The sequence below is a fragment of the Salmo salar genome, chromosome 21 (genome assembly GCF_965601325.2).
Source record: "Salmo salar chromosome 21, fSalSal1, whole genome shotgun sequence".
NCBI classification, from domain to species: domain Eukaryota; kingdom Metazoa; phylum Chordata; class Actinopteri; order Salmoniformes; family Salmonidae; genus Salmo; species Salmo salar.
The window spans coordinates 45,009,085-45,130,980 of NC_138311.1; the positions used below are offsets into that span (position 1 = coordinate 45,009,085).

General features: G+C 43.3%; 1 protein-coding gene across 2 annotated transcripts; it reads left to right on the forward strand.

The window, feature by feature from the left end:
• Positions 1-31,848: 31,848 nt before the first annotated feature.
• LOC106582389 (NEDD8-conjugating enzyme UBE2F) lies at positions 31,849-119,870 on the forward strand. Of its 2 annotated transcripts, XM_014165456.3 has the most exons (10): positions 31,849-32,086; positions 36,869-37,005; positions 43,562-43,591; positions 44,978-45,043; positions 62,111-62,178; positions 70,800-70,870; positions 71,350-71,407; positions 93,605-93,637; positions 95,697-95,759; positions 118,341-119,869. In XM_014165456.3, exons 2-10 carry the CDS (start codon positions 36,888-36,890, stop codon positions 118,389-118,391), a joined length of 558 nt encoding a protein of 185 aa, XP_014020931.1. In that variant the 5' UTR covers positions 31,849-32,086; positions 36,869-36,887; the 3' UTR covers positions 118,392-119,869. The 2 variants fall into 2 exon arrangements, with proteins under 2 accessions (XP_014020931.1, XP_045560773.1); XM_045704817.2 differs by lacking the exons at positions 43,562-43,591; positions 44,978-45,043 and having other exon boundaries at positions 118,341-119,870.
• Positions 119,871-121,896: the final 2,026 nt, after the last annotated feature.

A 121,896-nucleotide genomic window follows, 5' to 3' on the forward strand; every position in this document is an offset into this window, starting at 1 on the left:
TCCAAATGACATCAGTTTGACCGGTTGTCAGGAAATAGAAAGCTGTGAAAATGACCAAACATGTTTCTGATTAGATTTCAGTTTGTCTTCGACGCATATTATATGTGGTTGAAATACTATCAGCTTTTATGATGCTAATAAAGATAGCATCTCTACAGACGGTATATAACTGCACATTCAAATTTTCTCAATATGCTACAAGAAATAAATCATTTTTCTCCGAGAAAATAATGAAAGAAAAACATCAATGTAACCTATAGATTTAAATTGAACAAAAATTACAGGGTACTGGGGGTAACTAGTCCCCCCCCCCCTAAGAATAATGTCAAATTGCTGACATAAGAAAGCAAAGTTTGGAGAAAGAAATGGGTATGTGGATGAAGGTCATGCTAGGCGAATAAACTATAAAGGGAAATAAATGTCTACGGTTTACCCTTTTTTAGTTATTTAATGAGATGTTTTTTTAGAAAACACCCACCATGGGGTAACTGGCCCCCAGGGGAAGATTATGGGATAGGGTTTCACACAAGTGTGTTAACTTCTCTAGGGCCGGCGGGACGAAATCGACCCCCCTACGTAACAGCCAGTGGAATCCTGTGGCGCGTTATTCAAATACCTTAGAAATGCTATTACTTCAATTTCTCAAACATATGACTATTTTACAGCATTTTAAAGACAAGACTCTCGTTAATCTAACCACACTGTTCGATGTCAAAAAGGCTTTACAACGAAAGCAAAACATTAGATTATGTCAGGAGAGTACCCAGCCAGAAATAATCAGACACCCATTTTTCAAACTAGCATATAATGTCACAAAAACCCAGAAGACAGCTAAATGCAGCACTAACCTTTGATGATCTTCATCAGATGACACACCTAGGACATTATGTTATACAATACATGCATGTTTTGTTCAATCAAGTTCATATTTATATCAAAAACCAGCTTTTTACATTAGCATGTGACGTTCAGAACTAGCATACCCCCCGCAAACTTCCGGTGAATTTACTAAAGATTTACTAAATTACTCACGATAAACGTTCACAAAAAGCATAACAATTATTTTAAGAATTATAGATACAGAACTCCTCTATGCACTCGATATGTCCGATTTTAAAATAGCTTTTCGGTGAAAGCACATTTTGCAATATTCTCAGTAGATAGCCCGGCATCACAGGGCTAGCTATTTAGACACCCAGCAAGTTTAGCACTCACCAAAGTCAGATTTACTATAAGAAAAATGTTATTACCTTTGGTGTTCTTCGTCAGAATGCACACCCAGGACTTCTACTTCAATAACAAATGTTGGTTTGGTCCCAAATAATCCATAGTTATATCCAAACAGCGGCGTTTTGTTCGTGCGTTCAAGACACTATCCGAAAGGGTAAAGAAGGGTGACGAGCATGGCGCATTTCGTGACAAAAAAATTCTAAATATACCATTACCGTACTTCGAAGCATGTCAACCGCTGTTTAAAATCAATTTTTATGCCATTTTTCTTGTAAAAAAGCAATAATATTCCGACCGGGAATCTGCATTTAGGTAAACAGACGAAAGAAAATAAAGCACGGGGTCGACTCGGGCACGCGCCTAAGCCCATTGTCCTCTGATCGGCCACTTGCCAAAAGCGTAAATGTGTTTCAGCCTGGGGCTGCCTCGATATCATTCAGCTTTTTCCCGGGCTCTGAGAGCCTATGGGAGCCGTAGGAAGTGTCATGTTACAGCAAAGATCCTCAGTCTTCAATAAAAAGAGCCAAGATGAACACTTCCTGTACAGAATCTTCTCAGGTTTTTGCCTGCCATATGAGTTCTGTTATACTCACAGACACCATTCAAACAGTTTTAGAAACTTTAGGGTGTTTTCTATCCAAAGCCAATAATTATATGCATATTCTAGTTACTGGGCAGGAGTAGTAACCAGATTAAATCGGGTACGTTTTTTATCCGGCCGTGTCAATACTGCCCCCTACCCCCAACAGGTTAAAATCCATTTAAATCTGTTTTATTTAGGAATTGTTTCGTAAGTAATACTTAAAAGCTAGGTCTAGTTGTCTTATTTTAATTATTTAAATAAAATTTGGGGGGTAAATGGTGTTGCACATGTGTCACGGTTGTCGTAAGAACTGGACCAAGGCGCAGCATACGTAGAGTTCCACATCTGTATTTTTTTGTGAAACTTCAGAAAAACAAAACAATAAACGAACAAAGAAACGTTACTACGTGGTGCACATGCACAAACACAAAATAATATCTCACAAACACAGGTGGGAAAAATAGCTACTTAAATATGATCCCCAATTAGAGACAACGATTACCAGCTGCCTCTTATTGGGAATCATACAAAACACCAACATAGAAAATATAAACTAAAACACCACATAGAAATATTAAACTAGACTACCCCCTAGTCACGCCCTGACCTACTACACCATAGAGAAACAAGGGCTCTCTATGGTCAGGGCGTGACAGTACCCCCCCCTCAAAGGTGCAAACTCCGGCTGCAAAACCTGAAACCAAATGGGGGGGGGGGGGTTGGGGGGGTGACTAGTGTCGGTGGCGGCTCCGGTGCGCGTCGTAGCCCCCCCCAGACCCCGGATCCGACCATGGCGCCGGGCTGAACGCTGTGCCTGGACTGGGCACCGGCGCAAAGGAGGGCTCCGGCCATGGAGCGGGACTGGGCGCCGTGCCTGGACTGGCCACCGGAGCAGAGGAAGGCTCCTGCCCTGGAGCTGGACTGGACGCCGTGCCTGGACTGGGAATCGGTGCAGAAGAAGACTCTGGCCTTTGAGCTGGACTGGGCGCCGTGCTTGGACTGGGCATCAGCGCAGGGGAAGGCTCCGGCCATGGAGCTGGAGGTTCCAGACCGTGGACCGTCGCTGGAGGTCCTGGACCGTCGCAGGAGGTCCCGGACCGTGGACCGTCGCAGGAGGTCCCAGACCGTGGACTGTCGCAGGAGGTTCCGGACCGTGGACCGTCGCCGGAGGTTCCGGACCATGGACCGTCGCCGGAGGTTCCGGACCGTGGACTGTCGCAGGAGGTTCTGGACTGTGGATTGTCGCAGGAGGTTCTGGACCGTGGACCGTCGCCGGAGGTTCCGGACCGTGGACCGTCGCTGGAGGTTCCGGACTGTGGACCGTCGCCGGAAGCGCTGGACTGTGAACCGTTGCCGGAAGCTCTAGACTGGGGACCGTCGCCGGAAGCTCTGGACTGTGAAACGTCTCCGGAAGCTCTGGACTGTGAATGCGCACTGGAGGCCGAGTGCGTGGAGCCGGTACAGGTGGTACCGGACTGGGAAGGCGCACTGGAGGTCTAGTGCGTGGAGCCGGCACAGGTGGTACCGGACTGGTGACACACACTTCAGGGCGAGTGCGAGGAGCAGGCAGAGGACGTACCGGACTGGGGACACGCACTTCAGGGCGAGTGCGAGGAGCAGGCACAGGACGTACCGGACTGGGGAGGCGCACTGGAGGCCTGATGCGTGGGGCCGGCACAGGTTGCACCGGACTGGTGACATGCTCTTCAGGGCAAGTGCGAGGAACAGGCACAGGACGTACCAGACTGGGGAGGCGCACTGGAGGCCTGATGTGTGGGGCCGGCACAGGTTACACCGGACTGGTGACACGCTCTTCAGGGCGAATGCGAGGAGCAGGCACAGAACGTAGCAGACTGTGGACACGCACTTCAGGGAGAGTGCGAGGAGGAGACACAGGACGTACTGGACTGGGGAGGCGCACTGGAGGCCAGATACGTGGAGCCGGCCCAGGTTTCCCCGGACTGATGACACGTTCTTCCAAACACCTGCGTTGCCGCATACTCCTAGCCAACTCCATTCTCCGGTATCCCTGCTCACACTGTTCCATCAAATCCCAGGCGGTACTCTCCTTGGGTCGACCGACCACCTCTCTATCTCCTCCCAGGTGGTCTCTGGCTCTTCCTCTCTGCTCAGCCGCCAGCTCCATGTCCCCCCCCCCCCCCCCCCCCAAAAAAAGATAAACTAGAACACCACATAGAAATATTAAACTAGACTACCCCCTAGTCACTACTACACCATAGAGAAACAAGGGCTCTCTACGGTCAGGGCGTGACAACATGTCACCATTAATATTCGCAATTTGAGGAGATTTGATGTAAAATACCTCTTTGTACCTCACCTGCACATTAATTTTCTTTGCTCTTTCTTTGTTTTATTTCCATACAATCAATTATGTACAATTGCAGTAAATATTATTTAAATAATGTAATATTTTAAATCCCAGCAGTCTTTAAAATGACATTCAGGTGCAAAAGGATTTCAATAGTTATTTTTAATATAAAAAAAGTAATATTCATTGGAATATAATATTGGAATGGAATATAACATTGGAATATAACATTTAATAACAATAACGTAACTAATTAATTCAGTGTAACATTGATGTGGCAACTCTCTTATGCGCTGCTATTGCACGATTCTAATTTGTACATAGGTCACAAATGAAGCTATCCCCAGTAAAAACTGGAGCACAACTCATGAGCACACCTGCACTGCTCACACCTAATCCAGTCCTCACCTGTGACTGAAAACAGGGGGAGAGATGCCAATTGAAAAGCTCTCTCTTAAAAACTTTGCTAGCTATTTAGCTATATGACATAAAATGCTGTGTAAAATAGCTAAAAGGCTATAAAGTAACATTAACTGTAAAGCTATCAGTCACTAGTGGAAACATTTACAACTGAAATTAAGTTACGTTGTCTTTTAAATGTATTTTACATCTGACTATCTGGTAGTAAGGTTGCTAGCTAGCATTCCTAGCAGCTTATGCTAATGTAACCGATGTGAAATGGCTAGTTAGTTAGCGGTGGTGAGCGCTAATAGCATTTCAATCGGGTGACGTCACTCGCTCTGAGACCTGAAGTAGTTGTTCCCCTTGCTCTGGGCCGCGGCTTTTGTGGCGCGATGGGTAACGATGCTTCGTGGGTGTCAGTTGTTGATGTGTGCAGAGGGTCTCTGGTTCAAGCCCAGGTAGGGGCGAGGAGAGGGACGGAAGCTATACTGTTACACTAACTAGCTAGCTAGATAGCATTTACTGATAGTAAAGTTGCTAGCTAGCAAGTTAGCATAACCCAGTGCTAACTGGGCTAGACATTGTCTAAATGACAGGTAGAAACACATTCATAGCCATAAAGGGGGAACTAGCCCCCAGGAGCCAGTTACCCCCTAGCAATTGGGGGTGAGGTGCCTCCAACACAGTCATCCAAGAAATTACTACTTTACTCAAAAGTTATCTCAATGTTTCTCTCTAAACAAGTGTATTATTTATCTTAAGGCTGTCCTACTTGTATATTTAAAAAACATTTATAGATCTAACTTCATTGGAATATATCTACAACATTTTCAAATGTGCAAAATATTTGATAAACTTACCACAAAATCACTTTGTTAAAATATCTCAATATTGTGATGACACGAGGGACTTTTTGTTGAGCAAGAACAGTGGCAGCCAAGGAAAAGTTTGAGGAAAATAATTTGGTGACAACTTGTTGTTTTAATGTGAATTACAGGGGTACCCTACATTTATGGATTTTCTAAAGGTATTGTTTTCTCTTTATGCAAGAGTACACATGACACTAGTGTCAACTTTCCACATACCAGAAGAGTACACATGACACTAGTGTCAACTTTCCACATGCCAGAGGAGTTAACTGGTCATATCAAGGTTTCTCTTTGTACATCCATGACCTGCAATAACAACCCACTGGGCAAAAGAGAGACAAGCTTTCCCTTCATTTCCCTACATTTTGCTGTGTATTTATTCTGGTTTTATTATCCTTTTTCATTCTGTGGAGATCAATCACTCTGACCGTCAGAATAATAACATTGTGTATTCATTCGTACAGCAGAGTGACACATCGTGAATAGATCTCCAGTATGCAAAACTACTTGCTCAATGGCTTCACAAAAGGTGTTGTGTGTTGTATAGTCCACCTCAAGGCCGAACACTAATTACTATCATTATCATCATCAAATTGTATTTGTCACATGCACCAAAACCAACTGGTAAAATACTTACTTTACAAGCCCTTGACCAACAATGCAGTTTTAAGAAAAGTGTTAAGAAAGTATTTACTAAAATAAACTGAAGTTACATTTTTTTTAAATAAAAATTATAATTAAGGACCAACAATAAAATAACAGTAGCGAGGCTATATACAGGGGCTACGGGTACAGAGTCAATGTGCGGGGGCTAGTCGAGGTAATTGAGGTAAAATGTACATGTAGGTAGAGGTAAAGTGACTATGCATGGATAATAAACAGAGAGTAGCAACAGTGTAAAAATAGGGGTGGGGGGGACAATGCAAATAGTCCGGGTAGCCATTTGATTAGCTGTTAAGGAGTCTTATGGCTTGGGGGTAGAAGCTGTTAAGAAGCTTTTTGGACCTAGACTTGGCACTCCGGTACCGCTTGCCATTCGGTAGCAGAGAGAAAATTCTATGACTAGCGTGGCTGGAGTCTTCGGCAATTTTTGGGGCCTGGTATAGATGTCCTGGATGGCAGGAAGCTTGGCTCCAGTGATGTACTGGGCCGTACGCACTACCCTCTGTAGTGCCTTGTGGTCGGAGGCCGAGCAGTTGCCATACCATAACAGGCGGTGATGCAACCAGTCAGGATGCTCTCAATGGTGCAGCTGTAGGACTTTTTGAGGATTTGAGGACCCATGCCAAATCTTTTCAGTCTCCTGAAGAGGAATAGGCACTGTCGTGCCCTCTTCACGACAAGGATCCTGTATGACATGATCTCTGCTCTTGGGTGGACCCACCCCAGATGAACAAGTGTGACTCAGACCACTCCACCTGTGGTCTTCTACAACTGGGTAATATATTAGTCAGTCAGGCCTCTGGTAAAGCCTGGTCCTAGAACAGCAGATACGGTAATCACAACCATGATGTGATATGACAGGCAGAGAAAACTCTGGTCCTAGACCAGTAGATACGGTCCTCATCAGGTCTTGACAACATGACCTTGTATGACAGACAGATGTCACTCTGCTAAAGGGCAGTCCCATGCTAGTGGAAACACTGGCTTTCTAGCAAACACAATGAGGAACATCTTTTTGACTTCTCACATATCAGTCAAATTTGCAGTAGGGATCTGTCTACGCCAGTGCCGGTCGGTGCCGTTCAAGATTAGGAAAGATATATATTTTTTTTATGAGCATGGCCTTATTTCTATTACAGCATATTGGATGACTGTCATTCATATTCCATTCACCCGGCTCATTGTAACATCACTAGGTTTAGGCTACTGCATGATACTGGATAAGAGCGTCTGCTAAATGACGTAAATGTAAAATGATACTACATTTTTCCCTGTACCCATCATGAGGTTGCTACAACCTAGCCTATGAATGAAAGTTTACAACGTACAGTGAGGGAAAAAAGTATTTGATCCCCTGCTGATTTTGTATGTTTGCCCACTGACAAAGAAATGATCAGTCTATCATTTTAATGGTAGGTTTATTTGAACAGTGAGAGACAGAATAACAACAAAAAAATCTGGAAAAAGGCATGTCAAAAAAAATTGAAATTGATTTGCATTTTAATGAGGGAAATAAGTATTTTACCCCACTGCAAAACATGACTTAGTACTTGGTGGCAAAACCCTTGTTGGCAATCACAGAGGTCAGACGTTTCTTGTAGTTGGCCACTAGGTTTGCACACATCTCAGGAGGGATTTTGTCCCACTCCTCTTTGCAGATCTTCTCCAAGTCATTAAGGTTTCGAGGCTGACGTTTGGCAACTCGAACCTTCAGCTCCCTCCACAGATTTTCTATGGGATTAAGGTCTGGAGACTGGCTAGGCCACTCCAGGACCTTAATGTGCTTCTTCTTGAGCAACTCCTTTGTTGCCTTGGCCGTGTGTTTTGGGTCATTGTCATGCTGGAATACCCATCCACAACCCATTTTCAATGCCCTGGCTGAGGGAAGGAAGTTCTCACCCAAGATTTGACGGTACATGGCCCCGTCCATCGTCCCTATGATGTGGTGAAGTTGTCCTGTCCCCTTAGCAGAAAAACACCCCCAAAGCATAATGTTTCCACCTCCATGTTTGACGGTGGGGATGGTGTTCTTGGGGTCATAGGCAGCATTCCTCCTCCTCCAAACACAGCGACTTGAGTTGATGCCAAAGAGCTCCATTTTGGTCTCATCTGACCACAACACTTTCACCCAGTTGTCCTCTGAATCATTCAGATGTTCATTGGCAAACTTCAGACGGGCATCTATCTGTGCTTTCTTGAGCAGGGGGACCTTGCAGGCGCTGCAGGATTTCAGTCCTCCACGGCGTAGTGTGTTACCAATTGTTTTCTTGGTGACTATGGTTCCAGCTCCTTGGAATCATTGACAAGATCCTCCCGTGTAGTTCTGGGCTGATTCCTCACCGTTCTCATGATCATTGCAACTCCACGAGGTGATATCTTGCAAGGAACCCCAGGCCGAGGGAGATTGACAGTTCTTTTGTGTTTCTTCCATTTGCGAATAATCGCACCAACTGTTGTCACCTTCTCACCAAGCTGCTTGGCGATGGTCTTGTAGCCCATTCCAGCATTGTGTAGGTCTACAATCTTTTCCCTGACATCCTTGGAGAGCTCTTTGGTATTGGCCATTGTGGAGAGTGTGGAATCTGATTGATTGCTTCTGTGGACAGGTGTCTTTTATACAGGTAACAAGCTGAGATTAGGAGCACTCCCTTTAAGAGTGTGCTCTAATCTCAGCTCGTTACCTGTATAAAAGACACCTGTCCACAGAAGCAATATGCATATGGCCAGTGGTATGGGAATGCGCCCAATCCCAGAGAAACTGGGACCCGTCAATTACTGCGTACGGCAACCGGGGAGATGGAAACCCCAACATGAACCTATTGAAGAGGTGGCATGAGAGCACAGCCTTGGCCATGTTATGGTTGGGACCCAGGATGCCAACGGTACCAGTGGTAGTCCCGAGCAATGAGGACCTCGACCCGGCCTGTGGGCGCTGCGGGAGCTCGTTGATCTGAACACATTGGTGTTTTCCAAGAAGCCGGGCCGCACGACCCTAATTGAGCACCACATCCTCACCTGGCCCGGGGAAATGGAACGAAAGAAGCAATATCGGATCTCCGAGGCTCGAAGGAAGGCCGTGAAGCAGGAAGTGGAGGCTATGCTGAGGATGGGGATCATCGAAGAGTTCCACAGCGCATGGTGCAGCCCGTCGTGTTGGTGCCCAAACCGGACGGTAGCCTGCACCTCTGTAATGACTTCCAGGGTGTGAATGGCATCAGCTTGTTCGACGCCTAGCCCATGCCAAGGGTGGACGAGCTCATCGACCGATTGGGAAAGGCCCGGTACATCAGCACCCTCGATCTGACCAAAGGATATTGGCAGGTACCGTTGGCAGCCTCCTCCCGGGAGAAGACACCAGACGGCTTATATCAGTACCGGGTGCTCCCATTCGGTCTTCATCGATCCCTGCCCACGTTCCAGCGCCTGATGGACAAAGTCCTCCGATCCCATAAATAGTACACAGTGGCCTATTTGGATGATATCATCATCCACAGCCAAGGTTGGGAAGAGCACTTGACGTGCCTCCAGGCAGGGCTGGACACACTCAGCTAAGCCGGGTTGATAGCAAACCCCAAGAAATGCAAGCTAGGGTTCAAGGAGGTGGAGTACCTGGGGTATTTGATCGGACGGGGGAACGTCAAGCTCCAGGAGACGAAGATCCATGTGATACGTGACTGCCCGTTCCACGCACCAAGATACAGGTCAAGTCCTTCCTGGGACTGGCAGGATACTACAGCCGGTTTATCTCCAACTTTGCTGCTATAGCCTCCCCCCTTACCGATCTAACCATGGCCCGCCTCCCGAAAACAGTGAAATGAACGTGCGAGACTGAAGCGGCGTTCAGGCGTCTGAAGGAAGCGCTGTGCTCCCATTCTCATAACGCCTGATTTTCAGGTGCAGATGTTGGTCCAGACGGACACATGCGACATGGGACTAGGAGCCGTCCTGTGCCAGGTACACAATGAGGAGGAGCACCCATCATGTACAGAAAGCTGATACCCAGAGAGAAAAAGTACTCTGTTGTCAAGAAAGAGTGCCTAGCGGTGAAGTGGGCGCTAGACACTCAAGCATTACCTGCTTGGTACCCATTTCACCCTGGTCACAGACCATGCTCCCCTGGTCTGGATGGCCAGGGGAAGGGACACAAATGATCAGGTCACCAGGTGTCCCTTCAACGCTTCTCTTTTTCTGTTGTGCACAGGTCAGCGGCGAAGCATGGGAACGCGGATGCCCTATTGAGAAGGGAGACATATGTCGCATTGACGACAGGCCCCTCCCTGACAGAGCTAAGGGGGGGGGTGGCGTACAGCAGGTTAGCCACCAGGGGGAGAATAGTCAAGGCCTGGTGACAGACGGAGTCTACATCACGCAGCGATGGCTCCCTCTGCTGGACGTGCCAGGTCTCGACGGGCTCTCCGACCAGTACTAATTGGGCATGATTGTGGTTGGTGAGTAGTCAAGGGGCTGATTGCCCACCAGCTGGAAGAGTCCCATAAAGGGTGGGTTCGAAGTGAGAAGGAGGATTATTTAATATACTGGTTCAAGAGTTAAGGTTTCAGTTGTTTCCAGAAGACGGGCAGGGACTGTTTAGATCCCTGTTAGTGAACATTTCTCCTTTGTCAAGATAACTCATCCACCTGACAGGTGTGGCATATCAAGAAGCTGATTAAACAGCATGATCATTACACAGGTGGAGGACAAAATGTGCAGTTTTGTCACAAAACACAAAACCACAGATGTCTCAAGTTTTGAGGGAGCGTGCAATTGGCATGCTGACTGCAGGAATGTCCAACAAAGCTGTTGCTAGAAAATTGAATGTTTATTTCTCTACTATAAGCCGCCTCCAACGTCATTTTAGAGAATTTGGCAGTACGTGCAATTGGCCTCACAACCATAGACCACGTGTAACCATGCCAGCCCAGGACCTCCACATCCGGCTTCTTCACCTGCAGGATTGTCTGAGACGAGCCATATGGACAACTGATGAAACTGTGGGTTTGCATAACCAAAGAATTTCTGCACAAACTGTCAGAAACAATCTCAGCTCAGCTCATCTGCTTGTTCATCGTCCTCACCAGGGTGTTGACCTGACTGCAGTTCGGCGTCGTAACCAACTTCAGTGGGCAAATGCTCACCTTCGATGGCCACTGATATGTATGGTGTAGTGTGGTGTAGTGTAGGTGTGTGGTTTTCTGATGTCAATGTTGTAAACGGAGTGCCTCATGGTGGCATTGGGGTTATGGTACGGGCAGGCATAAGCTACGGACATGTGCTTATGCCTGGCTTTGTGCTTAGGGTCGTTGTCTTGTTGGAAGGTGAACCTACACACCAGTCTGGAGCTGGTTTTCATTAAGGAACTCTCTGTACTTTCCCCCGTTCATCTTTCCCTCGATCCTGACTAGTCTCCAAGTCCCTGCCGTTGAAAAACATCACCACAGCATGGTGCTGCCACCACCATGATTCACAGTAGGGATCGTGCCCGGTTTCCTCCAGAAGTGACGCTTTGTTTCATCAGATGACAAAATATTGTTTCTCATGGTCTGAGTCCTTTAGGTGCCTTTTTGCAAATTCAAAGCAGGCTGTTATGTGCCTTTTACTAAGGAGTGGCTTCCGTCTGTCCACTCTACCATAAAGGCCTGATTGGTGGAGTGCTGCAGTGATGGTTGTCCTTCTGGAAAGTTCTCCCATCTCCACAGAAGAACTCTGGAGCTCTGTCAGCGTGACCATCGGGTTCTTGGCCACCTCCCTGACCAAGGCCCTTCTGCCCCGATTGCTCAGTTTGGCCAGGCGGCCAGCTCTAGGATGAAAGTTGGTGGTTCCAAACTTCTTCCATTTAAGAATGATGGAGGCCACTTTGTTCTTGGGGACCTTAAATTCTGCAGAGTTTTTTTGGTACCCTTCACCAGATCTGTGCCTCGACACAGTCCTGTCTCGGAGCTCTACGGACAATTCCTTCGACCTCATGGCTTGGTTTTTTTTCTGATATGCACTGTCAACCGTGGGACCTTTATATAGACAGGTGTGTGCCTTTCCAAATCATGTCCAATCAATTGAATTTATCACAGGTGGACTCCAATCTAGTTGTAGAAACATCTCAAATATGATCAATGGAAACAGGATTCACCTGAGCTCAATTTTGAGTATCATAGCAAAGGGTCTGAATACTTGTGTAAATAAGGTATTTCTGTTTTTTAATACATTATCAAAGATTTCTAAAAACCTATTTTGACTTTGTCATTATGGGGTAGTCTGTGTAGATTGATGAGGATTTAAAAAAATGTAATACATTTTAGAATAAGGCTGTAAAGTAACAAAATGTGGAAAAAGGTAAATGGGTCTGAATACTTTCTGAAAGCACTGTATGTTGTATTATACAGGGCACATTTGTAAAAGAGACCTAGATCTCAATATATCTTCCCTGTTAAAATAAAGGTTAAATAAAAAAATCTAATGAAAAGATCAGTGTCTGTGTTTGTGTGTGTGACAACACTTGTGTATCTGTGTGTGTAATCAGATGTAGAAAGAGCGGATGTCACATGAGCTTGTCCTAACTGCGTGGGCACCACGGGGGACATAATTACCTCCATCTGTAAAAACCATCACAGAGACAGTAAATTACCCTGCCATAGGAAAATATGCCTCTCCATGCCCCTTGAGTCCATCACAATGTTTGGTAAAAAAAGCCAGCCAGAAATTGAAAAGAGAACTAAAATAAGCAGCTTGCTGTGATGGATGTCCACCCGCTCTAAGCAGGGAAAATGTGTGTGTATATGTTTGTTTATGTGTGATATAGGGCAATGGTTTCATATGTGAATACTTCAAGGGGGCCAAGCTAGGGGGAAAAAAGGGATCATAGATCATAGCCCCTAAACCCCTTTCCCTCAGTACCACAACATCGCTTCTGGAGCCACTGTCACACCATGGAGTCCAGACCAGGACCAGACTGCAGGAGTAAAGAATACTGTAGATACACCCACAGCTCTGGGATTTTTTTATTTAAATGATTTAAAAAAAACAAAAATATTGGGTCCTCAGAGTCTATACAATAATGCTGACACACAAATGATATAATAAATCTGACCTCTGGCCTGCTCTGTGGATGTATAAGGTGGAAATGGAGAGCCATCAATCAGAGGCTGCCTGGTGGTGAACACATGTTGTTCCAGAGAGAACAGACTTTCATTGACAGATCTACTGCACCACGTTGTATTAGCTTTGTGAGAGGTCCTTGGCTAACAGCTTATACGTACATGCCATATATTTTATTTATGAATATTGAATCAAATAAAATGCCTTAATGAGACAACTTTTTTGGAGCTCATGTGACTCCCGCTTCACCTAAGCAAATTCCATTTGTGGGGGCTGGGCTTGGGAACATTTAAAATTGTGATTGACAACTCAGTGTGTCGACACAAAGCATGGATATTTCTGTCATAACTTTACAAAATATAGGCTATTTACATGTTTTATATTCACATGTGCAAGAAAATCATGGATATGTTCCTTCCATATATTTTCAAAATAGTATATTTGCATAATGTTCAACCTTATGTCTTCACCTGTCAAATATGTCCATACAACTAATCTTGACCTTCCAGAACACAATACACACGTTTTCCACTGCCAAGGAGGCTCAAGACTTCTTGGAGAAGAACATCAGACCCAACACACAAGGGGACAAGCCGACAGATCGAACCCCTTGACTGGCTTATTATTCAGGTATGCTATCCATGCAAAATCATGCAGCCTAGCCTATGATGCTGCCCTCTGCATAAGACAATGATGAGGATACCCCTTATGTAAAAAAAAAAGAAAAAAAAAAAAAGAAATGGAAAATCTGATACAAATTATTCTATGTTTTAAGGTAATGGGTAAAGTGTTCCACTCTGAAATTGTATAACAGTGTGAAAGGTTTGAGAATCATAAGAAGATAATATGAGGATGTGTGTAGCTCTGTTATAATTCTGATACTAGGGTATTATATTCTTTAGTAGGGATGTAAGTAGAGCGAAGTTGTAAAACAGATAATAGAAAACCATTAGAGGTTTTCAAACCAAGAGGGCCCCAATGGGGAAGGGGAGGTGAAAGCCTTGAAGAATGTGACAAAATTGATGATTATTTGTGGTTAGTGGAAAGATACTGGCTGTTTGAGCAGGGAGTGGTCTAAAGATAGGAATGTGTGTGTGTATTATAAAAGGACTGGGTCCTCATTTTTTACTTTAGAGCTCTCATGAATAAAGATCAACAAACCTTTTATAAAATCTGAGACTTTGCCCAATTATTATTGAACCCAGGGTCTTATTAAATGATTGTTTAATTATCATTATTGGGATTGAAAACTCTCGTGACAATATCCCTTTGAACATGTTGAAGTTTTTAATTACACTTTGGATGGTGTATCAATACACCCAGTCACTACAAAGATACAGGTGTCCTTCCTAACTGAGTTGCCTTCAAAGGAAGGAAACTGCTCAGGGATTTCACCATGAGGCCAATGGTGACTTTAAAACAGTTACAGAGTTTAATGGCTGTGATAGGAGAAAATTGAGGATGGATCAACAACATTGTAGTTACTCCAAAACACTAACCTAATTGATAGAGTGGAATGAAGGAAGCCTGAACATTATACAAATATTCCAAAACATGCATCCTGTTTGCAATAAGGCACTAAAGTAAAACTGCAAAAAAATGTGGCACATAAATTAATTTTATGTTCTCAATATAAAGCTTTATGTTTGGGGGCAAATCCAACACATCACTGAATTCCCACTCTTCATATATCCAAGCATGGTGGTGGCTGCATCATGTTATGGGTTTGCTTGTCATCGGCAAGAACTAGGGAGTTTATGATAAATAGAAACGGAATAGAGCTAAGCACGGGAAAAATCCTAAAGAAAAACCTGGTTCAGTCTGCTTTCCAACCAACTCTGGGAGACAAATTCATCTTTCAGTAGGACAATAACCTAAAAACACAAGGACAAATATATAATGGAGTTGCTTACGAAAATGACAATGAATGTTCCTGAGTGGCTTAGTTACAGTTTTGACTTAAATCAGCTTGAAAATACATGGCAAGACTTGAAAATGGCTGTCTAGCAATGATCAACAACCAACTTGACACAGTTTGAATAATTAAAAAAAGAATAAGGGGAAATATTATACAATCCAGGTGTGCAAAGCACTTAGAAACTTATCCAAAAAGACTCCCAGCTGTAATCACTGCCAAAGGTGATTCTAACATGTAATGTCTCATGATGATTCTAACATGTAATGTCTCATGGTGGTTCTAACATGTAATGTCTCATGGTGATTCTAACATGTAATGTCTCATGATGATTCTAACATGTAATGTCTCATGGTGGTTCTAACATGTAATGTCTCATGGTGATTCTAACATGTAATGTCTCATGATGATTCTAACATGTAATGTCTCATGATGATTCTAACATGTAATGTCTCATGGTGATTCTAACATGTAATGTCTCATGATGATTCTAACATGTAATGTCTCATGATGATTCTAACATGTAATGTCTCATGGTGATTCTAACATGTAATGTCTCATGGTGATTCTAACATGTAATGTCTCATGATGATTCTAACATGTAATGTCTCATGGTGATTCTAACATGTAATGTCTCATGATGATTCTAACATGTAATGTCTCATGGTGATTCTAACATGTAATGTCTCATGGTGATTCTAACATGTAATGTCTCATGATGATTCTAACATGTAATGTCTCATGATGATTCTAACATGTAATGTCTCATGGTGATTCTAACATGTAATGTCTCATGGTGATTCTAACATGTAATGTCTCATGGTGATTCTAACATGTAATGTCTCATGATGATTCTAACATGTAATGTCTCATGGTGATTCTAACATGTAATGTCTCATGATGATTCTAACATGTAATGTCTCATGGTGATTCTAACATGTAATGTCTCATGGTGATTCTAACGTGTAATGTCTCATGGTGATTCTCCTTTTTCTAGTCCTGCCAATTTTGACCCTTGCCTGTTTCTGGACTTTGTACCCGCCTGCCTGACCATTCTGCCTGCCTTGACCACGAGCCTGTCTGCCACTCGCTACCTCCTGGACTCTGATCTGGTTTTGACCTTTTTGTCTGTCCACGACCACTCTCTTGCCTACCCCTTTGGATTAATAAACATTGTAAGACTCCAACCATCTGCCTCCTGTGTCTGAATTTTGGTCTCGCCTTGTGCCTTGATAGAGATTGTAAGTAACAAGAAAATGTCCCAGGACATAGACATATCTGATATTGGCAGAAAGCTTAAATTCTTGTTAATCTAACTGCACTGTCCAATTTACAGCAGCTATTACAGTTAAAAAATACCATGCTATTGTTTGAGGAGAGTGCACAGTTATGAACATGAAAAGTTAATCATATTTCAATTAGGCACATTTGGACAGTCTTGATACATCATTTTGAACATATATGCAATGGTTCATTGGATCAGTCTAAAAGTTGCACATACACTGCTGCCATCTAGTGGCCAAAATCTAAATTGCGCCTGGGCTGGAATAATACATTATGGCCTTTCTCTTGCATTTCAAAGGTGATGGTAATGTTGTTGTTTTTTTCTTTGTATTATCTTTTACCAGATCTAATGTGTTATATTTTCCTACATTCCTTTCACATTTCCACAAACTTCAAAGTGTTACCAATCAAATTATATCAAGAATATGCATATCCTTGCTTCAGGTCCTGAGCTACAGGCAGTTAGATGTGGGTATGTCTATTTAGGCAGAAATTGAAAGAAAAGGGCGGATCCTTTTAACCAACAATGCAGTTAAGAAAAATACGTGTTAAGTAAAAATAAGAAAAAAAAGTTACGAATAATTAAAGAGCAGCAGTAAAATAACAATAGCGAGAGTATATGCAGGGGGTACCGGTACAGAGTCAATGTGCGGGGCACTGATTAGTCGCCCTCCCCCTCTTCAAAGGGGGTGACACTCTAGAGCCAAACTGTTACAGACCTACAGTTGAAGTCAGAAGTTTACATACACCTTAGCCAAATACATTTAAACTCAGTTTTTCACAATTCCTGACAATTAATCCAAGTAAAGGTCAGTTAGGATCACCACTATATTTTAAGAATGTGAAATGTCAGAATAATAGCAGAGAGAATGATTTATTTGAGCTTTTATTTCTTTTATCACATTCCCAGTGGGTCAGAAGTTTACATGCACTCAATTAGTATTTGGTAGCATTGCCTTTAAATTGTTTAACTTGGGTCAAACATTTCGGGTAGCCTTCCACAAGCTTCCCACAATAAGTTGGGTGAATTTTGGCCCATTCCTCCTGACAGAGCTGGTGTAACGGAGTCAGGTTTGTAGGCCTCCTTGCTCGCAAGTGCTTTTTCAGTTCTGCCCACAAATTTTCTATGGGATTTAGGTCAGGGCTTTGTGATGGCCACTCCAATACCTTGACTTTGTTGTCCTTAAGCCATTTTGCCACAACTTTGGAAGTATGCTTGGGGTCATTGTCCATTTGGAAGACCCATTTGCGACCAAGCTTTAACTTCCTGACTAATGTCTTGAGATGTTGCTTCAATATATCCACATGCTTTTCCTCCCTCATGATGCAATCTATTTTGTGAAGCGCACCAGTCCCTCCTGCAGCAAAGCACCCCACAACATGATGCTGCCACCCCCGTGCTTCACGGTTGGGATGGTTTTCTTCAGCTTGCAAGCCTTCCCATTTCTCCTCCAAACATAATGATGGTCATTATGGCCAAACAGTTATATTTTTGTTTCATCATACCAGAGGACATTTCTCCAAAAAGTACAATCTTTGTCCCCATGTGCAGTTGCAAACCCTAGTCGGGCTTTTTATGGTGGATTTGGAGCAGTGGCTTCTTCCTTGCTGAGCGGCCTTTCAGGTTATGTTGATATAGGACTCGTTTTACTGTGGATATAGATACTTTTGTACCTGTTTCCTCCAGCATCTTCAAAAGGTCGTTTGCTGTTGTTCTGGGATTGATTTGCACTTTTCGCACCAAAGTACGTTAATCTCTAGGAGACAGAACGCGTCTCCTTCCTGAGCGGTATGACGGCTGCGTGGTCCCATGGTGTTTATACTTGCGTACTATTGTTTGTACAGATGAACGTGGTACCGTCAGGCGTTTGGAAATTGCTCCCAAGGATAAACCAGAATTGTGGAGGTCAACATTTTTTTCTCTGCGGTCTTGGCTGATTTCTTTTGATTTTCCCATGATGTCAAGGAAAGAGGCACTGCGTTTGAAGGTAGGCCTTGAAATACATCCACAGGTACACCTCCAATTGACTCAAATGATGTCAATTAGCCTATCAGAAGCTTCTAAAGCCATGACATCATTTTCTGGAATTTTCCAAGCTGTTTAAAGGCACAGTCAACTTAGTGTATGTAAACTTCTGACCCAATGGAATTGTGATACAGTGAATTATAAGTGAAATAATCTGTCTGTAAACAATTGTTGGGAAAATGACTTGTGTCATGCACAAAGTAGATGTCCTAATCGATTTGCCAAAACTATAGTTTGTTAACAAAAAATGTATTGAGTGGTTGAAAAACTAGTTTTAATGACTCCAACCTAAGTGTATGTAAACTTCCGACTTCAACTGTATATCCATCCTGCCCTGCCTTTCTAAAGTCTTCGAAAGCCAAGTGAACAAACAGATCATCAACCATTTCGAATCCCACCGCACTTTCTCCACTATGCAATCTGGTTTCCGAGCTGGTCACGGGCGTACCTCAGCCATGCGCAAGGTCTTAACCTGTTGAGGACAGACGTTCCCCTAGCCAACAGCCAATGGCATCGCACGGCGCGAAATACAAAACCAACTAAAATACCACAATTCAATTTTCTCAAACAATCAACTATTTTACACCATTTTAAAGATAAGACTCTCGTTAATCTAACCACATTGTCCGATTTCAAAAATGCTTTAGAGCGAAAGCAAAACATTAGATTATGTTAGGAGAGCACATAGACAGAAATAATCACACAGCCATTTTCCAAGCAATCATATACGTCACATAAACCCAAACCACAGCTAAATGCAGCACTAACCTTTGATGATCTTCATCAGATGACACTCCTAGGACATTATGTTATACAATACATGCATGTTTTGTTCAATTAAGTTTATATTTATATCAAAAACCAGCTTTTTACATTAGCATGTGATGTTCAGAACTAGCATACCCATCGAAAACTTCTGGGGAATTTACTAAATTACTCATGATAAACGTTCACAAAATACATAACAATTATTTTAAGAATTATAGATACAGAACTCCTTTACGCAATCGCTATGTCCGATTTTAAAATAGCTTTTCGGCAAAAGCACATTTTGCAATATTCTGAGTACATAGCTCGGCCATCACAGGCTAGCTAATTTGACACCCACCAAGTTTGGGGCTCACTAAACTCAGAATTACTATTAGAAAAATTGGATTACCTTTGCTGTTCTTCGTCAGAATGCACTCCCAGGACTTCTACTTCAACAACAAATGTTGTTTTGGTTCCAAATAATCCATAGTTATGTCCAAATACCTCCGTTTTGTTCGTGCGTTCAGGTCACTATCCGAAGGGTGACGCGCGAGCGCATTTCGTGACAAAAAAATGCCAAAATATTCCATTACCGTACTTAGAAGCATGTCAAACGCTGTTTAAAATCAATTTTTATGGTATTTTTCTCGTAAAATAGCGATAATATTCCAACCGGGCAACGTTGTATTCATTCAAAGGCTGAAAGAAAGTCTCACTGTCCCCAGGCTGACCACTCACAAACAGAGTTGCTGTACTTTGCCCAGAGACAGCAGACACCCCATTCCACTTTCCGGTGGCTTTAGAGAGCCAATGGAAGCCTTAGAAAGTGTCACGTTACAGCACAGATGCTGTTATGTCGATAGAGATGCAACAGAAGGACAACAAATTGTCAGACAGGGCACTTCCTGTATGGAATCTTCTCAGGTTTTGGCCTGCCATATGAGTTCTGTTATACTCACAGACACCATTCAAACCAAACAGTTTTAGAAACTTTAGGGTGTTTTCTATCCAAATCTACTAACTATATGCATATTCTAGTTTCTGGGCAGGAGTAGTAACCAGATTAAATCGGGTACGTTTTTTATCTGGCCGTGAAAATACTGCCCCCTATCCCAAAGAAGTTAAACGATATCATAACCGCTGTCAATAAAAGACAGTACTGTGCAGCCGTCTTCATTGACCTGGCCAAGGCTTTCGACTCTGTCAATCACCATAATCTTATCGGCAGACTCAACAGCCTTGATTTCTCTAATGACTGCCTCGCCTGGTTCACTTACTACTTCTTAGAGTTCAGTGTGTCAAATTGGAGGGCCTGTTGTCCGGACCTCTGGCAGTCTCTATGGGGGTGCCACAGGGTTCAATTCTCAGGCCGAGTTTTTTCTCTGTATATATCAAGGATGTCACTCTTGCTGCTGGTGATTGTCTTATCCACCTCTACGCAGATGACACCATTCTGTATACAACTGGCCATTCTTTGGACACTGTGTTAACAAACCTCCAAACGAGCTTCAACGCCATACAACACTCCTTCTGTGGCCTCCAACTACTCTTAAATGCTAGTAAAACGAAATGAATGCTTTTCAACCGATCACTGCCTGCACCCGCCCTCCCGACTAGCAACACTACTCTGGACGGTTCTCACTTAGAATATGTGGCCAACAATAAATACCTAGAAGTCTGGCTAGACTGTAAACTCTCCTTCCAGACTCACATTATTCATCTCCAATCCAAAATTAAATCCAGAATCGGCTTCCAATTTCGCAACAAAGCATCCTTCACTCATGCTGCCAAACTTACCCTCGTAAAACTGACTATCCTACCGATCCTTGACTTCGGCGATGTCGTTTACAAATTAGCCTCCAACACTCTACTCAGCAAATTGGATGCAGTCTATCACAGTGCCATCCGTTTTGTCACCAAAGCCCCATATACTATATACTGCGACCTGTATGCTCTCGTTGGCTGGTCCTCACTACATATTCGTCGCCAAACCCACTGGCTCCGGGTCATCTGTAAGTCTTTGCTCGGTATAGCTCCGCCTTATCTCGGCTCACTGGTCACCATAGCAACACCCACCCGTAGCACGCGCTCCAGCAGGTATATTTCACTGGTCATCCCCAAAGCCAACACCTATTTTGGCCAACTTTCCTTACAGTTCTCTGATGCCAATGACTGGAACGAATTGCAAAAATCACTGAAGTTTGAGACTTATATCTCCCTCACTAACTGACTGTCAGAGCAGCTTACCGATCGCTGCAGCTGTACACAGCCCATCTGTAAATAGTCCATTCAACCAACTACCTACCTCATCCCCATATTTCTTTTTGTTTTTCTGCTCTTTTGCACACCAGTATATCTACTTGCACATCCTCATCTGCACATATATCATTCCAGTGTAAATTCCTAATAAATTGTAATTACTTTGCCACTATTGGCCTATTTATTGCCTTACCTCCTTACTTCATTTGCACACACTGTATACAAACGTACAGTATTGACTGTACGTTTGTTTATCCCATGTGTAACTGTGTTGTCGTTTTTGTCGCACTACTTTGCTTTATCTTGGCCAGGTCGTAGTTGAAAATGAGAACTTGTTCTCAACAGGCCTACCAGGTTAAATAATGGTGAAATAAAAAAAAATTAAAGTCGGGGTAATTGAGGTAATATGTACATGTAGGTAGAAGTAAAGTGACGATTATTATTTATTGTGTTCATTAAAATAATTTTTCGTTATATATAATTGGACCATCTAGAGATGATACTAAAGTCTGGGTAAAACATTCATTTTAAATCAGATAAATTCTACCCATCCTTGATAATGGCAGGTCCATCCACCTATCAAGGTCTTCCGTTACTGCCCTAAGGACAGGTGCAAGGTTGCTGATAGACAGGTTGTGAAGTTTATTCAACATTTTTATACCAAGATAAACAAGACAATTTTTGGTCAAATTAAATGGGAGGTCATTCAAATTGTTGTTGTCACTCAAGCTCCATAGGGGCATAGCTTCTGACTCATATGTTTTTTAATTGTAGCTGGAAAAAGAGGTAAACCCCTTAATTAAATAAATAAGGAGTTGAATACTTATCTAATCAAGATATGGTATTTAATGTTTCATCCTTTATTTGCTTTAATTTTTTTTACAAAATGTGGAAAAAGTATAGTTTTTAGGTGAAGGTATGCTGGTGTATGGTGTCCCTTGAGAAACCCAACTACCGAGCCATTCAATGATGGGATTTATAAATACATTTTCTGGGCTCCCAGAAGGACTTAACTTTATAATCAGACCCCTTGAATTGTTCCAAGTTGTTACATTACAGCGTTATTCTAAAATGGATTAAATTGTTTTCCACCCTCATAAATCTACACACAATACCCCATAATAACAAAGCAAAAACAGTTTTTTTTTTTTACATTTTCACAGATTTATTACAAATAAAAAATGGACATTTCAATAAGTATTCAGACCCTTTACTCAGTACTTTGTTAAAGCACATTTGGCAGCAAGTACAGCCATGAGTCTTCTTGGGTATGACGCTACAAGCTTGGCACACCTGTACTTGTGGAGTTTCTCCCATTCTTCTCTGCAGATCCTCTCAAGCTCTCCCAGGTTGGATGGAGAGCTTCGCTGCACAGCTATTTTCGGGTATCTCCAGAGATGTTCGAAAGGGCCGGGCTCTGGCCGGGCCACTCAAGGACATTCAAAGACTTGTCGCGAAGCCACACCTGTGTTGTCTTGGCTGTGTGCTTATGGTCGTTGTCCTTGTTGGAGGGTGAACCTTCACCCCAGTCTGCAGAGATGGTTGTCCTTCTGGAAGGTTCTCTCATCTCCACATCTCCACAGAGGAAATCAAGAGCTCTGTCAGAGTGACCATCAGGTTCTTGGTCACCTCCCTGACCAAGGCCCTTCTCCCACAATTGCTCAGTTTGGCCGGGCGGCCAGCTCTAGGAAGAGTCTTGGTTGTTCCAAACTTATACCATTTAAGAATGTTGGATGCCACTGTGTTCTTGGGGACCTTCAATCCTGCAAAAATGTTTTGGTACCTTCCCAGATCTGTGCCTCAACATAATCCTGTCTCTGAGATCTACGGACAATTCCTTCGACCTCATGGCTTGGTTTTTTCTCTGACATGTATTGTCCATTGGGACCTTATATAGACAGGTGTGTCCCTTTCGGAATCATGTCCAATCAAATGAATTTACCACAGGTGGACTCCAATGAAGTTGTAGAAACATCAAGGATGATCAATGGAAACAGGATGCACCTGAGCTCACTTGAGTCTCATAGCAAAGGGTCTGAATACTTATGTAAATAAGGGATTTATATTTTTTTATTTTTACTACATTTGCAAACATTTCTAAAAACCTGTTTTGGCTTTGTCATTATGGGGTATTGTGTGTCGATGTATGAGGGAGAAAATTAATTTAATCAATTTTAGAATAAGGATGTAACGTAACAAAATGTGGAAAAAGGGAAGGGGTCTGAATACTTTTCCAATGGACTGTAAAACAACTTTTGGAAAGTTCATATTCTGAGCTAGCCATTAAAAAAGTATGTTGAACAGATATAATTGAATCTGAAAAACCGCAACAGAATATGGATAAATATGACCTTGTCATCCCATAATACAGTCTGTTCACAGACTGTATTTAGTGTAACAGTATAGCTTCCGTCCCTCTCCTCGCCCCAACCTGGGCTTGAACCCTCTGCACACATCAACAACATCGTTACCCATCGCGCCACAAAAGCCACGGCCCTTGCAGAGCAAGGAGAACAACTACTTCAGGTCTCAGAGCGAGTGATGTCACCGATTGAAACGCTATTAGCGCGCACCACCGCTAACTAGCTAGCCATTTCACATCGGTTACACTCACCCCCCTTTTGACCTCCTCCTTTTCCGCAGCAACCAGTGATCCGGGTCAACAGCATCAATGTAACAGTATCGCTTCCGTCCCTCTCCTCGCCTCAACCTGGGCTTGCACCAGGGACCCTCTGCACACATCAACAACTGACACCCACGAAGCATCGTTACCCGTTACCCATCGCGCCACAAAAGCCACGACCCTTGCAGAGCAAGGAGAACAACTACTTCAGGTCTCAGAGTGAGTGACGTCACCGATTGAAACGCTATTAGCGCGCACCACCGCTAACAAGCTAGCCATTTCACATCGGTTACATTTAGCACCAAGGAAATGTTTCATTGTGAAATTGGCCTCAACTCCACAAGGAGCCAGTTCACTGTGTCCCCCAAAAATGTAAATGCAAAACGCAACAATTTCTAAGATTTTACTGAGTTACAGTTCATTAAAGGAAATCAGTCAATTTAAATGAATTCATTAGGCCCTAATCTGTATATTTTACATGACTGGGAATACAGATATGCATCCTTTGGTCACAGATACCTTAAAAAAAAATGGGCCTCCCAATGGGCCTCAGGATCTCGTCACGGTATTTCTGTGCATTCAAATTTCCATCAATAAAATGCAAATGTGTTCGTTGTCCGTAGCTTATGCCTGCCCATACTATAACCCCACTGCCACCAAGAGGCACTCTGTTCACAACAATGACATCAGCAAACCACTCGCCATACACATGGTCTGCAGTTGAGAGGCCGGTTGGACGTACTGCCAAATTCTCTAAAACGACATTGGAGGTGGCTTATGGTAGAGAAATTACATTAAATTCTCTGGCAACAGCTCTGGTCGACATTACTGCAGTCAGCATTCCAATTGCACGTTCCCTCAAAACTTGAGGGAACATTGTGTTGTGTGACAAAACTGCACATTTGAGAGTGGCCTTTTATTGTCCCCAGCACAAGGTGCAGGTGTGTAATGACCATGATGTTTAATCTAGAGGTCGACCGATTAATCGGAATGGCCGATTAATTAGGGCCGATTTCAAGTTTTCATAACAATCGGTAATCAGTATTTTTGGCCACCGATTTGCCGATTTTTTTCTATTTTTATATATATATATATACACTGCTCAAAAAAATAAAGGGAACACTTAAACAACACAATGTAACTCCAAGTCAATCACACTTCTGTGAAATCAAACTGTCCACTTAGGAAGCAACACTGATTGACAATACATTTCACATGCTGTTGTGCAAATGGAATAGACAACAGGTGGAAATTATAGGCAATTAGCAAGACACCCCCAATAAAGGAGTGGTTCTGCAGGTGGGGACCACAGACCACTTCTCAGTTCCTATGCTTCCTGGCTGATGTTTTGGTCACTTTTGAATGCTGGCAGTGCTTTCACTCTAGTGGTAGCATGAGACGGAGTCTACAACCCACACAAGTGGCTCAGGTAGTGCAGCTCATCCAGGATGGCACATCAATGCGAGCTGTGGCAAGAAGGTTTGCAGTGTCTGTCAGCGTAGTGTCCAGAGCATTGAGGCGCTACCAGGAGACAGGCCAGTATATCAGGAGACGTGGAGGAGGCTGTAGGAGGGCAACAACCCAGCAGCAGGACCGCTACCTCCGCCTTTGTGCAAGGAGGAGCAGGAGAAGCACTGCCAGAGCCCTGCAAAATGACTTCCAGCAGGCCCCAAATGTGCATGTGTCTGCTCAAACGGTCAGAAACAGACTCCATGAGGGTGGTATGAGGGCCCGACGTCCATAGGTGAGGGTTGTGCTTACAGCCCAACACCGTGCAGGACGTTTGGCATTTGTCAGGGAACACCAAGATTGGCAAATTCGTCACTGGCGCCCTGTGCTCTTCACAGATGAAAGCAGGTTGACACTGAGCACGTGACAGACGTGACAGAGTCTGGAGATGCCGTGGAGAACGTTCTGCTGCCTGCAACATCCTCCAGCATGACCGGTTTGGCGGTGGGTCAGTCATGGTGTGGGGTGGAATTTCTTTGGGGTGCCGCACAGCCCTCCATGTGCTCGCCAGAGGTAGCCTGACTGCCATTATGTACCGAGATGAGATCCTCAGACCCCTTGTGAGACCATATGCTGGTGCGGTTGGCCCTGGGTTCCTCCTAATGCAAGACAATGCTAGACCTCATGTGGTTGGAGTGTATCAGCAGTTCCTGCAAGAGGAAGGCATTGATGCTATGGACTGGCCCGCCCGTTCCCCAGACCTGAATCCAATTGAGCACATCTGGGACATCATGTCTCGCTCCATCCACCAACGCCACGTTGCACCACAGACTGTCCAGGAGTTGGCGGATGCTTTAGTCCAGGTCTGGGAGGAGATCCCTCAGGAGACCATCCGCCACCTCATCAGGAGCATGCCCAGGCGTTGTAGGGAGGTCATACAGGCACGTGGAGGCCACACACACTACTGAGCCTCATTTTGACTTGTTTTAAGGACATTACATCAAAGTTGGATTAGCCTGTAGTGTGGTTTTCCACTTTAATTTTGAGTGTGACTCCAAATCCAGACCTCCATGGGTTGATAAATTGGATTTCCATTGATTATTATATCCAGTATATATATATACTGCTCAAAAAAATTAAGGGAACACTTAAAAAACACATCCTAGATCTGAATGAAATAAATAATCTTATTAAATACTTTTTTCTTTACATAGTTGAATGTGCTGACAACAAAATCACACAAAAATAATCAATGGAAACCCATGGCGGTCTGGATTTGGAGTCACACTCAAAATTAAAGTGTAAAACCACACTACAGGCTCATCCAACTTTGATGTAATGTCCTTAAAACAAGTCAAAATGAGGCTCAGTAGTGTGTGTGGCCTCCACGTGCCTGTATGACCTCCCTACAATGCCTGGGCATGCTCCTGATGAGGTGAGGGATGGTCTCCTGAGGGATCTCCTCCCAGACCTGGACTAGAGCATCCGCCAACTCCTGGACAGTCAGTGGTGCAACGTGGCGTTGGTGGATGGAGCGAGACATGAGGTCCCAGATGTGCTCAATTGGATTCAGGTCTGGGGAACGGGCGGGCCAGTCCCTAGCATCAATGCCTTCCTCTTGCAGGAACTGCTGACACACTCCAGCCACATGAGGTCTAGCATTGTCTTGCATTAGGAGGAACCCAGGGCCAACCGCACCAGCATATGGTCTCATAAGGGGTCTGAGGATCTCATCTCGGTACCTAATGGAAGTCAGGCTACCTCTGGCGAGCACATGGAGGGCTGTGCGGCACCCCAAAGAAATTCCACCCCACACCATGACTGACACACCGCCAAACCGGTCATGCTGGAGGATGTTGCAGGCAGCAGAACGTTCTCCACGGCGTCTCCAGACTCTGTCACGTCTGTCACGTGCTCAGTGTCAACCTGCTTTCATCTGTGAAGAGCACAGGGCGCCAGTGGCGAATTTGCCAATCTTGGTGTTCTCTGGCAAATGCCAAACGTCCTGCACGGTGTTGGGCTGTAAGCACAACCCCCACCTGTGGACGTCGGGCCCTCATACCACCCTCATGGAGTCTGTTTCTGACCGTTTGAGCAGACACATGCACATTTGTGGCCTGCTGGAGGTCATTTTGAAGGGTTCTGGCAATGCTTCTCCTGCTCCTCCTTGCACAAAGGCGGAGGTAGCGGTCCTGCTGCTGGGTTGTTGCCCTCCTACGGCCTCCTCCACGTCTCCTGATGTACTGACCTGTCTCCTGGTAGCACCTCCATGCTCTGGACACTACGCTGACAGACACAGCAAACCTTCTTGCCACAGCTCGCATTGATGTGCCATCCTGGATGAGCTGCACTACCTGAGCCACTTGTGTGGGTTGTAGACTCTGTCTCATGCTACCACTAGAGTGAAAGCACTGCCAGCATTCAAAAGTGACCAAAACATCAGCCAGGAAGCATAGGAACTGAGAAGTGGTCTGTGGTCCCCACCTGCAGAACCACTCCTTTATTGGGGGTGTCTTGCTAATTGCCTATAATTTCCACCTGTTGTCTATTCCATTTGCACAACAGCATGTGAAATGTATTGTCAATCGGTGTTGCTTCCTAAGTGGACAGTTTGATTTCACAGAAGTGTGATTGACTTGGAGTTACATTGTGTTGTTTAAGTGTTCCCTTTATTTTTTTGAGCAGTGTATATATTTTTTTTAGACCTTTATTTAACTAGTCAGTTAAGAACACATTCTTATTTTCAATGACGGCCTAGGAACGGTGGGTGAACTGCCTTGTTCAGGGGCAGAACGACAGATTTTTACCTTGTCAGCTTGGGGATGCAACCTTATGGTTAACTAGTTCAACGCTCTAACCACCTGCTTTACGTTGCACTCCACGAGGAGCCTGCCTGTTACGCGAATGCAGTAAGAAGCCAAGGTAAGTTGCTAGCTAGCATTAAACTTATCTTATAAAAAACAATCAATCAATCATAATCATTAGTTAACTACACATGGTTGATGATATTACTAGTTTATCTAGCCAGTCCTGCATTGCATATAATTGATGTGGTGCGCATTCGCGAAAAAGGACTGTCTTTGCGCTGACGTGTACCTAACCATAAACATCAATGCCTTTCTTAAAATCAATACACAAGTATATATTTTTAAACCTGCATATTTAGTTAATATTGCCTGCTAACATGAATTTCTTTTAACTAGGGAAAATGTGTCACTTCTCTTGCAAACAGAGTCAGGGTATATGCAGCAGTTTGGGCCGCCTGGCTCGTTGCGAACTGTGAAGACTATTTCTTCCTAACAAAGACAGCCGACTTCGCCAAACGGGGATGATTTAACAAAAGTGCATTTGCGAAAAAAAAGCGCAATCGTTGCACGACTGTACCTAACCATAAACATCAATGCCTTTCTTAAAATCAATACACAGAAGTATATATTTTTAAACCTGCATATTTAGCTAAAATAAATCCAGGTTAGCAGGCAATATTAACCAGGTGAAATTGTGTCAGTTCTCTTGCGTTCCTTGCACGCAGAATCAGGGTATATGGAACAGTTTGGGCCGCCTGGCTCGTTGCGAACTAATTTGCCAGAATTTTACGTAATTATGACATAACATTGGAGGTTGTGCAATGTAACAGGAACATTTAGACTTATGGATGCCACCCGTTAGGTAAAATACGGAACAGTTCCGTATTTCACTTAAAGGATAAACGTGATAGTTTCCGGATTCGACCATATTAATGACCAAAGGCTCGTATTTCTGTGTGTTATTATGTTATAATTAAGTCTATGATTTGATAGAGCAGTCTGACTGAGCGATGGTAGGCAGCAGCAGGCTCGTAAGCATTCATTCAAAATAACACTTTAGTGCGTTTTGCCAGCAGCCCTTCGCAATGCATTGCGCTGTTTATGACTTCAAGCCAATCAACTCCCAAGATGAGGCTGGTGTAACCGATGTGAAATGGCTAGCTACTTAGCCGGGTGCGCACTAATAGCGTTTCAAACGTCACTCGCTCTGAGACTTGGAGTAGTTGTTCCCCTTGCTCTACATGGGTAACGCTGCTTCGAGCCCAGGTAGGAGCGGGGAGAGGGACGGAATACTGTTACACTGGCAATACTAAAGTGCCTATAAGAACATCCAATAGTCAAAGGTATATGAAATACAAATCGTATAGAGAGAAATAGTCCTATAATTCCTATAATAACTACAACCTAAAACTTCTTACCTGGGAATATTGAAGACTCATGTTAAAAGGAACCACCAGCTTTCATCTGTTCTCATGTTCTGAGCAAGGAACTTAAACGTTAGCTTTCTTACATGGCACATAATGCACTTTTTCCTTCTGTTCTTTAACACTTTGTTTTTGCATTATTTAAACCAAATTTAACATGTTTCATTATTTATTTGGGGCTAAATTGATTTCATTGATGTATTATATTAAGTTAAAATAAGTGTTCATTCAGTATTGTTTTAATTGTCATTATTACAAATAAAAACTTTTATTTTTATTAATCGGACGATTAATCGGTAGCGACCTTTTTTTGGGCCTCCAATAATCGGTATCGGCGTTGAAAAACCATAATCGGTCGACCTCTAGTTTAATCAGCTTCTTGATATGCCACACCTGTCAGGTGGATGTATTATCTTGGCAAAGGAGAAATGCTCACTAACAGGGATGTAAACACATTTGTGCACAAAATGTGAGAGAAATAAGCTTTTTGTACATATGGAACATTTCTGGGATCTTTTATTTTAGCTCATGAAACATGGGACCATCCCTTTACATGTTGCGTTTATACTTTTGTTCAGTGTATTATGTTACTTAACAATGATAGCTCCTTGAATCTCTCAATCAATCAGAGACAATTACTGATGGGAGGCTTGGTTGGAGACATGTTGGCTGGGTGGGGTTTTTATTGAATTTTATTTATTATCACTTAAACTCTATGTATTTTTTACTGTTTTTTTCTTGTTCTACAGGTTCATGTTATATAAACATATAATTTGAAATGGATAATGTACTTGTAACCCCCCCTCCCCCAACAAAAACGAACAAATCAAATACAAATTTGGTCAATATGTTTCTTTTTACATGAGAGTTCTGAATGGAAAAATAAATGAACATAAATCCCAATGTCAATATCAGCTCAAGCAATGCTATTACAATAGCCATCTTGAACAAGCTGGTCTACCAGCTTAACCATGTTTCCACCAGTTTGACCAATCTGGTATGGTCTGACTAGCTCAACCAGTTTGACCAAACTCCCTAGGCAGACAGGTTGCCTCCCACATTAGATGGGATTTCCAAGACTATGTCAAATACAGTGAAACCCAAGAAGTTCAAGTCTAAGACGTTGATAAGAAATTGAATAACACATTTATAAATGACAAAAAAAATACAGTTAAAAAATAAATCATAAGGAATATTGTTTTGAAGTGTCTGTCCTCAATCTAGGAGATATAAGAAAGTTTATGAAATTATACTTTTTTAGACATATTTAACCCCTTATTTTTGTTGGCACAAAACTACCTCCATACTTTCATTTGTTTGTATGGGTTACCTTCTGACGAGTCCTGTGACTCCTGGTTCGTAGTGCAAAACACCATCGTGTTCGTGAGTGTTCGGACGCTACAGACAGAAGTTGGCACATCAGCTCTACCAACTTCAGACGAGTCCCGTAACATTTGTGGGGGTCGTACAGCCGTTCGGACACTACAGACATTTGTGAGAAAAACCTATTTTCGGGATGTCTCATTGTCTGACAAACACCTCTGTAGCTCCACCACCTTCCACCGCATATGCAGAAGGCCGACATAGGCAGATGCAGTGGATTGAAATGCATATCTCTAGCTTAAATTGACGGATGTTGATGGGGATTTTTTTGTATTATGTAATTTAGATTGATGCACAGTGATTCAATAGATTGTTTAGGATTATTAATCACCAATAAAACAAGAACTGTCACCATCCAAGGTTTTAAGGTGTTTGCCGGTGGACCACTTTACCTCGATTCACATTTTATGTGAATGACTTTCTGGATACTGTTTTATGCATGTGGTTGTCAAATGTGACTGCAAGCTGTAACTGGAAACCATACTACTACTGAGATGTCCTGTACCAAAAATAACACAACATGATATGTTTTTAGCATAATCATACTGGTTTTGACAATGTTATATTAATTCTTATCCAGTCCATTGGCCTGTGCAAGTGAGACAAAGCAATAAACATGCTGGTATCTTTCCAACATTGAATCAAAAACAAGAAAATATTTTAATGAGTAATTTCAGCATCTTGCTACGAAATAATGTGTTGCTTATTTTGCTAAACTGCTTTGACTATTTTATTTGCTTTGTCCTACGGAACAAATGTTCTCATTTGATATTTGCTCGGACAACAATAACGAACGGAACAATCCCTGCAATTCTGTTTATGATACCGGGAGCGAAGTTGTTACAGCTGATAGTCAGCTTGTTTACATTTCATTATATATTTGTAAGGTTATTTGGCGATCGAAGTTCAGTTTTCAATCTGTTGTTGCAGTTGCAGCCAGAGCCTTGCTTCCGAGTGTCGTTGATTATGGTGTAGACGGAGCCCTTTCTCTGAGACAGCAGGTAAAGCACAACACCGGGCAAAAATGAGCTAACATGCTAGCCAAGTGACAATTCATTCGATATTTATTTATAAATGTCTTTGATAGAAACGTGTTAACCTTTTGATGTATTTGTATTAATTTATCCAGTTGTCATCCCATTCTAACCTTGCAACTAAAAGTTTGTGAATATTTCTGTAACGTCGGCTAGTTAGTTAGCTGGTAGCTAACTTTCTTCTTACCTAGCTAGGTAACGGTAGTTAGCAATCACCATAACCAAATATCTCATTGTTCTATCTGTGATTGTGGCATAACTAGCCTGCTATGTGGTTGAGCTGTCGCTATCTAGCTAACTTATTTGATAGAATATATCACGCTTAACAGCTGGTTAACTAGATTGCTGTACTGATTAGTTAGCTAATTATTCATATGTCTAGGTACTTAGCTAGTTAACTATTCAGCTTAAAATGTTAGTTAGCTTGCTATGTCATTGCTTTTGTAGTTTACTAACTAGCTATACAAAAACAATGTGTAGCTAACTAGGTAAAACATGTTCCCACACTGATGTCACATAGGTAGTTAACCTCATATCTTTATCCCAACTAGTTACTCTTAGCTTTAAGTATTTTCTAGATATGAACTATCTAATCAGATTTTTGGGGGGGGTTGCTATCTGTTGCAAGTCTCCCCTTCGTGCTGGCCACACCCTAGGTACGTCGTAACTGAACTTCACTCATTTTATTTGTAATTGAAGTGGGAAATGACAAGGATGTCTTAAGCAGCATAATCCTGGCAGTGCTTAACAAATCGGTTTGCCGAACTTCCTGCATTGGTGCAATGCAGCTCTGCCCTTTGACTGGGAAATACGACGTTGAATTCCATGGAATTCTATGTCTGGCAGAAATTAGCGGTTGAATCAGGAAAGTTTCCTCTCACGACCCCTACAAGCCAGAATGTTGACTAGAATACATTATTAACCTACTTTACCGGTTGTCCGTGTGGTTGGTCCATTTGGCGGTAGGAATGTGAGACAATATTGGAAAGTATTATAATTCTATTCAAAGCGCTGGCAGTGCATTCAGACATATATCACCTGAAGCATACACATCAGTTAAAAATACATGCACGAGACGCATGCATACTTGCTGAGCTCGTCCAAGTGTTTACATGGTTCTGCGAATGCTTCAGATGAAAGCACTGCCAGTCCTTTGAAAAGTGTATTTAATTATACTTTCATGTGGACATATTGTCTCACATTCCTTTTATTCAACATTCTGGCTTGTAGAGGTCGTGGAAGGAAACTTTCCTGATTCAAAAGATAATTTCTGCCCGACATTGAATTTTATCGAATTCTATGTCGGGTTTCAGGCAATGGCATCATGTGCTGTGGGGAAATGAACAACCTGCCAATCCAAGCTGTTGAATTATTTACGTTGTCAGTCTGTAAACATGGCTAGGTCAATCGGCTTCTTCTAAGTAAGGCCTGAATGCATGCCGGTTCTGTGCAGGCTGAGCATGCCCTGTATTCCTGGCTGGCAGGCAGGCAGGCAAGCAGTGTCAACTGAAACAGGTGTGGGTCGGACTGGGCACACATTTCATGGAAACATTGATATCTGATACCCAGGCAACCCTCTCTCACACACACTTCTCTGAACACAAGCCCTCACTCCACATTTTCCCTCACAGACAGCCTAGGGCGGCAAGATTTTGGGGTTGATATTCTGGTTTAGGTGCAGCCATCCCATGCCTGGGCTTTGTTCCTATTACTTTCAGAACAAGGAAGATGATTTGATGGATCAATACAACATTATCACAGTCTGGCATCAATTTGGCCTACTTGTGAACTTCAAGAGCCGGCTTGACTGCAGTCCTCACTGTTATTATTGCAGTATGAATGCATGCAGAGTGGCAGCCACATTCCATTCCTTTGTATGAAACTGAGTAGGCTACTCAGTCAGTGATTCTTCAAGCCAAGCTGAACTATTTGAATTATTCTGGCTGGGAAGGTAGCTGTTCTAGCCACTAGCCAGCTATGACAGCCTAGCCACTAGCCAGCTATGGCAGCCTAGCCACTAGCCAGCTATGGAAGCCTAGCCACTAGACAGCTATGGCAGCCTAGCCACTAGCCAGCTATGGCAGCCTAGCCACTAGCCAGCTATGGCAGCCTAGCCACTAGCCAGCTATGGCAGCCTAGCCACTAGCCAGCTATGGCAGCCTAGCCACTAGCCAGCTATGACAGCCTAGCCACTAGCCAGCTATGGCAGCCTAGCCACTAGCCAGCTATGGCAGCCTAGCCACTAGCCAGCTATGGCAGCCTAGCCACTAGCCAGCTATGGCAGCCTAGCCACTAGCCAGCTATGGCAGCCTAGCCACTAGCCAGCTATGGCAGCCTAGCCACTAGCCAGCTATGGCAGCCTAGCCACTAGCCAGCTATGGCAGCCTAGCCACTAGCCAGCTATGACAGCCTAGCCACTAGCCAGCTATGACAGCCTAGCCACTAGCCAGCTATGACAGCCTAGCCACTAGCCAGCTATGGCAGCCTAGCCACTAGCCAGCTATGGCAGCCTAGCCACTAGCCAGCTATGGCAGCCTAGCCACTAGCCAGCTATGGCAGCCTAGCCACTAGCCAGCTATGGCAGCCTAGCCACTAGCCAGCTATGGCAGCCTAGCCACTAGCCAGCTATGACAGCCTAGCCACTAGCCAGCTATGACAGCCTAGCCACTAGCCAGCTATGACAGCCTAGCCACTAGCCAGCTATGGCAGCCTAGCCACTAGCCAGCTATGGCAGCCTAGCCACTAGCCAGCTATGGCAGCCTAGCCACTAGCCAGCTATGGCAGCCTAGCCACTAGCCAGCTATGGCAGCCTAGCCACTAGCCAGCTATGGCAGCCTAGCCACTAGCCAGCTATGGCAGCCTAGCCACTAGCCAGCTATGGCAGCCTAGCCACTAGCCAGCTATGGCAGCCTAGCCACTAGCCAGCTATGGCAGCCTAGCCTCCTCAAACTCAACTCTGGACTTCGAAGCCAGACATTCCTCTGCATTTCTACATTGTTCCCCACTAATCAAGGACTGCTTTAGACCTTGGAAACCAGGTGTGTGCAATTAATTATTAGGTAGAACAGAAAACCAGTAGGCTCTGGACCTCGCAGGGTAGGAGTTGAGTACCCCAGGCCTAGCCACTAGCCAGCTATGACGGCCACTTGCAGCTCACAGCTGAACTCAGAGAATAACCTCATCGGAGTGACCACATCGCACAGCCAGTCTCACAGCGGGTGAATGACTCGTACAGAAGGCTAGTCTGACTGAACTACTGTGTATTGTTTTGCTTTTGCTCCTCTCCTGGCAGTTTGTCCTTTGCCGCCAAGCTGGCCCTAGATTGTGTTGTGTTGACTGAAGAACTGGAGTTGAAACCTGCATGGTGCCAACCATCTGCTCATGTTCAGACTAAGCTGACCACTGGGAACACTTAGTAAACAAGCTGATTAAAGGAAAAACTGTCTAAAGACTGCCTACAGCACTGTGCATGATCTCTCTCAATGTCAGCCTAATTTGAATTAGAACACCTAATCAGTGTCAGCCTAATTGGAATTAGAACACCTAATCACCGCCAGCAACTTTATTATTTCCCGTTAATTAGCCTGGCTGTAATTAGTCTACTCATCCTGATCAAAGGTGTGAACAGCTGGGAAGTGAATACCTCTCCCCCTTACAGTTTTAAGCATTCGTGTCATGGTATTTGTCTGTGTGGGACAAACTTGTATTAGGCTAGGACAAGCTCTATTCTGGGTCCATTAGGGCTGACTTGTAAAATGGTTACTGTTGGGACTTTTTCTGAAAACAACACCACCTGGCCTCTATGCCTATCCCCCAGCCTGGGCCCTGCCCAAGCCACTGGAACATTGCTTATACCTAGCCTATCCAACTGCACACCTAAAGGGAATGCCAGGGGGAATAGGCTAGCGAGAATTGGTTGGTTGGTCTCTCACCTGTGGTGGTAGACTAGAATGTAGCCTAGGCAAGTGATTGAGGAGAACAGAGAGGTTCGTTCAGCCCATTAAAACACAGAGGCTTTGTTTTAAAGTAATGTTTTAATTAAGTCTGACTTAAATGACTAAACACTATAAAACTGTCTAAAAACTATATTTAGGTAACTAATTATGCACTGAAGAAAGGTAACTAGAAGAATAAGTTGGTTTTGTAGTCAAGCATGACCGTCTAAACATTCTTGCTGCCAAATGTCAAGATAAGTGATTTTGGATTCATTCCATTAGTTGTGCCACTGTGCCAGTCTATCAAACATGTTTCACATGGCATGTAATTCCCATTGACAGCGAAGGTTCCAGGTCATGAAGGAGTTACCAGGTCATGTGGCTGAGGAGCCATTGTTGTTATTAGCAACTTCGGTGCTGCAGTGACTTTTGGGATAATGAGGCGGGTCCCGGGGTGCTGGAAGACTGGTGTCCTAATTCCACTGAGTCAGCAGGGGACAAAAGGGTATCTAATGGGGTACTTGTCACTAACACATTCAGCCACACTCTGGTGGCCAAAGTGGTTGTTGAGTGGCAGTATTCCTGTACGTATTCTGGCAGGACTTTACTTTGTCTAATGAACTTGTGAACCTCAAACAAGTGTATTCAGGGATTTGAGTGCTTAGTTATTTCCTTTAAAAAAATTTTTTTTGGAACATTGGGTGTGTCTATATAGCCTACTGCTATTATTAATTGGTCATGTTGTATTATAATATTCACTACATGTATCACAGTCACTGATCAGCTGCTCTGTCATGTCATTGTGTGTTTTCAGGAGAGAGCGCGGGGCAGCCATGCTGACGTTGGCCAGTAAGCTGAAGAGGGACGAGGGGGTGAAGACTGGCCGGCCCCCTGGGGGCCCCTCCGACTCCTCTCACAGGGTCTCTATCAGGGACCGACTGCTCATCAAAGGTACAATACACACAACGTCCTCTACATGTATATATGGATCTCCTCCAGTAAGTCTTTTCACACTAGCATACAGATGGACCTTGCTGTGCTTCTTTGAAATGCCAGTTTTTCCTCTATATTAATTTAGCAGAGTTGAGTCACTGCTGCTAAATTGTCACTGCCATGCACAAAAAATATATATAGATTTTGTTTTGGTATGTTAAAACGTTTTCAATATAAACTTGAATGACTAAAACCAGATATGTAGAATAATATAATGGAGCTATATATTTTTTTTAAATAAGATCATCTTTGAGAACTAAGAATCACCCAAATAAAAACTAGACAGTCGGGCGAATAATTTTATTTTTTAAATGTCATGGTGTAGATTTTGTTAGAATGTTTGAGTCACTCGATAGCATAAGAACACGGCATAAGTCATGGCAAAATGTGTAGACTACAAAATATTATACAGTAAAAGGATGTCCAATATCTCTTTATTTTAGTTAGAGAAGTTGGTAACAGTTATAAAAGTTGGTAACACTTTACTTGACACCCAGTGTTATGACACAGTCATAACCATGTCACAACAGCTGACATAACATGTCATAACACTGTCGTGTCCATATATATTATAGGGCTGACCCCATTTAGTTGACTGGTCGATTGTTTGGTCGCTAGGCTGTTGGTCGACCAAGATTTCTTTAGTCGAGTGGTAGCAAAATAAAGAAGTAATAATAATCATGGTTTACAAGACACCTGTCTGATTCGCGCCTGTCTGATTGGACTGATCCATTGTGGAGGCCGTGGGGATGGCACAGTCCATCAGTCTAAGACATTTGCTACTGAAATTGTATATGGTTATATTATGTAAGAGCAACACCAATAAAAATAATATTATTTTATAACAAATGTGCTTTCTTCCGTGTTGGATACCAGGCGCTGTTGAATTGGCACCTTTGCTTAGACCATGTGGCTATATGCATAATAGCAAAGTTAACCAACATATTGGTGTTGAGAACAATGCGGCGGAGGCAGCAGCAGCGTTTAGGAGATGAGAAAACAGCCTTGCCTTAATTTTGAAAGAAAGGTAAGGAGAGAGGAAACCCCGACTTAATTAGGTTTTTAACTGTTAAATGTGCCTGACTTTAGAAATCACATAATATATAATTCATCCCAAAGGTGTTCGATCATATATATATATATATATTTATTTATTATTATTATATATTTATTTATTATTATTATATATTTATTTATTATTATTATATATTTATTTATTATTATTATATATTTATTTATTATTATTATATATATTTATTATTATATATATATATTTATTATTATTATTATATATTTATTATTATTTATATATATATATATATATATATATATATATATATATATATATATATATATATATATATATATATATATATATATATATATATTTATATTTATTATTATTATATATATATATATATATATATATATATATATATATATATATATATATATATATATATATATAATGCATCCATATTAATGCCCATTCCAAAATCATGGGCATTAATATGGAGTTAGTCCCTCCTTTGCTGCTATAACAGCCTCCACTCTTCCGGTAAGGCTTTCCACTAGCTCTTGGAACATTGATGTGGGGACGTGCTTCCATTCAGCCACAAGAGTATTAGTGAGGTCGGGCACTGATTTTGGGCGGTTAGGCCTGGCTCGCAGTCGGCGTTCCAATTCATCCCAAAGGTGTTCGATGGGTTCAAGTTCTTCCACACCGATCTTGACAAACTATTTCTGTATGGACCTCGCTTTGTGCACGGGGGGGGGGGGGGGGGGGGGTGTTGTCATGCTGAAACAGGAAATTGCCTTCCCCAAACTGTTGCCACAAAGTTGGAAGCCCTCCTTACCTTCTTTTTCTTGATCTCAAGTGTTTTCCACAACTAGTCAAATTTATTCCACACATCTGACTTCCCTTTACCTCCCAAGTAACCAGTAAACATTCCCCTGTTTCAAGTTTATTTGTCACATCCTCTTTATCGATTTTGCTTTCACGTGTCCTGTTTTTTAGAGTTTATTACAAATGTATTGATGTGTTTATGATATGCCATAGGTCACGTCCATGCGTGCATACATGTGTCACGTAAAGATAGCAAGGGTTGAGGGAATAGGGAATGTTTTTCCTAAACAAATGAGGGATTTCGGTAACAACTTTTCAGTCAGAAATGGCTGTAATTTTGTTACAGCTTCAGCAACACAGACATCGCAATAAACACTGTTGATGTTCTGTGGTGGTCGCTGCAGCGGGTGCTAGTCACACAGTCACTAGCTGTCTTTTATTTTTTTACACAGCGCAGCAAGTCTGAGCCAGGCCCGGCACAATCAAATCAATTAACCCTCATCAGTTAACCCTCTAGTCATTGTCTTCATTATTTCATCAAACAGTTCGCTTAAAGCATCAGACAAGCTCAGTGCATATAGTTGATTTGATTGAAACACATAGGACGTGTATATATTCGGAAAAATACATGGTTTAAAATTTTGACCAATCTAAATTTTTACCACACTTGTGATAACATATATTGCAATATTTTATGGCTGGTTATGACATCTACATGGCACAACGCCTCTCCCCTATTTGACCTACAGTACCGGTAAAACGTTTTGACACACATACTCATTCCAGGATTTTCTGTATTTTTACAATTTTTTACATTGTAGAATAATAGTGAAAACATCAACACTATGAAATAACACATGGAATCATGTAGTAACCAAAAAGTGTGGGGGAAAAAATGAAATATATTTCATATTTGAGATTCTTCAAAGTTGACACCCTTTGCTTTGATGACAGCTTTGCACACTCTTGGCATTCTCTCAACCAGCTTCACCTGGAATGCTTTTCCAACAGCCTTGAAGGAGTTCCCAATAATGCTGAGCACTTGTTGGCTGCTTTTCCTTCACTCTGCGGTCCAACTCATCCCAAATGTGTTATTTCATAGTTTTGATGTCTTCACTATTATTCTACAATGTAGAAAATAGTGAAAATAAAGAAAACCCCTTGAATGACTAGGTGTGTCCAAACTTTTGACTGGTACAGTAGATTTTGTGTGTATGTCTTGATATATAGGCTATATGTACCGTTTTAAAATGTATGTAGTTCTGTCCTTGAGCTGTTATTGTCTGTTAATGCATTGTCATGTTTTGTGTGGATCCCAGCAAGAGTAGCTTCTGCTTTTGCAACAGTAAATGGGGATCCTAATAAAAATACCAAAAATAAGAGTCTCAACCCACATTTATTGAATTCTTTTTTTTCTCTGCCAAGAAATGTCCTTTTAGTTTGAAAGCTTTTTTTGTTAAATCCTTTAGTTGATGTAATTAATTCTTTAGTCATGTTTTTTTCTCTTCATATTTTAAATAACTTGTAGGAAATACACTTTATGACTCTGCCATGAAGCATTATGACCATACTGTTTCACTTCAGACATGCCCTTATATCAGTCACCAGTCAAATTAGGGCGTCTTGCCCTGCTCCTGAAATCATCCCAGTCATCAGCAACAGAGCGTTGGGGTAGGTGCGTGTCTGATATCAATGTGTGTGCAATTACAAGGATAATTTAACATGGTCAATAAATAAATGTATACAAATAGTGTTGACATATAGGCTATTGTGTAATGGAATGCTTTGCCTTGTGTGGTGGTTTTGGACACTCTTATGTAGGTGTCATAAAATAACACGAGACATATGAAAGGAGCTACAGTAGTACGCAGCTAAACTAAGGCTGGAGGTCAGTGTAGCTCTGTAGACATTCCAGGCTGGGTGATATTGGGGATAGAGGGAATATAGGCAGTCTGGCTTCACTGTCTGTCTGGGTTGTCTAATCTGCCTTTGGTTTTAGTATTCATGCAGCGGCCCATGGAACTGTCTGTCGGGGTGGGTTTTGTCTCCCTCGTCCTCTCCTACGTTCCAGCTCAGATATCGCTCTCTTTTTGTCTCTCTTCCTGCCTCACTTTATCCCCTGATCTCAATCTTCTTGCCCCTGAATGAGGGCTTCCAGGGCCTTAAGCAGTATTTCTCTTCTCATGAATTTCAAAGGTTCCATCTTTCCGTGTTTGTCTTTTTTTCATACTCTTTCCATACTGTCTTTTTTTCATACTCTTTCCATACTGTCTTTCTTTACATTTGATCACTATTGTCCTGTTGCTCACTCTTTATAGTCTTTCCATCCCCTTAATCTTCCTCCCTAGACCGCTTTCCTCTCCTTTTCTTTACATGCTCCCATTTTCTCTGTCAAGCTCTGTAGTTCCTGTTTTTTTTAAAATATCATTCAGATTCAAAGTCTAAAGCCTATCTTATGCAAATTAGATGGATGTCTTCCTGTTCACAATCACATTGGATGTTCTCTCCCCAGTCTCTGCCCCATGTTTCCTCCAAGTATTGTTTTTTATTTTAGATCAATGGCATTTGTAATTTTTTTTTCATTTCCTGGGTAGTTCAGGTCAAATAAAGTTATTTCTGTCATTTGACTTGGCTGTTATGTTACGTCTTTTAGCCTGCAGAGCCAGAGTCAGTCCTCCAGAGGAACACTAGGAGAGGTCATATTCTGCCCACTTCCTCTTTAGTGTTTCTTTAATAGCTAGCTAGAGTCAAACATCTATTTTGGTGCTCATCTGTCCAGTGAAGTGATTGAGGAGGTGGGCTTGAACATTAGCAAGACCGGAATGTTGTTCTGAGGTAGCATCATCATCAGCTCTAGACTCCTTTATGGATTCAGATGTATCTTTCCTCTCTTCCACCACCTCCCCCTGTCCTTGTCCGTCTCTATTACTGCCATATTCACTGTTTATTGTCCTACCACTGTTCCATAATGTGGTAGAACAATCATCCTCTTTTAAAGCTAAAATATGTAACTTTTTGGGTGAGCGACCTTACAAAATTCACATAGAAATATGAAGATCTGTCATTCTCATTGAAAGCAATTCTAAGAAGTGTGCTATGTGGACTATTTCTATGTTTAATTTTTGAGTCATTTTACTTTTGGTTTTGTACACCAGCATGAAACTGCTGAAAATACAATACTGTTGGTTATAGACAATATATTTTAAAGCGGTTTAGAGGGTACAATGTTTCTCTACACTATACTTGCTTGTTTTGTGTCATACTGAAATTAGGCAAACTATTACAATTTTAGCAGCCAGGAAATGGTGGAACGATTTATGCATATTGCAACTTTAATCATCCACCCGAACATCTACTGAAGGCAGTTTCCCCGCAAAATACACAGTCAGATGCTCCCTATTCTCTGAGATCTGAGCAAGGGAACATGCCGCACAGTGTGGAGCTTAAACTACACCAGACTAGTCATTGTATAATCCATGTAAAGTTTTCACTTTCCAATCTCAATTTTCTCATGATATATTGTTTGCACAGCACTGTATCAAAACCTCATTTACTGTAGCCAGAGCACCGGCAGGGATTGTAAGGAAAGAGGAACACAGTGTGTAACCCCTTCTCTCCCTACAGGACTCCGTAGTGTTACTGTTACTATACAGTCATACACTGGACTGTCTGGAGGGGGTAACAATATAGCATTCTCAAGCTCGGTGTGTGTGTGTGTGTGTGTGTGTGTGTGTGTGTGTGTGTGTGTGTGTGTGTGTGTGTGTGTGTGTGTGTGTGTGTGTGTGTGTGTGTGTGTGTTTTTTTAATTATGGATCCCCATTAGCTACTGCCAAGGCAACAGCTACTCTTCCTGGGGTCCAGCAAAATTAAAGCAGTTATACATTTTAAAAACATTACAATACATTCACAACAGATTTCACAACATATAAAGTATGTGCCCTTAGGCCTCTACTACCACATATCTACAACACACAATCCAGATGTCTATAGTGCATGTGTATGCATGTGTCTGTTTGTGTTGCTTCACAGTCCCCACTGTTCCATAAGGTGTATTTTTATTTTTTGATCTTTAAAAAAAAAAAAAATTTCCCAGTTACTTGATGTGGAATAGTGTTCCATGTATTCATGGCTCTATATAGTACTGTGCGCCTCCCATAGTCTGTTCTGCACTTGGACTGTGAAGAGAGTGCTTGTGTGCTTGCAATGCAAACCCTTCCTCCTGCTGAGTTAGGTCTGCTCCACTTGATTCTGTCTGTAGACAACCTGACTTGTTTACCAGGTACAAATGATTTGCTGAATCGTCTGCAAGTCTGGTCTATCCGTCATATTGTCTTTTTTTTGTTTGAGTTATTTGCACCCTGATTTATGAGATGCACAATTACACTGTGTAGCTACAGTTTCATAACATTTGTTTTAGTGACACATTCAACCTATGAATGACGAGGTAAATGTTTTGCAGGGTTATTTTGGGCATCTCCTCTAGTTAGTTTGTAGCATCCAAACAACAAAGGTCTGAGAGAGACAGGAGAGACCGGGAAGGGAGTGTGGGAGATGATGTGTTGTTCCTTTAGGATTTGGTGCGCACCACTGACTGCTCTTTCCTAGCTACCAACGCAAGCAGGATGCGTTCTTAGTTTGTCTCTCCCCCCTCCTTCTCTCTCATTGCAGAAGTTGCAGAACTTGAAGCCAACCTCCCTAGTAAGTATACACCCTTTAACACTATGCAGTGTAACATTATACAATAGCTGATTTAGTGTTTTTAATGTTCTGATGGCTCATTGGTCTCACTGTGTGTTAGAGGGAGAGATGTTCTGACAGGTGTAGACAGCAGTGGCTGGCTCAGCTGTAGTGTAGTGCGCCAGTCTGAACACCAGGGGGTGATTCAGAGCCTCTGGCAGATGTTACTGCTTACTTCCACAGCCAGATATAGTACCCCATTGAGTTGCACCCCCCCTTTTGCCCTCAGAACAGCCTCACTTTGTAGGAGTGTGGACTCTACAAGGTGTCTAAAGCATTCCACAGGGATACTGGCCCATGTTGATTCCAATGTCTCCCACAGTTGTCATGTTGGCTGGATGTCCTTTTTTATTTTTTATTTATTTATTTGACCTTTATTTAACTAGGCAAGTCAGTTAAGAACAAATTCTTATTTTCAATGACGGCCTAGGAACAGTGGGTTTAACTGCCTTGTTCAGGGGCAGAGCGACAGATTTTTACCTTGTCAGCTCAGTGATTCAATCTTGCAACCTTTCGGTTACTAGTCCAACGCTCAAACCACTAGGCTACCTGCCGCCCTGGTGGTGGACCATTCTTGATACACATGGGAAACTGTTGAGCGTGAAAAATCCAGCAGCGTTGCAGTTCTTGACACAAACCGGGGCACCTGTCACCTACAACCATACCCTGCTCAAAGGCACTTAAATATTTTGTCTTGCACATTCACCCTCTGAATGGCACACACATAATTCATGTCTCAAGGCTTAAAAATCCTTATTTAGCCTGTCTCCTTCCCTTCATCTACACGGATTTGAATTGGATTTAACAAGTGACATCAATAAGACATCATACCTTTCACCTGGATTTACCTGGTCAGTGTATGTCATGGAAAGAGCAGGTGTTCATAATGTTTTGTACACTGTATATTAGCATAACGCAAATGAGATAAGCTGGGCCTAGATGTTTAATGCACACATGGATTCACATAGATTAAGATAACTATCTACATTTCCCAGCGAAGATAAATGCAACTGTAATCGTTGGCTAGTAACAACTGAGATATTAAAGCAATAAGGCTCCTCAGGGGTTTGTGGTATATGGCCAATATACTGCGGCTAAGGGCTGTTCTCGATACAGCCATTAGCCGTGGTACGTTGGCCATATACCACAAACCCCGAGGTGCCTTATTGCTATTAGAAACTGGTTACCAAGGTAATTAGAGCAGTACAAATAAATGTTTTGTCATACCCATGCTATATGGTCTGAAATACTACTGCTTTCAGCCAATCAGCATTCAGGGCTCAAACTACCCAGTTTATAAATGCCCTTATCGCTCTCTCTTCTCCCACTTCCTCCTCCTTATCCCAGGTACGTGTAAAGCCAGCTTCCCTGATGAGAACAAGCTACACCACTTTCAGCTGGCTGTCTCTCCAGGTAAGACCAGCCACCCTTCATCTCACTAATATCCAACCTGTGTGTGTGGAGACCCACATAAAATAACAAACCTATAACAAAAGTGTGCAGTTAGCTAGTTACTGTGATAGTTATGATATGGTGGCAGTTTGGAAGCTGTTTATAATCCCTTTAGTCTTCGGAAATAGGTACTTAAGTCAAATCAAATGGTATTAGTCACATGCACCGAATCAGCCAAGACCTCAGAAAAAAATATTGTAGACCTCCACAAGTCTGGTTCATCCTTGGGAGCAATTTCCAAACGCCTGAAGGTACCACGTTCATCTGTACAAACAATAGTACGCAAGTATAAACACCATGGGACCACGCAGCTGTCATACCGCTCAGGAAGTAGACGCGTTCTGTCTTCTAGAGATGAACATACTTTGGTGCGGAAAGTGCAAATCAATCCCAGAACATCAGCAAAGGACCTTGTGAAGATGCTGGAGGAAACAGGTACAAAAGTATCTATATCCACAGTAAACGAGTCCTATATCGACATAACCTGTAATGCCGCTCAGCAAGGAAGAAGCCACTGCTCCAAAACTGCCATAAAAAAGCCAGACTACGGTTTGAAACTGCACATTGGGACAAATATTGTACTTTTTGGAGAAATGTCCTCTGGTCTGATGAAACAAAAATAGAACAGTTTGGCCATAATGACCATCGTTATGTTTGGAGGAGAAAGGGGGAGGCTTGCAAGCCGAAGAACACCATCCCAACTGTGAAGCACATGGGTGGCAGCATCATGTTGTGGGGGTGCTTTGCTGCAGGAGGGACTGGTGTACTTCACAAAATAGATGGCATCATGAGGATGGAAAAGTATGTGGATATATTGAAGCAACATCTCAAGACATCAGTCAGGAAGTTAAAGCTTGGTTGCAAATGGGTCTTCCAAATGGACAATGACCCCAAGCATACCTCAAGTTGTGGCAAAATGGCTTAAGGACAGCAAAGTCAAGGTATTGCATTTACATTTTAGTCATTTAGCAGACGCTCTTATCCAGAGCGACTTACATTTCATACATTTTCATACATTTTATACATTTTTTCTCCGTACTGGTCACACGTGGGAATCAAACCCACAACCCTGGCGTTGCAAACACCATGCTCTACCAACTGAGCCACAGTTGGTAGAGCATTGTAGTGGCCATCACAACTCCCTCACCTCAGTCCTATTAAAAATGTGTGGGCAGAACTGAAAAAGCGTATGCGAGCAAGGAGGCCTACAAACCTGACTCGGTTACACCAGCTCTGTCAGGAGGAATGGGTCAAAATTCACCCAACTTATTGTGGAAGCTTTGGAAGGTTACCTGAGACGTTTGACCCAAGTTAAACAATTTAAAGGCAATGCTACCAAATACTAATTGAGTGTATGTAAACTTCTGACCCACTGGGAATGTGATGAAAGAAATAAAAGCTGAAATAAATAATTCTCTACTATTATTCTGACATTTTACTTAAAATAAAGTTGTGATCCTAACTGACCTAAAACAGGGAATTTTTACTAGGATTAAATGTCAGGAATTGTGAAAAACTGCGTTTAAATGTATTTGGCTAAGGTGTATGTAAACTTCTGACTTCAACTGTAGATGAGGATGCAGGATCACTTCTGTCCTGCTCTGGTCTAAGTGGCTGTTTTCTGTATTTAAGTGCGGACTGGCTCCAGTAGTCAGGCATCCATCATTATTCCCCATGCAGGTCCTGTCTGCTTGCTCAGCATTGTGTTCTTACTTCTCTGCCTACCTGTCCTGTATCCTGTAGACTGAATACGTACTGATACTGGAGCAGCCTGCTGGAATTATTCATGCCTTAGGAGACCTTCTAACTCTGTGTGTGTGTTTGGTTTTACTATCCTTGTGGGGAACAGAAGTCCTCACAAGGATTGTAAAACAAGGAAATTCGGACAAGTGGGGGTTAAGGAAAAAGGCTTTTTTAGGCTTGGGGGTTAAAATTAGGGGTTAGGGGTTAAGGGTTAGGATTAAGGGGAAATAGGGAAAATAGTATTTTGAATGGGAATCAATTATTTGGTCCCCACAACAAATGTTAATCAAAGTGTGTGTGTGTGTGTGTGTGTGTGTGGCAGGCATCAGGTCTCCTTTCTTCCCTTAGAAATGTTTTACCTACATTCCTCACCACATATGCTGAATGTCTTTCTCAGACTGACCTACCTTATTTTGTCCAAAGAAAGCTTTCACCATTTTCTAATATCTCTGTGTTAGCAGGGCTGCTCCATTTAAGAACTTGCCCTTGCATGGCGACTCATTTCACCCACTGAACCATCTTAGAATCAAGCTCCTCAATATCTTGCCTTGGCTGGAACATCGAGGTGCCTCAACACTCCCTATTTCAGGGGTGGAGTAACAATTATCCTCATGCTGTACTTTCGTTTGACAAGCCCCAAATTGTTCCTGTGCTGGCAGGCCAGCACGCATTGGGTTCTGGGAGGTGTTAGGTAGATCCCATTCTTAATATTTTCAACCTAACTGTTATAGGCCAATTTCGATTTTGCCCTGTTTAATAAAAAATATAAATATTTTTTTAAATTTCACCTTTATTTAACCTTTTAGGGACAGACGTTCCGCTAGCGGAACGCCTCACCAATATCCAATGGTAGAGCGTGGCGCGAAATACAAATACCTCAAAAATGCTATAACTTCAATTTCTCAAACATATGACTATTTTTCACCATTTTAAAGACAAGACTCGTTAATCTAACCACATTGTCCGATTTCAAAAAGGCTTTACAGCGAAAGCAAAAGGAGAGTACCCTGCCAAAAATAATCACACAGCCATTTTCAAAGCAAGCATATATGTCACAAAAACCAAAACCACAGTTAATTGCAGCACTAACCTTTGATCTTCATCAGATGACACTCCTAGGACATTATGTTATACAATACATGCATGTTTTGTTCAATCAAGTTCATATTTATATAAAAAACCAGCTTTTTACTTTGGCATGTGATGTTCAGAACTAGCATACCCACCGCAAACTTCCGGTGAATTTACTAAATTACTCATGATAAACATTCACAAAAAACATAATTATTTTAAGAATTATAGATACAGAACTCCTTTATGCAATCGCGGTGTCAGATTTTAAAATAGCTTTTCGGCGAAAGCACATTTTACAATATTCTGAGTAGATAGCTCGGCCATCACAGGCTAGCTAATTTGACACCCACCAAGTTTGGTGCCCACTAAACTCAGAATTACTATAACAAAAATTGGATTACCTTTGCTGTTCTTCGTCAGAATGCACTCCCAGGACTTCTACTTCAACAACAACATGTTGTTTTGGTTCCAAATAATCCATAGTTATATTGAAATAGCTCCGTTTTGTTCGTGCGTTGAGGTCACTATCCGAATGGTGACGCGCGAGCGCATTTCGTGACAAAAAATGTCAAAATATTCCATTACCGTATTTCGAAGCATGTCAAACGCTGTTTAAAATCAATTTTTATGCTCTTTTTCTTGTAAAATAGCGATAATATTCCAACCGGGCAACGTTGTATTCATTCAAAGGCTGAAAGAAAAAAATTGAGTAGTCTCGTGGACGCGCATCTCCAGTGTCACTGTTCCCAGCCAGACCACTAACAAATACTCCTGCTGTTCTTAGCCCAGAGACTGCAGACACCCCATTACACTTTCTGCCGCCTTCTGAGAGCCAATGGAAGACTTAGAAAATGTCACGTTACAGCACAGATGCTGTATTTTCGATAGAGATGCTATAGAAGGACAATAAATTGTGAGACAGGGCACTTACTGTATGGAATCTTAGGTTTTGGCCTGCCATATGAGTTCTGTTATACTCAGACACCATTAAAACCAAACAGTTTTAGAAACTTTAGAGTGTTTTCTATCCAAATCTACTAATTATATGCATATTCTAGTTTCTGGGCAGGAGTAGTAACCAGATTAAATTGGGTACGTTTTTTATCTGGCCGCGAAAATACTGCCCCCTATCCCAAACAGGTTTATTTAACCAGGTAGGCTAGTTGAGAACAAGTTCTCATTTGCAACTGCGACCTGGCCAACATAAAGCATAGCAATTCGACACATACAACAACACAGAGTTACACATGGAATAAACAAAACATACAGTCAATAATACAGTAGAACAAAAGAAAACAAAAAGTCTATATACAGTGAGTGCAAATGAGGTAAGTTAAGGCAATAAATAGGCCATGGTGGCAAAGTAATTACAATAGAGCAATTAAACACTGGAATGGTAGATGTGCAGAAGATGAATGTGCAAGTAGAGATACTGGGGTGCAAAGGAGCAACATAAATAAATACAGTATGGGGATGAGGTAGGTAGATAGATGGGCTGTTTTATAGATGGGCTATGTACATGTGCAGTGATCTGTGAGCTGCTCTGACAGCTGGTGCTTAAAGCTAGTGAGGGAGGTATGAGTTTCCAGCTTCAGAGATTTTTGCAGTTCGTTGTTTGGGTACTGACTTGGATAGTAATACAGAACTCTGCAGGCTATCTTTGCGGTAGAGTGCAACACCGCCCCCTTTGGCAGTTCTATCTTGGCGGAAAATGTTATAGTTAGCAATGGAGATTTCAGGGTTTTTGGTGGTTTTCCTAAGCCAGGATTCAGAGACGGCTAAGACATCCGGGTTGGCAGAATGTGCTAAAGCAGTGAATAAAGCAAATTTAGGGAGTAGGCTTCTAATGTTAACATGCATGAAACCAAGGCTTTTACGGTTACAGAAGTCAACAAATGAGAGCACCTGGGGAGTGGGAGTGGCGCTAGGCACTGCAGGACCTGGATTAACCTCCACATCACCATGGGAACAGAGGAGAAGTAGGATAAGGGTACGCTAAAGGCTATACGAACTGGCCGTCTAGCACGTTCGGAACAGAGAGTAAAAGGAGCAGGTTTCTAGGCACGGTAGCATAGATTCAAGGCATAGTGTACAGATAAAGGTAAGGTAGGATTTGAGTACATTGGAGGTTAACCAAGGCATTGAGTAATGATGAGCGAGATATAGTCTCTAGAGACGTTTAAACCAGGTGATGTCATCGCATATGTAGGAGGTGGAACGACATGGTTGGTTAAGGCATATTGAGCAGGGCTAGAGGCTCTACAGTGGAATAAGACAGTAATCACTAACCAGGACAGTAATGGACGAGGCATATTGATATTAGAGAGAGGCATGTGTAGCCAAGTGAACATATGGGTCCAGTGAGGGGTTGGGCTGACAGTTAGCAGGCCGATGCTAACAGTTAGTAGGCCAGGGCTAAACAAGCTAGCAGTTAGCAGACCGGGGCTGGCAAACTAGCAGTTAGCAGACCGGGTTAGCAAGCAAGCAGTTGGCAGACCGGGGCTTGCAGTTAGCATACTGGGGCAGTCAAGTTAGCAGTTAGCAGACCGGGGCAGGCAAGCTAGCATTTAGCAGACCGGGGCAGGCAAGCTAGCAGTTAGCAGACCGGGGCAGGCAAGCTAGCAGTTAGCAGACCGGGGCAGGCAAGCTAGCAGTTAGCAGACCGGGGCTAGCAAGTTAGTCTTTGGGGGACGTCGCGATGGGGGGTAAGTCTGTTTTTGCCTCATCGTGTGGTGACGTCGATAGACCAGTCGTGGAATTAGTAGGGTTCCAAGTCGCTCTAGGTAGCTAGTAGGCCGCGGTTAGCAGAATGGGCCTTCAGAGGCCTGAGGGGCCTGTTGGAATCCTCGGGCAGATTATGTCGGTATTCCAGTCGTAGAGGTTCGGCGGGGTTCCGTGCCCCGTACCGGCAGTAGAAGGGGTCCGGATATTGTAGCCCAGGAGTGGGCTTCGGTGGTAGCACAGGAGCCCTGGCCGGGCTAGCTTCAGCCTAATTGGTGCTTGCTCCGGGATGGAAACGCTAGCCAGGATTAGTCACCCAGGATTGCGGTTAGCTAGTTGCGAAGATGAAAATGTTCAGAGTTTGCGGTAGGAATCTGGGGATATGGGGGGGGACAAAATCTAAAGTGTTCTAACAACTTGTCTATAATCAACTGACTGGCTTTCTTGATGTCTATAGTTTTTTTCTCTGGTATGCAATCTGGTTTCCGCTCAGGTTATGGATGTGTCATTGCAACCTTAAAGGTCCTCAGTGATGTCACCATTGCCCTTGATTCTAAGTAATGTTGTGCTGTTATTTTTATTTACTAGGCCAAAGCTTTTGATACGGTAGACCATTCTGTTCTTGTGGAGTATTGGTGTCTTTGGCCTGCTTTGCAAACTACCGCTCTCAAAGAGTGCAGTGTATAAATTCAGAACATCTGCTGTCTCAGCCACTGCCTGTCACCAAGGGAGTAGCCCAAGGCTCGATCCTAGGCCCCACGCTCTTCTCAATTCACATCAACAACATGGCTCAGGCAGTAGGAAACTCTCTCATCCATTTTATATGCAGATGATAGTCTTATACTCAGCTGGCCCCTACCCGGATTTTGTGTCAGCGTGCACTGCACCCGGCCCGCCACAGGAGTTGCTAGGGCACGATGGGACAAGGACAACCCGGCCGGCCAAACCCTCCCCTAACCCGGACGACGATTGGACAATTGTGCGCCGCCTCCAACCAGGATCTGTAGTGACGCAGCCTTAGACTGCTGCACCACTCGGGAGGCTCCCATTTGACATATGATCTTTTTAAACCAAAAAATAAGGCCTACATCGTTTCATTAACAATATACAGTCGTGGCCAAAAGTTTTGAGAATGACAAATATTCATTTTCACAAAGTCTGCTGCCTCAGTTTGTATGATGGCAATTTGCATATACTCCAGAATACTATGAAGAGTGATCAGATGAATTGCAATTAATTGCAAAGTCCCTCTTTGCCATGTAAATGAACTGAATCCCCCAAAAACATTTGCTGCATTTCAGCCCTGCCACAAAAGGACCAGCTGACATCATGTCAGTGATTCTCTCGTTAACACAGGTGTGAGTGTTGACGAGGACAAGGCTGGAGATCACTCTGTCATGCTGATTGAGTTCGAATAACAGACTGGAAGCTTCAAAAGGAGGGTGGTGCTTGGAATCATTGTTCTTCCTCTGTCAACCATGGTTACTTGCAAGGAAACACGTGCCGTCATCATTGCTTTGCACAAAAAGGGCTTCACAGGCAAGGATATTGCTGCCAGTAAGATTGCACTTAAATCAACCATTTATTGGATCATCAAGAACTTCAAGTAGAGTGGTTCAGTTGTTGTGGAGAAGGCTTCAGGGCGCGCAAGAAAGTCCAGCAAGCGCTGTTTAACACTTTTTTTTGGTTACTACATGATTCCATATGTGTTATTTTATAGTTTGTCTTTACTATTATTCTACAATGTAGAAAACAGTAAAAATAAAGAAAAACCATGGAATGAGTAGGTGTGTCCAAACTATTGACTGGTAATGTACAGTCGTGGCGAAAAGTATCGAGAATGACACAAATATGAATTTTCACAAAGTTTGCTTAAGTGTCTTTAGATATTTTTGTCAGATGTTATTGAAATTCCAAGAAAAGTGGGCACGTTATGCATTTAGAGACGTGGTGTATTAGTTAAGGAGACGCCTCTTCTCACTCTCTTTCTGTACTGCTGTCAGCCAGTCAGTCTTTTAAAAGGAGACCTTTTTATTTGCTATGCTGTCAGTCGGTTCTGTGTGTGTGTGTGTGCCCACCGCCAAGACTCTAAGCCCTCTTTAACTCTGAATTAAGTGTATTCTCTTCTCTTTGGCATCCCGAGTGGTGCAGCGGTCTAAAAGCACTGCATCTCAGTACTAGAGGCGTCACTACAGACCCTGGTTCGATCCCGGGCGGTGTCACAACTGGCTGTGATCAGGAGTCCCATTTGGCCCAGCGTCGTCCGGGCTAGGGAAGGGTTTGGCCGGGGTAGGCCGTCATTGTAAAATAGGAATGACTTGCCTAGTTAAATAAAGGTAAAATATATATATATTTTTAAATAAACACCTTATAGCCTGCTATTGTATTACATCATTAAAGTCATGGCACCTCTGCTCTGGAGTCGACCTCTAATGACCAGTAGAGGAGCAGAGAGGTGAGTGTCCATCTGGTAGTCTCAGCCGCTGAATTATTAAAGGACACACGGAGAGAGAGGGTTAACTAGTTCGCCACAGTACAGCTGTCCCACACACACAGTCCCTACTGTGTTTCTCTTCTCAGAAACTAGGCCTGTATTCCAGATTTCAACATGAGTCATTCATTGATCAATCATTTTTCTATCCTTAGCTATAATGATCATCTTCATCAGCTTAATGTAAGCAATAATGATCATGATCTTTCCCACCCTCGTCCTCCATCCTCTAACACTGTAGCTGTCTTTTACTCTTCCCTCGGGCCGTGGATGGCTGGATGACATGAAGTCTTCCCCATCTTTTCTGTGAGTTTCTGTCAGTCACTCAGGAAGACGCAGGCAGGCTGTAGTCGCTGGACTAGAAACTGCAGTTTGAAGGCTGTTTATAGTGATAAAACTGCAGGGAAGCAGCCGTAGTGATATGTAGCCTTCTCGCACTGGGAAGGGGAATGCTTGGGAACTTAGAAATGCACTGGTATGAATATGAGATGGTGCAAAATCAGGGGTTAACACTGCCATTATTTTGTTGAATGTTTATTTAGCAGGCCAAACAAGCATTTATTTTCAGCGTTGACCTGCACACTGAGGGACTTTAACTGGAAACAAACTTTATACAAACTCTGTAAACTAAATAGAAAAGCTTTTTGAGCAGACAGGCCTCTTTTTTTAATAAAAAAAAAGTTTAACCTAACAGAAAACACACCACAGAAGACTAAAGCATGTCTGTGGTCCAACAGAGAAATGTCCTGTCCTGCTGTAAATAAAGGCAGTACTTGAGCTAGCTAACATTGGCACCATTCACAAGGGTTTCCAAGGTTGTCGTCATCACAATGACCATGGCCCTACTTACAACCCTGTCTGTCTGTGTGTCTACAGAATGACCCCTACTCACCGGTCAACCCCTATCCTCTACTCTCAGCAAAACATAGTGGGACCACACACTGTTCTCGGGGCCCTACTCACCCCATTTTGCCTGCGTTTTACAGCACTATGTCTCAGGATCTCCCTTTAGAACTAGAACACCGACAGCTTGGGTTCACTTGGTACTTTAGTTCTGGGTTATTTGTGGCCATTATGAGTGGAAAACTTTCCCTGGTTGGATATGGAGCCATTAGCAGAGAACAGCAAGGCTTGTTTACTAAGGAGAGTAGCTTTAAACAATTGGAACAACATGCTGGGAATGCCTGGACTGAATTGGCCCAGTCCAGTTTGGGTTTGTGAAATGTGACCATGGTGAAGTTGAGCTCTGGGTGTTCATAATGTATCAGAGTAGGAGCTCTAGGATCGAATTACAATGAATCAGTCAGCTCAGGTATTGAGGAATGTAGAGAGGGAGGAGTTATCTGTAGATAAGGAAATGTTATTTTAATGATGTCTTAACAGGGAGGGAAATGATAGGCTGGCTGTCTGAATGTTTTCTGGACTTCAGTCAGTTCAGAATCCACAGTCTCAGTGGAGGGAGGCTGTGAAACAAGTTGTTGATGCATTTGATTTAGGCCTATTGACTGGCATTTCGCCTTGTAGCAAAGACCACAGGAGAGAGAGGACGAGAGCCAACTTTCACAAATTAGATTTTCAAACATGGAGCTCATGCCAGATTTTCTCTACTACCTACTGCTGTCCACATTGTGACCTGAGTATCTATTTCTGTAATGAGAAACCGCGAAGCCAAAGAGCTGCAAGACAAACTCTCTGCATGGTCCAAAACAACAACATGTCCTTTGAAGTAAACCGGCATGTTTAAGGAGATAAATTATTCGCATTGACTGTTTAGTAACACCTGTTCATCTATAGATGCCACCTCCATGCTGAATGAACTCGCTACTGTATAGTTGCAACAAAAAGTTTACATTTTTAAAAGCACATTTAGGCTACACAACCTGTTACTCAATAGATTTCACTATCTGCTTTGTAATGATATTAAACTATTTATCATTGCAATTGTCACGAACTTCTTCATCATCCGATGATATAGCGAAATCGTCGTCTGAAAGTGTGGACCAATACGCAGTAGAGTTGGTGTTCATTTTCTTAATTTATTAAAGAACGTTGAACACGAGAAAACAAGAAAACAATAAGCACGACAAATGACAGTTTTGCAGGCTCACAAAAACACGCAATGCAAAAACAATCTCCCACAAATCCCAAACACAAACACACCCTAATATATGGGACTCTCAATCAAAGGCAAAGAGAAAACACCTGCCTTCAATTGAGAGTCCCAACCCCAATTAATCAACCATAGAAACACAGACTACCTAGACTAGACATAGAATTACCTAAACATAGATCATAAACCAAAAACCCGGAAATACTAAATCAAACGCCCTATTTCCAAAACACCACCCTGAACCACATAAAACAAATACCCTCTGCCACGTCCTGACCAAACTACAATACCAATTAACCCTTATACTGGCCAGGACGTGACAGCAATATTGTATGTTTTGGAGATCTAGTAGCCGTTTCAGTACAGTTTCTCACCACCTGTGGCTGTGTAGATAGTTCCTCCCAGAATGATCATTCAGTAGTCCACAAGAAAATGACTTATTTACTAAGTATCAGTCATTTCCTCTCTGCTGCAATATCTTGTGTGTTAGCCTGTTTTTAATCCGGAAGTATATACAGTGCATTCACAAAGTATTCAGACCCCTTGACTTTTTCCACATTTTGTTACGTTACAGCCTTATTCCACTGAATGATTGCCCTGGATAGTTAACAAAGTCTTGTCCCTGGCCTGACCCCTAATGGAAAAGACTGATACAGATTGATAAGCCTGGTGCTCACCGTTACTAATTCATCCTCTTTTACGGTTAACCATTAATAGTGCTGAGTGGTTAGTGATTTTTGAGGTTTTTTTGGTTTGATAATATTTTTTTAAGTAATCATGTTTTTTTGTGTTTTTTGTAAAAAAAAAAAAAATACATTTAAATGCGTTATGTGGGTTGAATGCTGTAACACAGAATAAAACAATTAAGTCATGATGGTAGTGACCACTTATTACTGCTTATCACTTATTAACCATTTATTCACATTCCTTTACTTTAGGCAAGACCAACTTTATCAGGAGTTATTGTGAGTCTATTGCAATGTGTTTACACAGCGGGAAATGCATAAGTATTTTTTATTTTCTATGATCTGCTTGTCAGAAATGACGGATACAAACTTGAAACCACTGATCATGACGATGGGGTGAAACTCCTAGACAACAGTTGTTATTGTCCATTCCATATTGTTCATTTTACTTTGACCTGTCCTGTTTTTAGGATATGTTTGTTATGTTTTTTTTTGTTGTTGATTGAGCGCCATTTAGGTTAGGCTATTTGATCGGGAAAAGTGTCCGTCTCATTACATTGTATCTCCAGCCTGTAGGCTACAGAGAAGGCCACATACTCTTTCTACCATATGCTACATCTGCTACATGATTTATATTCGATTTTAAAAAATTGTCTGAGAGACGCAGCAGTCTAGGTTATTGGTTAGAACTTAATACAATGGCAACCGATCCCTAGCGGACCAACACAATATGACACGTGTTACACAAGATGGGGATTTAAAGAGAGAGAGAGAAAGTGCAAGAGAGAAAAGCACACTTGGATACATTTGTAAACTGCCGCTCTTATGGGTCAGAATGACAATGAATGTATTTACGTGTTGAAGGTCTCCGTTGGGTATCTCTTCGTGGGCCGAGTTCCGCTTAGTGGGATAGGTTTGGCCGACGCCCTGTTCTTTCGATGGCCGCATCTCCTTCGTTATCGGGTGTAAGTCTCTGATTGTCCACGCGATGGCCTTTCTCTTGGTTGTCTGTTTCCTTGCACTCATTTTGTGAGAGTGGTCTTCTTAGGAGGCTAATCAGTCGTGTCGACGCTCCCAGCTTGGGTCGGAGGGCCGTGTAGACGACGGCCCTCCCAGCTTGGGTCGGAGGGCCGTTGTGTTTCGGGGTCACGACTAGTGGTAGACCTCGGCTACAGCGCGCGGTCAACTTAGTCTGGTATGTAAATTCTTAACTCACATGTTTTATACCCCAGGGTAGAAAGGGCGTTCCCGTCTTTATGACACGCTCTCTGGGGTGTTGCTAGTTACGAGGCAAGGTATTATAAATTGCTATGATCTCGTTTAGACAACTAAAATCAGTCTTATCGTCACCAAAACATTCTCTTTCATCTGGATATTTTCTACACAACATAAAGTATGTAAACATCACATACACATTATGAAAACTCTTCAAGTTAATGTTTTCGTTATAACGTCTTGATACTATTTTTAATAACATAACGAAATCGACCTTAATTTTCATATTCCATCTATCATTGTTACCACCATTTTGGTTGATGAAATATAATGTCCCAAAGTCCATTTATTGCATGTTACAGTTCTGAGCTAGATTTTCCATAAGGCCCACACACTAAAGGAAAAAGGATTAATCTGCTGCCTTAAGATTTACAATGGAGGTGTCATAACCCCCCCCCCATCAATCCCTCTGTACCTCTCCCCCTCTGTGGGGGTGAGAGAGATCTCTGTAGGACCGTGATCCACTGTAACCTGATCCTCACAGGCCAGTCATGACAGCTGGAATAATTTACTCTTTTCAGAGCAGAGAACATTCTGAAGTTATTCCACTTAACAGAGAGAGACCCATCTGGCAGCTGTGGTGTGTCCTGATTGACTAGTACTCTGAGGAACATGGTGGTGTGTCCTGCTTGACTAGTACTCTGAGGAACATGGTGGTGTGTCCTGATTGACTAGTACTCTGAGGAACATGGTGGTGTGTCCTGATTGACTAGTACTCTGAGGAACATGGTGGTGTGTCCTGCTTGACTAGTACTCTGAGGAACATGGTGGTGTGTCCTGCTTGACTAGTACTCTGAGGAACATGGTGGTGTGTCCTGATTGACTAGTACTCTGAGGAACATGGTGGTGTGTCCTGATTGACTAGTACTCTGAGGAACATGGTGGTGTGTCCTGATTGACTAGTACTCTGAGGAACATGGTGGTGTGTCCTGCTTGACTAGTACTCTGAGGAACATGGTGGTGTCTCTCAGACCTAAATGGTCCTTTGGTGGGAACGACGTGATTAGTACACAGTAGTCACGGACAGAGCAGAGGAAGCACCATAGTGTTGTTATCCCCCAGCCTGACCTGTGGCTTTGCCATCCTCATTCTCGCAACATTTAGCCTGTCGTTCAATATTTACCCACTGTGTCAAATAGACTGCTGACGATGAGGGTATTGGCCTAAATCTGCAAGGGAAAGGCAGGAATCACACACACAAGCCAGGAATTGGATGGGCTTGTTCCAACCTCTGTGTGATGACTGGTACAATGTTTCGATTTTTTGTTGATTTTGAACCTTTATTTAACTAGGCAAATCAGTTAGGAACACATTCTTAATTACAATGACGGCCTACCCCGACCAAACTTGGACAACGCTGGGCCAATTGTGCGTGGCCCTATGGGACTCCCAATCATGGCCGGATGTGATACAGCCTGTGTTCGAACCAGGGACTGTAGTGACACCTCTAGCAGTGAGATGCAGTGCCTTAGACCGCTGCACCACTCGGGAGCCCAGTGTGCTGGAGTGGAGTGTGTAGATTGGTGTAGACCTGAAGAGTGGTGCTGTACCCAGTCATATCTGTACACATCTAGCAGTTGTTGTTGTGGTGTGAAATGGGTGTGTGGAATTCAGTCTCTCCAAGAATCCTGAGTTGTGTTAGGAAACCTGATCTGTGTGGAGAATGGGGAGAGAAAGTGTTATTACGCCAGATAGAGGTATTCGGGGAACGTGTGTGTGTGTGTGTGTGCTACACTAGATCAGCTTTCAGCGAGGCTTGAGACTAGAGCAAGTTCCTTCAACCTCCACAGGCTCAGTAAACAGCCTACACAGACTATTGTCCTGATAGTGGGCCAGGGAGGATTAGGGGGCTGATCGCTCGCTCAGAGCATCAGATCCCTCTGGTTCTGCTGCATCCCGCCCTGCATCTCAGTGAAATAGGTTTGAATGAGCACGGGCAACAGTATCAGGTCTATGGAATACCTGGACGTGGAAAAGTTACAACATTCAATGTTCACAAAGATGATTCAGCTGGTTAACAGTGTTGGTTTTATTTTAGATCAAGCCGGTCTCTCTCTGGAGATGCTAATATACTGCAAGGAATCAGACCACTGCATTGTTGGTGAACATTTTAGAGCATCTCATTCTCACAACATGCTTAGTGTCATTAATACATCTCAGGACATGTCTAATCTTTGACTGTATGGAGTATTAAATGGAGGCATCTGGTAGGCTTCTGCTGTTATGCAGCGTGTGTCAAGTGCCAGTTAGAGCAGCATGGCTGGCCCTTAAATTTACAGAAAATTACAGTTAGCCCAGAACAGAGCAGCACGGCTAGCCCTTAAATTTACAGCAAATTATAGTTAGCCCAGAACAGAGCAGCACGGCTAGCCCTTAAATGTCTCTTCACAGTCCCCAAGTCCAGAACAGACTCTGGGGAAAAATAAAGCCATGACAACATGGAACTCGATTCCATATCAAGTAACTCAAGCGTGCAATAAATCAGATTTAAAAAACAGGTAAAACAACACCTCACAGCGCAATGCGAACTGTGAAGAGACACACACGCATATGTGCAAACACCCACACATTGTAATGTTGTATTAATGTACATTTGTAGTAATGGAGTGAAGTGCATATGTATAATGTATTGTTAATGTACTGTTTTCTTCCTGTTTGGACCCCAGGAAGATGAGCTGCTGCCTTGTCAGCAGCTGATGGGGATCCTAATAAATACTAAATACTCATTTGCCCTAGACCACATTCACTGTTGTGATCTCTGCTGTGCCATCTGTGAACTGTACTGCCCCCTGTACCCAGCAAACATGTGCCAGGCTAGCGCAGCTCTTTCTGACTGCAGTGATCACTCTGTAGACATCAAGCAAGTAGCATGCTACTTAGCCATCTTGGAATCAGGACATGGTGCCTCTGCTTTCCACCCCTGCTTGCTCTGACTCCTCAGTATGTGTCCATGCTTTGGTGCAGAGAGTGAAGGGATCAGACCTGCTGATTTCAGTGACTGAAGTCATTTGTAAACCAGCCAACCTCAATATCTCACTGAAATTGCATGGAAATCACCAATTATGGGACAATTATAGCTTTTTAGCAAACTGCTAGGTTGAGACACCTCCAGGTTTGAAGAGGTTGCATTGGTCCATGCTTTATTACCCAGGTAGATTGCCCTCTTATTTCACAATCATGTCTTTCTACTCAGTAAAGTTGTACACATTCTGAAGGCCATATAGCCATTTTTGTTTGTGCATTTGTTAATAATACAACACAACATATAAAAAGTTATTAAAGCAAGCAGCTAATATTTCCACCTTTTTAAAGGGTTTAAATAATCATGGATTTCAACATGAAATAATGACATTACAGGGATTTTTAGAGCTTTTTAATGGAAATTGCAAAACCAAAAGTCGTGAACATTAATTTGCCAAAACATTGAAAATATTCCATTGTCTCTGTCAGGTCCACATTGGGTAGACATAAATAGGACATTACTATGCAATAATAAAACATTTCAGTTGTGTATATTTCTTTGTTTTTATTTGATAACTTTAATATTTTTCATTCCATAATGTAATCATGTCATCTCTGCTCAGCCAGTAGCAGTCAGCCTTCCAGGCCATCTAACATTATGTGCTCCCCATACTGTACTGTCTATAGTCATCCTATTTAGCTACCCTGCCTAAGTACTGTATGCTGGAAAGGTGTCTGGCAAAATCATTCTACTAGTTCTCATGCGTAAAAGTGTATCCATACAGAGATCTGTATACAATGACGAGATTCTGATGTCCTAACAATAGGAGTCGCTGTCCCCAACCTCTCCCTTCGCATCTTCCTCTTTGATTCGTCTCTGATTCGGGAAAAATGGCACAGTGGATTATGGTGATTGTAGTTAATTACCATGTTTCTGTGCTGAACTAGGTTGAATATTTGCTTAATGAAAACTACAACTCCCTTCAGCCCAGATAGTTCTTGAGTTGATTTCTCTTGTGAATGATTCGATTTTTGTCTCTAGAGAAACGGCATGTTGGACTTACAAAAAAAAAAAGAAACTAAATGGAATTCAAGTAATTGAACCGACCTTGGTCAATTCGTTGTTTAATAACAAATAAAAAAATACAAATACGTTGGTTAATCGCTCCGCACTAATCAGAGCAGAACCAGTGTTTTCTCAGAGGGGTTCCAAGGCTGATTCATAATGTATGTATCTGGTGTCAAGCTGCTGCTAATTAGACCAGTCTGTTTCCCTCTGCTCAGGTCTGTTCAGGGTTAAGAGACATCCTTCCCCAGAGGGAGGGAACAGCTCTAGTTTTATAGGCGTCTCTCAGTAACAGACCCATAAAGGCTTGGAATCACACAGGACTTTATTGGCCGTCATCCCAATTAAGACAGCCATATCCGCTGGAGACAGTTCCTAGAGAGCAGCTCATTACTGGGCCGTGGTTGTTCAACCAGTGCATTAGACTAGAAGATTTTCCACAAGTATCAGAGAGGTCACCTTCATTGACTGACAGAGAGAGCATGCTGGTGACCGGTGTGAGCCTCTCCCCCTACAGGCTACAGGGAGAGAGCGGTCCATGCCAAATGGGACCCTATTCCCTTAATAGTGCAGTATTTTTGACCAAGGCCCTATAGGGTGCCATTTGGGAAACCCCTAGGGAGAGCGGTTGTATCCCTGCTAGTTGGCTGTAGCCTGAGCTTTTTGCTTTCAATCCTCAGCAGTATGGAGAGGTGGGAAGAGGCCATAGAGAGCCAAGGGGATCCAAAGGGTCATATTTCATGTTTCCACCACTTCCTCATTGAAACCCTGTCGCTGGGAGCCTGACCCCGCCATGAATCCTTCTGCTGACTAACAACACAGCCCCCCGGGAAACCGCTGAGAATTCCACCAGCTAAACCTCACTGCTGCTCACTGTATCTCTCTCTCTATATATCTGCAGATGAAGGCTACTACCAGAGTGGAACGTTCCATTTTGAAATAGACGTCCCTGAAGCCTACAACATGGTGGTAAGTGGTCCTGTCATGTCTCATTAGTGTGTGTGGGTCAGATAGAGGTGCTACTGATAACAGGTGATGAGGGATGCAGAGGAAGACTGGTCCTTTAGTGGTATACATTTCCATGTCTAATTCTGTTAGCGTGCGGTCTGGTCAGTGTGTTGGCGTGCGGTCTGGTCAGCGTGTTGGCGTGCGGTCTGGTCAGCGTGTTGGTGTGCGGTCTGGTCAGCGTGTTGGCGTGCGGTCTGGTCAGCGTGTTGGCGTGCGGTCTGGTCAGCGTGTTATACAGTGATATATAGATTGGCTAATAAACAGTGCATTCAGAAAGTATTCAGACCCCATGAATTTTTGTTACGTTACAGCCTTATTTAAAAATGTATTAACCTCTCTAGGGTCGGCGGGACGAAATCGTCCCACCTACGTAACAGCCAGCGGAATCCTGTGGCGCGTTATTCAAATACCTTAGAAATGCTATTACTTCAATTTCTCAAACATATGACTATTTTACACCATTTTAAAGACAAGACTCTCGTTAATCTAACCACACTGTCCGATTTCAAAAAGGCTTTACAGCGAAAGCAAAACATTAGATTATGTCAGCAGAGTACCCAGCCAGAAATAATCAGACACCCATTTTTCAAGCTAGCATATAATGTCACATAAACCCAAACCACAGCTAAATGCAGCACTAACCTTTGATCTTCATCAGATGACACACCTAGGACATTATGTTATACAATACATGCATGTTTTGTTCAATCAAGTTCATATTTATATAAAAAAACAGCTTTTTACATTAGCATGTGACGTTCAGAACTAGCATACCCCCCGCAAACCTCCGGTGAATTTACTAAATTACTCACGATAAACGTTCACAAAAAGCATAACAATTATTTTAAGAATTATAGATACAGAACTCCTTTATGCAATCGCGGTGTCCGATTTTTAAAATAGCTTTTCGGTGAAAGCACATTTTGCAATATTCTAAGTAGATAGCCCGGCAACACAGGGCTAGCTATTTAGACACCCAGCAAGTTTAGCACTCACCAAAGTCAGATTTACTATAAGAAAAATGTTATTACCTTTGGTGTTCTTCGTCAGAATGCACTCCCAGGACTTCTACTTCAATAACAAATGTTGGTTTGGTCCCAAATAATCCATAGTTATATCCAAATAGCGGCGTTTTGTTCGTGCGTTCAAGACACTATCCGAAAGGGTAAATAAGGGTTACGCGTACGACGCATTTCGTGACAAAAAAATTCTAAATATTCCATTACCGTACTTCGAAGCATGTCAACCGCTGTTTAAAATGAATTTTTATGCCATTTTTCTCGTAAAAAAAGCGATAATATTCCGACCGGGAATCTCTGTTTAGTTCAGAGACGAACGAAAATAAAAACATGGGGTCGACTCGTGCACGCGCCTAAGCCCATTGTCCTCTGATAGAGCACTTGCCAAAAGCGCTAATGTGTTTCAGCCTGGGGCTGGAATTACATCATTCAGCTTTTTCCCGCCTTCTGAGAGCCTATGGGAGCCGTAGGAAGTGTCATGTTACAGCAAAGATCCTCAGTCTTCAATAAACAGAGTCAAGAAGCTCAAGGAATGGTCAGACAGGCCACTTCCTGTAAGGAATCTTCTCAGGTTTTTGCCTGCCATATGAGTTCTGTTATACTCACAGACACCATTCAAACAGTTTTAGAAACTAGGGTGTTTTCTATCCAAAGCCAATAATTATATGCATATTCTAGTTACTGGGCAGAAGTAGTAACCAGATTAAATCGGGTACGTTTTTTATCCGGCCGTGCAAATACTGCCCCCTATCCCCAACAGGTTAAATATTTTATTTTTTTTCCTCATAAATCTGCACACAATACCCCATAATGACAAAGCGAAAACAGGTTTTTTAGAAATGTTGGCAAATGTAAAAAATAAATAAACTGAAATACCTTATTTACGTAAATATTCAGACCCTTTGCTATGATACTCGAAATTGAGCTCAGGTGCATCCTGTTTCCAGTGATCATCTTTATTATATTTGTATTTCACCTTTATTTAACCAGGTAGGCTAGTTGAGAACAAGTGCGACCTGCGACCTATCATCTTTCCGATGTTTCTACAACTTGATTGGAGTCCACCTTTGGTCAATTCAATTGATTGGACATGATTTGGAAAGGCACACACCTGTCTATATATAAGGTCCCACAGATGACAGTGCATGTCAGAGCAAAAACCAAGCCATGAGGTCTAAGGAATTGTCCGTAGAGCTCCGAGACAGGATTGTGTCGAGGCACAGATCTGAGCAAGGGTACCAAAAATATTCTGCAGCACTGAAGGTCCCCAAGAACACAGTGGCCTCCATCATTCTTAAATGGAAGAAGTTTGGAACCAGCAAGACTTCCTAGAGCTGGCCGCCTGGCCAAACTGAGCAATCGAGGGAGAAGGGTCTTGGTCAGGGAGGTGACCAAGAACCCAATGGTCACTCTGATAGAGCTCCAGCGTTCTTCTGTGGAGATGGGAGAACCTTCCAGAAGGACAACCATCACTGCAGCACTCCACCAATCAGGCCTTCCTCAGTAAATGGCACATGACAGCCCGCTTGGAGTTTGCCAAAAGGCACCTAAAGACTCTCAGACCGTGAGAAACAAGATTCTCTGGTCTGGTGAAACCAAGATTGAACTCTTTAGCCTGAATGCCAAGTGTCACATCTGGAGGAAACCTGGCACCATCCCTACGGTGAAGCATGGTGGTGGCAGCATCATGCTGTGGGGATGTTTTTCAGCAGCAGGGACTGGGAGACTCGTCAGGATCAAGGCAAAGATGAACGGCGCAAAGTACAGAGAGATCCTTGATGAAAACCTGCTCCAGAGCATTCAGGACCTCAGACTGGGGTGAAGGTTCACCTTCCAACAGGACAATGACCCTAAGCACACAGCCAAGACAGCACAGGAGTGGCTTAAATATAATTCTCTCAATGTCCTTGAGTGGCCCAGCCAGAGCCCAGACTTGAACCCGATCGAACACCTCTAGAGAGACTTGAAAATAGCTGTGCAGCAACGCTCCCCATCCAACCTGACAGAGCTTGAGAGGATCTGCAGAGAAGAATAGGAGAAACTCTCCAAATACATGTGTGCCAAACTTGTAGTGTCATACCAAAGAAGACTCGAGGCTGTAGTCGCTGCCAAAGGTGCTTCAACAAAGTACTGAGTAAAGCGTCTGAATACTTGTGTAAATTAGATATTTCAGTGTTTTTATTTTTAATAAATTAGCTAAAAAAAAAAAAATGTTTGGTTTGTCATTATATGGTATTGTGTTGATTTGATGAGGAAAAATAAACAATTTTAATCAGTTTTAGAATAAGGCAACATAACAATGTGGAAAAATTCAAGGGGTCTGAATACTTTTCAAATGCACTGTATCAACCTCACACGGTAGAGGCCTTCCGATCATACAGTCCAGCTGCACTAGGGCAGCTCAGGGTCAGGATCTATGTCAGATCCTCCCTTCCATTTGAATGTCCTCGTGGCCAAAACATACAATTGCTAAAGCTCTTGTCAAAAGTAGTGCACTTTACGGAATAGGGCTCCATTTTGGACGCACACCAGTAGTTTCGTGGCGATAAGCACCCTGTGAACAGCAGCAGCATGGGTAATTTACGCTGTCCCAGTTTGCCTGCTGTCCACGTCCCTGTCAGGAGAAAGTGAGTTAAAGTCCTCTCCCTGAACAGGCTAGCGTGAAGGTTTAGGTGGAGTTAACACGGTGAGTTACAGCCCCACACAGTCTCAGCCTTTCCTTTTCTCTCCATCCCTCCATTCTCCTTTATCTGCCACCCATCCATCCTGGATGCAGTTTTATCTCACCTCACACTGGTGGTCTTACTACACACACACACGCACACCCACCCACCCACTCAAGTACACACACACACATGCACTCACATTCTTGTGTGTCATCATTTGAATTTACAACCCGCTTCATACCAAAACCTTATGCTCTGTGCTTTATCTTAATGGAGGTTAATTAGACAGGCAGTAAAGGCTGTGTTTACCACCTGCCTGTATGGATTTATCAGGCTTTTATGAGAGCTAGTAAACTGCCTGAAAGAGACCCATAAAGAACCTGACAGCTTTTTTTTTTTTTTACCCAGGCCCTACATACCCAACACATTACGTTTATTAGAACATCTAACCATTATATCGTTATACATCAAACACACCAACACAGTCGTGAAGAGGGCACGACAACGCCTCTCCCCCCTCAGGAGGCTGAAAAGATTTGGCACGGGCCCTCAGATCTCCAGCTGCACCATTGAGAGCATCTTGACTGGCTGCATCACTGGTATGGCAACTGCTTGACATCCAACCGCAAAGCGCTACAGAGGGTAGTGCATACAGCTCAGTACATCACTGGTGCCAAGCTTCCTGCCTGCCAGGACCTCTATACCAGTCGGTGTCAGAGGAAGGCCCTAAATATTGTCAAAGGCTCCATCCACCCAAGTCATAGATTGTTCTCTTTTCTACCACACGGCAAGTGATACTGATGCGCAAAGTCTGGAACCAGCAGGACCCTGAATAGCTTCTACCCCCATGTCATAAGACTGCTAAATAGTTAGTCCGGTAGCTTCTCGGTTAACTATTTACATTGACCCTTTTTGCATTATTTTGATCACATGCTGCTGCTGCTGTCTGTCACTTTATTCCTAGTTATATGTACATAACTACCTCAATTACCTCGTACTCCTGCACATACTCGGTACTGGTACCCCTTATATATAGCCACGTTATCATTACTCTGTGTGTATTTTATTATACATTTTATTGTTACATGATTTACTGTTGGTTATTGATCTATTGTCTTTCTCTCTGTGTTGTTGGGAAGGGCCAGTCAGTAAGCATTTCACTGTTAGTCCACACCTCTTGTTTACCAAGCATGTGATGAATAACATTTTATTTGATTATAGCAAACTGCACCGCAATATTGTACAGAGAGGTTAAAACAATATGAGATTATTTTACAGTTTTTCTAAATTGTGTAATGTCTTGATCCCAGCCTTGAATAGTAAAATATAATGGGGGTTTTCCTAAGCCTTCTTAGCCATTGGTAAGGTATTAAACTGAGGCATTTGATAATGGTATAAGATGATGGTATGGGTGGCAATGGAAAGAACAGTACACTCTACTGTATAAATCTATAATTTATAGATGTTCTTAGCCAGGACTGGCCTCATTAGCACTAAATACTGGGGAATGAAAGAGCATAGTTACAGACTACAAAATATAAGGTTATCTCAAATCCATTTTGGGACTAAAGAAGAGAACAGGGAAAAAAACTGAATCTGGACCAACCAGTGAGGAAGCCGACTAAACCATTCCAATGTTTCTGGAACTACCTCCCCCTAACAAGCAGCGTTTGAAATGTGTTCTACCCTCTTGTGGTTTTGAGTCAGTGACTCTTGTCTCTGAGTAAATATTCACTCCTTTTTCTCTCTCCAGTTTACCTTAGTTAGTGAATATTTTTAACTGGCTTGACAGCCTAGCATAAACAATATTAAGAGAGAGCAGAAGTTTCATGCAGAGTACTCTAGTCTTGAGTTGGGATTCAGCAAGTTTTTCATTCCATGCCAGTAGGTACTGCTAGGCCTAAATATCTTTTGAAATGTCTCTTTTATGGAATACTTCAGATAGTGCACGTTTCTAAAAAGGGCTTCATTTGGGAAATTTAAGGGAGGAGAGAGTGGTGTTTTTGGAAAAGTCCAATGTGAACCATTTAAGGAAATTCTAACTATCTTTTGATGTTCTTTTCATCAGTCCATTGTTTTGCATGTCAGCAATCAAGTTTTCAAGATATCCTCTCTGGGCTAGGTGGGACGTTTGCGTCCCACCCTAGTCAACAGCCAGTGGAATCCCGTGGCGCGATATTCAAATACCTTAGAAATGCTATTACTTCAATTTCTCAAACATATGACTATTTTACACCATTTTAAAGACAAGACTCTCGTTAATCTAACCACACTGTCCCATTTCAAAAAGGCTTTACAACGAAAGCAAAACATTAGATTATGTCAGCAGGGGACCCAGCCAGAAATAATCACACACCCATTTTTCAAGCTAGCATATAATGTCACAAAAAACAAAACCACAGCTAAATGCAGCACTAACCTTTGATGTTCTTCACCAGATGACACTCCTAGGACATTATGTTATACAATACATGCATGTTTTGTTCAATAAAGTTCATATTTATATCAAAAACCAGCTTTTTACATTAGCATGTGACTAGCATGTGACTAGCATTCCCACCGAACACTTCCGGTGAATTTACTAAATTACTCACGATAAACGTTCACAAAAAACATAACAATTATTTTAAGAATTATAGATACAGAACTCCTTTATGCAATCACGGTGTCCGATTTTAAAATAGCTTTTCGGTGAAAGCACATTTTGCAATATTCTGAGTAGATAGCCCGGCCATCACAGGCTAGCTATTTTGACACCCACCAAGTTTGGTACTCACCAAACTCAGATTTACTATTAGAAAAATTGGATTACCTTTGCTGTTCTTCGTCAGAATGCACTCCCAGGACTTCTACTTAAACAACAAATGTTGGTTTGGTTCCAAATAATCCATAGTTATATCCAAATAGCGGCGTTTTGTTCGTGCGTTAAAGACACTATCCGAAGGGTGACGCGCCGGCGCATATCGTGACAAAATTTCAAAATATTCCATTACCGTACTTCGAAGCATGTCAAACGCTGTTTAAAATAAATTTTTATGCCATTTTTATCGTAAAATAGCAATAATATTCCGGCCGGGAGAAGTTGTTTTCGTTCAAAGACTCAAAGAAGAAAATGGACTCTTCACGTGCACGCGCGCACCCGTCTCATTGTTCTCAGATCGACCACTTACCAAATGCGCTACTGTTTTTCAGCCAGTAACTGCAGAGTCATCATTCAACGTTCTGGCGCCTTCTGAGAGCCTATGGGAGCCTTAGAAAGTGTCACGTTACAGCAGAGATCCTTTGTTTTGGATAGAGATGACAAAGAAGGCCAAGAAATGGTCAGAGAGGGCGCTTCTTGTTTGGAATCTTCTCAGGTTTTGGCCTGCCATATGAGTTCTGTTATACTCACAGACACCATTCAAACAGTTTTAGAAACTTTAGGATGTTTTCTATCCAAATCAAACAATTATATGCATATTCTAGTTACTGGGCAGGAGTAGTAACCAGATTAAATCGGGTACGTTTTTTATCCGGCCGTGCAAATACTGCCCCCTATCCCCAACAGGATATATAACTTTCAAAATACAGAAATACAGCCGTATTATGCATTTTGCATCATATGATGCTGCGTTTTGCAGTATACCGGCTGTATTTCTGTATTTTAAAAGTAAATAATTACATTATGCACAAAAACGTTATTGCGCTAAGCGTTTAGCATATGTATTACATTATTGGCAATTTATTACATTATAAACGCAGAAGTTAACATTATTAGCAGCTATTACATTGTCAGTTATTACATTATCAGTTGGTTCAAGGTCTCTTTGATCAACTATGGTAGACTGACACGTCTAATTCTCTCTCTGTACTATTTATTAGAAAGCTTTGTTTCTCTGCCACCGTGCCGTTCTCATCTCACAGTTCTCAGGAACACTAATCAGGTCTAAGGCTGACATATGATTTATAAATAAACAAAGTTAAAGAATCAGACGACTACTTTTTTGGGTGTGTTTTTCTTGTTTGTTTTTTGTTTGTCTGGGGGAGAAAATGTACAGGGGTTCTTTTTGAAGAGTTTCAGTACTACTCTCCTCAGCTATGCTGTGTTTTGTTTGTGGATGGTAGTTTGCCTCAGGGGAACCTACACTCACTGTCCAGTTTATTAGGTACACCCATCTAGTACTGGTCGGACCCCCCTTTGCCTCCAGAACAGCCCGAGTTCTTCGGGGCGCTCTACAAGGTGTCAGTAACGTTGCCATGCTGACGCGATGGCATCGTGCAGTTTCTGCAGATTGGACCAAAGATTCTCTATTGGGTGACAAGGATCAACAAGTTGTGCGTTCTGAGATGCCGTTCACACCACTGTTGAACTGTGCCGTTATTTCTGTTTTTGGCCCGACTGTTAGCTTGCATGATTACTGCCATTCTTCTTCAACCTCTCTCATCAACGAGCTGTTTTTGCCCTGAGGACTGCCACTGACTGCATGTTTTTTGTTTGTCGCTCCATTCTTGGTTAACCCTAGTCACTGTCGTGCGTGCGAAGCCCAGGAGGTCAGCCGTTTCTGAGATACTGGAACCGGCATGCTTGGCACCGACAATCATACCACACTTCAAGTCGCTTAGGTCACTCGTTTTGCCCAGGCTAACGTTCAATCCAACAGTAACTGAATGCCCCGATGCCTGTCTGCCTGCTTTATATAGCAAGCCACGACCACGTAACTCACTGTTTGTAGGAGCGATCCATTTTCGTGAGCGGGGTGGTGTACCTAATAAACTGTCTGGTTAGTGTATGTGTTCCATTCTAGTCAAACCTTGCAATACAATTGGTCCTCACCTCTTCCCCAGGCTCAAGAGAGAGCTGACGGGTGGACGAGATGAATCCTATGCTAACGGGTGGTTGTCCCATGTTTCTCTCCAGCCTCCCAAAGTTAAATGCCAGACCAGAATATGGCACCCCAACATTGCCGAGACGGGGGAGATCTGTTTGAGGTAATTCACTTCTCACATCGCCACACACTCATTGACACTTCATTTAATTCGCTTCAGCTCAAATAATCTCTGCCATTTGTTTTCAATACATTTTGCAACGTTTGTTATGTGGCTACGTCAAATTTCTTGGCATACTTTCCGTTTCTTTGAAATATGTACAAACGGAGTACGCATCCCAGAATTTCCCTCTGTGCTCCATTTCACATACTTTGATTTGGACTCACGCTCTGACCCTCCCGTGCTGTGCTTGGACCACGGTAGTATGCATATTGAGAAACACCCCTAGATGCTTGGCTGGCTCACTTTCTTTTGGGATTTCCAATCATTTAATGAGCAACCAATCACAAGTGAGGGTGTCATGGAAGAAAATGTCTGGCAGTAGTACTAGACTATTTAAATGTAGATTATTTTTTTTCTCCCACAGTGATATCCAATATGATGATGGAGATTTTGATTTCTACTTGTTTCTGTTTCCCCAGTTTGTTGCGGGAGCACTCTATCGACGGCACGGGCTGGGCCCCTACCAGAACGTTAAAGGTAAGTCTCTAATCTCTCTGGCATCACTGCCCGTCTGAATGAACCTCTCTAGTCCCAAAACCACTTTTATACTAATAATGTACCTTTTGAAGCACCATTCACCCTCTTCCCCCCTGCTCTGAGAGGGAGATAGATACTGCTGCAGGGGAGGAAACATGGGAGATACTGCTGCAGGGGAGGAAACATGGGAGATACTGCTGCAGGGGAGGAAACATGGGAGATACTGCTGCAGGGGAGGGAAACATGGGAGATACTGCTGCAGGGGAGGAAACATGGGAGATACTGCTGCAGGGGAGGAAACATGGGAGATACTGCTGCAGGGGAGGAAACATGGGAGATACTGCTGCAGGGGAGGAAACATGGGAGATACTGCTGCAGGGGAGGGAAACATGGGAGATACTGCTGCAGGGGAGGAAACATGGGAGATACTGCTGCAGGGGAGGAAACATGGGAGATACTGCTGCAGGGGAGGGAAACATGGGAGATACTGCTGCAGGGGAGGGAAACATGGTAGATAGATACTGCTGCAGGGGAGGGAAACCTGGTAGATAGATACTGCTGCAGGGGAGGGAAACCTGGTAGATAGATACTGCTGCAGGGGAGGGAAACCTGGTAGATAGATACTGTTGCAGGGGAGGGAAACGTGGTAGATAGATACTGCTGCAGGGGGGGAAACATGGTAGATAGATACTGTTGCAGGGGAGGGAAACCTGGTAGATAGATACTGTTGCAGGGGAGGGAAACGTGGTAGCCCTAGTCTAAAAAGTGCTACGTGCGTCATAAATGTGGAAATTGTCATTCAGTGTAGAAGTAGCGATTGCGAAGCACTCACATGGTTTTCTTAATACCTTGCCTGCTTCTCAATGTTCGTTCTAAAATCTAAACGAGCACTTACGTGTGTTCTTTAAACTAGCATGAACCATGACTGTCTTCCACCAGCCTTTCTCATCTCTACAACTGAAAGAACCCCCTCTACAACTCAAAGAACCCCTAAAAAGGAGGGCACTTTAAATTGTGTGAGAGCTTAATGCCATCAGCCTTACATTGCGTTTGGTAGATGTCCGGACTGAGAACGTAGGATAAATCTCACTGCGTTAAGGAGACTGAACTATAGGTAGACCTGGGGTACTTTGCTAAACCTTTCTCTGCTTTCTCTGTGTTATTGAACCAAAGAAACTGATTTATCAGAACGAGGCCCTATACTACTCTCATCGGTGGTGGTCTGCTGCTAACAGGTATGGTCATGTATTGATCCTCTGGGAATTGGCTCACTATGAAGCAGGGCTCCGTGCCTGAAAACCCCAACATTTTACTTTTTGATAAATGGCACACGCTTGACCCCAGAGACATGGGGTTGAACATGTACTATGCATTGGACTTGCTTTAGAATTCCAGATATATTTAAGATCCCTTGTAAAAGGGTAATTTGGTGTTTCAAACTCCAAATTTAGGCCTAAATCTATTCGATGTGTCCGTATGACTTATGACCAATACACACCACTAAGGTTTTTGGTGTTCAACCTCAGACTGTATCTTAATGGTAAAACTCATCCCTGAGGCATAGCCAGCAGATCCAAACCACTTGCTTACAGCTACACTAGGGTCAGACAGACTTTCTGTGTAGATTAAGACGCTAGCGTGAGATATGGCTCGGAATATGTACCTCAATCCAGAGATGAGAAATGCGTTGTACTCCGAATTGTCCCATTTATCCCAACTGTTACACAGAGAAGAAAACGGTCCTTTTCCTCCTCATGCTAAGTAGCATCAGCCATAGTGCAATTGTAAGCAAGCTGGTCGGATCTGCTGGCTCTCCTGAGGCCTTGATTGTGTTGATTGTGTCTCACTGCTGTGTTACCCTTCTCAGAAGACACAACCCGACCAACAACCCCCTACCATTGCTCCTTCTCTAACGAACTACCTTCCATCTATCTTCCTGTCACACCTACGTCATAGTTTATTGGTCGCGCACACAGATTTGCTGGTGTGTTGCAACAGGTGCGGTGAAATGCTACTAACTAAATGTAACTAACTCCAACAGTGGATTATGTGTCTTGCAAATCAAATACAAATACACAAATATATATTTTTTTACATTTAACCTTTATTTAACTAGGCAAGTCAGTTAAGATCAAATTCTTATTTATAATGACGGCCTACCCCGGCCAAACCCGGATGACGCTGGGCCAATTGTGCACCGCCCTATGGGACTCCCAATCACAGCCGGATGTGATACAGCCTGGATTCGAACCAGGGACTGTAGTGACACTTCTTGCACTGCGATGCAGTGCCTAAGACCGCTGCGCCACTCGGGAGCCCAAATCAAAAGAAGAAATCAAGAAATGACAGAACAGGTCCAGTTAACCATCCAGAAGATGGGGTGTATATCTACTCCATCTCCTCTAAACTCCTCTGTCACGCTGAGATCCCATTCAAATGGATTCCGTTTGTAGTGCCACAGTCGCTGCATATTTAAAGGCCCTCAGCTCAAAACTTTGTTGATTAAATAGACGGTGCGGGAGATAAAAGATGTGACACTGAAATAAGCTGTTGTTATTGTTATGCTGCAGCTCATCTCCAAGTTGCTATACAATGCGCGCACACACACACACACACACACACCACGTCCATCACAAGCTGCTATGTTAATCACATCACAGAGGGGTTGCTGTGACCTCATACCAGCTCCTCTCTCTAGAAGCTTCCTTCCTTCCACAGTTAGTTAGAACGTTTAGCCCCCTGTACTGACCCCAATAAGGAGCTTGTTGGTTAGGACGTCTAGCCCCCTGTACTGACCCCAATAAGGAGCTTGTTGGTTAGAACGTACTAGACCCTGTACTGACCCCAATAAGGAGCTTGTTAGTTAGGACGTACTAGACCCTGTACTGACCCCAATAAGGAGCTTGTTGGTTAGAACGTTTAGCCCCCTGTACTGACCCCAATAAGGAGCGTGTTAGTTAGAACGTTTAGCCCCCAGTCCTGACCCCAATAAGGAGCTTGTTGGTTAGGACGTCTAGCCCCCTGTACTGACCCCAATAAGGAGCTTGTTAGTTAGGACGTCTAGCCCCCTGTACTGACCCCAATAAGGAGCTTGTTAGTTAGAACGTACTAGACCCTGTACTGACCCCAATAAGGAGCTTGTTAGTTAGAACGTACTAGACCCTGTACTGACCCCAATAAGGAGCGTGTTAGTTAGAACGTCTAGACCCCTGTCCTGACCCCAATAAGGAGCTTGTTAGTTAGGACGTACTAGACCCTGTACTGACCCCAATAAGGAGCTTGTTAGTTAGGACGTACTAGACCCTGTCCTGACCCCAATAAGGAGCTTGTTAGTTAGAACGTCTAGCCCCCTGTCCTGACCCTAATAAGGAGCTTGTTAGTTAGGACGTACTAGACCCTGTACTGACCCCAATAAGGAGCTTGTTAGTTAGGACGTCTAGCCCCCTGTCCTGACCCCAATAAGGAGCTTGTTAGTTAGAATGTACTAGACCCTGTACTGCCCCCAATAAGGAGCTTGTTATTTAGAATGTACTAGACCCTGTACTGACCCCAATAAGGAGCTTGTTAGTTAGAACGTCTAGACCCTGTACTGCCCCCAATAAGGAGCTTGTTAGTTAGAACGTACTAGACCCTGTACTGACCCCAATAAGGAGCTTGTTAGTTAGGACGTCTAGCCCCCTGTACTGACCCCAATAAGGAGCTTGTTGGGTAGAACGTACTAGACCCTGTACTGACCCCAATAAGGAGCTTGTTAGTTAGAACGTCTAGCCCCCTGTACTGACCCCAATAAGGAGCTTGTTAGTTAGGACGTACTAGACCCTGTACTGACCCCAATAAGGAGCTTGTTGGTTAGAACGTACTAGACCCTTGTACTGACCCCAATAAGGAGCTTGTTAGTTAGGACATACTAGACCCTGTACTGACCCCAATAAGGAGCTTGTTAGTTAGGACGTCTAGACCCTGTACTGACCCCAATAAGGAGCTTGTTAGTTAGGACGTCTAGCCCCCTGTACTGACCCCAATAAGGAGCTTGTTGGTTAGAACGTCTAGCCCCCTGTCCTGACCCCAATAAGGAGCTTGTTGGTTAGAATGTCTAGCCCCCTGTACTGACCCCAATAAGGAGCTTGTTGGTTAGGACGTCTAGCCCCCTGTACTGACCCCAATAAGGAGCTTGTTAGTTAGGACGTCTAGCCCCCATACTGACCCCAATAAGGAGCTTGTTAGTTAGGACGTACTAGACCCTGTACTGACCCCAATAAGGAGCTTGTTAGTTAGGACGTACTAGACCCTGTACTGACCCCAATAAGGAGCTTGTTAGTTAGGGTTCTAGCCCCCCTGTACTGACCCCAATAAGGAGCTTGTTAGTTAGAACGTACTAGACCCTGTACTGACCCCAATAAGGAGCTTGTTAGTTAGAACGTCTAGACCCTGTACTGACCCCAATAAGGAGCTTGTTAGTTAGAACGTCTAGACCCTGTACTGACCCCAATAAGGAGCTTGTTAGTTAGGACGTACTAGACCCTGTACTGACCCATAACTACATCATGCTCCCTGACTCGCTCTTGTCTTCTCTTCCTGTGAGAGGGCTTCCTTGTGTAATTAACAGTTCTGATATCCCCGTGACGCCCTCAGCTAACCGACATCTTACTTAGCAAACGATGACTAGATAAATCGATTAACCAATATAATCGTCCAATATTATCGGCCTACCGATGTAAGCCTTCCAGAGTGGGTGTGGTGGTTTGACGGTGAGTAGCTAGCCACATCGTATTTCAATAGGTAAATAATCAAAAGTACACTTCACCAAGCAAGCAGCCCTGTCCTCATCACATTCTAATTTTGCTGCATTCATATTTTCAGTCATCAGCGCATGCCATTTGCAGTTGAAATAATATATAGCCAGTACATTTTGTATTGGATAACACTGTAATTGACATTATGGTTTCAGTAAGAAAACATTGTCAGAATGAGCATCTTGCGTGTGGTTGTTACATTACGGTCACAACCACCTGAGGTATAATTAGAATGGTCATAACAAGCTCTCATTGCGATGTTGCCATAAAGTGTTTCTTTACATGACCTTTGACTGTTGTAAAGCACTGTTGTGAATCTACTAATACAAAATGCTGACATCTAGTAGTGACATTACAGGGCTCCACAGTGCCACCATTTTACTTGCATATGTGCCTAAATATTTTGCTGTGCAAATTGTATTTCAGAGCACCAGTACTCCTAGAAAAATGAAGGATTCTAGCTTTATTACCTCAAATATTTTTCATTGTGCTCCCAAATGTCTTTGTGTGCTCCTACATTTTTCAACTTAGGCGCACACGCGATCCAAGAAAAGGTATGTTTTTCAGTCCACCTCTGAAAAACAATATATTGGTAATTGGTCACTTTTTCCTCCTTAAAATCGTTAACGGACCCAAAAATCCCATATCGGTTGGGCTCTAACAATGACACCCACAGCCAGTCAGGGTTACTATACAAGCGTGGAGTGAGACTGTTTCAAAAGCAATTGATATAAAGGTATCCTCGTTAACCTGGCTCAGTTAGTCTTCAGACTGTGATAACATCCAGATATTTCTGCAGTCTCAAAGCTGTGGGAAAGTGTTTCACCCATATTGGTGTAAAATAGTAGTTGGACTATGGACAGCAGTTGGATAGCTGGCAGTATACTCCTATAGCCTAGCTAAGGTGTGTAAGAAGGAGAGCGTCTGACTTTAGGCAGTGAAGTAAAAATGGTCAATGCAGATAGTCCAGGTAGCTATTTGGCAGTCTAATGGCTTGGGGGTAGAAGCTGTTCAGGGTCCTGTCGGTTCCAGACTTGATGCATAGGTACCGCTTTCCGTGAATAGCAGAGAGAACAGTCTATGACTTGGGTGGCTGGAGTCTTTATCAATTTGTAGGGGCTTCCTCTGACACCGCCTGGTATAGAGGTCCTGGGTGGCAGGGAGCTCGTACGCACTGCCCTCTGTAGTGCCTTGCTAGTCGGATACCAAGCAGTTGCCATACCAAGCAGTGATGCAACCAGTCAAGATGCTCTCACTGGTGCAGTTGTTGAATTTGTTGAGCAGTACAGTAGCAATTTAAGAGAATAAGGTGGACAGGAGGCACTGCCTGAGCAAGGGATTTTTTTTGGGGGGGAGAAGCTGCTAACTTCCTCCTATTCTATACGTTTTGCAATGGGGCTAAACAGAAATGTGCAGTTTTATAGCTAATCTATTAATATTCTACACATTTAGAATTGTGCATTTCTAAAGCTAATTTCCAGCAATTCTATACACACTGCCATGGGGCAGAGAGAAATATTTTCAATTTTCAATCTAATCGTGCTATTCTTCACATTTTGCAGTGAGGCTGAGAGAATTTGACATTTTTACAGCTTATTTCCTGTAATTCAATATTATTTTGCCAAGGGTTATGACCTGTTCATGTAGGGAGGGAGGGGGGGTTGACCTCCCATTGCAAGGAGGAGTAATAGGCTCCTGTACTGCTGCTGTCAGGCAGAGAAAGGAAGTGATTTAAGTCAGTCAGTACCTAAGGTGATGGCTGGCTGTCTGGCCTGTTCAGGCTCATTCTACTGGACAGCTGTGATTTTGCGTGTAAATTAGCCAGCCTCGTAATTGAGGCAATCCGCTGCTGCACAAGGTCTGCTTTCCAAATGACGGCCTATTCCTTTAGAGCACTACTGTTTGCCAGGGCTCATAGGCCTCAAAAAGTACTGCAATATATAGGGAATAGGGTGCCATTTGGGACGTAGACTAGGTCTAGCCTACTTAATATTGGCCATAGTGAGACAGCAACGTGAAGAGATCGTGGCTATGTCCGAATATCCGTACTTGCGTTCTAAATAGTAGGGATTTTGGGTATGCAAAAACAGACTTTTATAGTATGTGAAATTGGTTAAATTGAGCTTGCTTTATATGCCAGGATTTACGAATGGAAGGAATCAACACAATTGTGCATTAATGAGGCATTCTCAGTATGGATGAGCCTAGTGTGTTATTTGTTTCTGCTTTCGTTTTTACTAAACAGTGCTTTTCTAAATATTATGTAGTACAATTATTACACAGCATGTAGTTTTAGTAAATAGTATGCAAGACAGATTTCAGACATAGCCATTGTCTCTTTTTGCACACGCTAGTCAGTAGGCATATATGAGGGTGCTTGTTATTCATCGGAGGCATTACTTGCTAGCATTATGCTGAGCATGCCTTGTGGATAATCCACAAAGGTAGTTAGGAGAGTCTTATTTCTGCCTTCCTCCAGCAGTCTCCACGAGGGAGGTGTAATACATGGGACTGAGTATCATCTCACTACAATGAAAGCAAGATCTCTCTATCTGCTACCAGTAGCTGGCCCGTAGGAACAAGCTCCCTATCTGCTACCAGTAGCTGGCCCGTAGGAACAAGCTCTCTATCTGCTACCAGTAGCTGGCCCGTAGGAACAAGCTCTCTATCTGCTACCAGTAGCTGGCCCGTAGGAACAAGCTCTCTATCTGCTACCAGTAGCTGGCCCGTAGGAACAAGCTCTCTATCTGCTACCAGTAGCTGGCCCGTAGGAACAAGCTCTCTATCTGCTACCAGTAGCTGGCCCGTAGGAACAAGCTCTCTATCTGCTACCAGTAGCTGGCCCGTAGGAACAAGCTCTCTATCTGCTACCAGTAGCTGGCCCGTAGAAACAAGCTCTCTATCAGCTACCAGTAGCTGGCTCACAACATTCACCCCTGCCCGACCCACCTGTTCACACCCCCATCTCCAGCGCCCATATCACTCGTTGCACATGGTCTCAAACTGCACTATTTAGTTTCTTTCCGTCACCCACACACTTTTAACATTTAGATAATAAAGCATTTGACCTTTCCATTCTTTTAACAATGGAGGATTGGTTGGCTTACAGTTTTAAAGTATACTTTTTTTTCAAGAAGATTGACAAGAAAAGTATCGTCCAACCCATCGGGTATCTCGAAAAAAGTATTTGATCCCCTGCTGATTTTGTACGTTTGCCCACTGACAAAGAAATGATCAGTCTATAATTTTAATGGTAGGTTAATTTGAACAGTGAGAGACAGAATAACAACAAAAAAATCCTGAAAAACGCATGTCAAAAATGTTATAAAATGATTTGCATTTTAATGAGGGAAATAGATATTTTACCCCTCTGCAAAACATGACTCAGTACTTGGTGGCAAAACCGTTGTTGGCAATCAGAGGTCAGATGTTTCTTGTAGTTGGCCACCAGGTTTGCACACATCTCAGGAGGGATTTTGTCCCACTCCTCTTTGCAGATCTTCTCCAAGTCATTAAGGTTTCGAGGCTGACGTTTGGCAACTCGAACCTTCAGCTCCCTCCACAGATTTTCTATGGGATTAAGGTCTGGAGACTGGCTAGGCCACTCCAGGACCTTAATGTGCTTCTTCTTGAGCCACTCCTTTGTTGCCTTGGCTGTGGGTTTTGGGTCATTGTCATGCTGGAATACCCATCCACGACCCATTTTCAATGCCCTGACTGAGGGAAGGAGGTTCTCACCCAAGATTTGACAGTACATGGCCCCGTCCATCGTCCCTTTGATGCGGTGAAGTTGTCCTGTCCTCTTAGCGGAAAAACACCCCCAAAGCATAATGTTTCCACCTCCATGTTTGACGGTGGGGATGGTGTTCTTGGGGTCATAGGCAGCATTCCTCCTCCAAACATGGCGAGTTGAGTTGATGCCAAAGAGCTCCATTTTGGTCTCATCTGACCACAACACTTTCACCCAGTTGTCCTCTGAATCATTCAGATGTTCATTGGCAAACTTCAGACGGGCATGGATATGTGCTTTCTTGAGCAGGGGGACCTTGCGGGCGCTGCAGGATTTCAGTCCTTCACGGCGTAGTGTGTTACCAATTGTTTTCTTGGTGACTATGGTCCCAGCTGCCTTGAGATCATTGACAAGATCCTCCCGTGTAGTTCTGGGCTGATTCCTCACCGTTCTCATGATCATTGCAACTCCACGATGTGAGATCTTGCATGGAGCCCCAGGCTGAGGGAGATTGACAGTTCTTTTGTGCTTCCATTTGCAAATAATCGCACCAACTGTTGTCACCTTCTCACCAAGCTGCTTGGCGATGGCCTTGTAGCCCATTCCAGCCTTGTGTAGGTCTACAATCTTGTCCCTGACATCCTTGGAGAGCTCTTTGGTCTTGGTCATGGTGGAGAGTTTGGAATCTGATTGATTGATTGCTTCTGTGGACAGGTGTCTTTTATACAGGTAACAAACTGAGATTAGGAGCACTCCCTTTAAGAGTGTGCTCCTAATCTCAGCTCGTTACCTGTATAAAAGACACCTGGGAGCCTGAAATCTTTCTGATTGAGAGGGGGTCAAATACTTATTTCCCTCATTAAAATGCAAATCATTTTATAACATTTTTGACATGCGTTTTTCTGGATTTGTTGTTGTTGTTATTCTGTCTCTCACTGTTCAAATAAACCTACCATTAAAATTATAGACTGATCATTTCTTTGTCAGTGGGCAAACGTACAAAATCAGCAGGGGATCAAATACTTTTTTCCCTCACTGTATGTCATGTCTTCAAATATGCAGACAGATTATAATTAAATTGATATTGTAATACTTCTGCCAAATTTCTAACTCCGCCCATAACTTTTGGACTTCATAGCATTCCCAGAATGCATGGATTATTGAGTCATTGTTAGTTTTACAATTTTGATGGTATGGAACGCCCTTCTTGCCTCGTTTCTCAGATCATTCGCAGCTTTGTGGAAGTTACCTGTGGTGCTGATGTTTAGGCCAAGGTAGCTATAGTCTTTTGTGTGCTCTAAGGCAACAGTGTCTAGATGGAATTTGTATTTGTGGTCCTGGTAACTGGACATTTTTTGGAACACTGTTATTTTTGTCTTACTGAGATTCACTCTCATGGCCCAGGTCTGACAGAATCTGTGCAGAAGAGCTAGGTGCTGCTGAACCAGATCATCAGCAAACCGTAGACATTTGACTTCAGATTCTAGTAGGGTGATGCCGGATGCTGCAGTATTCTAGTGCCTGTGCCAATTTGTTGATATATATCTTGAAGAGGTTGGGGCTCAAGCTGCATCCTTGTCTCACCCCATGGCCATGTGGAAAGAAATCAACAAAGCATGAGAAGACTTTGCTTATATTTAGGTTTGTTAGTCAATCACTTCTGTGGATTGGGGTGATCAGTCCTTGGTTCCAAATATTGGCAAAGATGCCAGAGCTGAGGAGGATGTTAAAGACTATAACCAATTTGGAATTTGTGGTCTGTATATTTTATCATTTAATTTAGGGTACCATCAACACCACAGGCCTTACTACAGACACCCTGGTTCAAATCCAGGCTGTATCACAACCGGCTTTGATTGGGAGTCCCATAGGGCGGCGCACAACTGCCCCACTGGCCGGGTTTGGCTGGTGTAGGCCGTCATTGTAAATAAGAATTTGTTCTTAACTGACTTGCCTAGTTAAATTAAGGTTACATTTTGATTTTAAAATTAAACCATTTAGTGTTCAGCGAAATAACAACACAATGTCAAATACAGGTAGCCTAGTCAAATTATTAACATCCAATCACAATAACTGTTATTCTCTCGCGGGAAACCTTCACTCTTGCGCAGACATGACAATTTGGAAAATAAGCCTCATCGAAATTGCAACAAGCGGTTCTGTGAAAATTGTATTTAATCAAAAGCCACTGCCAGAATTTTTGGATTGGACTGCGCTCAGAGTTTCCTGCCAAATCGCGCAGTTAAGACACTGATGCCCTTTGCAACCACATACGTATGTGAGAGTGGATTCTCGGCCCTCGCTAGCATGACAACTAAATACAGGCACAGACTGTGTGTGGAAAATGATGTAAGACTGAGACTCTCTCCAATACAACCCAACATTGCAGAGCTATGGATGTCCTTTCAAGCACACCCTTCTCATTAACCTGTGGTGAGTTATTCACCATTTTTGATGAACAAATAAGGTTTTATATGTAAGATGGCTAAATAAAGAGCAATATTATTGATGATTATTTGTGCCCTGGTCCTATAAGAGCTCTTTGTCACTTCCCACGAGCCGGGTTGTGACCAAAACTCATACACATTCTTATGTTTAATAAATATAGTGTGTGTGTGTGTGTGTGTGTGTGGCAGGCTTACAATGATGGCAAAAAACAACATTTGAGAGTGCGCTGACCCTGGTGCTAGAGGGGGTACACAGCTGGAGGTTGAATGTTTGAAGAGGTACGGGACTATAAAAAGTTTGGGAAACCACTGGTTTAGTGTATTCTGATTTTCTGTGGCTTCTTCAATTACATTGAGCTGGTTTCTGATGTACTGTTCCTTCTTTTTTCTTAGTGTATTTCTGTAATGTTTTTGTGTTTTTCAATAGTGAAGGTGTAGGCCAAGGTTTTCTATGTTAGTTTATTGCCTTCATCAATCCATTCGTCATTATTGTTCATTTTTTTAGGTTGTCTGCTTGAATTTTTTTTGATTTGATAGGGAAGCTGGAAATATATCAAATATACTGTTTAGGCTTTCTACTGCCAAGTTTACACCTTCACTATTACAGTGAAATGTTTTGTCCAGGAAGTTGTCTAAAAGGGATTGAATTTGTTGTTGCCTAATTGTTTGTGGGTATGTTTCTACACTACTTTCCTTGCATCTGTAGCATTCCTTAATATTTTGGAGTTTCTCTGGCTTTGATGCCTCAAGATTGAGTATTGCTCTGTTCAAGTAGACTGTGATTTTGCTGTGATCTGATAGTGTCAGTGGGCTGACTGTGAACGCTCTGAGAGACTCTGGGTTGAGGTCAGTGATAAAGTAATCTACATTACTTCTGCAAAGGGATGAGCTGTAGGTGTACCTACCGTAGGAGTCCCCTCGAAGTCTACCATTAACCAAGCATGCGACAAAGCTGCAGGAGTTTTTGTTGGTTGTTTTGTCGTAGTTGTGTCTAGGGGGGGTATATTGGAGAGGGAATGCTGTCACCTCCAGGTAGGTGTTTGTCCCGCTGTGTGCTGAGAGTGTCAAGTTCTTGTCCAGTTTGGGTCGCCACAGTCTTGTACATGTCCCTGGGCCTGGAAATGGTTGATCTCCCCATCCAGGATGGAGAAGCTGTCATCATTAAAGTATGGGGATTATATTGGGGGATATAGGTAGCACACATGAGGACATTTTTCTCTGTAGAGAGAATTTCCTTTTTAATTTCTAGCCAGAGGTAAAATGCTCCTGTTTGACTAATTTAATATAGTGGGTTAAGTCTTCTCTATGCCAAATCAGCATACCCCCTGAGTATTCTCTGTTTCACACTTGGGAGTTTGGTGGATGGGACTACCAGGTGTGTGTGTGTGTGTGTGTGTGTGTGTGTGTGTGTGTGTGTGTGTGTATGTGTGTGTATGTGTGTGTATGTGTGTGTGTGTGTGTGTGTGTGTGTGTGTGTGTGTGTGTGTGTGTGTGTGTGTGTCTCTCTCTCTCTCTCATTAAATTCAAAGGGCTTAATTGGCATGAGAAACATGTTTGCATTGCCAAAAGTAAACATTACAGTCACAAGTTTTAAAATAATAGACATTTCAAATGTTATATTATTGGCTATGTACTGTACAGTGTTGTAACAATGTGCAAGTAGTTGAAGTATGAAAGGGAAAACAAATGAACAGATGCATATAGGTTGTATTTACAATGTTCTTTGTGTTCCACTGGTTGCCCTTTTCTCATGGAAACAGGACACAAATCTTGCTGCTGTAATTGCACACTGAGGTATTTCACCTAACAGATATGGGAGTTTATCTATGTTTGATTTGTTTTCAAATTATTTGTGGGTCTGTGTGATCTGTAAGAAATGTGTCCCCAATGTGGTCATACATTTGGCAGGAGGTTCGGAAGTGTAGCTCTGTCTCTCTCCTCTCTCGTCTCTCTCTCTCTCTCCATCTGTCTCTGTGGTTGTGTCTACACTTGATACTTACATGCTACTTCTGCTATCAGAATACGAAGATCGCACTGAAAAAAGACACGTCTAGATGCTCAAAAGTTGCTTTGTGGTCTGATTGTGTTCAGATCTGGCTGGCCAGCGGGTGGTCAGGGATGTAATGTGTGGATTTCTCCTCAGTCTCGACACAGTCAGGCTACCGAAAGCACATAGAGTGGGCTACGTCATCATCACTCCTCCCACAAGTCTCCTCGTGTGTTTTGGGACCGAGAGGCACCTTTTCATTAAAACGTTGGAGGAAATACGCCACTAGTGTGTGAGGAATGTGTTTGCTGCTCATAAATACTATTTGTTTTTTAAATAAAACAATTTTTTGCTTGGCTAGAGTTATGCTGACCCGTTTGCAATCCCTTTTAGCGTTGCTTGCTACCTATAGAGTTTAGCTGGCTAGTTAGCTCCAGTAGTTAGCTACTGCCATCAGTTGTAGTGTTATCTTATTTAGCCTATTCCACCATTTATAGAATGTTTACTGGCATTTGAATATAGCGCGGGAAAAGGGAATCAGGACACAGTAGACACATATACATGTAGGTGTAGATGCATGACGTGTTCCGAAGTCTAGACACAGCCTCTCTCTCGCTCTGTCTTTCTCTTGCTCGCTTTCTCTCATCTTTCTCACATTAAACAGAGATGACAAGTGACTGTATCAGTCCTTCTGTTCCCAAACTCCTCTAGAACATCATGCGAGTCTGTTGCTGGGGAAGGATTATGGATTTCATTATCATCAACCTTGAGGTGGACTGAGCGAAACAAAAGCGACTCGATCATCCAATCCTCAGACAGTGACCAATGGCCAATCAGCCTCTGAAAGCCTTCTCTCAAACACAAGCCTATAAAAAGAGTTATCGGTTTCTGTAGCTTGGATAGATAAAGATGTCTGGATCTCCTCCTCTCCTCTCGTGTCCTCTTCTCCTGTCCTTTTCTCTCCTTTTCTCTCTGTCCTGTCTTCCTCCAATGTCAAACAGTACTGGCCAAAACAGGAAGTAATTTTAGTTCTATGCTAGTTTCATAATTTCTTCCCTTAAATGTCTCATTAGAGGAATGTGAATGGGAACCTGGATTGCCTTTGATTATCAAATGAACAACATCACATAAAAGCACACATTTCTTTGAGCTAGCTTCCCCGCACCTCTCTGATTCAGAGGGGTTGGGTTAAATGCGGAAGACACATTTCAGTTCAATGCATTCAGTTGTACAACTGACTAGGTATCACCCCTTTCCCTTTAAGGTAGTGTCTTAAGGCACAGCTCAAAGATTTCTTAAACTTGTTCCCAGACTATCGGCTGTGCTCTGCAGACTCCAGTTTCTACCCTTGCACAATAACAGAGAGACAAATAGCCCATCGTTCTATCTGCAGGTGTAATTGATACCAGTGTTTGTGTCCTTCGATGGGCCCCAGGATCTCCTGGCCCCTCAGCCTCCTGCCTAATCAATCAGGGTATTGATATCCCCCGTCCCTGGTCCCCTGGTCGATGAGTGCTAAGAGTGAGCACCTGACTATTAACTACTGTGTGGGTGGGGAGGTGTTGGATGACACACATACACTAACAACATTGTCTTGTTAGGTACATTTGTAGTTTTTGGCCAAAAAAAAAATAGTTTTGTTTTTGGTCAAAAATACTAAAATCACCATGAAATCTGCAAAAATAATTGTTTCATCTGTTCACCAAGTATTCCACACATAAATAGACGTGACTGTCTCAATGGAATCAAGGTATGAAATTATTGTTATTTTCAAATAAACTCAGCAAATAAAGAAACGTCCCTTTTTCAGGACCCTGTCTTTCAAAGATAATCCATAAAAATCCAAATAACTTCACAGATCTTCATTGTAAAGGGCTTTAACACTGTTTCCCATGCTTGTTCAATGATCCATAAACAATTAATGAACATGCACCTGTGGAACGGTCGTTAAGACACTAACAGCTTACAGACGGCCGGTCAATTAAGGTCACAGTTATGAAAACTTAGGACACTAAAGAGGCCTTTCTACTGACTCTGAAAAACACCAAAAGAACGATGCCCAGGGTCCCTGCTCATCTGCGTGAACGTGCCTTAGGCATGCTGCAAGGAGGCATGAGGACTGCAGATGTGGCCATGTCCGTACTGTGAGACGCCTAAGACAGCGCCACAGGGAGACAGGAAGGACAGCTGATCGTCCTCGCAGTGGCAGACCACGTGTAACAACACCTGCACAGGATCAGTACATCCGAACATCAGACCCGCGGGACAGGTACAGGATGGCAACAACAGCTGCCCGAGTTACACCAGGAACGCACAATCCCTCCATCAGTGCTGACTGTCTGCAATAGGCTGAGAGAGGCTGGACTGAGGGATTGTAGGCCTGTTGTAAGGCAGGTCCTCACCAGACATCACCGGCAACAACGTCACCTATGGGAACAAACCCACCGTCGCTGGACCAGGCAGGACTGGCAAAAAGTGCTCTTCACTGATGGGTTGCAGTTTTGTCTCACCAGGGGTGATGGTCGGATTCGCGTTTATCGTCGAAGGAATGGGCGTTACTCCGAGGCCTGTACTCTGGAGTGAGATCGATTTGGAGGTGGAGGGTCCGTCATGGTCTGGGGCGGTGTGTCACAGCATCATCGGACTGAGCTTGTTGTCATTGCAGGCAATCTCAATGCTGTGCGTTACAGGGAAGACATCCTCCTCCCTCATGTGGTACCCTTCCTGCAAGCTCATCCTGAAATGACCCTCCAGCATAACAATGCCACCAGCCATACTGCTCGTTCTGTGTGTGATTTCCTGCAAGACAGGAATGTCAGTGTTCTGCCATGGCCAGCGAAGAGCCCGGATCTCAATCCCGTTGAGCACGTCTGGAACCTGTTGGATCGGAGGGTGAGGGCTAGGGCCATTCGCCCCAGAACTGTCCAGGAACTTGCAGGTGCCTTGGTGGAAGAGTGGGGTAACATCTCACAGCAATATCTAGCAAATCTGGTGCAGTCCATGAGGAGGAGATGCACTGCCGTACTTAATCCAGCTGATGGCCACACCAGATACTGACTTAATTTTGATTTTGACCTCCCCCTTTGTTCAGGGACACATTATTCCATTTCTGTTAGTCACATGTCTGTGGAAATTGTTCAGTTTATGTCTGTTGTTGAATCTTGTTATGTTCATACAAATATTTACACATGTTAAGTTTGCTGAAAATAAGCTGCGTTTACTATCTCTTTTTGGGCTTAGTTGTTGTCAATTTGCAGTGGACACATTATTGTAATTATGTTCTGGCTCTCGGACAAAAATCGTCCCACGGCTGAATCTAGTTGCCAACCCCTGATATATAGTATTCATTTTTTTATATCTGTGTCCGTATTGTCCATTACTTTCTAGTGGATAGACCATATGGTTCAAGAGAATGGCCTAATGAATGAAAAAAGCATACATTCAACAGTGCCATTATTTTCAATAAATGTTTCAATTAACATTTACAACAAAGGCGTATTGACATAGTGATTTTGCTCGGTTTTTGCTCTGACATATATTGTCAACTGTGGGACCTTATATAGACAGGTGTGTGCCTTTCCAAATCATGTCCAATCAATTGAATTTACCACAGGTGGACTCCAATCAAGTTGAAGAAACATCTCAGGGATGCACCTGAGCTCCATTTCGAGTCACAAGGCAAAGGGTCTGAATACTTATGTGAATACGTTTTTTTATTATTTGCATAAAAATCTAAAAACCTGTCTTCGCTTTGTCATGATGGGGTATTGTGTGTAAATCGATGAGGATTTTTTTAATGTATTTAATCCATTTTAAAATAAGGCTGTAACGTAACAAAATGTGGAAAAAGTCGAGGGGTCTGAATACTTTCCGAATGCACTGTACCTCCATCTCCACAGTCTGACAATGGAGACTGTATTCCCTAGCCGGCCGGACGCTCTGCGGTCCATTTCAGTGGTTGTCATGAAGTGTGTGTGGTTTGTGGGTAATGTATCACTGGCATCAATCACTGATGCAGCTTTCTGCATTTTTATTTCTGAATGTACTGTGCCTTTCAGCAGTGAGTTGCAGTAGACAGAAGTAACCTATATTGTTAATACTTAACAGGCTGCTTTAAATGAAGAACCAACAAGATCTTGAAAAGAGCAGGTAAAAAAATGTGAAGCTTTTTTGCATTGTAGAACCTGGCCCGGGGCATTCTCCATGATAAGTGTATGTCAAATGAGTGGGTGTGTAGATTAGTACATTGCGTGTGTGTGTTCGAGAGGGTGACGATGTCCTGTCTCTTCACTGTCAGCTCCTGTCACCTCTACTGTCACCTCTCCTGTGCAGCACAGCTCCAACCCACACAGCTACTGTCACCTCTCATCTCTCTCCTCTTCCACTAGGCAGCCCAAACACACACACACACACACACACACACATTCACTCAGGCACAAAACATGTGTCAATAGATAAACATAGGCACACACCTACATATTTAGCCATTTACACTCTTTCTCACACACACACACACACACACACACACACACAGTGCTTGACTCATTTTGAATTGGCAGCCTGACAAAAGAGGATTTTTTAAAATAATTTGTCTATCCATCCTACTCACCTCCAGTGACATGCCCAAAACTAACTTCTACCAACACAACATGTCCTCATTTCTCTTTAATAGTCTTCATTCTTCCTCCCCCACACATTCTCCCCCTCCCCCTTACTATTCACTTAAAAATAGACTGCTATCGCTTTGCGGGGGGGGGGGGCGTGCTCTTTGGTAGTTGCAGTAAGATCTGATCAATAGTTACATACTGTATCCATAGATCCAGTCCTCTTTGAACCAGTGGAGAGTCCTGTTTAACAAACTGAGTGGTATAGGAAGGCTAAATGCAATCACAAGCAAGAGAAGGCTTGAAACATCTAGTTTAGTTGGTGGATAACTCCCATAGCCCTCAGCTGTGTGGTGTTAGGGAGCCTTTTGTGGGTTAGTTTTCCTGTAGGATATCACCGTAGTAATGTCAAGGATGGAGAGCAAGGACAGGTGACTGTCTGTCTTCTTATCTATTCATGTGTTGTTGGTTCTCTTATTCATCATTCAATACACATAGGGTTTCTAATGGACAGTGCATTCTTAACAAGTGGTACAGTAGGCCACTACACCTGAGTTTAGTTATTGACCATGCTCTAGCTAAGCTACATCATGCTCTGGGTCTGCATTAGAATATTCCGCTACCGAAGAATGGTCAATCAAATAACCGACTAATCAGCCTGTTACCAACCCGTAGTAAACTTTTGGGAAAAAATTGTGTTCGACGAGATACAATTCTATTTTGCAGTAAAGAAATTGACGAACTTTCAGCATGCTTATAGGGAAGGACATTCAACAAGCACAGCACTTACACAAATGACTGATGATTGGCTGAGAGAAATTGATGATAAAAAGATTGTGGGGGCTGTTGACATTATTGATCATAATCTGCCGGTGGAAAAACCTATATGTTATGGCTTTACACCCCATGCTATATTGTGGATAACGAGTTACCTGTCTAACAGAACACAGAGGGTGTTTTTTTAATGGAAGCCTCCAACATAATCCAGGTAGAATCAGGAATTCCCCAGGGCAGATGTCTAGGCCCATTTACTTTTTTCAATCTTTACTAATGACATGCCACTGGCTTTGAGTAAAACCAGTTTGTCTATGTATGCGGAAGACTCAACACTATACGTCAGCTACTACAGCGACTGAAATGACTGCAACACTTAACAAAGAGTTGCAATTAGTTTCAGAGTGGGTGGCAAGGAATAAGTTAGTCCTAAATAAAAGCATTGTATTTGGGACAAATCATTCACTAAACCCTAAACCTCAACTAAATCTTGGAATAAATAATGTGGAAATTGAGCAAGTGGAGGTGACTAAACTACTTGGAGTAACCCTGGATTGTAAACTGTCATGGTCAAAACATATTGATACAACAGTAGCTAAGATGGGGAGAAGTCTGTCCATAATAAAGTCCTACTTTACCCTCTTAACAGCACTATCAACAAGGCAGGTCCTACAGGCCCTAGTTTTGTCGCACCTGGACTGAAAACGGACTTAGGAAAATTACAATTGGCTCAGAACAGGGCAGCATGGCTGTCCCTTGGATGTACACAGATAACTAATATCGCTCATGGCTCAAAGTGGAGGAGAGATTGACTTCATCACTAATTGGATTGATGAGCGGTATTGACAAGCTGAATGCACCGAGCTGTCTGTTTTGAACTACTAGCACACAGCTCGGACACCCATGCATACCCCAGAAGACATGCCACCAGAGGTCTCTTCACAGTCCCCAAGTTCAGAACAGACTATGGGAGGCGCACAGTACAACATAGAGCCATGACTACATGGAACTCTATTCAACATCAAGTAACTGATGCAAGCAGTAAAATGTTATTTTAAAAAAACGATAAAAATACACCTTATGGAACAGCGAGTGACTGTGAAGCAACACAAATACACACACACAATAACATACGCACTACACACGTACACATGGATTTAGGACTGTAGATATGTGGTAGTGGTGGAGTAGGAGTCTGAGGGCACACGGTGTGTTGTGAATGTATTGTAATCTTTTTAAAATTGTATAAACTGTTTTAATTTTGCTGGACCCCAGGAAGAGTAGCTGCTGCCTTGGCAGCAGCTAATGGGGATCCATAATAAATACAAATACAAATTAGAATCAAACCACAGATCTTGGTAAGGAAAGTAAACTGCAGGTTTATTATGCACAATGGTATTTTCAAGGTCAAGAGCTGGATCTCGTTAGAGAAATAAGATAGAGGGCAGGTCCTGTAGAGAAAGGTATTGACTTTTTCATTTAAATGCAATTCCACCAACTTTCAATCATTGTGTCTGTCAGCAGTTTGCATCACAACCCTGGAAAACATTCTTTGATGTTTTATTCCATGTCTGTTTTATAGGCCCATCTTCAGTGTGTCCTGCTCTTTGATGGGACCACACTTTGTTTTATAATGAAATAGCAAAGTGATAAGCGTAAATTGGGCTCATTGCCTTTGTTTTCTGCGATGCGTATATCTGTTTTAATGTGTATCTATTACCATTAGAAAACCCCATTAGGGATAGTATCCCAGTCATGTTTTCTTGTTCTTATTGAGACTCTCATCCTGCCCTGCATGTGTGACAAGTCTATGACATTATCAGTTGGCAGGGGAACAGAGTTGAATGTCCACACTGACGTTAAAGATATTTATGACTAACCCAAGACGGTTCATCCGTGTCGTTTTCAATGGGAGCAAATGTAGCATAGTGGGCAGAACAAGCAAGGAGGTGGGCAGAGCCAGGCACAAGCTAGTGAGATCCTAGTGGCACATTCTAGCATGTATATTTGCATATTTCCTTTGGGGAATATTCTTCTCTGTGAACTGCGTGTGTGCAATACTTAATTTGCCTTTTTTTTTTTACTTTGGAAAATATACAAAACGTAGTGCACTCGTTCGTAACAGATTCTAGCTTTGAAAACTGAAAACTGTATTGCCATCGGCTTTTCTTGGATGAGAAAATCAGCAGATTGTTGGCCCAGTTCCATCTCGCTCCGTACTCTCCCACTGCCCACCACTGGGCTTCCTCTCCTCACCATATTTGGTGGGGAGGGGAAATTCCAACCGGATGCTTGAGATTTTTACATCCGGTGAAACATCTGGCTTCTTGTTCTGTCTGTGCTGGCATCCTGGAAGTGAAGCTAGCATACATGAATACGTTAAGATCTACAGGTAACTGTCAAAATAATGGAAACACTTGAGTAAATGATGGATACAAAGTATATTGAAAGCAGGCACTTTCACACAGGCGTGATTCCTAAGTTAATTAAGCAATTAACATCCCATCATGCATGTATAGAAATGCTGGGCAGGCCATTATTTTGGCTACCATGACTATGCCCCTATAGGATGACAATGTCCCCATCAGCAGGTTATGAGTGGTCACTGAATGGTTTGATGAGCATGAAAACAATGTAACCAACCAGGGTTGGTCCCTGGATGGGAGACCAGATGCTGCTGGAAGTGGTGTTGGAGGGCCAGTAGGAGGCACTCTTTCCTCTGGTCTAAAAATAAATATCCCAATGCCCCAGGGCAGTGATTGGGGACATTGCCCTGTGTAGAGTGCTGTCTTTTGGATGGGACATTAAACGGGTGTCCTGACAATCTGTGGTCACTAAAGATCCCATGGCACTTATCGTAAGAGTAGGGGTGTTAACCCCAGTGTCCTGGATAAATTCCCAATCTGACTCTCATACCATTATGGCCACCTAATCATCCCCAGCTTCCAATTGGCTCATTCATCCCTCCTCTCCCCTGTAACTATTCCCCAGGTCGTTGCTGTAGATGAGAATGTGTTCTCAGTCAACTTATCTGGTAAAATAAAACTCATATTCCATGGCCGTCTGTCACCAGATCTAAACCCAATTAAATACATGGGAGATTCTGGAGCTGTGCCTGAGACAGCGATTTCCACCACCATCAACCAAACACCAAATTATGAAATTCTCGTTGATGAATGGCGTCGCATCCCTCCAATAGAGTTTCAGACACTTACAGATATATGGCAAGCTGCATTGAAGCTGTTCTTATTCATGGTGGCCCAACACCCTATTAAGACACTTTGTTGGTGTTTCCTTTATTTTTGTCAGTTACCTGAATTAAGGGTAATTGTTTACACATTGTTTAATTCATTTATCTCTTTATGATTCATGAATTCACACCCCTCTGAGATGCTCAATTACAAATGCCAGTATCCTTTTATAATGTCCTCAAAATAGATATGCTAATTAATACCCATCATAATCACTTCTTCACAGTGTTTGAACATCAAGGAAATTTGCCTAATACGCGCTGAGAGACAATCCACTTGCGTATTCACAAAAGGTTCCCGTTTTCGTAAGATACAATGGTGCCTGTAGAGACGATAGAAAGCCCCGCTTTATAATCTATTTGGGGAATTCAACTATTTTGTTTGTTAATTTGATGGAATGAAATTGCTCAACGATGACCTGGTTATTAATGACTAGTTTAGTTTCACTTTTAATGGTACATAAAATGTGATGGATGGTCTATGGATGATCTCAGGATGGTCTATGAATGATCTATGGATGATCTCAGGATGGTCTATGAATGGTTTATGAATGGTCTATGGATGGTCTATGAATGTTAATTTATGTTTTTGTCTGTTTCTGTGTCTTTCAGGATGTAGTCTGGGGATTGAACTCCTTGTTTACCGTAAGTACCTTTTAATCAATAAACTGATTTGACAATTATCTTAAAATGTGTTCGTTCTTGATGTACAGTGCCTTCTGTAATGGGTGATCTATCACCAGCAACACACAGAGGTGACAGATCAGTGCCACAACAATTACCATAACACATAGGGTATACAGTGCCTTCAGAAAGTATTCATACCCCTTGACTTATTCCACATTTTGTTGTTACAGCCTGAATTCAAAATGGATTGAATTGATTTTTTTTCTTGCCCAGCTGCTCTCAATACCCCATAATGACAAAGTGAAAACATGTTTTTAGACATTTTTGCAAATGTATTGGAAGTTAAATACAAAAATATCTAGTTTGCATACAGTAAGTATTCACACCCCTGAGTCAATACATGTTAGAGTCACCTTTGGCAGTGATTACAGCTGTGAGTCTTTCTGGGTAAATCTCTAAGAGCTTTGCATACCTGGCTTGTACAATATTTGCACATTATTCTTTTTTTAAATTCTTCAAGCTATGTCAAGTTTGTTGTTTATCATCGCTAGACAGACATTTTAAAGTCTTGACAGCTTTTCAGGCCGATTTAAGTAAAAACTGTTTGAAAGTCAACATTGGCCTCATGATTAAATCGCTGAGCAGTTTGCTTCCTCTCCGCCAACTGAGTTAGGAAGCACGCTTGTATCTTTGTAGTGACTGGGTGTATTGATACACCATCCAAAGTGTAATGTTTAACTTCACTATGCTCAAAGGGATATTCAAATTCGTTTTTTTTTTGTTTTTTTTTTACACATCTACCAATAGGTGCCCTTCTTTGCTAGGCATTAGAAAACCTCTTGTCTTTGATTGAATCTGTGTTTAAAATTCACTGCAGGGCTGAGAGACCTTACAGATAATTATATATGGTAGTTACAGAGATGAGGTAGTCATTCAGAAATCATGTTAAACGCTATTATTGCACACAGTGAGTCCATGCTACTTATTATGTGACTTGTTAAGCACATTTTTACTCATTAACTTATTTAGGCTTGCCATTACCAAGGGGTTAAATACTTCTTGACTCAAGACATTTCAGCTATTAATTGTTCATACATTTTTATAAATGACTAAAAACATCATTCCACTTTGTGTGTAATCCAGTGACAAACAAAATTAATTTAATCCATTATAAGTTCAGCCTGTAACACAACAAAATGTGGAAAAAGTCAACGGGTGTGAATATATTTTCTGAAGGCACTGTATGCCCATAAATGAGGAACAGGTACACTGAGGATGTTAAAATCTCTTATTTAAAAAAAACAACAAACAAACCCGTTTCCTAACATTCCCCAAGCATTTTGTGTAAACATTGAGGAGAAAACAGGTGGGTAATGAGAATTTGCGTGTTAAGTGTTTCTGGAATGCTGTGTTGCTTGGTGGCTGTGTCCCACGGTAATGATAAGAGACTAACCGATATGTTTTTTTGTTGGTCGGATTCCCATTTTTCTGCAGATACACTGTTTTACAGCACGGAAATGAAAGAGTGTAATTTCTTCACACATGTTATCAAATTGCCATCTAAAAGAGAGATTGTTCAAGAAATATGCTTAAAATGTGTTTCTTATATTGTAAAATAATAACACATCACGAGACTGGTCGCAAATGATCAGATAAGCATGACATTTCCTTTTTTCATCCTTTTTATTGAAAATCTGTTATCTGTGACATTTTCGTCCGATACCAATATATCGGTAAAAGGCCAATTTCAGCCACTAATATCGGTGAACCGATATATCGGACGGACTCTGGTGGTGCTGCAGCCTGATGCTCAGTCATGCCCTGAGGCTTAGCTTTTAATCAGGAAGTGAGGCGCTCGCCACACAGGCCTTGCCACCATTTTATCTCCCTAATAACACAATGCGCCTCGCTCGCCATGCACACAGTCTCTATGGCAACAGGATTATTACACTACTTTGTTTGTCAGTTAGTATCACACAACAACAAACCTAATAGTCTGGCAAGTGGTTGTTTGTTTTAATCTTGGTTAGCAGGTTGTTGTTTATTTAAACAGTTGTCGCTCTCTCATTTCCCTCAGGATCTACTTAACTTTGATGACCCATTGAACATTGACGCGGCCGAGCATCATCTGCGTGATAAGGTAATGAAACCAACCAGTCCACCTGGAGGGAGGTCATCTTCCCTCTATCCTGTACATGGCCTTACATGAGCAGCAGGAAGTTGGAATTGTTGTCGGAAAGCTCTACAAGTGGAATGTGGGGTAGTTCTGTAGAACTCTCTCTCACCACCACTGGACTGTGAGTGGGTCAAATGGACCATTCAGAACCACTAGAGACTGGGCTGTAGTGACTGGGCTGTAGTGTATGTCTCACTCGGTATGTCTAAGCAGGGCACTATATAGTAAATAGGAAGCCATTTGGGATGCACCCTATGTCTCATTCTCCCTGCAGGAGACAGACCAGTGTGTCGACGTGGATTAACTTACATCCTGTTGTACACACTGCTGCTGAAACATCCAGCCAACCAGGCCCCCAAGAGCTGGTCTGGGATCAGAGGTTCCCAGAGGAACTTACATCCTGACACATTAACTACCGGAACAGCGAGCCCCTAAGCCAGCCCCCCAAGAGGTGATCTGGGAACCTCAGATCCCAGAGGAACTTACATCCTGACACACTGACTACCGGAACAGCCAGCTCCCCAAGAGCTGGTCTGGGATCAGACTGTTGTTGACATGAGTGATTGGATTCACTGTGATGTGTCTCCTACCGTACTGCAGGCCTAGCCTGGCCTAGTAGCACCATTGCAGAGAGACAGCGCTAGCAGCTGTTCCAACCGCTCCATAATTAAACTGTGGTGGGACCACTCGCACTCCCTCCCAAATGGTGCTCGGCTGGGGCTTGCAGTACTCCCAAGGTGCTCCCCAGTCCCCAGCCAGGCATGTGCTTCACTGCAGAGAGACGGAAAGAGCAGCTTAATATCTCAACAGCAGGGCAGGACTACTGTACTGTCTTCGTGGACTCATGCTTTATTATAGGTGGTTTACAGTCAAACGCTCCCTAAAACACTTCAGCGAGCAGGCCTTTCTAATCGACCTAGCCCGGGTATCCTGGAAGGATATTGACCTCATCCCGTCAGTAGATGATGCCTGGTTGTTCTTTAAAAGTGCTTTCCTCTCCATCTTAAATAATCATGACCGTTCAAAAAATGTAGAACTAAGAACAGATATAGCCCTTGGTTCTCTCCAGACCTGACTGCCCTTGACCAACACAAAAACATCCTGTGGCGCTCTGCATTAGCATCGAATAGCCCCCACGATATGCAACTTTTCAGGGAAGTCAGGAACCAATATACTCCGTCAGTTAGGAAAGCTAAGGCTAGCTTTTTCAAACAGAAATTTGCTTCCTGTAACACTAATTCCAAAAAGGACACTGTAAAGTCCATGGAGAATAAGAGCACCTCCTCCCAGCTGCCCACTGCACTGAGGATAGGAAACATTGTCACCACTGATAAATCTACAATAATTGATCATTTCAATAAGCATTTTTCTATGGCTGGCCATGCTTTCCATCTGGCTACCCCTACCCCAGCCAACATCTCAGCACCCCCTGTAGCAACTTGCCCATGCCCCCCACCCCCCGCTTCTCCTTCACCCAAATCCAGACAGCTGATATTCTGAAAGAGCTGCAAAATCTGGACCCCTACAAATCAGCTGGGCGAGACAATCTTGACTTTCTCTTTCTAAAATGATCTGCCGAAATTGTTGCTTACCCTGTTACTAGCCTGTTCAATCTCTCTTTCGTATCGTTTGAGATCCCCAAAGATTTGAAAGCTGCCGCAGTCATCCCTCTCTTTAAAGGGGGAGACGCTCTAGACCCAAACTGTTATAGACCTATATCCATCCTGCCCTGCATCTCTAAAATCTTCAAAAGTCAAGTTAACAAACAGATCACCGACCATTTCGAATCCCACTGTACCTTCCCCACTATGCAATCTGGTTTCCGAGCCATTCATGGGTGCACCTCAGCCACGCTCAAGGTCCTAAACGGTATCATAACCACCATTGATAAAAGACAGTACTGTGCAGCCATCTTCATTGACCTGGCCAAGGCTTTCGACTTGGTCAATCACCACATTCTTATCGGCAGACTCAGTAGCCTTGGCTTCTCAAATGACTGCCTCGCCTGGTTCACCAACTACTTCTCAGATAGAGTTCAGTGTGTCAAATCGGAGGGCCTGTTGTCCGGACCTCTGGCAGTCTCTATGGGAGTGCCACAGGGTTCAATTCTCGGCCGACTTTTTTCTCTATATATACCAATGATGTCGCTCTTGATTCTCTGATCCACCTCTACGCAGACGACAACATTCTGTGTACATCTGGCCCTTTGGACACTGTGCTAACAAACCTCCAAACGATCTTCAATGCCATGCAACACTCCTTCCAAGGCCTCCAACTGACTTTAAAAGCAAGTAAAACTAAGTGCATGCTCTTCAAACGATTGCTGCCCGCACCCTCCCGCCCGACTAGCATCACTACTCTGGACGGTTCTGACTTAGAATATGTGGACAACTACAAATACCTAGGTGTCTGGTTAGACTGTAAACTCTCCTTCCAGATTCACATTAAGCATCTCCAATCCAAAGTTAAATCTAGAATTGGCTTCCTATTTCGCAACAAAGCCTCCTTCACTCATGCTGCCAAACATCAGCTGTCAGAGCAGCTTACCGATCACTGTACCTGTACACAGCCAATCTGTAAATAGCACACCCAACTACCTCATCCCCATATTATTACTTACCCTCTTGCTCTTTTGCACCCCAGTATCTCTACTTGCACATCATCATCTACACATCTATCACTCCAGTATTAATGATAAATTGTAATTATTTTGCCTCTGGCCTATTTATTGCCTACCTCCCTACTCTTCTACATTTGCACACACTGTACATAGGTTTTTCTATTGTGTTATTGACTGTAAGTTTGTTTGTGTAACTCTGTGTTTTGATTTTGTTGCACTGCTTTGCTTTATCTTGGCCAGGTCGCAGTTGTAAATGTGAACTTGTTCTCAACTGGCCTACCTGGTTAAATAAAGGTGAAATAAAAATAAAATACAGGAAAGGTCAGGCCTTCAGTCTGTTGGCCACTGCAGCAGGTCAATATCGGCACCGTCTCCTCCTGTGTAGAATGGAGGCTTTGACTGCCTGGCTTGGTGATCGGTTCACACCGGTTGGTTTCGCACACCAACACCCCAAGCCCTGTTCAAAACTCAGATTGGGCTTGAGGAACACAAACTAGAGGAAAAGAGACAGGAGAAAGTATGTGAGGGAAGGAAGGAACATGCTGAACTGATGTCTGAGAGGAGGCAGGAGACAGGAGAGGAGGCAGGAGACAGGAGAGGAGGCAGGAGACAGGAGAGGAGGCAGGAGACAGGAGAGGAGGCAGGAGACAGGAGAGGAGGCAGGACCTACAGGAAGTATTTATTTCAGTGGATGGTTTCCTCTGGTCTCTACAGTCCTGAGGGATCCGGTGTTGTCTTTTATTTCTAAAGTTCTGTCTGTCTAACCGTCGCAAGGCCTGTGCAGTGAATCTGTGTTCTGCAACATTACACACCTAAAACGTCCACCTTTTACAGTAGGAGTAGTGGTTGACATGTAGTTATTAACCAGTGCAGTATGTGCATATGTGCCGGATGTTTGTATGAAAACTATTAATCCACTTTAAAGTATATATTCTTTATTATGAACATCCGCGCTATTAACATCCTTGAGTTGCCAACTAAGTATTAAAATGTTTAATTCAAATTATTCCTTAAGCTCTCAGAATGATTTATATCTTCAATGAATGCAACATCATTTGCATATTACTGATCCAGGCCTTACATTTCCTTATGTGTTTTCCAGTTGTAGCTTCTAGCCTGGAGCTGTGCATTCAGACATGTATTTGCACATTATTTACATTTTGAGTTAGTCATACAATTAGATATATTCATTTAAAACCACTGTCTTCTGCAGACCTCATATTTCTCAGCTTTGTGTACTTCAGCCTTTCTACCAAACAGGCTTCTGGGGCTGGGTCCCAACTGTGTTGCTGTGGCAGCCATTTGGTCACATTAGGAGTATGGATCCTTCTGTGTGATGGTCTGTCCATCCTGTCTGTCTGTCTGAATGATGCTGCTCAACTGGGCAGAAGGCTCTGTTGGGGAGACGACTCATCTCTCACACACCACTGTAACTGTAAGGTTGTTGTTCAGAGCAGCCATTCAGACCAATTACAGAGAGAGTTACAAAGAGAGTAGTGTCCACAGGCCATAGTGGGCTTCCTACACAGTGGGCCCCAAAACACTCAGGAAACAAGGTGCTACACTGTAAACTACACTGTGAACTGAGAAACCCCCTTGTGTTAGAACAGCTCCCCCTGGACAGTACCATTGATGCACTACTGTGACAGGTTCCCCTGGACAGTACCATTGATGCACTACTGTGACAGATTCCCCTGGACAGTACCATTGATGCACTACTATGACAGGTTCCCCTGGACAGTACCATTGATGCACTACTATGACAGGTTCCCCTGGACAGTACCGTTGATGCACTACTGTGACAGGTTCCCCTGGACAGTACCGTTGATGCACTACTGTGACAGGTTCCCCTGGACAGTATCGTTGATGCACTACTGTGACAGGTTCCCCTGGACAGTACCGTTGATGCACTACTGTGACAGGTTCCCCTGGACAGTACCGTTGATGCACTACTGTGACAGGTTCCCCTGGACGGTACCGTTGTTTTTCATATCAGGAAGAACTCGTCTCATCATCCCTATTTAGTGATTTTGAAGGTCAATTTGATTCACGCCACTCTGCAGGAAATGGGGAAATGAAAATAAGCAGGAATGGTTATCGAAACAGACCGAACTAAAAGTTTTCTGCTGTGTCAGAATGATTCTCAAGTCAGCTTCCCTGTGGCGTTGAAAATGGCTGAGTTGCACTAGTAACAGCCGGGGAAGCCAGGTCGGGTGTTGGTGTGAGTCAGGTCCACAATCAAGCAAAGTAAAGGAACGGTGGCCCATGCAATAGTCCCTAAAATATTTCTCAGCACTGAGTAAATTTCCAGTTCTGCTGAGCGCAGACTTGAAAATTGTGAAAACTTCCAGTGTGCTTTTACTGTGAACACTGAGGCTGTACCCGCTTTGTTCGTTTTAACAGGGGCTAAGTAGGCTATTGTGGCGATTTGATCATAACTAGGGCCTACCAGAGTGGCCTACCATCAAAAACAATGTAGAAAATGCATCCCATAACATTTTTACATGGAAATAGCTGTTCTATCATTCAGCCTACAGTAGCAGCCGATGTGTGGTGTTCAATGTAGGCCTACATTCCATGAGACTTTTGAAAATAAACATGCAGGGCTTGACATTAACCTGTTTATCCACTTGTCCTTCAGACAAGGAGGTGACTGAAAATGGTATTGTTTGATGAAAGAAACCACTTTACAAAATTAAAATGCATTACTATTCACATACTATTATTACAGAGAATCAGACAAATTATGCTACCCTATTGTCTACTTAGCTTATTCAAGCCTGTCTCGAAATACAACACTGCCACTTTAAGACAAAAAAAGTTATTTATGTGACTCACTATTCAAAGATGTCTTGAAATGTACAAGTTTTGTGCTCTTGTAGGAAGCAATCCCTCCCCTATTGCTGACTACAAATTATCTATAACTGGGCTGATAACTCACTAACTAGTAAAGGATATGAACAAAATGTGCACACCTGGCTACATGCAGCTCTTGCTTTGATCTCAAAACAAGCGCATCTACTCAGACCACAGCTGTAAACACAGTCTAGATCAAAATAAAGGGCACAGATCCATATACAGTGAGGGGGGAAAAAGTATTTGATCCCCTACTGATTTTGTACGTTTGCCCACTGACAAAGAAATGATCAGTCTATAATTTTAATGGTAGGTTTATTTGAACAGTGAGAGACACAATAACAACAACAAAAAATCGCATGTCAAAAATGTTATAAATTGATTAGCATTTTAATAGGAAAACTCTAGGAAGTTGAGTGAAGTTCAATATCATGCTTCTCTCCGTGGGCTGATAGAGTATTTATTCTGCGCGGAGGGAACATTGTACATGCTCCCTCACGCTAACACAGATCTGTAGTAGTTGTCCCAGCTGCCTCTCCCACCCCCTGCCAAGTGTGATGTCCACGGTCTGTGGTTCTCGACGTGAGGGCGGGGGCATATGTGAGGAGTGTCCAATCTCTGGGTCTCCCCTGACTCTGTAGCTGTGGCATGCCGACTGAACATCAAGTCACTGTGCAGGAGGGAACTGGGGAACCACAACTCACACGTCCGCCACATAGCACGTCTGCCTCACTAATGCTAAATGACCATGTAGTGACCATACTGATGCATCAGTCGCCCTGCTTACTGACTCCCCTGTGGTGTCTCTTCACAGGCAGCTGGGCCTCAAACTCTCTTGCTCTCTCTCGCGCTCTTTCACTCTCTGTCTCTTTCACTCTCTCTCTGTCCCTCTACCTCCCTCTTTCAGAGTGGTCAGGACACCTCCATGGGGGTCATCCCTCTACCTCCCTCTTTCAGAGTGGACAGGACACCTCCATGGGGGTCATCCCTCTACCTCCCTCTTTCAGAGTGGACAGGACACCTCCATGGGGGTCATCCCTCTACCTCCCTCTTTCAGAGTGGACAGGACACCTCCATGGGGGTCATCCCTCTACCTCCCTCTTTCAGAGTGGACAGGACACCTCCATGGGGGTCATCCCTCTACCTCCCTCTTTCAGAGTGGACAGGACACCTCCATGGGGGTCATCCCTCTACCTCCCTCTTTCAGAGTGGACAGGACACCTCCATGGGAGTCATCCCTCTACCTCCCTCTTTCAGAGTGGACAGGACACCTCCATGGGGGTCATCCCTCTACCTCCCTCTTTCAGAGTGGACAGGACACCTCCATGGGGGTCATCCCTCTACCTCCCTCTTTCAGAGTGGACAGGACACCTCCATGGGGGTCATCCCTCTACCTCCCTCTTTCAGAGTGGACAGGACACCTCCATGGGGGTCATCCCTCTACCTCCCTCTTTCAGAGTGGACAGGACACCTCCATGGGGGTCATCCCTCTACCTCCCTCTTTCAGAGTGGACAGGACACCTCCATGGGGGTCATCCCTCTACCTCCCTCTTTCAGAGTGGACAGGACACCTCCATGGGAGTCATCCCTCTACCTCCCTCTTTCAGAGTGGACAGGACACCTCCATGGGGGTCATCCCTCTACCTCCCTCTTTCAGAGTGGACAGGACACCTCCATGGGGGTCATCCCTCTACCTCCCTCTTTCAGAGTGGACAGGACACCTCCATGGGGGTCATCCCTCAACCTCCCTCTTTCAGAGTGGACAGGACACCTCCATGGGGGTCATACAGTAGTTCTGTGTGAAAGATGGAACATACCAAAACGGAACAGACTGCTGACCGTTGACCTTAAAACTATGGCGCCTAAAGAAACCGATGATTAGCCAGGCGAGATGTCTGTCTTGACCTTCATACTGTATGTTTTTTAACAAACACAAAATAATATTGGACCTATACGTTGAAATGTCAATGTGGTATACACCTAGCTATAGCAATGCCACAGAAAACAGTTGATTTTAAAGTTGGCCACAGCAAACTAACAGTAACATTTCCAGTGATAAGTCACTCTAGCATGGTCAGCCATTCTGCACCATTAATGATCCCCAGTTCGATGGCTTAGAGAAGCCTTTACACAAGGTTCTCCTGAGGAACCATGAGGAACCCTGTGGTCTTATGACTGCATCCTAATGCAAGTCTATGGATCTCCATCCAGCACAGGACCAGTTTGTCTGACTGTGGATTAATAGCCAATTAGCCAACTGTTTGCATGTCCGATCTGGTTCTCCATGGTTCTACATTACATGGTTCTGCATTACATGGTTCTACGAAGTGGTCATTAACGCCATGTATGTCTGTTTCATGAAGTGGAAATCTGGACGGTGCAGAAGTAGTTATTTTCATTCTGTGAAATCACTATCTGACCTGTGTTATGTCAGACTGTCTGTCTAGTGTTTAACACCTTGGTAGCTGTAGGCCACCTTCAACCCTGACCTGATCTGACCTGAATCGATCCCATCTACCATTGGCCTCCGGAATGTTTTCTCAGTAGCCCTGCTGTGGCGGTAGAGGGGATTAACAGTGATAAAAGTGAGAGATGTGTGCCGTGAGGTCTCCTTTCTCACCACAGATCTCTCTCTCTATCGGCCACCCCCTCCTTTTCATCCTCCCATCCACCTCTTCATCCATCCCTCCCTCCCTTCCACTGCCTATCATGACAGCCTCTGCTGAGATGGTGTTCAGGTGATGTGATTACCGTTACATAACCAGACTGCTGCTCCTGCCTGCAGCAATAGTGGTGTACAGCTTGCCTGGGCCTCTGAGCTGATAGGGTTTACCAGACACGGTAGTGTTCCACTACCCAGGAAGCCCTGTTGCAACACTGATATGATATATGTTGTTTCCTGCCTGTGGTGTACACAGTGGCGTCAGGAGAGAAGAGCAGTATACAGGAGAATCACATTAATGCTGGGCTGTCTGGTCCCATCTGGACAGTGGACATCCAGGTTGGGCTATCAGACTATTTAGGCTGGAGGGGGAGTGAGTGTTTGAGGGTCTCTCACTCTGCAGATGGTCCAAACTGTCCCAAAATAGAGAAGAGTATAGAACATCTCTGGATGACGTGCTCCTCACTAAGTAAAAAGGTCAAGTCACCTGTTATCCCTGCCTGGATAGGGAGGAGAGAAGAGGAGCCATGCAGGCCTGTGTCCTGACGTTACCTTTTTTGGTGTAAGAAATTATGTCACAGGGTCGCTGAATGCCATTGATTGGTCATTTTTGTGTCTGAAAACTTCTAAATGGCCAAACCAAATAATGTCATCTCTCCCATCTGAGTCTAATAAACAAACGTGCCGTATCAATGACAGCTCACTCAATCATCGCCTGGGAGTCTGAAAACTGACATTGATGAGATCTGACAGGAAATTCTGCTCGTCTCTTTCCCTGTATTCTCTACCAGGGGAGGGACAGTATGTCATTTTTACTTATTCCCTGAGGAAAATGGTTTACAAGTCTGCATGATTATGTTGATTCACTTCAGTTTTACTTTTGAAGTCATTTGAGGACATTGCGTTGTAATCTCAATGGCCAGTTAATTAGGTACACCCATCTAGTACTGGGTCGAACCCCCCCTTTGCCTCCAAAACAGCCTGAAATCTTCGTGGCATGGAAATTAGTATCAAGGGACCTAACGTGTGCCAAGAAAACATTCCCCACACCAGTACACCACCACCACCAGCCTGTACCATTGACACCAGGCAGGTTGGGTCCATGGCCTCTTACGCCAAATCCTCACTGCCATCAGCTTGATTCATCGAACCAGGCAATGTTTTTCCACGTCTCAATTGTCCAGTGCCGCTTCTTCTTGTTTTTAGCTGATAGGAGTGGAACCCGGTGTGGTCGTCTGCTGCAATAGCCTATCCGTGATAAGGACCGACGACTTGTGCGTTCTGATATGCCGTTCTGCACATCACTGTTGTACTGCGCCGTTATTTGTCTGTTTGTGGCCCACCTGTTAGCTTGCATGATTACTGCCATTCTGCGAGCTGTTTTTGCCTACAGGACTGCCGATGACTGGATGTTTTTGGTCTGCCGCACCATTCTCTGTAAACCCTAGACACTGTCGTGTGTGAAAAGCCCAGGAGGTCAGCCGTTTCCAAGATACTATCATACAGAACCACGCTCAAAGTCACTTATGTCACTTGTTTTGTCCATTCTTATGTTTAATCTAACTGAATGCCTCAATGCCTGACGTGACTCATAGCTGATTTATGCTTGATCCGGTAATGCTGTCCGGAGGCGCCGCATGGAGGGTGTGATGCAATTGTGGAGCCTCTGGAGGCTTACGGAGGCCAAATCGAGCCCTTTACTACCATGCGCCTCTCAATTTTTGTAGCAATGCGGAGGGCTCCGTGTAGCTCCGCACTGACATGATTGGTTGACGGTAGGTGGGGACGGGAGGTCCTGTATAAACACACACTCACTTTCTTGACAACTTCCTTCACAGCAGCTCTGCAAAGCGCAAGAAGTATGAATGCCCTTACTTCTACAGAGGCCGTTTCACAGTAAATCCTGTACAGACACTGCAGACATCGGATCGACCATGCAGTGTCTTTCACTGTCTGTAGGAGCGAACCATTTTAGTGAATGGAGTGGTGTACCTAATAAACTGTCCGCGGAGTGTACGTCTGAACTGTTCTGAATGTCATCATTCATCTCCATTATTATTATTATTATGATGATGATGATTAGTCGTAGTAAAGCCTAATACTATAACACTTTGTAACACTGCATATGGAGGTGTATCAAAAGGCAATTAGCCAGGGAAGAAAGGCTTGGCCCAATCAGCTTAGCCAAAGCTCCACAATCCACCAGACACCCCTCACATTTATAATGGGTCATATTAATAAGCATAATTACAGGGGGCTGTTTAATACTCTTTGCTGCACTTGGCTCACTGAGTTACTGCCAACATTTTTAGCGGGCTGCAGCGTTATGCAAGAGGGGGAGCCGGGGGTTGGAGGGGGCAGGGGTGGGATGGGGGGTGCAGCAGCGGAATCCCTTGGGGTGTCAGCCTGGAGAGCTCAGAGTGTTCCAAGGTTCCAGTTCTAACTGTTAGTTCTACGTCTCTGTTCTGTCTGCTTAGCTGTGCTGAGGGCTCTTTAACTTAGTGCTGTTTGCTTTGCTCTGCTGCTCTAGTCGGACTAGAAAGCTGTAGCACGTTCCACCCAAGGGGAAGTACAACTATTTGCATTCATTAATTTACCTCTTGAAGAGGTGTTTTGAACACTGGTGTACCTGCCTGCTGGGAGGATGAGCTAATTGGGTAGGATAGGTGACATGGTTCAGTTCACTAAGGAATGACCAGTCAGTCTGTTTCAACTACATGCCTCGTTTGTTTGGTTTCCTACCTAGCGCATTGCTTTCCTATTTCATATCAGTCCCTGTTTCTGTCCTCCCCACGTCCTTGCAGTTTCACGTAACAGACAGACGTCATAATCTCTCTGTAAAACTGTCCCTTCCGGAGGTCAGGTCCCCAGTCATTGTTTGAGGTATTAATGTTTAAAGGGGAATTTATATGGCTTTCACTAAGGACTGAAGAGATTCAGTAGATTATGACTCAAATAGCAGGTTTCCAACCAGCCGTCTGACTGTGATTTTCAGGTGGATTTACAGGAAGTAGAGCCTTCAGGAGGTATTCATACCCCTTGACTTATTCCACATGTTGTTGTGTTACAGCCTGAATTCAAAATTGATTACTTTTTTTTTCTCACCCATATGCACACAATACCCAGTAATGACCAAGTGGAAACATGTTTTTAGAAATGTTTGTTCATTTATTGAAAATTAAATGCAGAAATATCTCATTTCCATAAGTATTCACAACCCTACTTTGTAGAATCACTTTTAGCAGCAATTACAGCTGTGAGTCTTTCTGGGTAAGTTTCTAAGAGCTTTCCACATCTGGATGTAAAACATTTGCCCATTATTATTTTCAAAATTCTTCAAGCTCTGTTAAATTGGTTGTTGTTGTTGATCATTGCTAGACAACCATTTTAAGGTATTGCCATAGATTTTCAAGTAGGGTTGCAAAGGGTCGGAAACTTTCCGGGAAATTTACGTAATTTTTAAGCCTGGAAATTTAGCTTAAATGCATCAAAAAAGGTAGCTTATAACAGTGAACCTTTTTTGTGGGATACACAAGGCAATTCTAGGTATTGTGGCGTATTTTGATTAAACTATCCCCAATTCATTGGAATTGCAACCCTCTGCATGCACAGTGCATTCTTCCATCACATGTGCAGTGCATTCTTTCATCACATGTGCAGTGTACTCTTCCATCACATGTACAGCTGCTTCTCAAGATCTTGCACACTAATAAGATGCTATTGATCCCACACTACTACACTGTCGGAGCCAAGGACTACATGCTTTCTTGTAAGTTTTGATTACAATACTGGGTGGGGTGAATATATTTTATGACATACATTTTTTTTTTTTTAACTAGTAAATAGTAGCCTACAGCAAAGTGTGTTTAAATAATTTCTAACTTAGCAATTTCTGCTAGTTAGTTTTTTGCTACCATGTGGGTTTCAGCTTGCTTGAGCCTGCTAACTGAGTGTTAATTCACCTGTTCCATACATGTTTCATTTTAAAACATTTAAATTAAACAACTCCTTTGTAAGATAGCCGCTTAACTATTTATCTGTACATGGAATTGTATTATTTTTTTCCCCCTATTATTATTATTATTATTATTATTATTATTATTATAGTTTTTTGGGGGGGTTTTTATATATATTTTTTGTTTTTCATTTTTTTATATATATATATATATATATATATATATATATATTTTATTTTTATTTTATTTGTTTTTTTAGTTATTCTTTTTTTTACAGGAAAATGCCACGGGCACTATCTGATGTGTGGAGACATTTCACTGCAGCTAATGTAGAAGGAAAAGCTGTGTACATTTGCAAATACTGTGCCAAATCATATATGAAGAATGCAACAAAGCTGCAGAATCATCTGGCCAAGTGCATAAAGTTCCCTCAGCGCTCACAACAAGCACCTCTGACAAAAGTCCCTCTACTTCTATTTGAGGTGAAAATAATGAATCGGACACCTTATCGATAGCAACAGCTCATGGTCCTCCTGAAATCAGACGTTTTTTTGGCTCCATGGAGGAACGTAGTCAGAGAAATGCTGATGAATGTCTTGCTCGAGCTGTGTATGCAACTGGTTCATCTCTGATGCTCACAGGCAAAGCGTATTGGAAGAGATTTCTGAATGTTCTTCGCCCAGCATACACCCCTCCACTTTGTGGATCTGAGGATCTTTCCCCTGTTGCCTCCATCATCCTCAAAATCCCACCAACATCAGCCGCTTCAGGGCGCAACTGGTCCTTCTTTGGGAACACACACACCAAAGCACACAACAGGCTGACCAATACAAGGGTTGAAAAATTGGTGGCCATTTGGGCAAATTTGAGGCTTTTTGAGCCTGACAATGAGCCATCCTCAACCAGGTTAGAAAATGACAGTGAAGATGAGGCCTCAGAGTCTGATGTTCAAGAGGTGGACATTCTGGAGGTCCCGAGAGAATGACATGGAAGCCTGAGAGGTAGACAAGCAAAGCTTTAGTTTCTTGACTATCATTTTACAGTATGTTGAAAACGTTTTTTGGGAGATGTGATGGATCATTGGGGATCATTCAATATTCCCTTTTTGTTCAGTGAAATCATCCCATGTGAAGAGTCAACTCATTTAATTAAAGTTCAATTCGTAACTAAATTGTTTTTTTATTTCAATTGGAAGGATTTGATCATTTGCAATTATGTCTACTTATGATAAAATGTTTATGTTTCTGTCTCCATATGATATGGTAAATGTATCCAATGCAAAAAAACATCTACATTTAAATTGTATTAATATTAATTTGCATATATTCCCATATTTTCCCATTAATTCCCACGGAAAGATTCCACCTCTGAATATTCCCCAAAATGTGCAACCCTAGATTTAAGTCAAAACTGTAGCTCGGCCACTTAGGAGCATTCACTTGGTAAGCAACTAGTGTAGATTTGGCCTTGTGTTTTAGGTTATTGTCCTGCTGAAAGGTGAGTTAATCTCCCAGTGTCTGGTGGAAAGCAGGCTGAACCAGGTTTTCCTCTAGGATTTTGCCTGTGCTTAGCTCCATTTCTTTATTTATTCAGAACATTCCCCAGTCCTTAACCATTACAAGCATACCCATAACATGATTTAGCCACCACTATGCTTGAAAATATGGAGAGTGGTACTCAGTAATGTGTTGTATTGGATTTGCCCTAAACATAACACTTGTTATGGCACTGACAGAGATGGTCGCTTCGCTTCAGGTCCAATTATTTGTTTTTTTTATGTATTATTTTATGTATTATTTCTTACATTGTTAGCCCAGGAAATCTCAAGTGTTATTACATACAGCCGGGAAGAACTATTGGATATAAAAGTGATGACAACTTACCAACATTACGACCAGGAATACGTCTTTCCCGAAGCGGATCCTTTGTTCGGGCCTCCACCCTGGACATGGGATCTTATCCCAGAGGCCAACCCAAAACAATGAGGTCGCTGCAGGAAAGCCAGACGGAGCGGCCTACTGGTCGGACTCAGAAGGCGAGCACATCAACCACCGCTCCCGAGCATATTACTCGCCAATGTCCAATCTCTAGATAACAAGGTGGATGAAATTAGGGCACGAGTTGCTTTCCAGAGAGACTTCAGCGATTGTAACATTCTCTGTTTCACAGAAAAATGGCTCACTTGGGATATGTTGTCAGAGTCGGTACAGCCATACGGTTTCTTCATGCATCGTGCCGACAGAAACAAACATCTCTCTGGTAAGAAGAAGGGCGGGGGTGTATGCCTTATGGTGTAATCACAATAACATACAGGAACTTAAGTCCTTTTGTTCACCTGACTTAGAATTCCTTACAATCAAATGCGACCGCATTATCTTCCAAGAGAATTCTCTTCGATTATAGTCAAGGCCGTGTATATCCCCCATCCCAAGCAGATACCTTGTCGGCCCTGAAAGAACTTCACTGGACTCTATGTAAACTGGAAACCATACATCCTGAGGCTGCATTTATTGTAGCCGGGGATTTTAACAAAGCTTACCTGAGAACGAGACTTCCTAAATTCTATCAGCATATCAAATGCGCGACACGGGCTGCTAGCATTCTGGATCATTGCTACACTTAACTTTCGCGATGCATACAAAGCCTTCCCCACCCTGCCTTTGGCAAAATGACTCAATTTTGTTGCTCCCAGCCTATAGACAGAAACTAAAACAGGAAAGGTCCGTCCAACGCTGGTCTGACCAATTGGATTCCACGCTTCAGGATGGCGTCGATCACGTGGACTGGGATATGTTCTGGATAGCCTCAGACAACAACATTGATGTATACGCTGACTTAGTGAGCGAGTTTATTAGCAAGTGCATCGGCGATGTCGTACCCACTGTGACTATTATAACATTTCCTAACCAGAAACCGTGGATTGATGGCAACATTCGTGCAAAAATGAAATCGCGAACCGCCGCTTTTAATCATGGCAAGGCGACTGGAAACATGACCGAATACAAACAGTGCAGCTATTCCCTCCGCAAGGCAATCAAACAAGCAAAGCATCAGTATGGAGACAAAGTAGAGTTGCAATTCAATGGCTCAAACACGAGATGTATGTGGCAGAGTCTACAGTCAATCACGGATTACAAAAAGAAAACCAGCCCCGTCGCGGACATCGAAGTCTTGCTCCTAAACAAATTAAACAACTTCTTTGCTCGCTTTGAGGACAATACAGTGCCACTGACACGGCCACTACCAAAGCCTGTGGGCTCTCCTCAATGGCCAATGTGAGTAAAACATGTAAACGTGTTAACCCTCGCAAGGCTGCCGGCCCAGACGGCATCCCTAGCCGCGTCCTCAGAGCATGCGCAGACCAGCTGACTGGTGTGTTTACACACATATTCAATCAATCCCTATCCCACATGCTTCAAGATGGTCACCATTGTTCCTGTTCCCAAGAAAGCTAAGGTAACTGAAATGACTAGCGCACCCCCGTTGCACTCACTTCTGTCATCATGAAGTGCGTTGAGAGACTAGTCAAGGATCATATCACCTCAACCCTACCCGATACCCTCGACCCACTCCAATTTGCTTACCACCCCAATAGGTCCACTGACGATGCAATCGCCATCGCACTGCACACTGCCCTATCCCATCTGGACAAGAGGAATACCTATTTTAGAATGCTGTTCATTGACTACAGCTCAACATTTAATACCATAGTACCCTCCAAACTCGTCATTAAACTTGAGACCCTGGGTCTTGACCCCGCCCTGTGCAAATGGGTCCTGGACCTTCTGACAGGCTGCCCCCAGGGGGTGAAGGGCGGAAACAACATCTCCACCCCGCTGATCCTCAACACTGGGGTCCTACAAGGGTCTGTTCTCAACCCTCTCCTGTACTCCCTGTTCACCCATGACTGCGTGGCCATGCACGCTTCCAACTCAATCATCAAGTTTGCAGACGACACTACAGTAGTATGCTTGATTACCAACAATGACAAGACGGCCTACAGGGAGGAGGTGAAGGCCCTCGGACTGTGGTGTCAGGAAAACAACCTCTCACTCAACAAAACAAAGGAGATGATCGTGGACTTCAGGAGGGAGCACCCCCCCATCCACATTGACGGGACAGTAGTGGAGAGGGTGGAAAGTTAAGTTCCTCGGCGTACACATCACGGACAAACTGAAATGGTCCACCCACACAGACAGCGTAGTGAAGAAGGCGCAACAGCACCTCTTCACCCTCAGGAGGCTGAAGAAATTTGTCCTGTCACCTAAAACGCTCACAAACTTTTACAGATGCACAATCGAGAGCATCCTGTCGGGCTGTATCACCACCTGGTACAAGAACTGCACCACCCTCAACCGCAAGGCTCTCCAGAGGGTAGTGCAGTCTGCACAACGCATCACCGGGGGCAAACTACCTTCCCTCCAGCACACCAACAGCACCCGATGTCACAGGAAGGCCAAAAAGATCATCAAGGACAACAACCACCCGAGCCACTGCCTGTTCACCCCACTATCATCCAGAAGGCGAGGTCAGTACAAGTGCATCAAAGCTGGGACCGAGAGACTGAAAAACAGCTTCTATCTCAAGGCCATCACTGTTAAACAGCCATCACTAACATGGAGAGGCTGCTGTCAACATACAGACTCAAATCTCTGGCCACTTTAATAAATGGACTTAATAAAGTTATCACTAGTCACCTTAAATATGCTGCTTTAATAATGTTTACATATCCTACATTACTCATCTCATATGTATATACTGTTCTATACCATCTACTACATCTTGCCTATGCTTATCATTAGTCACTTTAAATAACGCCACTTTAATGGTTACATATTCTTCATCACTCATCTCATATGTATATACTGCTCTACACCATCTACTGCATCTTGCCTATGCCGCACGGCCATCGCTCATCCCTATATTTATGTACATATTCTTATTCATCCCTTACATTTGTGTGTAAAAGGTAGTTGTTGTGAAATTGTTTGATTACTTGTTAGATATTACTGCATTTTTTTCTCACCTGAGTAGCCTCGTTTCACTGCAAAAATCAAATTAAACCATCTAGTGTTCAATGAAATAACAACACAATGTCAAATACAGGTAGTCTAGTCAAATAATTAACATCCAATCACATTAACCGTTACTCTCTCGCGGGAAACCTTCACTCTTGCGCAGACATTTAGAAACAAAACATGACAATTAGAAAAATAAGCCACGGGAGTTTTTGGAGTGAGAATTAAGACGACTTTTGAGTAGTAACATGTATAAAAGCAACAGACACCATTAATAAGAAGGGGCTAGAAGCATCGTATGGTGAGCTACCGAGTGGCTAGAACAGGCAAGCCCCATACTATTGTGAAGGACTTAATTATTCCTGCAGCCGCAAATATGGCTGGGACAATACTGGGAGAAAAGGCCAAAAAAGTTACTTCATCAAACACTGTTTCACGACACATCAGTGACATGGCAGGAGATGTTTTGAAACAATTACTGCTTTGCATACAAGCCAGTGAATTATATGCCTTACAGCTGGATGAGTCAACAGACGTGGCGGGCCTGGCACAGCTCCTGGTATATGTCCGTTTATGTTTATGGGAGGTCAATTAAGGAAGACCTCCTCTTCTGCAATCCACTGGAAGCCAGAACAACATGAGAGGATACTGGACAGCTTGGTGACATCAAATGGACTTTTGTGGTCAAGATGTGTTGGTATCTGTACTGATGGCGCAAAAGCCATGACAAGGAGACATAGTGGAGTGGTAACGCGCGTGCAAGCAGTTGCTCCCGACGCCACTTGGGTACACTGCAGCATCCACCGAGAGGCTCTTGCTGCCAAGGGAATGCCTGACAGCTTGTAAGACGTTTTGGACTCTACAGTGAAAATGGTTAACTATGTTAAAGGGCTAGGTGTCCCGCTAGCAGGACAACTTCCGGTGAAACTGGAGGGCGCGCAATTCAAATAAATAATCATAAAAATGATGTATATTAAACATTTAGGTACATATAAGTGTCTTATATCGGCTAAAAGCTTAAATTCTTGTTAATCTAACTGCACTGTCCGATTTACAGTAGCTATTACAGCGAAAACATGCCATGCGATTGTTTGAGGACGGCGCCCCACATGAAAATATTTTTCCACCGGCACAGGTTTCATAATACCGATTTTAAATATTCACTTACTTTTTGAAAATCTTCCTCTGATTTGTCATCCAAAGGGTCCCAGCTATAACATGTAGTGTCGTTTTGTTAGATAAAATCTTTCTTTATATCCCAAAAAGTCTGTTTTAGTTGGCCACATCGATTTGAGTAATCCATTCGTTCAACATGTAGAGAAAGTAATCCGGAAAATCTACCCCTAAACTTTGTTTCAACAAGTCAAAATATGTTTGTATTTACTCCTCAGATACCCTAAAATGTAATCAAGCTATAATATTTCTTACGGAAAGAAGTATGTTCAATAGGTGCGTCCTGTCTTCATGGCATGCCCAAACACGTTGTGTCCCTGTACTAAAACTGATATTTCTTAATCGTTTTTGAAGTTACAAGCCTGAAACCTTGAACATAGACTGCTGACACCCTGTGGAAGCCATATGAATTGCATCCAGGGAGCACATTTTCAATATGACCTTATACTTGCCATTCTAAGAGGATGGTCTCTCTCAAAAATAAAAAAAAAATTCTTTGGATTTTCACCTACCATATCTATTGTGTTATATTATCCTACATTATTTTAACATTTCTACAAACTTCAAAGTGTTTTCATTCCAAAGGTACCAATTATATGCATATCCTGGCTTCAGGGCCTGAGCAACAGGCAGTTTACTTTGGGCACGTCATTCAGGCGGAAATTGAGAAAAAAGGGGCCTAGCCCTAAGAAGTTAAAACAAGGCCCCTGAACTCTCGTGTATTTTCTGCATTATTCAATGATGTGTGAAGTGACCATGTAACGCTTTTACAACATACAGAAGTGCGTTGGTTATCGAGGGCAAAACTATTGACACATTTTTTTGAATTGAGAGACGACCTTAAAGTTTTCTTTACTAACCATAACTTTCGCATGTCTGACCTCTTGCATGATGATGAGTTTCTCATACGACTGGCCTATCTGGATTATGTTTTTTCTCGCTTGAATGATCTGAATCTAGGATTACAGGGACTCTCCAACTATATTCAATGTGCGGGACAAAAATTGAGGCTATGATTAAGAAGTTGGAGCTCTTTTCTGTCTGCATTAACAAGGACAACACAAAGGTCTTTCCATCATTGTATGATTTTTTTGTGTGCAAATTAACTCAAGCTTACGGACAATGTCAAATGTGATATAGTGAAGCACCTGAGTGAGTTGGTGCGCAATTACGCAGGTACTTTCTCGAAACGGATGACACAAACAACTGGATTCGTTTTCCCTTTCATGCCCTGCCTCCAGTCCACTTACCAATATCTGAACAAGAGATCCTCATCGAAATTGCAACAAGCGGTTCTGTGAAAATGTAATTTAATCAGAACCACTGCCAGATTTCTGGATAGGGCTGCGCTCAGAGTTTCTTGCCTTGGTAAATCGCACTGTTAAGACACTGGTGCCCTTTGCAACCACGTACCTATGTAAGAGTGGATTCTCAGCCCTCACTAGCATGACAACTAAATACAGGCACAGACTGTGTGTGGAAAATGATGTAAGACTGAGACTCTCTCCAATACAACCCAACATTGCAGAGTTATGGACGTCCTTTCAAGCACACCCTTCTCATTAACCTGTGGTGAGTTATTCACAATTTTTTATGAACAAATAAGGTTTTATATGTAAGATGGCTAAATAAAGAGCAGTATTATTGATTATTATTTGTGCCCTGGTCCTATAAGAGCTCTTTGTCACTTCCCACGAGCCGGGTTGTGACAAAAACTCACACTCATTCTTATGTTTGAGAGTGCGCTGACCTTGGTGCTAGAGGGGCTATGCAGCTGGAGGTTGAATATTTGAATGGGTACGGGACTACAAAAAGTTTGGGAACCACTGCTCTATGGCATCTGAGTTGGGAAGTATGCCTGTATCTTTGTAGTGACTGGGTGTATTGATACACCATCCAAAGTGTAATTAATAACTTCACCATGCTCAAAGGGATATTCAATGTCATTTTTTATTTTCGATCTACCAATAAGTGCCCTTCTTTGCGTGCATTGGAAATTGTCCCTGGTCTTTGTGGTTGAATCTGTGTCTGAAATTCACTGCTCGACTGGGGGACCTTACAGATAATTGTATGTGTGGGGTACAGGAATAAGGTAGTCATTCAAAAATCATGTTTAACACTATCGTTTTACTCCTGAACTTATTTAGGCTTACCATAACAAAGGGGTTGAATACTTATTGACTCAAGATATTTCAGTTTTTCATAATTCCACTTTGACATCATAGGGTATTGTGTGTAGGTAGTGACCAAAAATCTAAATTTAAAATCAGGCCGTAACAACAAAATGTGGATAAAGTCAAGGGGTTTGAATACTTTCTGTAGGCACTATATAAGCTTTTGTGCAATAGCTCCCCTTTGGAGGGGCGGTCTAAGGCCCTACATCGCAGTGCTAGAGGCGTCACTACAGACACCCTGGTTCGATTCCAGGCTGTATCACAACTGGCCGTAATTGGGAGTCCCATAGGATGGCGCACAATTGACCCAGCATTGTCCGGGTTTGGCCGGTGTAGGCCGTCATTGTAAATAAGAATTTGTTCTTAACTGACTTGCTAGTTAAATAAAAGTTACATTTAAAATACATGTTTAAAAAAACAACATTGGACGGAGAGAGAGATCTGCAGTGCTAATCGACTTTCCATGAGGGTAAAGTAAGCTGTAGAGTAGCAGGCCCAGGCTCTTTAGATGGTATACTAGGAACTAAGTCAGCCACACACATTTGTCCTAAAGTAGTCTCCATTTCAAAGCAGTATGTCTTGGTCTTATCTCCTTAAGTTCAATCACATCTATCAAATGTATTTATAAAGCCCTTTTTACATCAAGTTGTCGTCATGGTTGGCATCTTCGTTGTTCTTTGCTGAGAGTCACCTGACCTTTTCCAGCCCTGGCCAAGCCTCCTGAGCATATTCTCTTAAGAACTGAATCCCATCTTGGGAAACATGCATCTGTGAAGCCGAAGCTTAATGGGTAAATAATGCATTGATGTCAATAGGAGGTTTCTGTGCAGATTGGAGGAGGGTTTACTGCTCCCTTCACTTGCCTTGGCTCCTGATACCAGGGCTGTGTAGTCTTTTAGCGGGCACCACCCCCTTCCTACCCCTGTCCAATCGAACCCAAAGCCTGGACCACCAGTGAGAAAAGAAGTAGGCTTTCGTTTTATGTGTTTGTTGCTGTGCTGAGCTTTGCTGTGCTGTGCTGTGCTGTGCTGTGCTGGTGTGGTTTAATATAGCTGGCCATGGAAAAGGGAAAGGGCAGGGGGCAAGCTGACACAGGAGGGACAAACGGAGTATGTCAACCGCTTTGAGTTACTGCCCGTCACCATCCGCTACATACGCTGCCATGACAACCTGTCTCTACTTCTCTCTCTCCCTTTCATCCATCATCAAGCTGCCATGCCAACTTGGCTCCACCTTTGCTCTCCATCCATCATCAAGCTACACCATGGAACACTGTCCCCAGAGGGGTCATGGGAATTGATTTGACTTTATTTAAACCCTGCACACACACAGAGTACACGCACTCTCTCTCTATCATGCACACACAGTCACTCGGACCCAGGCTATAACTCTCTGGCGCTCCATTCTGCTCTCCATTCATGTCCTGTAATGGAGGTACTTCACTGTAGTGTCCGACACCATTCAGAAGGATGCGCCATCTGGGGGAAAAGAGGTGGTCACAGACAGATCAGAGCAAAGGCGGGCCATTCACTGTGTGCCTAAGGACTCGATGTAGACTGGGGTTATTTACAGCCTGGTACTTGTTATGGAGCAACGGGCCAGCAGAGCTGTGTGAAGAATCCCGAGCCCCCCTGGGTTCCATTCAGGCTCTGACATCTTGTTGCTGGAGGCTGTTTACTCGGAGAGAGCCAGAGCTGCTGAAGTGGCCTCCGTGTCTACCTCTATCTCCACAGTCTAGCTATGGTGACTGTATTCCCTAGCCGGCTGGATGGACGCTCTGCAGTCCATTTCTTTCATAGTTCTGGCTGATGCCAGAGCAGTGGTTGTCATGTTTTGCTGTCATGAAGTGTGCGTGGTTTATGGGTAATGTTTTCATCCCACTGTATCACTGGCATCAACCCTCTGATGGACCCTACTGCATTTTTTATTGAATATCTCCAGAAACATAATTTCAACTGATGAACACACTGTATATTGGCCTAAAGATTTTCAGAGCAGTTCCATTGGGGGTTAGATGTTTGTAAAAATGAAACAAGGATATTGATAGAGAAAAGATCACTGATGTTGTTTGTGTGTCTTGCTCTAGGAGGATTTCCGGAATAAGGTTCAGGATTACATCAAGCACTACGCCAGGTGATGACTGCATCAGCTGCGCCAGCTGCCTGCACCCCCCTCTCCCCCGTCTGTGACTGCGCAGCTGAACCCCGTCCCTAATGTCTCATCAACCAACTAAACGCTGCGCACCGCTGACACGCCCCGACTGCAATAAGACGTCGCTGGAAGAAGAAAAGATTAAACACGTTTTTTAAAAGTTTGAGGAGGGACTTGTTTATTGTCGTGAGTTGACCAGAGTAATCATCCGTCACAACAGGGATCGTCCAATGACTGGGCTTCTCGTTGTGTCTGAGCCAATCAGAGTGGGCGCCGGTGGCAGTGAGGACCCAGGATTTAATCAATCCAGTTATCTGTTATTTAAGAATCGGCGAATCAAAGAGAAAGATGATCTGTTTGTGTTTCTCAGTTCTAGTGCCTGCCATGTATCTGTTGCAAAGAAAATGCACGTGAGCGGACACACACACACACACACACACACAGAATCCCTTCACGCACAAACATACTCAACTAGCTACTCACAACACACAGCACTTGGCTGTACATGCAAACACACAGCTGGATAAACGACATATCTGTTATGTCACTCGTTCCTGCCCACCCCCAACTCACCAGACAGCATGTGAATGACAAGTGCCACCAACCCAGTCCCCATTCTAGTCAGTCCCCATTTGACCCAGTCAGTCTCCATATTGGATATGTCTGAAAAAACACCCTAATAATCCCAACCCTATAGGCCCTGGTCAAAAGTAGTGAGTGCATTATATAGGGCAGGGTTATTCAACTCTGACCATACGTGGGCCGAAGCCTGCTGGTTTTCTGCTCTACCTGATCATTAATTTCATCCACCTGATGTCCCAGGTCTAAATCACTCCTTGATTAGAGGGTTAGAATGGAGAAAGAGCAGTGGAGCTGGCTTGAAGGTCCAGAGTTCAATACAAGGGACATGGGGAATAGGAAACCATTTTAGACTCACCTCAGACACGCCAACTTCCTGTCTGTTCTGTTCACTCACCCAGAGGGGAAACACTATGTACCAGTGCCCGAGACGCACTGTAACACTGTCTAGATGAAGCTTCTAGGAAAGGTTGTACAACCACACTTGACCCTTGACCTTAGCTAACCCCAGGGGAAGCCAAACAGAGGACATTCTGCCTCCGAAAGTCTCGTTTTCTCTCGCTCTCGTTTTTCATCCCTCTATCCTGCTGCTTTTCCCTCCACACCTCTTAGGCCCCACCCACCTCATGTGTTCTCCTCTGCCCCCATGAAGGTAGGGGGGAATACCAGGGTGCTCTCCCTCTCCTAGGTTGTGTATGAGTCCTCTGTTTAGTTGTCTAAGGGAGGGCCTGTGGTCTCGCTCTTTTCTATGTCCTTGTGTGTCTGGCTGTCCCTCCCTGTGTGTGTGTGTGTGTGTGTGTGTGTGTGTGTGTGTGTGTGTGTGTGTGTGTGTGTGTGTGTGTGTGTGTGTGTGTGTGTGTGTGTGTGTGTGTGTGTGTGTGTGTGTGTGTGTGTGTGTGTGTGTGTGTGTGGTGTGTGTGTGTGTGTGTGTGTGTTGCTTTGCCTGGGCTGGCTTTGTGCCTGTATGTGTGCACATTGGAACATAACATTCAGTGTCATCACTGTATTAAACATTGTATTTACGTTTCCATGAGGCAAAGTGTATGTGATCAGGAGGTGGTGTATTTTAGTGCGTGTGCGCGTGCTTTCAAATGAACAGGGGTTCAGATTTCACTTGTTAGCATGCTCTGGTTCTTAGCCCCACACTCCTTGTTTTACTGGCCCAGCTAGCCAAGTTCCCTGTGAGGCTCAAGAGGGTCTGTCCCTCAGTTCAAATCCTCCTTTGCTTTCTCAGATTGTATATCATTTTTTAAAGATATATTAAAGAGGATATAATAAGGAAAATGAACCTATATTTTATTCTATAGTCAGTGTCCCTGTCATATTCATTGGTTGGGATTGTTGCCATCAATGTTGATTCAACTACAATGTTATTACTGTATATACAACAATGTGACATTTTAAGCTAATTACTCATCATGGTACACTAGTCCTCAGGTCTCACACAGTACTGGTTAGTGTCCACTAGCTCTGTTTAGTGTCCACTAGCTATGGTTAGTGTCCACTAGCTCTGGTTAGTGTCCACTAGCTCTGGTTAGTGTCCACTAGCTCTGGTTAGTGTCCACTTGCTCTGTGCTATAGAAAGTGATGACCCTAGCAGAATGTTAATCCAGGCTGTCAGATAGTCAGTGTCCTGAGAGACAGGGCAGTCAGAATGTCAGCAGCCTGGACAAACTCCCCTCACCTCTTTCACACACACTTCTTCAGCCGACTTCTTCAATCACTCACAACCACCTTCTCCCGGGTCTCTGGGCTTGGGTCGGAGCATAAACACACTGACATGGTCACACTGGCCTACAGGTATGAGCAACCTCTGCCTTTCCGTGATAGCTGGCCTGGCTGGCAGAGAGGCTGTAGACTGCTGTACTGCCCCACGCTCTCTTCTAACGACGGGGAGACTGCTGTGCTGAGGCAGGCAGATGGAGCAGTTGGACTACGGCCATCTTGCTTGAGCCTGAGACACCCACTTTACCATCATTGGGTCGAAGCTTCTTCCTTTCCCCATGAAAGATTCCTCTCATTGCTGCTGCCTCCTTAATTAGCGGTGTACACCCAGAACTATACACCAACACACCTTCTCTTCCTCTGCACGTAGTCCTTAACTTCTTTACAACACTGCAACATTGGGGACAAGGTTTTTATTGACCAAAAGAGCTGATTTCCCCAACCTTTTGTGGCCCCTTTGTCCACGGCCATCTGAAGGAGATGGTATCTATTTATCTATTAAGTGTTGTACTAATCTCTTTCCACGCTTTCTGGCTGATTTATTGACTGGCTGGCTGACTATCTGTCCACACAATGACTGACTGACACTGGCAGCGCGTCTCCCTACCTGCCATGTGTAGAGTGGCTGAATGAAGTTTCCTCTGGACCGCTGACATTGGGTAATCAGACGGTCATGGTCGGTAGATTAGGTACTCGCACACGGAGAGTGTCCTTAAAGAGACCAGAGTCGGGAAGATGTCTCTCGATGATGTATCAACCCACTAACTGTAATCCTCCTTATTCAAAATATGACTCTTTGGATCCTTACAAAGCCCTAATATGAACTAAATGTAGTATTTAGTTTATTTCCATAGTATGAATCAGCACTAATGGAGCATAACAAAGCAGAATGGAGAGTGTATTTATTATGTTTATTCTGATTCCCCTGATAAATACAATGTTCACAAAACATTAAGAACACCTTCCTAATATTGAGTTGCCCCTCCCCCCCACCTTTTACCCTCAGAACAGCCTCACTTCATTGGGGAATGGACTCTACAAGGTGTTGAAAGCGTTCCACAGGGATTCTGGCCCATGTTGACTCCAACGCTTCCCACAGTTGTGTCAAGTTGGCTGGATGTCCTTTGGGTGGTGGACCATTCTTGATAGACAGGAAACTGTTCAGTGTGAAAAACTCAGCAGCGTTG

Bases quoted from the DNA above. Each gene is read 5' to 3' on its own strand.
- LOC106582389 (XM_014165456.3), top strand. From the start codon at position 36,888: ATGCTGACGTTGGCCAGTAAGCTGAAGAGGGACGAGGGGGTGAAGACT. The intron at 45,044-62,110 runs GTAAGACCAGCC...ATATATCTGCAG, and splicing joins TCAGCTGGCTGTCTCTCCAG to ATGAAGGCTACTACCAGAGT. The intron at 71,408-93,604 runs GTAAGTCTCTAA...TGTGTCTTTCAG, and splicing joins CCCCTACCAGAACGTTAAAG to GATGTAGTCTGGGGATTGAA.